General features: G+C 46.4%; 1 protein-coding gene across 1 annotated transcript; it reads left to right on the top strand.

The window, feature by feature from the left end:
• The first annotated feature begins 10,423 nt into the window (after positions 1–10,423).
• GLIS3 (GLIS family zinc finger 3) lies at positions 10,424–117,001 on the top strand. The gene is made up of 8 exons (XM_030294232.1): positions 10,424–10,471; positions 14,539–14,700; positions 18,755–18,865; positions 49,169–49,313; positions 68,786–68,933; positions 86,655–86,830; positions 111,513–111,695; positions 112,752–117,001. The coding sequence occupies exons 1-8, from the start codon at positions 10,424–10,426 to the stop codon at positions 112,886–112,888; spliced, it is 1,110 nt and encodes a 369-aa protein (XP_030150092.1). The 3' UTR covers positions 112,889–117,001.
• The last annotated feature ends 27,178 nt before the right edge of the window (positions 117,002–144,179 follow it).

Genomic DNA, 144,179 nt, shown 5'->3' on the forward strand with positions numbered 1-144,179 from the left:
TCTGACCTCATATTACACATCAGTCCCAGATTTTGTCATTTTCATTCGTTGAGCACCCGGCGGGCTCCGGGGACGACGCTAGGCTCTGGAAGCAGAGGGGTAGACAAGACAGATGCAGAACGCGGGAGGCAGACATTACACGGATAATCCCTGAAATGCTTATTGAATGACATACGAGCAAATCATTATGAAGGAAATACACAGCGTGCAAAGAAAGTTCAAGTTGGGTGAGCTTGTGGTCCGATCCAGATCAGAGAGTGCCATGGGATCCCCTGCAGGGGGTGCTGCCCTCTGGAGGCTTCTGGTTCCGGCAGGGGGGCGGTGCGGGGGGTGGGGGGGCTCAACCCAATGGACCCCAGACAGGCAGAAGGGCAGCAAGGCCGACCACCAACTCCCAGCAGTCAGATGGCCAGTAAAGTAGGACACCAATGCTGTTAAGCTAACTCTTTCCCCCTTGAATAAACATTTTTATTGGCCATATGATTTTGTTTTTTTGAGGTGCCAAAAAGCTTACATGGTTTGCTCAAATTAGAAAAATAATAAATACCACAAGTTCAGAGAGCATGCAAACAAGAGCTCTAAATAGGGCAGTAGTTAGGGATCTTGATGATTGTCATTCTCTAAATTCTCTCCGTCTGGGTGGACCCTCTCCCCCTCTTGTCTTCAAGTGCCCCCGAGGGCCCTCCTCTGTCTCAACTGTGGCTTCGGCTGACCTCAGGTTGTCCCGAGGGACGAGGGTGCGGGCCTCTTGCTTCCTCCCCTCCTTCCCTCCTTCCTTCTCTCTTTCCTGTTGATGTTGCTTTTCCATCTCAGACATTTCAAGTTTCAATTGGATTTGCATATCTAACCTGCTAATTACACCAATTACTTGCAAGGCTTCTGCATTCTAAAAAGAAGTCTGAAACGGACCCCTTTCATTAAAGTCAGTGTCCGTTTGCCCTGAATTTTGGAGCTATGGAGACAAATACATTTTTTCTTCTTCTTCTTCCCCCTCCCCCTTCTCCTTGTCCCCCTCCTCCCCCTCCTTCTTCTCTTCTTCTTCTTCTTCTTCTTCTTCTTCTTCTTCTTATCTTATAAATGTATTTTTTAAAGGCCAGCTGCCAACGACTGTATTTTTCAGGTCCCAAACACTCATGTTTCTGGTCATGTTTTTCTGTAGTACAGCATACATTCTTTAACTAAATACTACTTTTGAAAGATCAAAAGAAGGACTCCCTGCTTTCATTTTGTTCTTGGCTGTAGCTCGTGGATGTCTATTTTTTTTTTTCTTCTTAATTTACGAGAAGCTTTCCTTCCCTCGGAAGAAAGAGAAGTGGCTCTGACGATCATAAAGAGATCATTAGCGTTTACTAATACAGCCTGTTCTTCAGTTGCTTTACCACCACGTCTTTTCAGTATTATTTACTGAGCAGCTGAAAGAATTGGGCTTTGAATTTTTAGATCACTATAAAGCAAGACCTATTGTCACTTATTGCTGGGTATAATTGCACCATATGTATTTAGTGAAGCTATTTATTCATCTCCCTGGTGAATAACTTTGTCAAAATGAGATGAGATATTTCTGTGTGTGCAGTTGGAATCTAGAAAACATTTGCATTTCATATAGCACTTAGAAATTATAGAGGGCTTCACAAATATTTTTTTTTTCCTCCAGACCTGAGGGTCTGTTGAGTTCTACTCATCTTTTAGTATTCCCCATTGTTTGTTAGAACAAGCCCCGTGCTTATGAGTGTACAGTTTTTCTGAGTAGATTTTAAGCCCTAGAAACGTAGTTTTAAAAAAAGAGAAAGGGAGGGAGGGAGGGAAAGAAACATTAGAATGTAAATAACTTGCATTTCAATATAGAATAACTCATTTGTCCATTAATCGATAAATCTGCATTGAGAGCTCAATGTGCACACTCGTACATCGGCTGGCCCCTGTCCTGAAGGGGCTCACCTTCCGTGAGGATGTTCTAGAAGAAGGAGACTAAACCTAAGCTTGGGGACAGAGAATGCTTTCCTGAAAAAGGGATATTTCAGCTAAACTGTAAAAGATGAGGATTTAAGCAGGCAAATAGGAAGAAAACAGTTTCTAGGCAAAGGAAATAGCATGTGCAAATGCCCTGCGGTGAGAAAGGTCATGGCACCTTTGAGGAACTGCAAGACCAGTGTGGATGGAGCAGAGGGATGAGAGGGAAGGAGGGCGCGGCGAAGAGGACGAGGTAGGAGACTGTAGGCTGAAGACTGTACCACAGGAGAGCAACACCCTAAGATTTCCGGTTTCTAACAGAGAACTCTGGTAGCAGTGTGGAGACTAGATGGGGGTGGGGGGAGAGGGAAACGGGTGGACCTGTTAGGAACATGTTAAAGTAGACCACGTGGGAGAGGGTGGCTTAGATCAGGGAGGTCAAATGTTGATGGAGAGAATAGGTATGTTTGAGAGATACTTCTGAGGACTTGGAGAGTAGACGTGGGTCTGGGAAAGAGGAATGTGTCAAGGATTATGTCCAGACTCTGGGCCTACACTGCTGGGTGAATGGGGAGCAGGGACTGAAGACTCCGTTTTGGGAAAGGTCATTGTTGGAATTTACTTTCGGGTGTCTGTGAGCCATCAGTATGGTGATGCTGACTAGGCGGTAGGCCTGGAGCTCAGAGGAGAGGCCTAGGCCAGGTTTAACAGCTGATAGCCACGTGCCTTCTCATGTGACACGGGTTCTGATGTGACGCAGGATTCTTCTGTACCGCCGAGGAAAACAGTAAAATGAACTATTTCCTCCTTCTTGAGGAATTTTGCTCCAGATGGAATTAGAAGCACTACAACAAATACTTGTCACCATCGATAAATTGGTGGTAAATACAGGGACCCCTTCGCTGGATGAAATGAGCAAGCATTTAGGTTGTAAGGTATTTCATTGTTTGCAACCTTGAGGTCCTTGTAGAATGCTCAGGTTGAGTGTTTCATGTCACGTCTCACAAAAGAAGATCAGAACCAAGAACATAAGGCTTACGGTACTTTTCAGTCATCACTAATGGTTCGCTCTGTGCTCAGACTTTGGTGAGAATGACTGGTATAATTTAGTATCGTTGACCCTATTCGCTGTAGTAACTTTAAACTATTACTATTTTTCACTTCCTGAGGAAACAAAAGAAAAAAAACGTGTTTGGATTCCTTCCAAGACACGCTTCTTCCGTTCTCTCCTTGACCTTTTGAGAAGTAACATTCCCTTGGAGTTACATGGAGGAAAAACTTGGTTAAATAATTGAGCCAGAAGGCCATGTTCAGCTGTGAACTTTATCAAGCCCCTCAACCTTTCTGGCCTTAATTCCCTTCCTTCACTTGTACAAGAGGGAGAAAATGTGGTCGCCTAAAAGACGATAATAATAATAATGGCTAACTATTTTTGGAGAACTTACTGTGTGCTAAATTCTTTCATGTCAGGATTACTGGCTCTATAAGACAATCAGAGAGATGAAGTAAAGGAAGAAACGTGTCTTAGACGGAACATGTTTCACTCAGCTTTTTGTAACTGTTTGCAGTGTAAGAAACCATAGAAGTTCAAATTTAACGAAAAGGCTAACTATTCCGAATATAGGCCAGTATTCTCATCAAGTGAATACACCTGAGATGATCCACATCCTACCCAGGCTTGACAGTTTTAGGTAGAATTTTATGTAAGGCCCGTCATTCTTGGATCAATGGAGTCAAGTTCCAAAGAGAGAGGGTAGAAATGCTTTAAGTGAAGGGAATTAGGATTATGATTCTTAGCCAGAGTATTTTCTTAAGAATTACAGGGATCTGAAACTCAGTGTATGCAGACAGCGATTGGCTATCCTGTGGGTCACAAAACCTAAACGGTCATGATTGGAAAGGGCAAAGAGATTGAGTGACAACTGCTTGCCCGTGGGTGAACCAAGGGATAATGAAGAAGGGGCAAGGCGTGAGAGCGATTTTCTCAACAACCGAGGGGGGGAAGGGCTCAGAGCGGCGATAGGTAATTTGCAGTCCGAGCAAGGAAGGAGAAGAAGAGCAAGCCGAAGGCACAAAGCCCTTGGTACCTGCTATGTGCCAGTCAGGTGTGTGCAGGGACGGACCGCGTGGACAAGCTCAGCTGTGAAAAGGAAGAAAACTGGAAGGGATGCGTTTTGGAAGCAGGCGAGTGAGTGGCTTTGAGGAAACAGTGCGCGTTGTCACAAAAGGTTGTCAGTCCTAGGACCCTGGAGCTGCCATGCGAGTCACGCTGAGCTCACACCTTTGTGATGGCTGCTGGGGCTAAGGTTTGAGTTCCATTATTTCCATATCTGCTGCTTTCTTTAAGCAGCCAGACACAGATGACTTTTTAGCAAGTACAGAATTTTATTATTTAAGCAGTGCATAATGAAAAATCGACGGCTTTTTGTTGAGAAAAGCACAGTGTCAGGAAAATATCCCTATCACTCTCTTTCCCCCTGTCATGGTGGTGGAAATTTTACATTTGAAAGTGAAAAGGCTAAGATATAATTTTTTAATCCCATCTTTCCTGCCCACTTGTATCTCTTCCAAAAGCTTGTCAGGGCCAGATCTAGAATAGTAAGAGCCATTAAAAATTTGGCATCTTGCACTCTGTTTTTTGGAATAGGACTCCGTGTGGGCCAATTTATGGTAAATTATTCTCTTCGTGTGTGAATTTCCTTTCTCTCTTGTGCAAATTCATGCTTGCCTCTACACCCCTGCACACAGATCTTAAAACACACATTTATTACAGAATCTGTGTGGCTATGTGTGTAAGTGTTAAAGTGTGTGCCCATGGCTGTACCCACAAGTGCATATGCACATATTTGCACCTATGTGCTTATATGATAGCAAATTGACTTAAACAGTTTGTCTTGGAGGTTTGTGTTGCTGTATGTATGTTAGCATACATTCTGTTGCAACCCGCAAACAGTTTCTCAGTCAAAAGATGACAGAATTCAGCAATCATTTTGGGAAACACCATAGTAAATAAATATATTGCTTAGCTCTGTTAAACGAAGCATGCCAATTCTTAATAGAACTGAAGGCACGCGGTGGCGTTTCTCATCTTTGCAGTCAAAGACGATTACAGGGGAGCCAGTCCACTGCCAAAGGGAAAGGCAGAGCCAAGGCCTTGCTACGGCCCCCGTACTCTGAACACAGAGAGCTCTGGAGCTCGGTGTCCTCGTCACCTGGGATCATATGGGGTGGCAGCGTCCGCCTCCCACCTGGAGAGCTGTCGGGTGGTGGGCAGGGGCAGGGCGTCATGCGAAATTACTTGACCTGCTCTTTGGGCATACTTGACTCGGGGCAACTCAGGGCACGGTCCCCAAAGATCCTGTTCTTTGCACGAGAAGCCCTGGTGAGAGGTCTCTTTCCGGCATATTTGAGAGCATATTAGCTCAGCTTTTAAAGGGCAATTTAAAACAGTTTCTTTTTCCTTATGTATGAAGAAGGCACACATTATGTGCCTCGAATTATTGCTAATAACGTGTTCCCAGCGGCCTGTGTATGTTTAGCTCAAGTTTGGAAAAGGGTTGTGGTAGGGAAAACTGCTCACTCACTTACTTCGCCAGTGTTGCTGCGTATTTCTTAGAACATTAATCAAGAGGTCATGCATCGCGTCCACGAAAAAATAAAAAGATACAACCACATGTGGTATTGGTATTAGTATTGTTTCCCCACATGGTTAGATAGCAAAATAATTACATCGATATTTTACAGTAGTCGTATAGAACTTTCAAATCCGGCAGAACCCACAAATACGTTTTTATAGCTTTTGCGATGTTGATTATTTGACGTCACCATGAAAGCTGACTGGCCCTACCTGATTAGAAGGCCTTAATGAGCTTTACTACACAGGAAGTCTAGGAAATCAATATGGTTGTTTTTTTGGTTTTTTGGTTTTTTGGTTTCTTTTTTTTTTTTTTTTTTTTTTTACAAAGAGTTCATTCTCTCCATTTCGTTCGGCATTTATTTAGCAAATAATCTGCAGTCACTTGAGTACATGCCAAGCACTGTACCCAGTGCTAAAACGCAGGCCCGTGTCCTCGTAAAGCTCACGGCCTAGCGGGGGGAGACACACACTCCTCCAATTAGCGTAGGGCCGCGTGTTAGCAGGGCAGCGGGCGAGGCCTGGTGGGCGTGTGGGGAGCGACCTTTTGGGCCTTGCTGGAAGCATAAAGGAAGGTGTCACAGAGGAGGTGACTCCAGGCTAGAGGGTCAGTCGTATGTCACCACTTACGGGGACTAGCACATGCGGAGGCCGACGCAGAAAGGAGCATGCTGCTTCATTAAGGAACCGCAGCTGGCCTGGCCGGCCGCCCGGGGTGGGAGACAGCGAGGGGGAGCGGGCCTCACCGCGCATGCGCTCAGCCTTTCTTCCCGTTTCTGTTTCTCCCCTTCCCCTTCGCCTTCCTTCTGCTTATTTAGTTGCCTTTTACTTCGTCTATCCCTCTCTGTCCTGAAAGACCTGAAACTCGAGCGACCTTTTAGAAAACTAGAGTTTTAGGGAATGTTTCTGACATTAAAAAAAAAAAAAAAGTGAAAAATAATGTCTAAAATCCAAAAGTGTATTCTCTCACCTGTCAGTTTCCTTAGTTTAGTACGTAGAAAATAATGTGGGGGGTGTCGGAACGGGCTGGGTCAGATCCCAGGTTGACTCTGCCATCCGTCTGTCTCCTGGAATGCCCTGTGAAGGCAGAGAAGGCAGCATAGGGCCTGATGATTCTGTTGTATCATCCGCAGAGCCTAGTTAGTACCGCATGTGCAAGAAACTCCGAATTTCCCAGTGCCTTTGAGGAGCAGGGGCTTGGTCACTTTGGTATACAGACTGGCACTGGAAGATTTGGAACGAGTGTCTTCGTTAATACAGAGTCGCACAACATCTGAATGTTGCCTTTTGATACTCTGCGGTGCTTGTGTGGGACCATGTGTGTGGAAGGAATCATATATGACATGTGGAGATCAGAAACACAGATACAAAGAAAATTAAGTAATTTGATCTCTTTCAGGTACAATTTACGCAGGACCAATTACAGGCCCTAAATATATTTGCTCTACTGATGTGTAATCATACTGCATTTACTGAGATCTGACTGTCAGCCTGGGAAACATACATGCTCTAGTGGATATGTATTTGCAGATTGCACGAAATCAATGCTAATAATAACAGCAGGCTCAGGCAACTTACTTATTATTATATTTAAACCACGCCAGACAGCCTTGTTCATTATTTGCCCGCTCACAGAATAATTATTTGCTTGAGACTATAGCTTTCTGGCATTGTACGGACACAACACGAGTAACATATGATACCTTATATTTGTTGACTAACTGGAGAGGGCCATATGATCTGACTTCAATACCCGTGTCGCACTGTGGGGTATATTCGCTTTCTGATTGCAAATACAGTGGGATGAGGTCCCACTCGTCCCCAGCAAGTTTCAAGCGTTACAAAGCAGACACTTGATAATTTCCATAAAAATTTAATATGGTTCAAATGTTGGCACAGAAACAACATACTTCTCTCTACATGGTCATGTGGCTTCTCGAAAACATCGCTTTGATTTTTGTTTTCTAAGCTGGACCCTCATTCGCTTTGCCACCTCTTGCAGAGTAAGGACCCTTTTGAGGATCGACTAGTACCCATAGCCCACAATGTTAGGAAGCAACGACTTGCCTTAAGCCAGCAAGAAATACATGCGTAGTGCCCATTTGGGTAAAACTTTGTTTTAGACACTTTTCTTAATCAAAACCAAGAGGCGCAAGAAGCCGGGAAGTTGCATTTATGAGCTCGTTAATAGATTCGTTGTGTACATCAGAATAACAGGGGAAAAAAACACAGTAAATGGGATCCCTTTATTCCGGGTTAGGAAAACATTACAGAAAGGGTTTTATATTAATTCTACAAAACTTGTAATGGCTCCAGAAGATCTGGATACATGAGTCCCGTAGGTCACTTCAGAACGCCAGATGAGTGGCGCACGGGAAGGGTGGCTCAGGACCCCCAGGTGTGAAGCGCCTTCTCCCGTCTTGCTGCCGGATCCTGACCCACCGGCAGGGAAACTTGGGAGGCTGTCTCAGGAGGTGCAAGTGCACGTAGATGTAGATATTTGGAATCTTTGGAAAATCAGTCCGGGGCGCCCCGCTCTCTCTGACGTCCAGAGAATTCTCGAAGGAAGCAGGGCTCACCCTACCAAGACTTCAGACCGTTTCCCAGGGAGGCCCCTGTGCCTCTGGGTGGAACCTTTGAAAAACTCTTAACGTCAGATATTATTACCTTTCGGCAGCCAAAAGGAAACACGGAAATCCCTCTTCTGTCGGTTAAGTTGTCCCATTACAGATAAGAAGGTGATTACACGGAAAACATGAGGAAGATCACGAAGCGAGCACATGGGAGGCCTCTTCCGCGTCCTCGCCCCAGAATTAGCAGTGCGCAGGAAACACCGAGGGGAAGAAATTCCCCATTTCTCAGTGTAGTGAATGCGTGAACCAGATACCTTGAAAAAGCCTCAAAACATTTGAATTATTTCCCTCTTCTCCCTTTATGTCACACTAGCTGCAGACTGGTGTGCTGTCAGTATTAAGAATTTGCGAGAGCGTCCGGGGCTAATAAGAAGGCGCGGGGCACAGAGACCACAGGGCCGTGGTGAGGCCAGGCATGTGTCCAGGCACGGAGGGCAGAGGCAGGAGAAACAAAGTCACACGGCCCTGTGGTCCTCCGCCGTCTTTCCATTTTGTATCTTTCTCCCCCCTCCCTTTTTTTCTGACTTTTCTTCTTCTGCTGCTTCTTTTTTTTTTTTTTTTCCCAGACAACACTTTCTGTTATCTTCCCACCCTAAATTTTAAAATTAGATTTTACTCTTCCACACTTTGAAGGATGAGGCTGCCACAGTTTGGTTCATCAAAAGCTGTCCCTTTCTTTATTCTTGCCCCAGTTCTTTTGTTTATTTTCTCTCGTCTTTAAAAAAAAACAAAAAAAATCCCGTTAAGCTCAGGGCAGTGTAACGATCCCAAAACTGGGTTTCTCAAAGGGTAATCTTGGAACATTCAGCATTTAGAAGTATCACCCAGGAGATCTACCCGGAGCCTCACTCCACACCTTAGGAATCAGAATCTGCATTTTAACAAGATGCCTGGGTGGCTAGTGACTCCCGCTTGAGCTGGGGCATCGCTGTCCCAGAAGGAAACTGGTAAAGCTTGGCTGAATACTGGATGCAGATTTCCCGCCTCCTTCAGATTTCTCGCCTCCTCCGCTCCAGCTTCGGCCCTCTTTCTCATTTACACCTTTTACAGGTATGTCCATGATTCGAGTGGACTTGAACTCTTGGTCTTACCGTGGAAGTCACCTTGACTGTATCCATGGCATTAGAAATATTTGCTGACCTTTCCGCCAATGCCTTTCATCATTGTTGTCTTTGAGCCGTAAGGGGAAGATGTAAACTAGCCATAATTCATGGGTCCGTTTCTGGAGCTGCCCACACATCATAGCAGCAGCCGTCACTAATGGGATTAATTGGTTTTGACTGATGAAATTGTAAAAGCATATACCTCCAAGGGTCATAAACACGGCGCCTTAATTGAAATCAAATGTATATTTTAGAAAACCTTGCCAGCATCCTAGACTCCTCTCTTTTTGGATTTTGTTGACATTAGTGATGGTATAGAAATCTGATCAGGAAAGGTTTGCTGTTATTACGGCTTTGAATATGAACTGGGCTTCTTAGTACTTTAAGTAGCTGATTAGGGGAGGGAGTAATATTCGACTTGATTATTGGTTACACATATGGAATAAATCCTATTTTAATGGTGTCTAATGAGCCTTTCATTTTCAAAACCTTACACAAAAGCCTCTAATAGAAAGGGAAAGTAATATTTCAAAGGTCATCTTAATACCACTTAATGTCAACAATCTGTAATCAAGCCAATATATATGGATGGTGATTACAGTCCAGTTGTGATCCTTTAAATATGAAATAATCTCCTAAATTAGCAAAGTGGCGTAAGCTCAGGTTCTCTGGGTTTGAGGCAATTTATACTTTTTAATTAAAGTTTGTTACTTGAAAACGGCCTCAGAGTTAGAGATTTTTCTCAGAGTGAGGCTTCGCGCAATGCAGTATTTCCAAAACCCACGAGATTTAAAGATCTGTCACTGCCAGTTTCTTGCATTGTTCTTCCACGCTCTGTAAAGTCACCGAAATGTGCAAATGGGAAACGATGCTTTCTCTCAACGGGGGAATGCAAGGGCTGCTAGAAACCAGAAAGTTGCGCTGGTCAGGAGGCTACTGAGGGAACCCGTAGGCAATAACCTCTTTCAGAACCAGGTATCTGCCTGGCAGCAGATTCAAAAGTCAGGAATTTTAAAGAATCTCTAGTACGAGACCGGCATTCTGAAATTTTGTGCCATTTGCCGGGTGACTAGAGAGAACCCGGCCTTCCCTCCACAACAGAGATGTTTCCAGGCCAGGGCTATTGCTGGTTCGAAGAGCTCTCGGCCCCAGTGAGAAGTGGGTGAATCCTGCAAGACGGTTTACTTCTGTCAGGAGATTTGAAGCAAACCGACGGTGGTTAGGATGTGAACGGCATTCATGGGTAGGATAGAGCGTCAGAATCTCCTGGAGGGCTTATCAACACTCAGGTGGCTGCCCCCCACCCCGCCCGGGGTTCTATTCCTGGGTGGGTCTGGGAATTCCGGGATTTCTGGCAGACTCTCAAGGCCTTGGGATGCTGCTGGTTCCTGCAGCGCCTCTCTGAGAATCCCTGCTCAAGGTTCATCAGTATGTAAGTGGCTGCTTCCTTCTTCCCAGGAGTGAAGTTTGAGTTTCATTCATATTCCTCCTCCCAGTGCCTAACACATAGTACCCTGCTCAGAGGGCTTGCCCAGTGTTTGCTGGGGGCAAAGAAAGAAGGTTATTTATGTGTCATTAACTAGCATATATCAGACCCCTGCCCCACCCCCACTCCCTCCCTCCCACATTACCATCCTGTATTTGTCTTTCTTTTGCTTTCTGTGTTTCCTCCTTCTGCTAACCCCCTTGGATTCTCAGAGTTTGTTTTTCTCTTTTTGCATGCTGCCTTGAACCACAGGGAACCTCGGGCTTGGTGGTCTGGTTCTACCAGCCCTCCAGCCAGTCTGGAAAGGAGACGACCTGAGAGTAGTCTGTTGGTCAAGCCTAGTGTAAGGCTGGCTTGGTGACAGTGACCCAAGCAGGCAGGTGACACTTTGGACCTTAGGTCTCAGGATGGACGTTGTACTTTAGGAAACCTGATAGGAAAGCATTTGGCTACCCAAGGAAACAGTCTTTTTGTGGTCCTTGCTTTCCTAGGTGTAGATGTTCATTCACAATGTGAAACTCACTCATTAAAGATTTAGAAAACATGAAAAAAACCAAAAAGGAATAACAACATAATAATAAGGAAAAAGGCATCCATTTGCCCAGACCCCCGAAGCATCCAGTTTTGGAGTATTCTGTAACAGTCTTTTATAGTTCTATCTAAATGTTAGTTTATTTTTAATGCATTTGCATTTAACTGAATTTATAAAGCTAGGGGTAAAATTGCCCTGAGGGAAAGGAAATTCTTGTGTTGAATTACAGGGTTATTCCCATAAGGAGTGATAATGATTCATTACAAAATGGTTTGCTTTCAAGTCTCATCCAGACACCATTAGACAAACGAACAGCACCTCCTTCCTCTTCTGGAGAATTATTGGTGTGGCAAGTTCAATCAGGTGTCCAATCATCAGGCCAACCGGCCGTGATGCGTTGGGTGCTAGGCCCCCCGAGGAGGCACTTGTCGACCTCTCGGTGCCTGACTCTACTGGTTTGGGGTTCATGGTTTTGGGTGAACTTTTTCAGCAGGAACAGGTGGGTGGTATATATTATGAGCCCCTGAGTCCAAGAAGTTGCCCTTCTCTTGCCTTATTCATACAACCCAGTAGGGTCAAACCCCTTCACTGTTCATCTTTTCCCCTAAAAATACTCTAATGCTAGTGCAGGTACCACAGACACTGTTACCTTCCAGCCTTTCTTGCTGCCAAGGAGACATCTGAGACCAGCCGGATTTTCAGGGTTTTGTAGATAATCTTGTGGTTGTCATTTTCAGTCTAGGCGCTCATAGTTTCTTCCGTCTTTGCTCTTTAAACATGGTCAGGATGTTCTGAGATGCAGGTCACTCTTCACTCATTTGCTCCGAATGCCACAAGCCGCTTAGTCTTCGGTCACTGCCCCCGTTAATAGTAATAATAGCATATTGGTTGATTTTAACTGGACATTTTACTGGACATTTAACAGGAGAGAGCATGGAAACACCAGTCTGACATCCAGTTTATGTGCCATCAGGTGGATGGTTAGATTTAGTTCTAGGACGTGTTTGAGATCCCCCTAATCACTCTGCAGTAGATCGGGGAGGGGGGGAGTGTCTTGTTTGTCTGGTGCTTGGAGAAACCTCATTCACCTGTTCTAAAGGGGTTCTCCAACCCCCATGTTGGTGCCTCGACAACGTAGCCTTCTCTCTGACCAGTATCTGGGACAACTGGACCACAGGGTGGAGGCTGCGGCCTCCCCGGGTCTGGGTCTGCACCCTGGAGCTGGTCCTGGAACAGCATCTCTCCTACAAAAGAGCCTTGCTAGGAACTAGACTACAGGCTTGAGGGGTCCAAGACCACAAGCTCATCTCAGACCCCAGTAGGGCCCACCGGCTGACTCCCACGTCAGATCGGCTGAGCTCCAGCACATTGCTCCGAGTTGACATTTGGAGAGAACCTTAAAAACAGAGGTTTGGTCAGGAGAGGCCTCTTAGCCATGAATTGGGGGGTCAACATTGAGCCCCTTTATTCTCAGATTTGAGACCCACTCGAAAATCTGCAGAGATAAGCCACTTAACTCCTCTGTCTGTCCCAAGCAGCGTATCATCATATGCCTTTCACTCTGTTCAAAAAGCAGTGGCTTCATCAGCAAATCCTCTTCTGTTCAGGCTAAATTTATTTTTATGTGAAATCGAAATCAGGAAAACACCAAAATTATTTTAAGCAAAATATCAAAATTGAAATAAACCAACATATGTCTGTGAAACATGTATAACTCTCAATCAAGCGTAAGTGCAACTTTCATAAATTTCTTAAAATACTCCAGCACGCAAAATCTGGATGACTTCAATAGATGGGAGTTATGACATGTCTGATTATCCTTTCTCCTCAGTTCATCCTTCACTTAAAGATGAAATCTCAGATAGCCAGAGCCTGGCCAGCCCTGGGTCATCCCTTCCTAAACAATGTACCCCACGCTCCATCATCTCTCATGATAAGTGAGAGAACCGAGGAATTTTATAAAATGTCTTCTGGTAAGGTTAATTAATACCTGCTGGTTTTGAATGGAAACCCTCTTAAAGTTACCTTCTTTACTCCTATTCTGTCCTTCCCCCCATCGTCCCATGTTCCTCTCCAAGAAATGAGGTTTCTGGATCGCTTGAAACCTACTAGGCTTTGTTCTGGTACCTTTTCCATATTTCTACGTTTCCTTTGCAGCGGGGACTCAAATGGGATTCAAATTGTCAAAGCGGCATCAGCATTCTAGGGCTTGGCAGTGAAGAGCGAGTCCGAGGGGGTGTGCCCACCTCACACTTATGCTTCGTTTACAGGCTTTCTCTTACACGTTCTCTTTACTAGATGGCCACTTCAGGACTGGACTCACTTTGAGCCTCTTACATAACAGCTGTTATTTTACCCACAGAAGACATGAAATAAATAGTACCATCAATAAATATTATTGACAAACCAGTAAAGCATTTCTTGAAATCCTCAGCCCTTCACTTTCAATTCCTCTCTTCATGAACTAGGTAACAACATTTCTTAGAAAAACAAAAACAAGCAAAACGATCACTCTTTGGAAAACGTTCCCAGCACTGAAATGAATTGTGTTCCAGTTCTGCTTTTAAAAGCATGCTAAAAAGACTCCATCTCATTAGGCTTGGCGTCACAGTGGACGTTAACGGAGTCATTCTTTGGGGGAGTCGAAAAACTCCTTAAGATTGTTCGGGAAGCTACGATCGTAACGATTCCACGGAAACATGCCGTTTTCATCTTGGACTCTGGGATCTGCTGCTCACCTTTATTCTCATACTTCACTTTGATTTTTTGTTGTCGTTGTTAGTTTATTAGTTGTCAAAAGTTTCTTCCTTCCTGGTTCCTTCCATTTATACCAATTTGGAAATGGAAAAGTGTGTTAATTTTTTCATAAATCTTTAAGACACGCATTACTGTATTTTTATTAACTGAGCCAGATGGTTCACAGCAAATTTTCTCTGACATAAGTAATCACAGAAATCAGGTTGGGACCCAGATCTGGTGTGGAAAGTGGCATGTATATTAGTGGAAAAATGCAGTTCACATAAATATGTGGATATTTTTAGAATATTTGTTACTGTTTGGATTTCATTTTATTTTATTATTTTTGTGTTTTGGTTTTGGCTAAATACACACTAAGGACCCTTTTTTTTTTCTTTCCTGTCCCCCCAGACCCAAACAGTCAAGCTCCTTCTCAACAGCTGAAACTTGTTTTCTCTTTGCAGTTTGAAGGTTGCAAGAAGGCCTTTTCAAGGCTTGAGAATCTCAAGATTCACTTGCGGAGCCACACGGGCGAGAAGCCCTATTTGTGCCAGCACCCAGGCTGTGAGAAGGCGTTCAGTAACTCCAGTGACCGTGCCAAGCACCAGAGGACACATCTGGACACTGTAAGGACAGCATGGGCTTTCCAGCTGCCAGCCCCGAGCCCTGAGCCCCGGTGTGAGGAAGGGCCCATGTGATAGTGGGACAGGAAGGTGTTTGCTTTATGGTCTGCAGGTTATAGGGACAATGCCAAGGGCAGCAGTGGAACCTTGGTAAAGGTCCAGAAGGGGCCCCGTCTGGCTCTTTCCTCATTTTTCTGTAGTCACAGGTTACCCTAAATATTACAACTGCCTGAGACAGAGTTGTGTGTATAAAATAAAGGCATTTCAGGGGCTGTCGCATAACAGGTTTTAGTACAGAGAATGACTGCTGGGGATTGGACATCATCATAAGTATTCAAATATCGGGATGCTGAAGTAGATCATATATACTGTTGCTGGAGAGGAAGCATCGTGGTCTTTGGGTTTTTGTTACTGTTGTTGTTGTTGTTTTGTTTTTTTACCCTGGTTCTTTTCTTTTTGCCATAAGAACTTTGAGGCTGGCATGGTTACTGAGTGAATCTGGCCTTTTGCTTTAGAGAAGCCACCTGGCATTTTCACCTTCAGGCGATCTGCAAAGAATCCGCACATCTTTCCCCAGGGTTAAGTTTTCCCGTGCCGCTGTTGTGTTAACAGCCACAGATCCATTGGCATAACTCCTGTGAGAACGATTGATTGCCATTATTACACCTTAACTCTCTCAGTGCTGTAACATTTTGCTCGTTCTCTGAGGCTCTTTTATTTTCTCAGTTCTGTTGATTGTCCTCTTTGGCATTTCTCAAGTTTCGATGCCATTTTCCTTACACGGGGCCAGGTAGACTCCGTGCAGTTTCGCTTCACTCAACAAAGCCATCAGGATGGATGTCTCGTACACATCCCAGAGCTCTTATCCCACGTGCTTGCAAATAATATATTCATGGCAGTACTTTTTCAGTGTTAACATTCTGATGTCTATTATTAAACTACACCAGAATTTGAATTTTGAAAAGATACTGTTATTTCTACACACCTTCTCATACATATTTAAGATTCTTCTGATGTTACAGTTGACATATTTATTAAATTTTATATTAGTCTCTATTAGTCATATTGATAGAAGTCATTTTAGCTATATGTCACATAACCTTTCTAAACAGCATTATCTCCTAAGATACATAAATGTGAGGGTTTGCCTGGTAAATAGCCGAAATATAATTAGAGCAATACGGACACAGCATAGCCCCCTCCTGCTCTAGCTGGATTGAATCCCGTGATCTTAGGACCACCAGAGTGGAATGTTAAGTGAACAAATTTGGTGAATAGCAGGATTTTTTAAAGGTAGAAGTAGGGGGAAAAAAGAATAAATTATGTTAAAATGCCCTATTTTGTAAGTCTAAAATGGCCTTGGTAGAATCTAATAAATTTTCCAATTTGTCATTAAACTTTATCATGGGAGAATGAGCGTTCACAAGACAAGATTGTCTTGAGAAATTGCCTCCACTCTAGCTAGTTATCTGTAGTTTGTAAGAACTATTGTAAGCCTGAGTGTTACGGCTCTACAATACCCTTCTTTACTTGGAGCTAATTTTAGCTAATCAGACTATGAGCATTTTCTAAAATCATTTTGGAATTCAAAAAAAAAAAATCACGTTTTAAAACTTTTGAGGAAAGCTACCACAGATAATAATTTCATGATTCAGTTCAATGCAGTAGCTTTTAAAACCCAGCCATTTTTTTTTTAACCACCTCTCTATTAAATCTTTTAAAACCATCGTTCCTCCTTTTAAGATGCAAACCTACCTCCTGTTTAAATTTTTATTGCGTTAAACGAATTGTTAAGCTCTTTTTAAATCGTGCAGAAATTAAGCATTTGTTTTAAAAAGCAAACTGTAGCTGCTTGAAGAATGTATTATTTAAATTTAGGCCCCCATTTCCTTTCATTAACCACTCCTTATGCTAATGCTGTCAGAATTTTGGATAAAGTATCTTTTCTTCAACTCAGGGGATTCTTACAGGAAAATGATTTTTCCCAAGTTCAAAATTCTAACCCTGAAAGTTTTATTAACTTATTTCCCTATTAGCATCTTACTGTCTAAACAGGGGAAGTGATTTTACAGTGCACATGGAAAATATAGTTTAATAAAGTATAGCGTGCCATTTAAAGCTGGGGTAACCTGAGATCAAATCACCAGTACACCACTTGGACCCGCCCCTGACATTGCTATTTTGGCACACTGATCCCAGGTGGCTAACAGCAGGGGAGAGAGTGAAGGCCAGCTGGGAGGGATGGTGAGATGTTTCAAGAACATCCCAAACTCAAATACAAAATGACATTACCCTTTTCTTTTCAACCCAGAAATTAGTGACCATCGTAATAATAATAGGGTTGGTTTATATAACGTGTTAATGTTCCCAAAGTTGTTTTTTTTGGTTTTTTTTTTTTTTTGAACATGCCACATCTCCTCTAGTGCCCAGAATGCAAGTTTATGTGGTCACAACATGACCGCTAATAGAGATATCAGCTGGTTGTTCCCCTAAAGCCAGGGCCGGGTGGGGAAGGCTATGGCAAGACCGCTGTGCGAACCCAGAAGAGATTCCCAGGTGAAAGAAAACTTTTGTTTGCCCGAGGGAAACTCGTTGACTAGTGACTTCAGCCCATGTTGGCTCGCCTTTGGCAAAACCTGAGATACGGAGAGCCTGGTGCATCCAATGTTCATTGTTAGCATTCTTACATGTGACGCAGGACCCAGCATACCATGAAACCGTTCAGACCTGTTGGGTGATTCAGTCAATCAGTCACTCAAGGAACAGAGACATCAAACTTCGAATTCAAATTGGGAGTGTCCAACTAAATTATATATTCATGACTTTACGTTGTGCTTGGAATCAAAAATGGCAGAAACAAAAAAGTGAAGCATAAATACAGCTTCCAGCGGGGCAAGAATCCACGTATATGTTGGTTCCCAAAATGACAAACATCCACATGAAAACAGGAGCAAACTGGAAATAATAATTTTTAAAAATCTGAATTTTTTTTTTTCTTTTTGGTCATTGGAAGAGCAGGTTCCTAGAGCAAGAATCCTATTTTAGGGGCAGGGTTTCACTTCTCCTGCTTACATTTCAAATCATGAGGGCACAACTCCAATTAACGTCACCTACTGAGAGGTACAAAGTGACTCTACGCTGTGACTTACATCGTTTATCTTGCGACTTCTTCTTTTAGTTCTTTGAGTAAACAGTTTCGCTTTATTTCATAACATAAAAGCCAATACTCTCAAACCCTTGCTATGAATTCTGTTGTCACAGTAGGCATAGGTGCTAAAATTTGAACTGATGTATGGCGTGCTCCCATTCATTCATTCCTCATAATTGTATACCCGTCACCAGGGGTGCAAAAATTAAAAAGATTCTGGACTCAGCCTTAGGCTCTGTACCTCACATCTCAGGAGCCTGGGGGCGCTGCAGGTGGCCAAAACTTGTGGTCTCATTACACTCAGCCAAGAGCTTACGCGTGTAACCCAGCTGAGCACCGGGCCTCCCCCTATACCTGTCATACCTATAATAAGATTAATGTTTCTCTGGCTGAGTTTGCATGTGTCTGTTGTTTGAAACCTATGGTCTCTCGCTCACTTTCCACTAACACTCCCTTTTAATTCTCTCCTTCTCTCTGAATCAGGTTTCCTCTGAAACATTCCCAGTCCTTTCTGGACTTTTCTGCAGCTTCTTTATACCCGAACTCTTAGAGAATGTGTGTTTCCTAGTTTCTGACAATACCAGAGGTTGTTTTCAGGGGAACAGAACTGTAAGTATGACTAGAGATGCTTACTAATGATTCCCACATCCAGAAATGCCACAAGACGTTTTGCGGGGAGAGCACACCCCTAAACGCTGCCTCCTCGTTTCTTGAAAGTTGACTCTCCCCTTTCCCTTGATGCAAACTTACTGGGCTTTCTAATTAAAACCCACAAGTATTACCCAGCATTTCACGTCAGTCAGTTGGTAACAGTTCATGCTCTGAAGTCAGTAGTCTTGAGTAAATCTTCCCTGGTCACCTCTATGATTTAACTACAGCTGTTTTGTTTTTTTTTTCTTTCTCATTTAGAAACCTTATGCTTGTCAAATTCCAGGATGCTCCAAACGCTACACAGACCCAAGCTCCCTCAGAAAGCACGTGAAGGCACATTCTTCCAAAGATCAACAAGCGAGAAAAAAGGTAACTTCGAAAGAGAATGGATCTAGCCAGGAAAGGCACGTTTAAGTTACTCTTGGCAGTACTGGGACCTTGTGCAGGGCCCTGGAATTCTTCGACTTCTCAAGGTAGTTTCATGCATTAGACTCTCTGATGGGGGACATCTTCCCCGAAGTAACAGCAGTGCTGTGGTCTGCATAGCTCGTATGACCAGATAGGAATTTCTGGGGGAGGGCCTGTATGATAAGAATCAGAGGAAATTAGTAAAAGTCACCTAAACTGGAGAGTAACAAAAGGCTTTTATGGAGATTAAGTCCAAATAGCTAAAGAAAATTGAATTGGGAAAAAGAGCACAACAGAAACCCTTTCTGGAGGTAAGTGCTTTTTCCTAAAATATCAATTGGTCAAAACCCTGTTAGTTCTGATGGAGAAGGTAGGTGTATCTCTAGGATGATTAAGTGCAGAATATCCCTCCCTTTAAGCTTAGAAAAAGACACGTTTCTTAATAGGTGCTGTGTATGGAAATCTGAGAGAGGAACTGAACCTAAAATGACTTTGATACCGGTGAGGAATTAATGTGGCTTTTAGCGCACATAGAAATCATAGAGTTTTGGATTTGGGAGAAATGTTAAAGATCAACCAGCCAACCTGTCTGACTCTGACTGACTGACTCTCTATCTCTCTCTCCCCACCCCACCCTCTCTTTCTCTCTCTCTCTCTCTCTCGTGATCTCGTAAGATCTCCAGCAAGTGGTTGGCCCCATGGTGACAAGGAGTTTAGCGGCTTTCGAGGTCCCAGTAACTGAGTTTCTAACTTTTTGGACCAATAAGCAACTTCTCACCATGGCAGAAAACCACACTGAGCTGACCTTAGCTTTATGAGTGTCTCATTTGTGTTGAGATGGTACCTGATTCATGTAAGGGCCCTTCGTAACAAATTTAAGGGAAGTCTTAAGATTCACAATACTTCAAGTCCCCATGATGTGATTGAACCCCATGACCCTGGTGTTCAAGTCACTGTGGCTTCTAGTTAACTAGAATCGTGCATTCTTTCCTGGTTTATAGGGATTTAATGCTTTTATGTTGGGAAATGGCTGTGTAGTCTTTTTTTACTTGAGGTTTTTCTTCTTGAGAGGTGTTAGCACAGTGCCAGTTGAAGGCTCATATATGGAAAGAATTTGACCTCTTCCCTGCGAATTAGAAAAATGCCCAGTTGGAAGGATTTGATAGATGCTCTTAATTGTATGTAAACCCACTCTTGTAAGTCAGTTGTTAGATCATTTTTTTTTCCTGTAAGTCTCTTCTATTGGAATACAGTAAACTGATAACAGATGACCATTAAACCCACACTGAAGATATTCCTGTACCATAGAAGAGTAAGGAACTGCTAAGTGAATTAATAATCTAAAGCTCTAAGGAGGACACTTAATATTTGAACAACACCAACGTTGCCTACTGTGTTGCAGGACCACGGTCTAACGGCTTTTGCCATCATCTCCGTGTGTATCTTGTGAACTTGAACTAATAAGTTGTCTCTGTTTAAAAAACAAAAAAACAGGGGCGCTTGGATGGCTCAGTCGGTTAAGCATCCCAACTTCAGCTCAGGTCGTGATCTCCATGAGCTCGCAGTTCATGAGTTCGAGCCCTGCATCGGGCTCTGTGCTGACAGCTCACAGCCTGGAGCCTGCTTGGGGTTCTGTGTCTCCCTCTTTCTCTAACCCTCCCCTGCTTGTGCGCGCACTCTCTCTCTCTCTCTCCCTCGCTCGCTCGCTCTCTCTCCATCAAAAATAAACAAACATATAAAAAATTCAAAAAACCAAAAACCTTCTTGAGAGTTTTTTCTCCTAAATCTGACCATCCACCTCCCACGTTGTCTGAACTGTGTGGGGTTTTACCATGCTAGGAAATCTATCCTAAGACTGGAGAGCACCTTCACCTTCACAGAGAGTAAGTAACACCTGCCATGGACATGAGGGACTATAAGTGCTGCATCCAGACAAATAAGCATCACATTGTGTAGTCAACTTAAGAAGGTCACCTAGGTTGACAGTAGGTATGGAAACATAATGAGATATTTTCAGGGATCATTAATTAATTGGTTTCTATTGTTCAGACGTGGTCTGTCTCAGCCTCTATATAAAGGAAGACTTAGTTTGGAGTGTGTGAAAGATTCTTGAAGCACTAATTTAAAAACGAAAACTGGACCCGAGGCTACAAAATAGAAATTGATGGGCAATTTGTGCAGACAGCCTTCAGCAGTGAGGCTGGGTAGCCAGGGTGTACTTTCGAGGAGCTGTGCGATAGCCTAATATCAAATACTGCATTATGCTCTTAATTTTGTCTTCTGTAAAGTGAGGTGCTCTGTGCTCATTTAGCTTTTAATGTGCACCTTGTTTCCTGCAAATGGCTGAACTGATATGGCTGCCTTTCATTGCCCAGACCTTAGTGACCTGTCTTTTTTAATCCGAAGATTCTTAAAATCTGTTACGAATCAGTGACAAATTAATCTGTGGAAATTAAAACGATGAAAGTCGCCCCGTCCGATAAAAAGAGGAAATGCCACCCCCGGGAGAAGCATTGTGAATAAACCTGAAAGCAGCCAATCCACACTTTCAGACCTCGCGGGGTAAACTGGTCTGTGATATTTACATGGCGTACAACGTTGTTACTAGACCTTGGAGAGATTCTAATTGCTAACTCACTTCAGTGCTTGGTATTTGAAATATTTCCTGGCAGCAATAATAAACTAAAAAAAAAAAAAAAAAAGTAAGAAACAATAAACCTTTTAAGGCAGAATTAAGATTATTTACGACTTTAATTAAAAATTGAAAACTGGCATCATTTCAAAAAAGCCTTTACAAAAATGTGAATTCATCAAAAATAACCATAAAAATTCCAAGGTGATAAAGGCACAGTGGAGTAATGATCCCAGCCCTGGGGAATTGTTTTGTTGAAAAGAATAAAACCCTTTTCTGTCACACCCTGCTAGTCATGGACTCGTTTAATATACCCTGCCTGCCTGCTTTCCTCTAATCCTCTTTTTAACCTCCCCCTAGACACTAAATGACATTATTTGGGTCTTAACGTTGCCGGCTTTATGAGGCCCTGCTCTGAAATTCGGGCCAGTGAGAAGGCTCCCCGAGCCCGAAGACAGACGCTCATCATACGGCAGAGACCTCACGACTCTGGCCGTGGGCATATGACCCTTCCCCACACCTGTTGGATCCTACTGAAAACCAGGAACCTGAAATCTTAGCTAAATATTATTCAAGCTATGAAGAGAAAAAAGGGAAGGGCCGGGAGGGGGGGGGGCGGGGCGGGGGAAGCTCTTCGGCAAAGGAATTGGGATAATTTGGCTCATGGCATGCAGAAAATAACTTTTCTCATTGCCTAACGTGTGCACACCCACTCACTCCATCAGGGGAGAGCTGACTTCTTCCGCGGAATGCGCCTTCCCGATCGCGAGTCCATTAAATAGAGGGCTCCGCGAATAAGCGAGTAGCGAGACACTCCACTCCCCAGCGATGGTCTCCAGCGAGAATAGAACTTAGCCTGCAGAGCAAAAGGCAGAATCTGTCCTTCAGTTCTGCCCGATAATGAGTGGCAGAAGAAGAGAAAACTTTCCTCAAGGCTGTGAGCTTTATCAGAATTTTTCATTCGTACCCTGGTAGTGGCATAAGTGGCGGGGGGGGGGGGCGGTCTCCCTTCGCCTCTGGCTTGTCCTCGAAGCGGACTTCTTAAAGAGAACGCAAAAGAATGCGGGGCCAGAAGTCAGAGATGGCACGAATGTGCCCTCCATTTCACAGCTCCCGGAAGACGCCAGACTCTGGCCGTTGATTGGTTAAACGTTTTGTTAACATTCACCTCCGGCCCACCCTGGTTGATGACTTTCAGTTTTGCAACTTGGGCGCAGTCTGTTATAAACCCAGCACAGCATCTGAAATGCGGACGAACCCCACGTGCGCTCGTGTTTCCTTCTTGAGAGGTCAGCTCTTACAATAGCTCTCTGGCTAAGACAGAGCAGCTTAGGGATACATCTCTCTTCCGGGAGATGGAATCTGTTCAGAGCCGTCCCCCCGCCCCCGACACACACACATAGAGACTCAAACCTATAAATGATTCCACTGAGTGCCACAAAGCTCACCCTGCTGTGTGCGGTTGTTGGAATCTTCAAAAGCTGTGTGAAAAAATCCATTTCCCCTACATGGAGGCCCATGTTACAGTTGCTGGTGTTACCGGTATGGGTGTTGTTTTCCGTACATCTGCCTGGCACAGGGCGTGCACAGTGGGGCACACAGAGCCTTCCGGGTTGTGACTCTCCTTTTTCTTTTTCGTTTTTTCTCCCTCCCTTCCTCCCTCCCTGTCTTCTCTCCCTCTCTTCTCTTCTCTCCCCTCTCCCTCCTTTTTCTTTCTTCCTTTCCTTTCCTTCCTTCCTTCCTTCCTTCCTTCCTTCCTTCCTTCCTTCCTTTCCTTCCTTTCCTTCCTTTCCTTCCTTCCTTCCTTCTCAGGAATAAATGAAAAGTCCCTCTGACCCTCAATGGAATGTCAGTAGTAGGCACCTGTCATGGACACGTGATTTCAAGATGTGCTAACCTGTTTTCCTTTCACGTGATAAATCACATTGGAAATCATATTGGAAGAGTCATGATGCTCGGTTCACATTAAAAGGGCACTAAAATGGTTATTTTTCTAAGTGAGTCATTTACCCACTTCCATACTTTAATGGCTGTTGGTGTTGCTTGTATCTGCCCTGAGAACGATGATGGCACCTGCTACCCTGCCCGACTGTCCTGATGCCTCTGTTGAGGGTAACCGATTTTGAGAAGGCCACTGGATTGGCTTTGATAAGGCAAACAATTGTGGCCCAAAGTAGCGGTGTTAATTAATTGAATGTAAATGATAGAAATAAGTCCTCTTAAATTTAACCTCATACTCAAAGCAGCTGATCGGAAGTTGAAGCCAGTTGTGCAGAGGCTTCTGTCTTAGCGAGGCCCAGTGGTCCCAGCCACGCTTTTGAGAGCATTGGTCTACCACCAGGTTCTGGAGCCCTTGAGAAGGAGTTGAGAATCCGTGTCGGGTGTGGGAAGTGGAATGGCGGGGTCACTTGTCCATAAAGTAAGCAGTTTGTGAGAAAAAGCTTCTCTTTCTTTCTGGAGAGATCAGGAAAAGCTGCCTTCAGCCTTGTAAATACAGAAAATTCCAGCGTCTCTGGGCCTAGAGGCCCAGGGTCTTTCTGTAGCTCTTTTTTTTTTCTTTTTTTTTCAACGTTTATTTATTTTTGGGACAGAGAGAGACAGAGCATGAACGGGGGAGGGGCAGAGAGAGAGGGAGACACAGAATCGGAAACAGGCTCCAGGCTCTGAGCCATCAGCCCAGAGCCCGACGCGGGGCTCGAACTCACGGACCGCGAGATCGTGACCTGGCTGAAGTCGGACGCTTAACCGACTGCGCCACCCAGGCGCCCCTTTCTGTAGCTCTTAAAGCAGTGTTGCCCTAAGTGGGTTCTTTGGAACACATTCCACAGGATGTTATCAGATACTACTTTTAAAAAAAATTTTTTTAAATGTTTCTATTTATTTTTGAGACCGAAGGAGACAGAGCATGAGCAGGGGAGGGGCAGAGAGAGAGGGAGACACAGAATCCGAAGCAGCTCCAGGCCCCGAGCTGTCAGCACAGAGCCCGACGCGGGGCTTAAACTCAACGGAGTGTGAGACCATGACCTGAGCTGAAGTCGGACGCTCAACCGACTGAGCCACCCAGGCGCCCCTATCAGATACTACTTTTAAAAAGTTTGTTGTTGTCCTATATATTTGGGAAATGCAGAGCTAAATAATATTCAAGGCTTTCTTCTCACAAGAATTCTCAGAGCCTGGGTTATCTGATACTGTGGAGGAAACGGAACATTAAGCCCTGCTCAGAATCACTTGGCCAACAAAACCGTCTTTATCCTCTAGAGCATGTCCTCAAAACACTCTTCCAGTAAATTATTTGAGAAATAATCTCACGTGATTTCATTTCTTTCATCTAGCAAATATTTCTTAGGCACCTGCTGTGTGCCAGGCACTGGGTTAGACCCACACGTCCCAGCGTATACAAGACAGACGCATATCTTCTGTCTTCATAGAGCCACGCTGCCTTGATGAAACCCATCAATGATAAGAAGGTCAACAGAAAATAACACAAACGCAGGCAAGGAAACAGGGTGGGAGTTGATACGGAGATGACAAAGAAGGACCTACTCAGGTGTAATGCTTGGGTGCACATTTCAGTAGTCATTTTAGAAACGAGAATAAAGGCGCTAGCTGCAATGTTTTAAAAAGCACTGCTTAGGTCAAAATAACTCCACCTTCTTGGGCACCTTGACTGGCTCAGCAGGTAGAGCGTGCAGCCCTTGATCAGGGGGTCATGAGTTCAAGCCCCATGTCGGCCAGGGGGCCTACTTAAAAAAAAATACTGTACCTTTCCGCTTGAACTTTTTTTAAAAGAACCTGGTACCAGGAAGGGCACAGCAGTAGATGTCAGGATTACCTTAGGTTGTTATAATTGCACTTTTCTGCAGCCTGTCCTTAATCGCAGTGACATTAGAGGGACTGGGTGCCAGACCATGAAATGCATAGCCTTCCTCTCCCACCTAAGAATATGACTCAGGAGGTCAGCATCAGTGACTCACTGGGCGGGGCCCACAGGCAGCACAGGTGCAGCTCTGAGGATTTAGAAACAAGTAAGGCCTGAACTTGCCCTCCCGAAGATGACATCCTGACCAGAGATGCAGGGACTCCTGTGCTTTCAGTACCCTAAGAGAACGGCTGGGACGACGTCACACAGAGAGTGGTTCTGGAACATGGTATCTTGAGAGCTCTTTTGCAAAGGCTAGAGATTCTTAAGGAGTGAAGTCTTAGGTTCTATTGTTTGAAAGCCAAGAGGAACCCTGTGGGTTTTTAAATTTTTTTTCAATGTTTATTTATTTTTGAGAGAGAGAGAGAGAGACAGAGTGTGAGTGGGGGAGGGGCAGAGAGAGAGGGAGACACAGAATCGGAAGCGGGCTGCAGGCCCCGAGCCATCAGCACAGAGCCCGACTCGGGGCTCGAACTCTCGAATGGCAAGATCATGACCTGAGCTGAAGCCAGACGCTTAACCGACTGAGCCACCCACGCGCCCCCCCCCCCCGTGGGTTTTTAGATTGTCCTTGATGACTTCAGTCTACTTTGTCATACGTGGTGAAGTGGTTTTATTTCTGTCCCCCCCTGAAAATTGTTACTTGTGACCAAAAATGGGGGTGTTCGGCACAGCTCCGGCCAACCGTGTAAGGAATGAGGACCCTCTGGTGGGCGTTTTAATAACCAGTTCGGGCTGTACAGTGCCTAGCACAGCTACCTTATGGAAATAGTTCCTAGGTAATTGCTTTTTTGATTGATTGACAGAAGCCTTCTAAGCTTCTCATTCCCTTTCCCTTATTAGATTGTGTGAATTCTCGATGAAAATGGTTTTGGAATAAAAAGCATTTAGCTCAGACTCCTCTGCCTTAATAGATGTCCTCAAATATCATGACACAGCTCCCCACAGCTCTTCTGGGGCCTTGTTCTTCATCTCTGTTCTTAAAGTACTCACATCCCCCGAGGAATTACTGCTCCCTCCACCAGTTCCCTCGTCTTCCCCTTTCGTTGGAGCTTTGTCTTTGATATCCACGGGCAGCGTGTTCCCATTCGTTTGTCTCTGGGTTCTCTGAGCCGTGGAGGTTTATTTTCGGGGTGACTTCACACAAGGGCTTGGATAAGCCTGATGTAGAAACTTGTCGCGGTGGATCCCGGGCCGGTGGCCGTGTCTTCCGAGTCGTGTTTGGGTTGGATGCCAGGAGGCAGGGGCTCCTTTTAAGCAGCGCCATGACTTGCTTCCTGACTTAGCTTACGTGACACGCCCCTAGTTTTTCCATTTCTCATCTTCCAGCTAGCTTGAAAGGCAAATGCAGGGCCTCCAAGATGAAAGGAGAGCTGCTTCAGCAGAAGGCATTGTTCTATCACAGACCTCCAGCCCAGGATAGTGTAAATACCCACACAACAAGAGTCCTCACCAATACGTTCCTTCCTGAGCACTGAATAATCTTCCAGTGGCTCCGATAGCCAGTCTTTCTGGGTCATGTGGACTCTTGGATGACGGTGCAAGAGAGATCCAAACAAGGGAAAGGCAGCCGAGACCCAAACCAGAGGGAATTAAAAACAGACTTGAACCTGTGGTATTTGGTCCCAGTCAGGGATTATTAACCTGGGCTCCACCGACCATAAGTGGGAGCTCCACGGCCGGATGGATTTCAGGAAACTTAGAAAGTCGCAGGACCGATATGCTAAATGTGTCTTCTAGGTAGAGGCTCTAGAGATTTCACGGACTCTCCAAAATTAAGATCCTCTGATGACAAGAAAAATTTTAAAAAACAGACCCAAAACCCCATAACATGACAAGGGAGACTCTGGGAGGTGCTGTGTGTGTCCCTTACCTTCTGTTCCCTTGACTACGGTGATTGCATCATGGGTGTCTACATACATCCAAATCAAACCGTGTTCGTTAAATACGTGCGGGTCTGTGTGTATCACGTACCAGTCTATATAAAAGAAGAAAAGTTTAAAAAGGGGATAAAGACCCTCCAAGCCAACAGAAATGCAGGGCTCCTAGTGACTGTTTCACTTGGCTTTGGTTACAGTACCCAACTAAGGAGAATCTGTGCTCCACGTGCCCTGGGGGACGGCCTCCTACTCACCCGACATTTACCACGGATCTGATAGTTTGCTAAGTGCCTGGTATAAAAAAAAAAAAAAAGGTGAGATACACTCCGTTCCCTTGAGGCAATCAGAGATGTCAAAGCCGGATTTTGACAAGGGGTGGGCTGATAGATGGGGAATCGGCATGTGGAGTAGACACAGACGGGAAGCCTTTGCACCAGGCAGAAGGGTGTGCACTTTTACAAGATAGAATGGAGGCTTGGGGAAGGGTTAGCGGGCCGCTGGGACGAAAGTGAGTCAGCGGGAAGTAACGGTGGATCGAATGCCAGGGGCGAGGGGAAGTGAAGAGTCCAGATGGTACCCGGGTTCCTGGCCCCAGGATCGGATGAGCACTCCGCAGGTGGATTCTTCCTCAGGGAAACCTCAGTTCTGGTCTCAAGGCCTGTCAGGTGATTGGATCAGCTTCACTCAGATTATCCAGGATAATCTCCTTTCCTTAAAAATCAGCTGATTGTAGACACTAGTCACGTCTAAAAAAATACCTTCACGGGGCGCCTGGGTGGCTCGGTCGGTTGAATATCCAACTTCAACTCAGGTCATGTTCTCACAGTTCGTGAGTTCGAGCCCCACGTCGGGCTCTGTGCTGACAGCTCCGAGCTTGGAGCCTGCTTCGGATTCTGTGTCTCCCTCTCTCTCTCCCCATCTCCAACTCATGCTCTGTCTCTCTGTCTCTCGGTCTCTCTCTCTCTCTCTCTCAAAAATAAATAAATGCCTTCACAGCAATACCTAGATTAGTGTCTTATCGTATATAACTGGGGACTAGAGGCTAGCCCAGCGGACACAGAAAACTAACCATCACACCCACAAACTAGAATCCTTTATGTTAAAATTTAAAGTTACTTTATTTGAAGGTAATATTAACCACATGAAAATGGGTGATGGCGAACCTCGATGTGTAATTTATATTAGTGCAAATTGAATGTTCTCTACGAAAACAGAAGGAAATTAATTATTTGATATACCTGGTCCCACCCCTTTGTGTTATACACTTGACTGTTCAAAGCAAATATGTTCATGCCAACTAATTTACAGACACTGTGCTAAGAGGAAAAGATTATGATACTTCAAGCAAATAAGCAGATACTTTTAAAAAACATTTTGATTTATATATCCGAGAATTTACAGGATCGTACAAGTTTATCATAATATGCTAACTTTTTTTTTTTGTAACGTTTATTTTTGAGAGACAGAGACAGAGCATGAGTGGGGGAGGGGCAGAGAGAGAGGGAGACACAGAATCGGAAACAGGCTCCAGGCTCCGAGCCATCAGCCCAGAGCCCGACGCGGGGGCTCGAACCCACCAACTGTGAGATCATGACCTGATCCGAAGTCATGATGCGACTGAGTCGGATGCTTCATTGACTGAGCCACCCAGGTGCCCCAATAATATGCTAACTTTTAAATCAGTCATTATTATCCTAATTTTATGTCATGTAATGCTTGTTAATACAGTGTGTTTATATCATTAAATGAAATAATGACAGTAACACTTAGCGTGGTGCCCGCCACATTATATATGCCAAGTAAAGGTTAGACATCACTGTTAGAATTACATCATGTTGTCTGTTAAGAGTTTTCGAGGGGCGCCTGGGTGGCTCAGTCAGTTAAGCGTCCGACCTCCGCTCAGGTCATGGTCTCCTGGTTCGTGAGTTCGAGCCCCGCGTCGGGCTCTGTGCTGACAGCTCGGAGCCTGGGGCCTGTTTCAGATTCTGAGTCTCCCTCTCTCTCTGTCACTTCCCCGCTCTCACTGTCTCTCTGTCTCTCGCGCAAGAATAAATAAACATTAAAAAAATTTTTTTTATAAATAGTTTCCTAAGAGAGAAGACAGGTGATTGTTGCCGTTGTAGGAAGTTGGTTTTCTCTACTCCAGACTCTTCCATTAATGTATTTTTTCCCTCCAAGAGATTTTAGCTGTTTAAAAACCTTCCGTGGGAACTGCCGTGGGCATCAGTGAGAAGACACAAGCACAGGGCTAGCTGCAGCCCTCCACATAGACAGTCCACCCTGGGAGGAGGTAGCTCATGGCCACAGGGGTGGGAGTTGACCCCAGAGGGGCTGCCGTCCAGAGCAAGACCAGCCTGGCCTCCTGCATTGCTGCCGAGGAAACTGGCTCGTCTGAGTGGTGCCAGAAGGTGCGAGTCAGAAAATAGCACGAATCGTGCAAGGGGAGAGGAGATTTCTCCCTGCCCCCGCTGGCTCCCTTGGATTCCTGCGTGAGAAGTCACGGGAGTAGCAGACATTTGAACCCCCGGCTCGGCTCCCCTTGAGGGCCTCCTCGGGTGGAATCCAGTCTCCGTAATTCCCGTGCTTTCCTAGTGACCGGGGAAGTAGCGATAGTAAAGGAAGGATCTCACCGCACCACGCTTAATGCCTTGACCTTTCCGAGCCATGGCGTGTACAGCATCTCCTTTTATTCCGTCCTTTTAGAGTCAGGATGCATTTTTTTTTTTTTTTTTTTTTTTTTGCTCCTTCTGCTCTCTTTAGTTTGTTTCTGAGAAGTGAGAAAGTTTAGAAGCAGAAAGGAAGCCAAGTACGATGCCCAAAGGTGCTGGTTTTCGTACACGCCAAAAGGCCTACGGAAATGTGCGGCAGAGTTAATACGGCCCAATGCAGAGCTGTCCGCTAAGTCTTGACATACTGTTTGCAGTCTTGGCATTCCACGAAACGTCTTGGCAAAAGATGATTCTCCACCACCCCCCACCCCAACCGACAGTCCGGAGCCCTCTTTATAAACGCTCGCAACGCGTCACGTGACATCTTAAATGCTCACTGTTTCCGCCGTTGGTCGAGTACAGACTAACTCTTGAGTTAACTGTTAAAGGACTAAAGACAGTCATGGCTCCCGTGGGGCGGCTCTTTTAACTGGAATAGAAGGATGTTTTTCCTGAGTGGCTTTTCGGGGTGGGTGCTTGCTACACAGCCCCTCCGTGGGGCCAGCTGTGGGCACAGCTGTAGCCCATCAGAGTTACAAGCGTTTTTAAATGTAATCACATCCTCCAGCTTGGGGAATCACATTTAGAAAGTCCCAAAAGATATTCATAAAGCCTCTTCGTCGGAAGCTTTCTGACAACGATGGCAATCTCTTTTTGTTGTCGTTGTTATTTAAAAAGCAATACGTCCAAACATTCTTTACATATATGTATTTTTTTTTAGCTCAAAAACGTCCCTTCCTGGAACACCCACATGTGAGCTGGTCCCCCTGCCTTTCCAGGATCCTTCTTTTCCATTAACGACCTCACTGATGTATGCAGAGATTCTGCCTTAATATCACTGGTTCCCTGCGATTTTTTTCTTATTACCCAGCTTCCGGGTCTTTTAGCACATGGATCGCATGCCTCTCTACTCTTTCCGTGTTGTTCGCGCCACAGACTCGTGTCAGCTAGGGTCGCCTGAGACCTGCAGTGTCATTTATTGGCTGTTGAGGCAAGCATGGAGGTTGAAAAAGTTGACAAGGGAAGTGATGTTAACAGACCTTATATGCCATGCTCAGATGTTTGAACACAGACCGTGGTCGGATCGAAGATAATTATGGTGGTAACGTGGGGGACGAATTAGGGATTTAGGGTGAAAGGAGACAAGGCAATTAGTTAGGTTGGCATATTTCCATTAATCAATATTCTTTAGATACAGCGGCTCCTCCAATTATGACTGCACCCAGCTGGGCTGTCTTCAGCTCCTGGATTCTCAGTCTTGTCCAAGATGCTATCACGAAGAGACTTCGCTAAATGTCCTGGTGAATTCTGCGCTCATTACATGTGCGGCTTTCACATAATGGCATCTAAAAAGGAAAGGAGGATTCTCTGGTTGTTCTCAATGTCCATTTCCTGGCTCCTGCTGACCGTTTTCTTTCTGAACTGTTCGCCAACCGATGATTCTTTCTAGAATCTTTCACGCATGATTTCTAAGTGTTGTGGTGACGCGTGGCATTTCTAGGCTCTGTCTCTTTTTTTGCCTTGTCGAAATTTGAGGTATGGATTTCCCTTTCTCCATTTTCTGGGCCTGACTCCTGGCACTTTCTCAAAGCGTTACTTTTATAGCCATATTCACAAGTGTTTTTGGCAGTAGGGTTTCCTTGGCCTTAGAACTTTGTATTCCCTGACCAGCTAGGTGAGCTCTCTTGCCTCGTCCTCTCCTGTGCTAGGCTTCACTCCCCTCTCCCACCCTCCTTCCAGCAATTGTTTTTCTAATATTTCCCATTTGGCACCCTCCCCTATGGGAAATAGAAAAGCCAGGTAGTGGTGGGGAGCCTGGGTGGCTCAGTTCATTGAGTGCCCGACTCTAGATTTTGGCTCAGGTCGTGATCCCAGGGTCATGAGATCAAGCTCCACATCAGGCTGTATGAAGAGCCTGATTAATATTCTCTCTCTCCTTCTGTGTCCTCTGCTTTCTCTCTCTCTCTCTCTCTCTCTCTCTCTCTCTCTCTCCCTCCCTCCCTCTCAAATAAAAAGAAAATTTTTTAAAGCCAGGTTGTAGCACATAAATGTTGTTACAATGGCTTAACACTGGTGCATGTCTTCTCCTATTGTGGGGCCCCTCTGTTTTTATTCTTTTTACTCAGAAGTGTATAGGAAAGACCAATGCCATGAGAAACATTCCTTACTCAGTATTTGCAAGGACATCCCTGGGCTCTGAAAAGGGAAGGTCAGTGCGGAAGGCACTGGTAAAGAGAGAGCAGAGCACGTCAGACGAGAACCTCTGCATCACAGTAGTGCTCTGGGCTAACCTAGCGTACAAGCACTGGCCGAAGGAATTTGGGTAATACTTACCCACCGTGGTCGTTGGATAAATTGTATCTTGAGATGATAGTACAAAGGGCATCCTTGACATTTCCTCATTTGTACATAAGCGAATACAAAAATCAGATTTCATTTCTGTGTACTCAAAGTAGCAGTCAAAGGATCCATTCTCCTCCTCCCCCTCCCCCCTCCTCTTCTTCTCCTCCTCCCTTCTCCTCCCCCTCCTCCTCTCCTTCCTCCTCCTCCTCCTCCTCCTCTTCTTTTTCTTCTTCTTTAAATAATCTTGTTCTTTTCTATGGAAAAATATGTACAATTTCCCACAGTCATAAAGGCAGACCTATTAAGGTTCTCTAAATCATGGCATAAATGAGCAGAGGAAGCTAACCCTTCGTCCCACCTAACGAGCCTCCCACGTCCGCCCCGATTGTGAGCCCCTTCCCCTATCAGGGTATTAGGAGTGAAATGGACCAGGACATTAACACAGTAAAACACTCACAAGCTCAACACTACTTCTAGCTTCTCGACCATCACCGATAGCGGGATGCGGCACGCTGGTGTTTCAAATATCCAGTAATGACATAAAAGATAGAATTACCCATTTTTATTTCCTCCCCTTAGGAAATAAGAGATGAAAGAAAAGGAAGAGAAATAATAACTCCCAAATACGTGTGTAGCACAGGTTACTGGGCATCTTTATGTCTGTTTACCTCTGTTCTTCACAGCAGTTGTCCAGGGTTAGTATTATAGTTATTAGTCTAATCCCATTTGAGAGATAAAGAAGGTTCAGAGAAGCTACATGACTTTCCAAAGCACAGTGGGTCATCAGCTGGGATCTTCTGACTCTACCTCCAGTGCTCCTTGGACGCTACCGTTTCTACTGAGGGCTGTCTGATTTTCCACCACGGGAGGTTTTGTAACTTGTCAGCAAGTTGTTGCATGACGATCATTTGCGGAAGCTCTCTAGCAGCCTTCTGTTAGAAGGTGGTGGCGTGGCCCTTGAGGGCCCCCACGTTTTGCATTGGCTTCCTTTCGGGGGCTGGGCCAGCCCTACTATCGAGGTGGGCATCCTTGAGCCCACACTAGTACCCATAAGGGTGCCAGCCCCCATTCTTCTCGTTCGGGGCTCTGTCCCACCCTCTACCCCATACGTGGGATCACACACGTGCCTTAATGAGCCCTGGGACACATGACTGTGGGATCATTCTGGAGCCCTACAGTCACCCCTAATTCCACTAGAATGTCCTGGTGAGCAGATGCCCAGTGTAACATTTCTTTAGCTGAATCACTTGAGATTGGACCACTAATGTGATGTAAACTGACTTGGAGTGACTCACATTGATTATAAAAATATTCTGGGCAAAAGTATTTTGCACATCTAGGGATGGTTCTGTGGTTGTCAGGAACTATCAAGTATCAAGGGTCTGAGATTTGACTCTAGGTGTGAGCTAATAAGTTAGCCTGCTGTAGTTTAATGGATGTTGGCCGAAGACACGAACCTCCTGGGTCAGAGACAAAAGGAGAGCTTATTACTTGTAGCGATAGCAGTAGCCAGAGTACAATCATTTTCTCGTGCCATTTTCTTAAGTCCCAGTTCCCACAAGGTGACACAGAGAGGGCCAGGCAACACTGGCACTTTCAGTGGATTGTTTTACCAGAGGGAAATTCTGAGCTCAGGGAACCCAAATCCTTTCTAATGGATGAAAGCATGCTTGACATTTTGCTCGGGAGGAAGAGACTACCCCAGTCCGTTTTCCAAAGCTGTTTAGTATAGAAACGTCCTTTAAAAGGTAGTTCAGAAAGACAGCCAGTTCCTTTGCTCCCAACACGTGGAGAAACCTGAGATACTCATGGAGAATTGCCTCTGAAGGGTAGGTTCCTTCTGCCCCATCTTGATCGCAAATGCACAAGAACAACAGACAGGAACCCCAGCCTGCCCTGGAATGACCCTAAGTCCTCAGGATTATCCCTAAATAAAAGTGGTTTCCGAAAGAAAAGACCAAAGTCAGGAAAGAAGGAACACGGGTGTTGGGAAAGACATGATTCTACCTTGTGGGTCTGCATTGAACTCTGACCATTTCCATCCAGGTTAGTTCCAGATTCTACAGTCCTGTCCATGGGCAGCACCATTTAGCTTATGGTATGATGTGGGAGCTCCTCACCTTTGCTTAAAATTATCCATACCACTAGCCTGTGTATTATGACGCTTAGAGTGGTCACCATGACATCGTTCTTTCCAGTTAGGGGATTATCTCTGGAAGATCCCTATAAAATTTGCTTTTGTTGTATGGCAAAGGAAATGTATCAGTCCCTTTGTTCCCATTAATCTATTAATATGGTTTTAATTACGCATTTTCAAGTAGCATCTACGTCTGTCCTCTGTGGATATTATGTGAGGAACGTGGAATCGGAGGAAGTGAGAAATGATGAGGGTATTTGGACCTCAGGGAGGTAGTTTCAGTAGGGTCTCTTGGGGGGCAGAAGAATAGTTTGAAACTACTTGGTATCAAGGCAGAGAAAAACCAAGCATCGGGAGGAAAAACGGATGGGGTGGTGTATTAGAAGTCATTCCACTTTATTCTGGAGTCTATCCTGCTATTGGGCTTTGAGAATAGATCTTAAAATGGAGTTTTACTTTTCCATCTCCTTAGTTTTCCTTGGCTTTTGAAAGGAATGTAGGCAGTATATTCTAAAACGAATGTCAGGGGAGTGTTTTCAAAGGAGCAACTCAAACGCAGTTGTGTTTGCTCACTTGTCACTGTCACCCTCCCTTCTCGACACCCAGCTCTGCATCAGCTGTGTGCACTATACGCGCAGACGCCTTCAACCCCGGAGGCATATGTTGCTCTGGCTGTCACCTCTTTGGCCACACTCCTATGCAGATGCTGCCCCCCAAGCACGCCAGTGACTTCGGTTACAAAACAGCGATACGTACACGGATAGGCCTAACTTGACTTTGTGGCAGTAAACGCCTCAGCTTTTCATTTCCTGGCTGGTATTTGCGATGTGGAATTGCAACACCACATTTACGTGCATTTTTGCCTTTAAAACGTTCTGTGGTGTCGCAACATTGGAGGAATTCCCAGGGATCCTTAATCTCCCTACAAACGCTGGTCTGTAAAGTCAGGACCAACGCACCATCTCAGAGTAACCTTCTTGTGCCCCTGCCGCGTAATTCTGATTTCACACTGCATGTCTTCAGATTGTCCCCGTGCTGTCTTCCAGCTCAAGCTTTACTCTCGAGGATACCAATAAAGAGACAAAGGAAAAAAAAAAAAGATTCTTAAAAAATGTTAGCTTTTTCTCTCAAGAGCAATTGAACTTAAACTACTTTCCCTATTGTTTTCCGTGAAGTCTCATTTAAAATATTTTATTAATGCAAAGACGTGCATTCAGGGCTAAGGACCAGTGAACAGTAGCCATAGCAACCAGGAAGCCATTCGGGAGGAGCAAAAATGCAGTAAAGAGTAAGTGTTTTAATCCTTAACTTTAATCCCTTTACTTCCTGTTCTCAAAATGAAATATAAATCAGGCACCGTGGAGCGGTGATTTTTCTCTGAAAGGGATGTTGGCAAAAGAGGATTAGTAATGGACAGACGTGTTTAAGGAATTTAATCACACAATTTGTTGTCAAACTTTCGAGACCATGAGTGACCAGTTCCTTTGAGTGGCGTCAATGAGAACCAACAAAACATACTTTGAAACTGATGAGAGGGTTGGTGTAGGCGGCACCTCTGTTTGCTGTTATTGTCACATCATTTTAGCCCATGGTAATGACTTGAGAAACCAAGGAATTTGCTTAGTCTCCCCCCCCTGCCCCCTGCAGTGGGGCGGTTGGAGACTGGGTGGGGGGGGGAGAGTGTCCTGTTGGTCAAATAGAGATATTCTTTTGATCTTCAAAACACTGGGGGAAAAGTAAGTCACTGATATGTCACATACTTCCTTTCCTTGATGTTTGATTGCTTTGGGAGTTTTACGGAGACGTGAGCTTTTCCATTGCCAAGAGACTTTTGGGTTTCTGCTGAAAATCCCAGGCTTTAGTTTTTGTGAACAGTAAAACAGAGTTCTTAGAAGGAGAGATAATTATTCTTTCTCAGCGTCTCGCGTTTTGTCTCTAAGATTTTCTTTTACATGGGGTACCACTGACTTGTTGATTTCTGGCGAAATGAACATAACCTGATTTTCTGTCTTTAAAGTCAGACCCAAAACATGCCCCCGCCACTGGCTTCCGGTGTTGGTTGTTTGACTCCACAGCCCATCGGTTTTTCCTCGTTCTGCTCAGGAGAATTATTGGGGACTGCAGGAAGACATGTTTTTCGTGGCACTTTTCCTTCTCTCAGCATATACGGAGTAGTGCTTTGATGCCTCCGTTTCTAGTGGACTAAAAGTTACCAGTGCACAGCGCTCTTTGCAGAGATCTGAAGTAGCTGTAGCTTGTGCTAGCTTTCTGCAGTGTCAGAATGTGAAATTACTTCCAAGAATAGCATCTTCCCAAGGGGGCGCTCATCACGAAGACAGATGTGAGAGTGTGTGAGAGTGGAGATAGACACGGCCGACCGCCGAGTTTGAAGCTCCTTGCAGACCTTGGGAACAAAAGTGTCCACGCTAAGGCCTCCAGATGGCAGGACATGTGGGGAAGAGAAACGGCGTCCGTGCTGTCTAGCTTAGAGGAGTGCGTGCAGCATTGGCAACGACCTGCTTCTAATCCCTCATCTTGACCCAGTGTTCTTTCTCCCCGTTCTGTCAGAAGCAACAGGACTGATCTAGTCTAGGACAGAGCGTCTGAGATGGAACCCTTGCACCACGAGTCACTGCTGGCAGCCCTCGTCATCCCCCACCCCCAAGCTTCCCTTGGACTTATGTCTGTCTAGTCTGGATTTCTGGGACAGGGTTAATTTTTCGAGAGGAGATTGGCGCTCATTAGAGTTCATGGATGGTAAGCCGAAAGACCAAGTATTGTCGGTGTGCAAAGGAGGAACGGTAGATTCTGAACATGGAAATCACTTTGGCGGGAGCTGTAGAGACTACAGGAAGCCTCTAGAAGACTCCACTTGCCGCCCGGGGTTTCACCCTAGAGAACTTCTCTGAACCAGGCCTCCTTTCTGATGACTCAAGAGAAGAGCGTCGTTTCACCAAAGGAGTCAAAGGTCACATGATTCATGGACCACTCTAAGGCATACGGTCCTGGGACGAGAGAGGGGAAATTACTTTCAGTAAAGTATTTCTCTGCATTGACAAAAATAACACCATGGGTGAGCTCTTACGTTGACGACATTACCTCAGGGGGAAAAAGACTCTGGAAGAATGTTAGGCTGTGTGGTGACCAGAGGAACCAGGGCCATGGCTGGTCACTCAGTCAGCCAGATGTCAGAAGATAGAAGCTATTGTCCTGCCTGCGTAGGTGGTCACCAAGGGGGCTAGGGTGTATCTGGGGCCCACTCGGCTCAAAATTTCTGTTTTCTGCTTCCCAGATACGTGCTACATGTCGAGTCTTTAAAAGCAAAGGTAGCAATTTGGATTTGTTCCCAGCCCTTCCAGATGAATGAGAGACAGGGAGGGAAAAGGTAAGGAACTAGCATTTCCAATTGGAAAGACTGCTCGTTTGGACATTCCAAGAGGCAGTAGATAAAGAGGAATCATGTTATCTGGTGAAATTTGGCATGACCAGGGACTGAGCAGTATGAGGAAATAAACTTCCCAAGTGTCTATTTTTCTTAACTTCTGTTAAGGTTTCTCTTGGCTACTTCCTGTTTTATTCTTAGTTGATCATCTCAGCGTGCTTAAACTGCTCCGCTCATTTTCCCTTTGTATCTCGGGAAGACAGGATTTTATCTGTCTTTAGGGGCCACTCTTAAGGATAAGCGTGGATTAACGAATTCTTAGCACCTGTTAATTCATTTTTTGATTTGTTCGTTGTTGACCCATCTCCCCAAACATTTACAGAGTCCCTTTCACGTGAAAAGAAGCACTATTTTAGCTTACATGAGCAAACAGACACGTTCTGTTTATAAGGAGCTTTTTTGTCTTCTATGACACACACACACACACAATTTATAAATAAGTTACTATACACTGTAGGAAACTACAAGTCCCATCAAGGGTGATAGAAATTGCCCTTGCCACTTGAGAATGAACAAGTGACTTTGGGATTGGAAGACCCGGGGACGCTTCAAGGAAGAGGGCCTCGGAGAGCACGCACGATGTGTTGCAGGTTGTAGAGTCTGGCGCGAAGGGGACTCCAGGTACAGGAGGCTCGTGGCCGGAAGTACAGTGGGAGACGTGGACGAGCGGTATGGAGGAGAGCGTCTGGGCTCCACGTGGCTCGCGGGCCTGGGACATGGGCCACGAGGGCCAAGCGAGAGCCAGCCTGGCAGAGCCGACGGTCGGGGCTGTAGGTGATGCTTGGTGGAGGGACCCCACAGGGCTTTGCGGGTGGGGGCCTGGCACGGTCAGCACTGAGCTTGGGGAAATTAACCCGAGTGCGGAGCACGGCTCCGGTGGGAGAACAGACAGCAGGGCCTCTCCGTGCAAATGACAGCCTTCAACTGTTACAAGCAGGCATTTTAAAAATGGTCCAAACAGTGGTTAAAATCAGCTTTAAATCTTTTTCCGACAATTCATTTTAATGCAATGAAAGGCGGGGTGGGGGGATGAGTTCTGCCGCTAGTCTCTCCCCACGTTGGCTCAGCTGTAGCACAGGCAGGGGCTGTAGTCAGAAATCAATTCAAAGGGAGACAATACGGATGCGGTAAGACGGACGGGGGAAGTAATTGCTAGATAGCTGGCTGCTTTAATTAAACTTGGAGGACACTTGACTAGGAAGAAAAATGCTACACTTGGCTGGATGGGATAGCATGTGTGTGGGCACATTAGCGCACGGAGCCGCTGTCAGGGGGAGTCACGAAGCTGTGGGAGGGACAACGTCTTCATCTTCAGGACCTCACAACCAGGCCCCGAAGGGTGAAGGAGGATGTTTTTTGGTGACATGTGAAATTCCTAATTACTATTTCTCTAATTGTCTTAAATACCCAATCCACCCTTCGGTTTCACGTTCTGCTTTTGCGATGTTCCTCCAAATGTAGTTTGAATCCACCTTAGACTGTGTCCATTTGCATATCGTTTTTCACTCAGAAAAAAAAAAACCCATAAGATTCTCGGTGTGAGTTTTAGAAAAATATTGACTTAGGAAGAAAATGGTGCTTTTACAAACGTAGTGATACAGAAAATCCAAGCCACCTGCCTTCCTGATTTCAACATCCTCTCAAAGCTCACCCCCACCTCTGTCCGGGATTTCTAGAGAGTACTACCGACTCATAAGTGCGACATGTAGAGGTAGAAATCCCCCCTCCACTTCCCCCCAACCAGGGTTCTGGAAAGGTCTTGTTGGTTTTGATTTCTAATTTATTTTAGACTTTTCCAAGAGAATGAGAGCTAGCTGTATTCTTCTGAGATAGAATAATTTCAGGGTGATATTTGTGCGTGAAAGCTACGCTAACATCTCGATCCAGATACCGCGTGGCCCCAGACTCTGTCTTCTGAAGATGAACGAGACCCCAGGGAATTCTACCAGGCATCCCTCCCGACAACTGTAATAGCTTCTAGTGAGGAAAGGAAAGTTAACTATGTGTTACGCGAGCCACTTTCTGTGGGTCACCTCATGTCATACTGTAATAACCCCACAGAGTTGGTGTTCTCACACCCATTCTGCAGAGGATGCTACTGAAGCCTTTTGAGGTGACACATTGTGCCAAAGGCCGCACATCAGTAGGTGGGGGAACTGAACTTTGAACTTGTGAATTTGAATTCGAATTTGAATTTGATCCATATGACCCCCATATGATACAAAAAGAGAGAGAGGGAAATACCTAAAACAATAGGAGAAAAAGAAAAATAAAGTACATGTTAAACAGTGCTATGGTGCTTCCACACTGGATATTAATGGAAAAAGAAACAGTAGAAATTATTGAATGCTCTAAACCATGTGTTAGTGAAATACTTATCTCATGATACCTACCACCAACAACCACCTTGTAAATTATGTGGCATTAGCCACGTCTTACAGAGAAAACCGAGCTAAAGAGATGTGAAACAACTTGTTTATTGTTGTCTAACATTTCATAAGTAAGGATACGGAAGCTCAAACCCAGGTATTCTGGGTCCAGAGCCTACACTCTTACCTTTCATGATCTGTATCACAGATAAGCTGTTGTGTAAGTGGCTGTTAATGGCTTCATGTCAGTAGGGCATGTGCTATTTTTCAGAGATAACTCCCTCTGGGACTGAGATTTAACATCAATTCTGGTGCCAGCGAATACTTTGATCCCGTTTGCAAATGGCACTGAAGTAGGAAATGAAGCAGCCGGCTGAGCGACAGAATCACGTAGTATACAGCCGAGAGATCCTGTCCCCCCCCCCCCAATGACAACAGGGCTTTGAAGAGTCAGCATCTGAATATAAAGGACCCCCAGAAATACAGAGCTTCCCATGTGAGAAAAGACGTCGGGATTTTACTTAGTAGCAAGTTTTATCTGAGCCATTCTCTCAACTCCACAAGGACACCGAGCTGAGTTATCTTGTACACTCCTTTATCTGCTAGACCTATCATAGTTTTGGACGCATGGTAAGGGCTCGGTAAATGTGCCGAATGAATGAATGAGAGAGAGAGTGTGTGTAACGTGGAGTTTTGAAAGCTACTGATTCTTCTAGGCTGCAAGGATAAAAGTGGAGAGTCTAGAACACGGGATGTGTTTGTCCTGGTCAGACGGCTAGTTCAGTCCATCAGTACTGGGATGTCATTTACACGTTTGCACGTCCAGTTAGGTCTGGTGGTGAGAGTAAGTGGGGTGATGAGTGGAATAATCTGTGTGGGAGAGCAGGGACTGACATTTTAGGTGAGTGACTTCTGTGAGTCAGGCATTAAGTCCTTTCTGAATCTACAACTGACACAGCTCAGTGCTATCAGCCTGATTTCATAGAAGGGAAACTACACTCAGGCTAGTGAATATACCCGCCCAGGATCCCACAGTAGCTGAACCACAGTTTGTTAAACTGAAACACCCAAACTCCTCCTGCGTACGTATTCTCTTACCTATATAAAATCTATAGATGTTCAGATACACTAAACCACGGCCCCTCTCAGGGCTGAAATTCTGTGATAACTGCAGCATTTCGAGGCTTCTCAAATATTCACAGAGCCATAAAGCAGACAGTGAGCCAAGTGACTCCGTGAGGTCTGCGGGAGAAGGGGAGAGGTGAGCCCCTGTGAGTGGGAATCGCGGTGAGACAGATCACAGTTCCATGGGAGGCAAAACTTTCTAATGATCAGACCCGTTGAACCCAAGTTGTAGGGAAATGAGTTGTCAGAGGCATTTAGACAAAGGCCAGGCTGCCACTGTGCTGTGCAGTATTGTTACCGGGCACTTCGATACCATGCATTGAAATGTAAATTAATTAAAATTAAGTTAAATCACCTTAAAATTTGGTTCCTCAGTTGCACCAACCACATTTCAAGTGTCCATCGCTCACATGTGACTAGTGGCTACTAATTAGGACGGAGCTGAACTTCCATTATGGAAGCAAGCTCTCCTGGACAGCACGGTCACAGAGCGGATGCGTAGGAAGATTGGACCCTGGTTCCTTTTTACTCTGAAATTCTATTTCTGTGAATAGTTTCCCTCAACCACCATTTTTTACTGAATAACCAGTAGTTTTGTTGTATCTCTACTGGGACAGATTTTTTACGTCGCTTACAAAGTGTATCTATTCGGATATTTCGGCATGTTTGTTAATCGGCCGTGGACAAAATTTTGGGCCTTTGGTGTCACTGCTAAGTAAATAGGTTACGGAAATTCAGGTGCCTAACTGGCCAATACCTCATGTTCCCAAAGAGGTTTCTTCCAGTTCTGTTTTTCTAAGTCTTCACTATCATTTCTTTTGCTTTTGTAAATTGGTCACTCCCGAAGGAAACGAATTTGATAGCAGATTGTTGGAGATTAATTACCTATGATAGGCCAAAGCCACTTCATAAATGTCAGTGCTGAGGAATCCCCTAGAGAGAGAGTTTTTAGATTCAACTGGAAATTAATTGTAATTAATATAATAGGTTAATTCGTTGTAATTATTTTTAAGGCTTTTGGCAATGAGTTAATTCCCCAAGATCCACATTGCTCAAAGCGTCATAGAGAATGCTTGATGAGAATGTTCTGGTACTAAACCTTAACCCTCTGGAAAAATAATCCTACTTGTCTTTCCTTCTGGCTGAGTTTCTTTGGAAACATATTTTGGTGGCATTTGATTTCTGGAGAACAAAGGAATCCCTATAAGGTGATGCATAAACATGCATAGCCCAGATAGACTGTGCTCATTGGAGAACAGGAAAACAAAAGGCCTTTGATTGTGCCTCGTTTTCTTTGGAAGTATGTCTCGCTTGAGACCAACAGAATGCCTTTGCTCTTGGAATAAAATGTAATGGAACTGAAAATTGGAGAATCTGGGCCTTTTTCCCTTTCCTAATTATTTCCACTTGACTCACTTAATCTTGGACGATTATTCAATCATATCTGAAATGAGAAAATGACGGGAGTAGAATTTCCGTCTCTTGTTTCGAGAGCTTATAAACATTAACAGAATAGTCTTGAACAAAAAACAAATACAAATCACAATTGACGGTGCCTTGTTTTTATATATTAGGAAAAATCCCTGCATTGTTAGGGAAGCAGCTCAAGTTTCCAAATGTAGGAACCTTGTCAAGCCTTGATGGGTGATTTCATTATTAACGTTGAAAAACTATCATTTGGAACAAATATTTCATAATGGGAGATTGCACAGAAGCTAAGGAGCCAATTTGTTTACTTGGCACCTGGATAGGCTGAGAAAGTAAGCCCTAAAATGGGTCGTTGAAGATGAGGATCATTAATGCTCCGAGACGCACAGATTGGTTTCCGAGACGCGGAGATGTCTCCTTTCTTCCTAGTATGTCCACGAGCCTTTCTCCATGAAGAGAAAGACGCATGCATGCAGTCCTAAAAATCGCTAAGAGCCGGATCAGGACTCCATCTGCAATAATAATACTTCCCGACAATCAGCACTGTCTAAAGTTGAAGCTTCCTGCCAAGATGAAGTAAGTTGCCCACTACCGTAAGGAGTCAAGCCGAGTCTGAGAGCCCCTTAGCCAGGTTGCAGTGGGAAGTCACGCGTCAGACGAAGGTTTGGCCCCAGGGACACATGAGGCCCCTTGGATGCTGAGTATTCTTGTAAATTAGACTCCCTAGTCATGCTTTTAGCCTTATGGTAAAGGCCCAGAACACCCCACTTTCAGTAATCATCAGTTTACCATACCCCCAGGGTGTGGGCAGAGCGGGCATTGGAGAGGAGGAAAAGGTGGGCATCTGAGCCTCCTTTCAGTGCTGCTGATGGGCTGGTGCATTCCTGAACCAAATCAGATGAATTTGGGGGTGTCTACTAAGTTGGGTGCTCCTGGAAGCAGACTGTGGGCCAAGGGCTGGGGTGCATGAGTTCTTAAAGGAGTGCTCCCGGGAGAACCTAGCAGGGATGGGGAAGGGAAAGGGGCTAGGCAGGAGCTCTAGAGCCCCATAGGGGGTTCTGGAGCACAAATCATGCCTCAAAGTTTGCCCCACTGAGAGACAAAGGAGCACACGTCAGCCATTCATATGTGTGTTTGGGGTGGGGAGTGGTCTGCCAGCTGTTGGCCGGAAAGTACACGGAGACCAGGGGATGGGGACACCAAAGCTGGGGCAGGGGGTCAGCACAGGGCTAATCAAAGGGATCAGGGGGCGGGATGGACGTGGGCCAAACATCATCAGCCTTTCTGCTATAGTTACGATCATCTGTGTCTTTCCAGATCCTCCATCATTAGGGGTAACTGAGACATGGCCACATCGTATTTCCTAGACACACGCACACACCACTAGAGATCATAACCTCCTTTAGACGAAGCGTTGTGTCTCGTTCTCACAGACCTAGTCCTCACCGAATGGTCTGCCCCGACACCGGCTGTAGAGTTTCCAAAGTGTAAAAGGGCAGCCAGTCAGCCAGGTCCTCGCGGACTTCCTAACACAATTGTGCAGATGGAAGTCGTCACAGGAAACAAAGCCCCAAACACGTGTCCAGTCACAGGATTGTTGAAAGCAGGTCCCGCAGCTGTCCCTGTACCATGGGAGGCAGTGTGGGCCGGCCTGGTCGTGAGAGGCTTCCTTCAGGCAGCTAGCCAGAAACCGGGGCTTGGAGAAGTTACACTGGGGGGAGGAAGGCCAGGCAGGAGGAGGGAGCAGCCATGATAGATGGGCTATTTGCAGACAGCAAGGCCGTGCTCTGCCTACTTCTCTCCTTCTAGAACTCTCTTCCCCTTGATAGGCACTTAGCTCATTTCCCCAGCTCCTTCAGACTCGAATATATCTTCCCAGTGAGGCCACAGTCCCCCTACATTCCCATTCCGGCCCAGTGCAGCTGCCCTTACCCTTTTCTCTTTTTTTCTATAGCAGTTGCCACCTTCTGTTCGATTTACTTATCTGGTTAGTTTGTTTACCATTCACTGCCTCCAGAATGGGGACTCCTCAGGAGGCCTGTTTGTCTGCTTCGATTGCTGATGTACGTCAGGCCACTAGAATGGTGCCTGGCGTGTGGTTGAGGCCCAAGAAATATTTTTCCAGCGAATGAACGAGAAGGATCAAGACAGGCAGTGGCACTCTGGAACTAAGGGGTGTTGGTTAGGGCAACGGAGTTGAACGACTCCAGGAGTGCCTTTCACATTCTGTGACGTAAATAGAGGTCCCTTGGTTATGAGACACAGCAGGCCCTTAAAGTAGACGAATTGATGATTAGTGGGTCACATTCTACTTCTTTCTGTAAAGATCAATAAAGTTTCCATAAAGGGCAAGTTCTTTGCTATCTCCTAAGGATAGGTGATTAGACTGTAATGAAAAATTTTCTTAACTTTTTTTTTGTTTTTACTCCTGTGAAAGAAGATAAAAATCCGAATTGTGTTTAAGACCCACACCTCATGTAACCATTGCTTATTACGTGGTCTCAAGGGAGACATAATAAGCAGCCGTCACGTGAGGCACGGGTCTTAAAGACAATTCGGTTTTTAGGATTCCTTATTTCTACAACTCATTTCCTCTTCCCTTAAACAGAAAGGTCTCAGCTCCACTCATCAGGATTCGTAGAGACCAATGGTTTTGAAAGCCTGGTCCCTAGACCAACAGCGTCATCACCACCTGGGAACTTGTTGTAAATGTACCCCAGACCTAATAAGTCAACAGCTCTGTGGTGGGGCCTACAGGTGGTTCTCATGCATGCCCAGATTGGAGAACCATAGTTAGACATCATCCCTCATTGGAGAATCTCTTTCTATCTTCTTTACGTTCCTAGCAACTAAGAAGATGCTGAAATATACATTGTGTAATTTGTCTTGTATAAATAGTTGGGTTTCTTACTCTGAATATAAAACTTTTATATAGAATGACAGCCTTCCCAGGAGCTCGTGCTATACCTCCCTGCCTCACCCATTAGATAATCCCTGGACTAGAGAACGTTTAAGAGACTTAAATAATCCAGAAGGGAGAGAATAATACTAACCTTACATATCGTTGCTGTGTTTCTATGCATGTGGTCTTCCTTTGGAAATTACACATAAGTTCCTCAAGGCTTGTTCAATTTAAGAAGCACTTTCTAGAACCATGCCTAATCCCAGAGAAAACCAAATTAACGCTCCCCACAAAGTCATGTGGAATCACACTCTTAGCAACTACGAGTACGTGTTGAAGCTAAGGAAGAGTTGCCTGCCTTTGACTCCGGGAGTGTCCATGGCCATGAAATTTTTTGGAAAGACCGAATTGGTAGTGATAACTACAAAACCCTAGAGTAATAGAAAGCAGAGAGAGGTTCATGTCTGTGCTTCATAGAACATGTGGGCCCCAGATCACGTTGTAATGATGAAATGTAAATTAAAAGTGATCACCAGAACTCATTCGAAGCCTGGATTTTTTTCCAGCTTTTCTTACGCAGCATGTGTTAGGTTAGTACCAAAATAACAAACATACCTTCCAAAAGCCCTAAGAGGGTTAGCCACTAATTCAGACGGTCTTGGTCAGAGATTCCAATGTAGCAAAGCTGAGGAAATTATAATGCAATTACGTCTCGTTCACTACATGTGTTAAATGCTCTTTCTCTGTACTCGGGGTCACGATGCCATTTGTATATTCTTGGACTAAGACCTGGACATATGTTTGTCTCTTTATGAAGCTTGCTGAGGTCCAAGGAATGCTGAAGTTACTGCCTAGCGACTTACTGATGTTTCGTGTGCGTGTCTGGTTTTCTTTCTGATCAGAGTAGTAGTTAACCAGCTCTCCAGATGAAAAAAGGCCCAGTTTGTAGCATTTGCCAATTTCCATGGTGTAAATATTCTCAACCTGACCAAGTTCAAGCTCGAAGTTTGACATCATTGCCTGGACGGTTTGGGAAAGATACACACGAACAGCTCTCTTAGATGGGTGCAAGCCAGTTCTAACTCATCATCGGAATGTAGAAAACTTGGAAAGCGGAGGAAAGGATTAAACAAACAAACAAAACAGAGGAGGGGTGCCTGTGTGGCTCAGTCAGTTAAACTTTATTATTTATTTAGTTATTTTTGAGAGAGAAAGAGAGAGTGCAAGCAGGGGAGGGGCAGAGAGAGAGAGAGAGAGGGAGACACAGAATCTGAAGCAGGCTCTAGGCTCTGAGCTATCAGCACAGAGCCCACAGCGGGGCTTGAACTCACGAATGGCAAGATCATGATCTGAGCCAGTCAGATGCTTAACCGACTGAGCCACCCAGGCACCCCGGTAGTTCTCCTTTTTTAAATGTTTTCTTCCTATCAAGGGCTGCGCAGTGAGGCAATCTCTGTGTGCTTCCTGCCCCACTCATTAGGTAATTTCTGGACTAGAGAATGTTTAAGAGCCTTAAATGATCTGGAAGGCCCTTTCCTGCTCTAGTAAACATATTCCATCTCTCCCCACTTATGTCCCTGGTTCTGTCTTGTTTCCTTTCTCCAAGACCCAAGCTGGTGCCGCTCCGGTCTCACTCTTCTCTGATGATCCAGGCACCCCAGGGCCGGTGGGTTCTTCCCTGACGTATCTTCAGGGCTCAGTCCCTCCCCCTTTCCCAGGCTCCTTTCCAGAGCCCTCTCCAAGAGGCTGTCTACCTAAGGTCGCTGTCCTTCCTACCCACAGTCTCCCTTCTCTGCATATTGGTCTTCCCCACCAGCAGTGCCCCCTGACATCGTGGATTTTCCGGGTTCACTCTCGAGGAGAAGCTCCATACCAGTATTCCCAGAACCTAGAGGAGCAGCTGACACTCGATAAATACTTGTTGGCTGAGTTAGTGTACTTCAACCCTAGATCTGAAGGTTTAGTTCTGTCTTGATAAAGGCAAAATGAATTCATATGCTCTCTTTAAACACGGAAGATGCTATTCTCAGTATATGTAACAAATATAGTTCTATATTTTTAAGGTTTTATGTCTTTATAGAAGCAGAGGTTTGTATTTTTCCTGTAGCTAAACTTCTCGTTGTGATTTTCCCCATTCAGATTACACTCCCAGAATTCTTTTTCATAAAGAGATCAGATAATTTTTCACCTATTCTTTTTTTTTTTTTTTAATTTTTTTTTCAACGTTTATTTATTTTTGGGACAGAGAGAGACAGAGCATGAATGGGGGAGGGGCAGAGAGAGAGGGAGACACAGAATCAGAAACAGGCTCCAGGCTCTGAGCCATCAGCCCAGAGCCCGACGCGGGGCTCGAACTCACGGACCGCGAGATCGTGACCTGGCTGAAGTCGGATGCTTAACCGACTGCGCCACCCAGGCGCCCCATCACCTATTCTTTAGTCTTAGATATTTTGCCTTTATTTAAAAAAAATTTTTTTTAATGTTTATTTTTGAGAGCAAGAGACAGAGTGTGAGCATGGGAAGGGCAGAGAAAGGGAGACACAGAATTCAAAGCAGGCTCCAGGCTCTGAACTGTCAGCACAGAGCCCCACATGGGGCTCAAACTCACAAACTGTGAGATCATGACCTGAGCCGAAGTCAGAGGCTTAATCTACTGAGCCACCCAGGCATCCCTGCCTTTGTTTTTTAAACATATAACTCTTTAGTATGTAAAGAAGTATTTTGCTATTATGATTAAATGAAGATCTAAATTGTGGTGCCTTATTTGTGTGTGTGTGTGTGTGTGTGTGTGTGTGTGTGTGTGTACATGTGCAACTGACTGTTGGGTTTTTATTGCTGCTAATGACGTTAGTTTTCCTTTGAATCGTGCTCCATAATATTTTAAAATTTAACCTACATATTTTCTTCTCGTGTAAAATGTGTAGGCACCAAATTTCAATGGGCGTTTCTCAGTTATCTCTGAGATATTTTCTTGGTCATACCTCTTTATTTTAAAAGCACCTTCCAATCTGGACCAAATATACTTGAGTCTGTATTTGTTATCACTACAAGTTCTGATAAGATCCAGACCAAATAAACGGAAATATAATTGGAAGCTGGGTTCCCAGAAGTAGAAACACATCAAAGACCGAAGTCAAATCTGCCTCTAAGCTGCATACTTTTCCGGAATCACCTGCCAGGTGTTATCAGCCCTGGAGAAGTCACCATCCTGTTGACTCTCTGTTAAGCCCAATGGCTGACCCACGGTTGTTGCTATTTAATAAATATATGTGTGCTGAATTGCATCACATCGAACCTTAGGGCACGATGCCTTTGCAGGGAAGTGTTCCTAGGAACGGCTTTCCTTTCTCATCTGTCTTCTGTTTTCTCCTTCTCCTAGTTGCGGTCCAGCACAGAGCTACATCCCGACCTTCTCACAGATTGCCTCACCGTGCAGCCCCTGCCCTCGGCCACTTCCCCGCGAGATGCCGCTGCCGACAGTGCGGTGGGACGCTCCCCGGGGCCCGGGCCTGACCTCTATCCAGGTAACGAGGGCCGGCCGAGGCCACGGCCACTGTCCTCCCCCAGGCCCTTCCCTCTGGTTGAAAGGAATGCTCACATGAGAAAAATTCTCCTAAGATCATCTGTATTTTGCCTTATCCAGGGGCTCCACGTTGCCCCCCACCCCTGCTCCCCATCTGATTCCTGAGCTGAGCTGGAAGCAGGCTGTTTTTTCTCATAAAGAAACACAGTAAAATAATGCATTAGCTCTTTTAGTTCTGGACATCTGCCAGAAGTCCAGGGCACCCAGCTCTCCCAGGTATCTTAAATTTATTAACTTGACTCAGACCCAAAGTAAAAGTCCCCCCCCCCCCCCCCCCCCCGCTGTAAGCAAGTAACAGGCTGCATGTGGATTTCTTAATGGAACAGTTATTGTCATCTTTGCATTTCAAAAGGAAGCCCCAGGTCTCTAAGAAGAATTTCACATCAGTAAGCCGCCCTTTAAGAATGGTTTGTGGACCACTGGGATTGGGGGGGGCGGGGGGTGGGGATGAGACGTCCCTCCCAGCCTGGCGTCCTTCTGCCTGGGCTTGAATGGTAGCTGACTCCACATTTGGAAACTTTCATCTACGTAAGGAAAAATAAGAAAGGATTAATATGCCATAAGGAAGTTATTTGTTTCCGTTTACTTTGTTCGCCTGGATTTTTGTGCATTTTCCACTCTCTGTAATGATGCTGTACCTGTGCAAACTAATTGGCTGCCATCCCTCACACGTGGAAAGCCCTTGCTGTCATGCTATGAATATGAAAGCGAAAGTTCCCCCGTCCCACCTTCCAGACAATGGGGATTTTCTATTATCTGTGGGTCACAAGTCCCATAGCCACCCCCATCTGATTCTGGAGCCAGGCTTTGGCAGAAAACTGGTTTTTTTTTTTTTCTTTTTAAAAGTACTCATAAGCCATAAAGAATTAAGAACTTACTGATGCGTGACTGTAGGCTAGGAAAAGCCATGTTTGTAGGACTTTTTCTTAACTGGATAGTTTTCAGTTGATCCAAATTCAGGGCAAAGGGCGTGACGCAAATACTTGGAGAGGGTCCGTCTTCAGGACATTCTTAATGTTGTCCCATTGTTGGTGGCCCTTTATCAGCTGCTCTGGGTACTTTCTCTTAGAGAAAACAAAGCCTCTGCTATTTGAGGCCCTAGGAGATCTGAGGGGCAGACCCAGTCTTACAGACATTTCGGCTACAGGTACATAGAAACACATGAAATACGCCAGAGTACAGTGTTATCAACTCATATAAATATTTTGTGTTAGATATATACATGAGAAAGCGTGACTCGTTTTTGTTTGCACATATGTCTGTTTGATTTGCCAAATATTTGATATAGGAACATTTATTCTAGCACATTAAATTAGCAACCAGTTTATGACAGGCTACATAGCAATTCCTAGTCCCTCAGTCCATAAATCCATGACCTTTGAAAAAGACCTGGGACCCCATAGTTAAGAGTGGAAGCCAACCGGAATCGATTGAAAAGCAGGCCCAACATCCACTATGGAGAGTTGATGGTAATGGGCTTGTCTCACTGCATTTAACTTGGAAATGGGTTTGGGAAGCCATGATATCTCTATCTTTGGAAAACAATAGTACCTTTGCCCTGTGTGGCGTCTAGGATATGGCTCACTTTCCAAACGGAGGAGGCACGTTTGTCTTGATGTGTGTTTTGTATGTCTGGGAGTGTGGTTAAAGTTGTTTTGTTTTTTTGTTTTTTTTTTTAATTTTTTTTTAACGTTTATTTATTTTTGAGACAGAGAGAGACAGAGCATGAGCAGGGGAGGGTCAGAGAGAGAGGGAGACACAGAATCTGAAACAGGCTCCAGGCTCTGAGCTGTCAGCACAGAGCCCGACGCGGGGCTCGAACTCACGGACCGTGAGATCATGACCTGAGCTGAAGTCGGCCGCTTAACCGACTGAGCCACCCAGGCGCCCCTGAAGTTGTTTTTTTTTTTTTTAAAGATTTGTGTTGAACCAGCTTCGTCGCTCCAGACAGATTTCCTTTTTTTTTTTTTTTTTTTCTTCCTCCTGACACTTTTCCGTGTGTGGTCTTCAAAACGATTATGAGCTCCCAGCTTTGAGCCCCCAGCCGTGGCGGGCAAGCTTCCGTGATGGGCATAGGAACCCGAGCTGCCATAGATAGTATCAACAGAGCATCTTCTGTTGACTTGAATTTTCTGTGACTCTGGAGACGTTTGGAACAGGCAGGTGACCATCCGGCTTGAACTGTGTTCTTGGAATTTTGCTCCTGGAGTTAGTGCACTGCCGTGAAAGTTTATGCCCCCTCCTTCTCCCTTCATGCCTGTGTCCCTCGGGTCCTACTTTACTTCCTTTGTTCTCGCTCTTTTGAAAAATTGATGAAGTCTTCTGTTTTGCTGAATACACAGCAAACCCAGAGCAGAACAAAGCAGGAGGGAAAACCACACAAGGAAAATGTTAAACCTCCCTGAAAAAAAGTGCTAGAAATGCACGTGCCAGGAGTGCATGTTCCTACCAGTTTCAAACCTGTGCTACAGATCTGTGGAAAGAAGCCAAACAATGAAAAATGCCAAAGGAAACTGAAGCTGTTCATCAATTTGTTTCGCGTAAACTCCTAAGTGTTAAGGGAATTTGACAAAGATAAAGACTTGGCTAAATGGTGAAAGCCCTCGGAGCCCTTCCTTTTACATTCTGTTACACAAAGTCGAGAAAATATTTGTTTAATGATTGTTAAGCACTCACAATTCCAAGTGCTAGTAACGTGATGTATCAGAAAAATATTTTGAGGGAAACCTGTTGAATACGTACGGATGTAGGATCAGAAGCAGTTCAGCAGTGAGCACCAGGATTTTCTAGAAGCCACAAGACTGAGGACTCAGTTTGCAGAAGTCATGATTTGGAAATGGACCTTTGTACTGGCTTAGTAAACAACCATCTGTGAGATTCCGAGAGAGGGATGGTTTGCAGAGCACTAAGAACAGGAAAGGTGGCAGTTCTCACACCTGCAAATCTTACAAGTCTCCTAACATGTTGGCTTCCCTTATTGAGACCGCGTTTCCAGAGAATGTGATTGGAAAGGATTTCCAGAAAAGGCTTTTATTTCCGTGGAAGGAAATAGCGTTCCAGGTTCAAGCAGCCAAAACATCGCTTGAGTTCACGCTGAGGACTACTTTCACTTGAGGCGTTTACTTGCCTACTATCCTGAAAATCCCGGGGTCCCTGGACCTGATCCTGAGCCAAGCTGAGAGCAATCTTGTGACCTAATGGGAAGGCCGGGACAGTGATGAGCAGTTCTCAAGGATGGCTCCCTCACCTCTTCGGCCCTGTTGTTCAGAAGTTCTGTGCCCTAGATATCTAGATAATGCTTCAGGCTAGCCTATACATTTAGGTAATTTAGCTGATAATCTGAGGGAGAAGTATTTCACAGCCAGTAGATCAAGGGGTGACTGCCACTTCCAAGGCTTAATGCCTGTGAAGAAGGTCTCGTCAGCTTCCTCGATGAACTCATGAAGCAGAGGAATGCACGAATAACGAGTCGGCAGCACCATGGACAGCCGGGACCACTGCCTGCTCTTGGTTGAGAGTCTGTTCACTAACAAAGCATGCTGTATGGCGGGTGATCTGTACCATAGGTGGTCACCAAGCTTATGGCTCCTTCCAGATCGAAACTGTACTACAGATTCAATAAAACGTGGTCTTTGCCGATGGCCTGAGCCATAAAGACACCGTAGAGGCCAGTGTGGTTGAGGTGTTTGAGTCCCATGGAAATCACCCATCGAGTGAGGAACTAATGCACCTAGAGCAAGGAAATATGCAAGAATGGTGGGATTTTATTGGTACCACTAATACTGAGATATAAAATGATCCTGTTTTAGAGCTTGCAAGTTCTTCTGAATTTTTAAAATTTTGAATGCAACGTTAGATTTTTCAGGAGGATATAGAAGTGCGATGCTCAGATATTATAGGGAATTATTGAAGGAAAAATAGGCTTATTTTAGGGCAGGAATTTTGAAGTCATATATTGTCATTCCCTTCCCCTCACCCTTATTATGGGGAAATGAAGCCTTCCCGCTCACAATATCACCACATTTTGTAATAAATAGCACCATAAGAAATCCATGCGGGATTTGACATACTTCATGACATGGTTGTATTTTAATGTGATTTTATGGTATATGTTTTATGTGATTTTAAATGTTGTATTTTAATGTGATTTTATGGTATATGTTTTAATACCTTTTCTGTATTCTTAGGTTGAATATATTTGCTATCTCAGGACAGCTTACAGAACTGTAGGGGCTAGAAATATTTTTATAGGAAAGTGCCTCGTACAGTCTACTCTCAAAAAGTGGTTGTTAACTTAGGGACTTCATTAGGAGTTCTAAATTGACACACGAATTTCCCAATGGGTTAAACTTTACAGAATTGCAAAGATCAAATAACATGATCTATATAAAAGCAGGCATAGAGCATTATAAAAAATGCAATAGATATTGCTTGCACGATCTTCAAAAGCAGTGATTTGCTTAGAATTCACCAGAGGTGAAAAAGGGACAGAATGACTTGGACCCAGCAGTGGACAGAAGGAGGTGGACACTGGGGTTACAGAAGTGATTTAAAGGGAAACATTTGGCAGTGTCTTTTCCGCGTCTCTTCTGACATTGCCTTGAACTGCTCGTCAAACTCCTGTATTGTTCTTAACATCCCACACATCTGTGGTTTATCTACCAAGTTGGATTGGAAAATCCGTAACGGTAGGAGCAAGCCTCGCTCTTCTCCGTTGCAGGCAATGACAGCATTAACCTGTAGATTTCACCTTCCCTGGCCATGAGCCAGTCTGTTTATGTGCATTAGGTCACCTGGAAGACCCGTGAAAATACAGATTTCTGAGCCCCACCCCCAGAATTTCTGTTTCAGTAGCTCTGAGCTAGTCCCAAGAATTTGAATTTCTGCTGGGGATTTTTAACAAACTCTCAGGCGACACTGGGTCCTGCTTGTCCAGGAACAACGCTTCGAAAACTATTGCTCTGGATCATGAAATGTGGGAGTGTTATAGCAGAATATAATCTCAGTTTTGACTGGTGGAAGTTACAATAAGAATTGCCCATCATTAACTAAATGGAGAGAACCTTTCACAGTGTCTAGATAGTTAGTATACCAAATTACCACGAGGTACAGTTGGAAATATCTTACAGTCTTATATATCAGTTACATGTCAGTAAAGGTGAAACTTCAAAAAATAATAATCTTAAAATTTACGCATGAAAACCATGTGATGGAAATCTGTCCACAAAAGACAGTTTAACATATAGGTGATATGCCATATATTTGCAGTGATAAATAGAATAATGCTTCTCTGGAACTTATGATTAAATACTTACAAAGATAATACAACTGAATCAAATAGTGAAAAAAAAATTGCCCCATAGTATATATTTCTGTTTCTCATTAAGGAAAATCTATCAGTGGATATTAAGCTCGTCTCCCCCCACCCCCACCACTGTTACAATGGCATTACTCATATTTTGATTAAGAGTGAGATCTTGTAACTGCTCAACTGAAGAAAATTAAAATTCTGATTCCCAGCCAGCACAGGGCACATTTGTATGTATGCAGGCTAATGTTAATGACTTTATATGTTTGCAAGCTGCTTAATTTGGTGCTTCCGTTTTCCATATCCACTTACTCCCTTGTATTGATGTTAGTTTTTCACGCAAGATTAAGCTGAATTATTCAGTTTTATAATACGTACAGGTTTTTGCTGTAAAATTATTTTGTGTGGATGAGCAAAAATAATTCCACACCTCGTGGAGGAAAGGAAAGTCGTGACGCTGGGTTGGTTGTGGCTTTATCCCCATTGAACAAAGTCTTGGTTGTCTTCATACTACTATTTCTTCTTTTCTCATTCCATGTTATTTTGCTGGCATTGAAATGGGTGTGAGAAGGAAAGGTTGTGTTTACTTCGAAGTGTACCCACAAATAGGTCTTAGGAGACGGATGCAGAGGGCAAGACGGAGAATTCAGGATAGAATTCCTGGAATGAGGAACTCATTAGCTTTGCAGTGAGGAAGGCTTGGGCCCAACTTCCGGGTCTGAAGTCCTGACCTTCTGCTTCAAATGAACCTTCCGAGGAAAGAGAGGAACGGGTAGACCTGTCTCTTTCCCGTGAAGAATAAAGAAAAAAGGAAAGCGGGCCTTTTCCGGGTGCTTGTAGTCGCAGTGAGAGTTCATTTTTTTACACTTGTCTTAGCCCTGAAAATAAATGTGAATAGCATAAAACTCAAAAGTGAAGGACATTACTGAATCAGCTTGGACATTATTTGCCATGTTTTACTGTTAACAAAAGAAGAAAACATCTTGCAGGCACTGCATAAAGAGAGTAGTTGTGGAAACGACTCGTTCCAGGTGACCAACAGCCGTGTCTCGGAAGGCTGGCTTTTATTGTATCTTCCTTAATACTGTCAGAGAATGATCTGCCCCACTCAGGCGCCCTGGCCATGACTCACACCGTCAAGGCCGCCTTAACAGCCCGCCTTGACTTCTCAGAAGTTTCAGCTTCCTCCTTAGCCTCTTAACTCAGTTTTCCCACTACATTTCAAGGCTGTGCTAGCTTCATTCACGCTCATGACAACATTTCTAGTGGCTGCCTCGGCCTCAACCTCTTCAACTCCCGCCCAGGTCTCCGTGAATTTAGCTGCTCCCGTCTTGGCTTCTGCTCTGTCCAGCAGCTCTGTTAACGCCCACTCACACCCTCAGAAGTTGAGTTTTACAGTCTTCCCTGCAACCTTTCCCTGGGGATTCCATGAAAGTCCTGCTTCTGCCTTTGGGGAGGGGCTGTTGGTTCACTATTCAAGGGAAAAGGGGAAAGGCTGTCGTCAGCACGCATAGGAGCTTGCTCCTCAGACTGGCCCACAGGGATGCTTGTCACATTTTTCTGAGACAGGGATGCACCTCATGAAAAATGTCATGTGTCAGCTTCCCCTGAAGACGTTCTGATTGGTAAGGTAGCGATCTCAGGTCCATAGTTCTGAAGTAGTAAGGCAGTTTGGGGTCATATTTATCCGTACAAATGTAAGGATGGGCGATATTGAGTATCTATTCCTTTTTCTTTTTAAAGTTTATTTATTTCTTTTGAGAGATAGAGTGCGATCAGGGGTTGGGGCCAAGAGAGAGAGAGGGAGAGAGAGAGAGAGAGAGAGAGAGCATCCCGAGCAGGCTTGATGCTGTCAGCACAGAGCCCGATGCGGGGCTCGAACTCATGAACCATGAGATCATGACCTGAGACGAAATCAGGAATCAAACGCTTAACCAGCTAAGCCACCCAGGCACCCCTAGTATCTCTTTTCTTAACTCATATCATTGGCCACGTTTTTTTTTTTTTAATAATACCTCTGACCATCTATGTAGTCAATCTATGCTCAAATAGAACACTTACAAGTGGGCATGTTACTTCTCCAATTCAAATTTATTTCTCTCTTCCTGAGGTCAGTTGATGGATTAAATGACAGAGCTCTTGTAATAGTATTAGCACATGGCACGTGTTCAGCGTCTATTAGTAATTTTTGTTGTTGCTTTTATCCAGATCCGAGGACGATATATGTTACAGTTCTGTCAAGCAGATAGGGAAAAGGTGCCAGAAATTACCCGTCAGTCCCATTTAAGAAACAGGGAAAATATGGAAGCCTGAACAGATTGGGAATTTGATCGGCATATTGAGTAGATGAAAAGAAAACTGAAATACGGTTCTTCATATTTTTATTTGTTCGGTACTTCACATAACATTTTATGAGTTAAGGAAATGCACTGTCGGTCTCTAAAGAAAAACAAATTGGAACCAGAAGCCCATCACTTGGGCGGCAGTGCCTCTGAAATCACACTGTCAAAATTGTGTCTTGATAAGTATTGATTGTTTTAATTCAAACGTAGTATGTTTTCTGTTTGTGTTTGTGTTTTAGAGGTAGTGTGGTCTGGCAGGAAGAACGCGGAGCTAGATGTGAGCTCCAATCCTGGCTCTCCACTCTGGGGAGGTTACTTCTCCTCTTCTCTAAATCGGTGGTAAGAATAGTGGCTCCCTAGGACCGAAACAGGCATTAAGGGAGAACGCACGTAAGAGTTCGGTATGCTCTCTGTAGCTGGCATATGTTCCCTTCTCTTTTCCGTCCTCTTTGCTTAAACACTTAGAGAATGACCCCTAGACTGAGCCCATGTCTGTGATGGAGACCAGAACCCCTCCTCTCCATTCCTCATAGTCCTGGGTACCACCACTTGAAGTTCAGAAATCGCTGTCCTAAGATAAAGTGTTCCTTTTGAGAAGAATTCAAGTCAAGATGAGGACTTAGAACTCCCATATTTTGAGACGTGTTTTCAGATCTTTATAATTTTTTTTAACGTTTGTTTATTTTGGAGGGACAGAGACAGAGCACGAGTGGGGAAGGGGCAGAGAGAGAGGAAGACACAGAATCCAAAACAGGCCCCAGGCCCCGAGCTGTCAGCACAGAGCCCGAGGTGGGGCTCGAACTCATGAGCCGTGAGATCACGACCTCAGCCGAAGTCAGACGCTTAACCAGCTGAGCCACCCAGGCGCCCCTGACTTAGACTTCTTTGGTGGTTGTTGCTATGAAGAGTGGAAGTACGCACGGGCTGGTCATACAGAGTCCCAGGGCGCTGGCTTGAGAAGCAAACTTACTCAGCAGTGGGTTGGTGAGGGTGGGGTAGATGGCAGAAGGAAGAAGCAGGATTGATGGCCTCAATCAGTGCAGTTTTACACCATCATTGTGTCAGCCTTGCTGAGGCATAGTCTTGGTCCTTCCTGATCCCGTTTTGTAAACAGAGTCTCCAGGCCGTGCAATTTATCTCAAAATAGACCCTAAGGTGTCTAGAAAACTATTCTTGACTATTTGCTTCCCTCAAATTTGGTTTCCATATTTCAAAAATAGTTCCACAGTCTTTTCATGATGGTTCTTAGGAGTTAGCATGCAACAGATAATTTATTATACCACGGGCCATATATGGCCCGCCTGCCTCCTGTTTTTGCATGGCCTGAGAGCTAAGGATGTTTTTAAGGTTTTTAAATGTAAAATGTAAAAAAGACTCTTGGCTCTTAGGTGAGAATAGTTGCTCACAGAATTGAGGACATTGCCTGTTGCTAGCAGTGCCTCTAATATTTAGTCTCTGGCCCTTTACACAACAGGTTTGCCAAATTCTGCTTTCCACTTATATCTGGGACCTTCGTCAATGACTGACTGAAATCAAAGAAGCTTGTGGCTTCCATATGTCTGATCACATTTTGTCTTAAAAGTCTGCCAGTACACATAGGTTTTTTGATCACCATAGTATTTTCGATTTAGCAAATACCTGAGTAGTCTTCCAGCCCCTGGGTTTTCAGAGATTCACGTAAGACCCAATATTTAAAACAGGTCACACAGCAGAGCTCTTTCATTTGAAGGGACCCATACCACCTGTGCTGCCTGTTACCCAGCGCTCCTGTCCTCCCCCAGATAGTCTGCGGAAGCCCAAACGTAGGGGCTCCGCAATGGAGTTACTACTGTTAAGGTCTTCCCATTGTAAGCAGCTATCTGCAGAGACAACCTTGGGCCATGGTGGGAATTAAGCCCTCAGTAATGTGGCCACCGCTTAGGAAGAAGCTGCCGGAAGACGGGCAGGACTCAGTTCTGGTTATGGTGAGCCCAGGGCTGACAAGGATATCACAGAGAGTTGTCACGGTTAAATTCTACTAAGGTCTGCTTTTCCTAAAAAGAGAAGAGGCTTAAACCCTCAAATATCAAGGAGCGTGTTTTCTAAGATTCGGGCCTCTTGTAGACTTACACATTAATGCCCAGGAGAAAAGGAAAATTTTGAAAGATTAAGCTTAGGAAGCATGCTTACTTCCTCAAAATACACTTTCTAACTAACAATAAGGATGCTTGAAATTCATATAACCCGACACTGAACACTCCATTCAACAGGTAGGGAAAAGCTTTTAAGTTCCTTAAGAAAGGTTATAAATGGGCATGATTCCTGGTAACATGTCAATGACTTATCAGAGTCTGTCTACACTGAGAGTAATCTAGGAGGTAATACTGGGCACCTGAAGGAGAAGTGAGAAAATCGTCCACTTTGTGGGCAAAGTATAGAAAAGGAGGAAAGGGGGTTCTTTGGCTTCTCTGGAGTCCTAACAAAACCATATTCCTCTTCTGTGCATTTTTGCCCAGGGCCAGTGGTCATTGCAAACAGTTCCTAAATTCCCCAAAAGGGCTGTTGTGACTCCATTTTACCGAGCGGTCTCTTGGGAGAGCTCAGGGTTGGTAAGTAGCCCTTGAGTTGGCTAGAAGAAAATTGCGTTACAAATTGGATTGGCTGTATGTGCTCCGTATCTGTTTCCAAGAAGCCTTCTCTGTGAGATGATTTTAGAAACCGCATGGAAGTGGAGTGGGCGGGGTTGTCTTGGTAGCATCTAAAAGGGAGGAGACCTCTTTTGGGGTCAACAAGGTACAGGTAGGAGGCAACTAAGGGATAAGTAATGAGGAGCTAGAGAACCAAGTATTTTTTTTACTAACATGGGTTTTTGTGGCCAAATCAGACTTTATTCCAAAAACGGAGATGAGGGACATTCCCGTAAGAGCTTCCAGGAATGGTTCTCCATACCTGCACCATCTTTCTCCTTTCTGACTGCTCTCCTCCTCTGTTCAAAACGGGGGATGACGTAACACATAGCGGCAGTACCGAATTTCTCCCAGGGTACTCCTTGTTGACATTATCTTCCTGACTTGCTGTGTAACTGACTCTCTGTGAGTGAGTGAGTAAGTGGGTTGGGAGGTGAAGGGAAGAACGATAAGGTATGAGATTTGAGGTTGGATAAGTCCTTCGTTGTCTGGAAAGACCCAAGAGGGGCTGCCTGAAATGTTGGTCCCAGAGAAGTTGAGAGAGGTGCCAGAAAACGCCATTTCACTTGTAACAAAACGGCTTTGTTCTGAAAGGCACATGTTTCAGGAGCTTTTCCGACACGCAGTTAATTACACCTGGTATTTCAGGACGTTTGATGGTAACCTTTGGCATCTGCCTGGATGACTTCAGCCATTATCTTCTGGTTGTATCGCAGTGTCTTCCAGAAGGGCATGTAAGCATAAGTCCTCTTCCAAACACTAATAACCTCTTCCCTGGCTGTAAATCCAGCTGCATGATGTGGAAATGTAATTGGGCAGCCTACACAGAAGTTTGGAGCTCATGTGGGAATATCTATTTGTAAGAGAACCTGAATATTCATGTAACTGTCCAGACATCAATAAATTCTCATTTTACCTTATTTATTTCTGCTCCCCAGTGAACAGCAGCGCTCTTAAGCTCAAAGTTAATAGGCATGTTCTTCAGAGATGTACCCTCTCTTACCTTAATGGAACGTCTTTCTAACACATTTGTTCATCGGTTGCCAGGTAGCTCTCCCATCAGGTGACACGAGTGTGTTTTCTTTGTCTTAGTGCACAGGTGACAGTTACCATTGTTTGCCATCAATTAGCTTGGGGTAGCATGTCAAGGATGTACGGATGGTGTCATTTTAGTCTGACAGCCACCTGAGCCGGTTGAGAAAGGATTGTTTCATTATCCTCTTATCAGTACTGCTGGATAATGATACTCCACACTGCAAAGAGGGAGGGGAGAGAAAAGACAGGCAAGAAAGAATAGATTTTTAGGGATTGGCAATATTAAAATTATTCATGCCTCCAGGAGGAGAGAAAGATTACAGAGATGGCTGCGTGAACCCATAAGAAGCTCTGCTTTCCTAATGCGGCTGGAATGTGGAAGGAAGCCGCTCGCCCGCCCCGGGGGAGGGTGTCGGGGAGGGAGAATGCCCAGCAAAGCGGGGAGGGGAGAGAAAAAGGCCCCCCGCTAGTCATGGGCCACACAGGCAAGGAGCCACCGCGGCATCTCTGCCATTTTCCAGCTGACAGGCCCTTTTCCTTGCTGGAAAATTCTCCCTGGTTCGTGAACTCGGGTCATGAGAGCAGTTAAATCGTTCCATGGCGAAATGCGAACAACCACAGAAGGTATGGGGGCCCAGGTTTTCACTGTTGGGGAGCGAAGCTCCAGTCACCCCCAGCAGTAGTGGCTTTCTCCAGAAAGACTGAAGGGAAGTGTTTCTCGAATCCTGAAAATTAACCACGGCCGCGTCTTTATGCGCTTGGAGAAACAAATAAAAAGCACTGGAAATGTAAAAATACTTGCAGATACACTAAGCTTCAGAGAGGGCTGGTTGTGTTGACATTCTAGTAACAGCCCGTTCTCACTCCTTAACGAAGCGAAGAGCAGTCATGCATGAAAATGACTTTGTTGTCTTTAAACTGAACCGCATTTGGGGTTGTAACTCACAGGTGTGCCTTACCCCCTGTACAATAAAGGACAACATTTTAACCCTGTGGGGGTTCTTCTGCAGACCCCGAAGACTTTACAGCACTTGCGATAGAAAAATTGAACAGAAAACGCTTATTAGTACAAAGCATGATGTATATACACTCCTTTGTGTTTTCAAATGACTCAAGGCCACAGTTTATATGCATCTTTAAGTAAGAGGCCACACCGGATTGGAGATTTACCATTTGTGGGGCACCACACGCCTTTGTTTCCCCCCCCCCCCACCAGCCTATTGATAAGAATCATTATAATAAAGATAACCAAAGAATAACGACAGTGGTTTATTGGGTAGTTAAACACAGTCCAGGCACTGTGCTAAGTGTTTTTAGTCATACTGTGACATAGTCTCTTTATTTAAGATGAAGAAACTGAGCTGAGCTTGAGTGACTTGCCCAAGACCCATTGCTAGGAATTGGTAAAGCTTAGATTCAAAGCCGAGTCCGTCTGACTCCCGCTGTGCCTGCTTTGTTCTCTTAAGAACCACTCTGATACTGTCTGTCTTGAGTGCCCAACTTCTAGGGAGGCCAAAGGAGTTAACATTTCCATTACAGTTCAACAGTTTCCTCAATCCTTCCCAGGTTCAAATTTCTTCTGGGGGATGTGGGGGCATGGATGGGGGAGGCAGACACAGGGTTGACCTCAGCATTCCCATTCGCATGGGAATCGAATTCTTTTTTTTTTTTTTTAACGTTTATTTATTTTTCAGACAGAGAGAGACAGAGCATGAATGGGGGAGGGGCAGAGAGAGAGAGGGAGACACAGAATCGGAAACAGGCTCCAGGCTCTGAGCCATCAGCCCAGAGCCCGACGCGGGGCTTGAACTCACGGACCGCGAGATCGTGACCTGAGCCGAAGTTGGCCGCTTAACGGACTGAGCCACCCAGGCGCCCCTCGAATTCTCTTTTAATATCTCTGTGAAAGCCAACTCAGCCTGGTTTCATTGCTTAGCAGAGCCCTCTGTGCTCGGACCTGGAAATACTGCTGTGGAGATGGGTGGTGAGCCCACATCTCCTCCAGGGCACCGGCTACCAAGCATTAACTGTCACGTCTCAGGGTTACGGCGCCACTCAAGCACTCACTGTACGCGAGTTCACAGCCTGTGGGTGACACCGGTTCCCCCTTTCCTACGAGAGTAGGCCCGCTACAGAGAACAACGCAGTGGCTTTTTAAGCAAGTGCAAATGACTCCAAATGCACATTTACCGCAAGAGCTCAGACTCAACGGATCTGCACGGCAAATCCGCTTCTGTGTGTGACTGACGGAGGTGGTGGCCTCTCAGCCTACCACACTGTGGCCACTTGTGGGAACAGGTGCATATATCTCATTGCTCACGAATAACCCCTCCCTGCCCGCCTTCGTTCCCACCAGTAGATCAATACACCCCTGACAGGCATCTGAAATCTTTATTTGGGAAAAAGCACATTTCCTACCAGCTGTTTGTTTTCCAAACCAAATAATTTACTTAACTTGTCACCTCCGTTAATTTTCAGAGCTGGAAAATTTCTCTCGGCCGTGCTGAGGTCACTCCGGTGCTCTCAGCATGGGCGGAAGCAGAAGAGGGAGGATCCCTCTTGCGTTGTAACCAGCATTTTGGTGGCTGAAGCCGGCCGGGTGCATCGTGCGTGGGAGGGAAGAACGCCTAGTGACTCCAGTCTTTGCAAATGGAGTGCGCGGGAGTTCTGAGACAGGATCAACACTCTTAGGCATGTGATCGGAGATCTGTGTTCCTAGGTTTGAATTCAGCCCCGTGACCTAGACCGGGTATCCTAGTCAGGAACCCAGTAAGGCCTCAAGTTTCTCATCAGTAAACCAGGGAGGGGTTTGCAAAGTACTCAGTAAATGTTAACTTGGCTCTGAGGTGTAGGGCAGCGGGACGACGAAATGCAGCTGAGATGTGGTCTGGCACCTAATACTCCAAGTGCACTCCCCAGATCAGCCTCAGCAGGCACTCTGGGAGTTTGGTCGAGGTTCAGAAGCTCAGCCCTCCCTGCATCCAAGACCTGGTGAATCTGAATCGACATTCGACCCTGGATGAATGGTTTGTAAGGTGAAGCTTGAAAAGTAGGGCTCTGACCGCCCACAAGGCTTCGAACAGGACTATGCCCTCCAGTCGGCTGTTTTCAATACGCCTCAACCCGACAAGGGAGGTCTTCCTCCCTGCCCTCTAAATTGACGAAAACACAGTCACCAAGCAAGGCCCGTGGTAGCCTTCTGTGGCATCGGGAAAAGGGCCTGAGATAAGTTGGCCTCATTTCGGGAACACTCCTTGCCTGCCTCCATTCGCACATGACAGCCAATGTATCCCCGAGGGTGCCCTGTCCGTACCCATAGAGATACAGATTAATTGTTTTCATGTGGACGGAGAGAGGGCTGTTGATTAACCCAGATTAACCTGAGCTAGTTAGAGGCTCTAGCCTAGAATGTCCTGCTCCCAGTAGCTGGTGAGATCGCATCTGGGGACCGCACGTGTCAACCCGTGCTGCTCTGTTAGCGCGCTAAAGCCCAACTGAGTTGCTTACCTGCGCCCCCCTCTACAGGAGACAGGTGGGGAGACTTCAGTAAGCTCTGCTCCAGAGAGAAAGCCCAGAGGAGCAGGGAGGCTAGCTCCTGGGTCCTCCTCTGAGGGCAGAGCTCACAGACTTCATCTCAACACCAGGCTTTTATTTCCTCGGGGACTCCACCATCCCTTAATCACAAAAGCAATAAGAATTTCCAATATGTTCCTCCGCCATGCCTAATCACCTGTTCCGGCTGTCAGTCACCAGCGGGTCTGGAGAGTCCCCTAAAAGCTCTCTTCCAGCCTTGAAAGCAGCACTAACCCCCGTGGTGACACGGGGCAATGAAGGCCACCCCCGTGGGCAGCCTGCGTGCACCAGCTGATTGGATCACAACAATTTTGTTAATATTGCTCTAGATTCTAGAGGGATCACTTCCCTTCCTTACACTCTGATGGATAGTTGTAGGCCCCATTGGCTGAGTTCGAAAAATCATTTTGAGTGTGTATGGAAGGAAATGTTTCCTTTTGTAAACAACCTTACTATTGCGCTCTCACATGGAGATTTTTTTCTGGAGGTTAAAAAGTCACTTGGCAAAACATTATGTGTGAAGTCAGCAGATATTCAGCTTCAAACATTAAGAGAGACCAGCACCTGCCTCGGGTGGAGTAGGGGCTGGAAAATTGGGAAGGAAGGGAGGGAGGGAGGAAGGAAGGGAGGGAGGGAGAGAGGAAGGAAGGGAGGGAGAGAGGAAGGAAGGCAGGAGGAAGGGAGGGAGGAATGAATGAAGGAGGGAAGGAGGAATGAACGAAGGAGGGAGGAAGAAAGGAAGAAGGAAGAAGGAAGGAAGGAAGGAAGGAAGGAAGGAAGGAAGGAAGGAAGGAAGGAAGGAAGTTCTTAGACTATGCTAATATAGAAGCCTGGACATATGACCGACAGAACTGGAAATTCCTAGAAGTCAGTATAAGTAGGAGAGATGCTACCTGTGCCACAGTGGCAATTACTGAGAAATGTAGATCTCTGGTAGAGGCCAAGGGCAATCCTACCCAAGTCACGGTTATCTCATTCCAGAGTTTTGTCCATTTTATCAGAAGGGTGCGTGACATGGGGCTGGGTGAATGTTGGTAAGCCGTGTTGTTTGTACTTCCTCTAAGTCTGTGGTCATTACAGTGGTCACGGGAAGCATCCACAAGCAGCAGTCTTGCCCGGGACTACACGCAAAGGGCTCTGTGTAGACACTGGACTAGAAGCTTCTACTAGGTTCCCTACCCCACCGGGGGAGATTTTGTCCCGTACTTCTCATCCCATCTGTTAGGCGACGGAGGCAAGTCACAGGCTTCGGTTTGCTCACAGGGGATTTCTTACAACCAACATAAGAAACTGTTCTGTATACTTTATAAATTCAGACTTCAAATCGAACCCTAAAGCACCCCTCTTTGCTATTCTCGTGGGGTCCCCAGCCAAAGGGTCCCTGCCTGTCTCAGTGCCATTCACCAGGGTTAGCAGCAGAAGAAAGGGCTATCCATATGTGTTTGACTGCTGGCCGGTCAACACAGCCTCCGCACAGCAGGAGGGCAGGTTTCTGAGTCTTCTGCCCTGTCTGGTGGACCTCTCACGCCCCACCACATAGCCTCCACCACTTATTCCTACCGGCAGATGCTGCTGTGGAAACCATTTGCACCAGGTAGAACTTAGAAGCACCTCCCCTCAACTGTACCCTGTGTCTCTGGCCTTCTGCCCACAGGCTTCTCGGATGCCCTGCTCTTGGGTATCTGGGAGAGCTTTAGCCACTCTGGAATACGTGCCTACTTGGAGATACGAGACAAGCCACACCCGAGAGCAATCTATGACCAGCGATCAACAGGATTGGGCGGGTACATGTTTCTTTCTGTTCCTGTCCTGCTCCTTGAGCCCAAGAAGGACTCCATTGACATTGAGTTTGTGTTCATATCTGTTTAGTCAAACAAGCATGAATGGTACTGTTGGAGATAGCTGGCCTCAAGGCCACCTTGTTCCCTAGTCTGTCCCAGGACCTGGCTCAATGCGGCCACACATACATACTCCATACATACCTGTGGAACGATTGGCTGCGGAGAGAGGAATCAGAGGAACATAAGTAACTGCATTCAGAGCAAAAGTATTAAGATAGGTAGAGGATATTATAGTCAAAAGCACAGTGGCACAAGTTGCTGTGGTATATTTGAGGCCGGGCCAGTTGTCTGATTTGGCCAGAGCATAGGGCACCTCATGGGGCCAAAGGGAAGACAGTGCATTAAAGCGCTTTGCCCACCACTTGATGATCTCTCCTAGCGGCTCTCAGCATTTGGGTAGCACTGATGTATAGAGACCTCTTCCCCTCGCTTAACTGCAGCCTCCTCAAGGTTAGGGACCCACATATAGTAAGAATGGCTAGCATGTAGTAGGCACGTAGGAAAAAATAATGGTTGGAGGATGGACGGGTGGATAGACGGATGGATGGAGGAATGGCGAGACGGTTGGTCCTGGCTATTAGTTGAAGGAGAGGCCCTAACCGGACCTAACTTTCGGTGTGGGACAGGCTGCAAACCATACTGAATTTCCCAACCTCTTTGATTGCAGCTAATGCAAAAATGTAGCTGATTCGGCTGACGTAGACCTCCGGGAAGCACCACATTTTTCTGTTTGCCGTAGAGTAGAGCATAGAGTGTGCGCACCAAGAGACCCTGTTGCCCATGGGGTTGGAAGCAGCAGGGGCCCTGCTTCCCTTGTGAGGAACACATACATACAGGAACACCTCCAGGGGATCGTAAGCGGTGGGCGCGTTCAGCAACTCCAGCAGAATAAATAGGAGAGCTCATGTTTCTACGCTAAGGCAGGAAAAAAATTAGCTGTGCTTCCACAGTGTCTCTGTGACCTCTTATTATTCCATTAGTTTTTGGAATAGTATATAAAACACCAAGCTCCGTGCTGACAAACACCGGCATTGAAACCGTTGCCACAGTCACTCCAAACAGCCTTCTCCCCTGGGTAAAATTATTATTTGGAATACAAGCAGAATTGTGGTTGCCCGAGTGAGCTGAGCACAAATGAGAGTAGTGATTCATAAGGTGACTCTAGCGAGTTTGCAAACGTGCAACTTTTCTGGAGGCTGACGCACCGTGAGTGCCTTTTTGAGCTACTAAGCACTTTCTAGTCTCACCACCTCTTCAGACTTGGGGGGCTGTGGAGGCAGCAGTTTTCTGAGGACAAGAGTTAACCTGACACAGTGCTGACTTTCCAGAAATAAACCCTTCCCATCAGATCACACCCTTGTCAGTAGCTTTTGAGCAGGAAGATGGTAATTCTGCTTCCTCACATGTTCCTTTAAGTGCTTGAACTCTCGTTCCATTGGGTTAAGCTTTGGGGGGCGGGGTCATCTGGGGTATTAATTCTAACCTGAAGAGGTTGGAGAAAAGTGGTCCTGGTCTAAAAGTATCGCTCCCTGAACTTTTAAACCCTCAAATCTCTTTGATTATGTGGCTGCTGCTTCTTAATCCTGAACCTGATTTCTTTTATTATTTTTTTTTTTTTTAGATCCATTTATTCTTTGACATCAGTGGAGTAAGTTCAAAAAGAGCAGAGATGGGTAGAAAGCTCAGCATCGCTTTGTATAGAGAAGGAAGTTGAAGAGAGTCAGAGTAATGATGCTGGGTTGATTGCAGCATAATGAGATGTCTGCTGCGTAGGTCCCAGACACTGAGAGCCTCTCCGATAGCGATAGACTCTGAAAGTGACAAGCCCCGTCTCTTTTGTGACATTGTACCAATTAGCTGATCTAAACGGGCACGTATTTAAGTCTGAGGTCATGTACACTTCTCAGAGGCTAGGCTGCCCCTATGAATGAGGCCGCAACTCAGTCTCTGTGTCGTAATAGGGCAACAGTGGGGGGGGGGGAAAGCCAGAGCTGTGTCTGAGGCCCCTTTTCGTGTTTTGTGGTGCCAGGCATGGGCTCATCACTGGTGGGGACCAAGTGTGTCCATCCACCACACCATCAGGGAAATGCCCGGGGTCAGTCAGTCTCTGGGGTTAAGAGGGTAGCAGATCCTGCCCGGGGGCTACGACCAGGACAAGATATTCTATTACCCCTGATTCAGCAGGGACACAAGAGAGAGCCAGGCTGACCCACAGAGGCTCGCGGCAGCCTTGAGAAGAGGCAGACGGCCTGTGTCCTGCCCCTTGTGGGTCAACACACCAAGCGTTCTGTCCCCTGTCGTCCCGTGTGACTGAAAAGTGCTTGTACAGCGACCTTGTTGCAGATGCAGACATTACAGGATCGACCGACTTTATGGTGCCCACACTGGGAGCTGGCGGGAGGGCAGGGCACCGCTCAGGAGGCGAACCATGAACTTCAGGGCAGTTGCTCATGCGCTCCCCGGGCAGCAGGAAGGGCTCACCTGCCGGGGAGCCTGTTCCACCATGAAAACAGAAGCCGTGTAGATCCAGCGAGCCAGGAACTGTCCCCTTAACGCCACCGACAGGAGAGCAGGCCCCTAAAACACACTCGCGGTCAGCCTTTGGGGTTAAACACGCGCCGTCTGATGCCTGTTCTCCTTGATTGCAGCCTCGGTCTTCTCCAGCAGTCACTCGAGCCGAAGCGGAGCCCCGCACACTGTCGGTCACCCTTCTCCGGGACACAGCGTGCAGGGGAGCCCCCACCACCCCGCCCCCCAGCTACCCCCGCTCGCGGCCGTGGACGCGGGAGCCGACAGGTAAGGCCAGCCAGCTGTCTTCTAGTAGGTGTCGCCGCTGAAGTCCGCCGCGCGGAGAAGCGCCGTGACAGTTGCTGAATTTTGTTGATCATCCATCGGTGGTGGGTTGAGTCCTCCAGAGGGGACGTGTCAAGAGTACACGTGCAAAAAGCACGTGGACCAAATAGCTCATTACCTGTCGTCTTTTCCGTGGGGGGGGAAATGAGAAGGCACTGAAGTGTCCGATGCTGGGAAAACGCATCCGAATTTCCTCCTCTCACACTGTCCTCAGTCTGTTTCGGGGGCTCCTCTTTAAGGCAGTGTCCCCACAGGCTGGAAAGCCTTCCAGGTGCAAGACGGTGCCTTCAGCACGTAGATCGGTGACAGCTTTGAGAGTATAGGGTTAAAGGGCACAGGATTTTATGCGGGCGGCCAGAAAAGGGCTTTTTACCGAAGATTCTGCGTTGATGCCATCCTCATAAAGAGTTTTGGGGACAGTTTTTAAAATCTTGATATTTCGGTCCGTCTGTGGACCTCTGAACCCGCCAGTGGCGTGGACAGCACACGGTTCCTCTTGTTTTCTTCTCCACGTGTCAGCAGGCTCGAATTGACCTACGTAGGGGTTACTCCCAGACATCCACGGTAAAAAAAAGTTCTTGTGGGGACCCCGGTGCTGCGGTCATGGGCATTTGGGGGACTAATAATGGGTTGGTTGAATAGGCAGCGGGAGCAAAGGTTTTCAATCTTGGAAGTCTGGAATTTCACCAGCAATCTGTGGTTTCGTTGGTGCTGGCCTCGTCTATGAGTTTTTAGATGTGTGTTTAATAATAAATGGGCTTTAGGGTTGGGGTTTTAGGCGGCTGTGTCTAGTAGTTAGAAATATAGATCGGAAGATGTTAGACTTCTTTTCATTGTTCTGCATATGTGGTCAAGTGCAAACAGCTCCAAGCCTCCTCCTCCAAGCTCTATCAGCAGAACAGTACAAATGGTCACCAGCTCTTAAGTTCCTGGATACTGGGGACATGTAGTCCTGCCAGTTTTCTGATGTATTGCTGAAGGTTGAGATGAACTTATCCACTGCAGCATTTTATTAAGTTTCCAGTTGTTGTTTTTTTTAATTTACTATTTTTTTTTTACTTTGAGAGAGAGAGAGCGCATGAGCAGGGGAGGGACAAAGGGAGAAAGAGAGAATCCCAAGCAGGCTGCATACTCAGTACTGAGCCCAACATGGGACTTGATCCCACTACCACGAGATCATGATGTGAGCTGAAACCAAGAGTCGGACACTTAACCAACCAAAGCCACCAGGCGCCCTTCCAGTTGGGTTTTAAATGATGTAAGCCATGGGCTTCTCATCATCTCATTTCCTCCTGCCTAGTTGAGAATCTTAACTCCACAAGGTAGCACAGCTGAGAAGCCCATCTCTTGGGACCTCGTCTCCTTCATCACATCTTCTTATGAATACTCATGATGACTCTTTACAGGAATACAAGAGAAAAACAATCTGTGTATCTTCTTCTTGTACACAGCCTAAAAAGAGTATATGTAGAAAAATATCTTCGCCATTATTGGAGTTAACAACAACCACCCAAACACCAATGTTGGAAAGCCCAGCTCCAGCGAAGCCTGTTGGAATGTGTTCCGTAGGTGCTCCTGCCGCTTGGCTTTGTTTGTTTTTAATATTTTATCTTGTTGCATAATTTTAATTTTTTTCAGTTCCCTCCTTTGAAAGTTGGTAACATATAAAAAACTGCCAAAATAGTACGGGTGAGCACCCATACGCCCTGCATCCATATTTACCCACTGTGAATATTTTGCCATCTTCTGTTTCTGTCTCTCTGTCTTATCTCTTTCTCTTTTTGCTTCCAGAGATCCTTTGTTTGTTTGCTTGCCTGTTGTTTCAGAAACCCTCCGAGAGATTGTTGTGAATATCATTGAGCTTTAACCCTAATTACTTCGGGAAAGCTCTCCTAAGAAGGACATTTCTCCTGCATAATCACAATGTAATTATCACACTCCAGAAAGTTAACATCAATAAAGCATTATCTAACATGCAGTCAATATGAAATTTCCTCGATTGTGTAAATAACGTTCTTTCTAGCTGGATTTTTTTTTTTCTTTCCTTTCATCTTTTTTTTTTTTTTCTGATCCAGGATTTCGTAAGATCACAATTCTCATTTTTTTTTTGTCCTCTTGAATCTAATGAAGTTCCTCACCTTTTAGAAAGTTACCATCATCATCATCATCATTGTGCTTCATGACATTAGCAATTTATGAAGAGCTCAGCACATCTGTTTTGCAGAATGTTCCAGACTTGAGACTTCCCTGCTCTTTTCCTCCTCTACAGGCACCTTCCTCATCAGGACCACCTCTTAGGGAATGCGGTGTCCCTTCACTCTTTTGAGCCTTTGTCTGCGCTCCATGGGGAGTTAAGATGAAATGGACCACAGCATGTGACAGTGTCATGTGACATGGTGTGAAGACAGGCAACCTTGGCATCGCTGAGATTGAGGTTTAGAAGCCAGAGGGTGTTGTTGAGTAACGACAGTAGTTGACGAGGTAGACCAGCATGCGAGGGAGGAGGGAGAGGAAGGAGGAGGACACGACAGTCCTTTATATGGCTGAGCGATGAAGCCTTCTCACGTCTGTGGCTTTGCCATGCTGCTGTGTCCTTCCCACCAGATGTGTGCCCGTTCCTTTGCCAACCCAACTGGACTGGGCAAGTGTATGAGAGGTTATCTCTTCCGATCGGGTTTTGGAGAGGAGGATAATGTGAAATAGCTCTGAATTATGCCCTGTGTTTGCATTAGTGTGCAGCATAAAAACACGAAGAGGAAATGTGCTTACCTTCCGCTTCTGGTTTATGTATCTTTGCCTCTGTTTGCCTGGGAAATCCCCCAGTAAAAACTCCAGCAGTTTTCTTAACGGAAATAGGTTTATCACACTTTGCGATTTTTAGTGGGAAACTGGCATTCTTTCCTGCTTCGCGGGCATTGATTCATCATTTACTTAGCTTTAACTTGTTAATAAAATGAGCTGAGTCACTGTCAGAAGTCAGGAACAGTCCACCGCGTCTATCCAGTTAGCATCAGCTTCTTTGATCCTTGCCGTCGTAAAATAAAATAAACGCAAGTTCTCTCAATTTGACGAGTATCCATTTTTATTTCGAAATAGTATCTGGATGATACATCGTTTCAGTGATTTAAGCAGTACCACACTACGTCACCGAATGTTGATTTAAACATTATTAAGGGAAGGGGTGTTTGACTGTGTCACGTTGAGCGAGCCCGTGGTACTTAATGACCGTGGCTTCCCATAAGAGGAACCCCGTGTCTTTGGAAAGGTCTATTCATACTGTTTCATAGTATGTCTGTTAGAGCAGAGGAAACAAACATATTGATGCAAATCCCTTCCTCAGACGGAGAAATCTTCACAGTCCCAAGAAAAGTCAGCTGGATCTGTGTCGCTCGTCTTGTCCAACACAGCTGCCTCTCTCCATTCGGCAGAAGTGCCCAGACATGGCGTGCTCTGTAGTACAAGTGACAGAGCTTAAGGAGACCTGTGGATCGACCGCATGGAGCGACTCCGATGAGCCCCGTTTCTGAACCAGGGAAGACCGAAAATAGAGAAACGATGTGGCCTCCTCTGGGAGTACACAATCCTAGTACAGGAATCCACAGCAGGGAATGTTAGGGACAGTTGTTTTTGAGGAGGTAGTCAAAATACCTTAACCAAAAAAAAAGGAATATTGGTTTCTTGAGTCCATGTCAGGTATTGGGAAGCCATACTGTTTTTTATTCATATCAGATGTGACATTGCTCCAGTTCTAGGTATGTATATGTACAGTCTTTCCATGCCTTTGAGTAACCAGGGCTGGTCTTCACTGATACCATTTTCTAAGGCAGCATGGGAAACCTGTTGTAGCTTTTCTGGATGCTAAGGGGTTAAGGACAGCAACTGTTTTCTGTGTATCTTCTTTGCAATTCTGTACAGTTCTGCTCCTGTCAAAGCAGCCTATTCACTGTCTTAGTTCGTTTGTTTCTACATCTTGTTTCAGGATCTTTTCTACCTAAAAAAGACAATAAGGACCTTCCATTATTGTCCTATTCTTGAGTAAACATCACCCAACCTGGAGCTTGGGTTAGTCCTCAACCCAGAAGGCCCCCTTGCTTCTTACAGCTCGCAGAGACAAGTTCCCCTGTTACATCTCTTCGTTATTATCATCTGTTTTATTTATTTGTCATTTCCCAGATGTTGCCTTGCTAAGTGAATTACTCATTCTCCGAGGGCAGGAACGTAAAATTTCCTTACAGCCTCCACACCGCGTGCCCGGTGCTCCACAGTGCTAGGTGCTAAGGAGGGTTTGAAGGGAAGAAGGACCCATGGGGGAATGCCTAGGAAACAAAAGGCCATTGCCGGCTACCGTTGTCCAGGTGGGAGGCTCCTAGAAAAGAACGGTCCCCCCTGATTCGTTGGTCTGGACAGTGGTGGACCAGTTCTTCGGGTTCCAGCCATCTCGTGCAACCCGCATACTTTGCTACAACACACAATTGCTCTCATGCGTATGTTCACACGCATGCGCACGCACACATTGCTAGGACCCCCCCCTGCTGTCATCCGCTGTGGGGGTTCCCTACGTTGCTTTTCTGTGATCTTCACTACGAGAAGCCTGCTACTCACCATCCATTCCTGTCTCCATCTGTAGCGTCTGAACAGCTCAAAACTAGGTCTGTTAGCTTTGCTGTCCTTTCTTCCCCGGGATTTTCTAAACAAGCAGGAACATTGATATCTTCACCCACTCAGGTTTTTTTTTTTTTTTTCAGCCTCACACACACATGCGTGCGCACACGCACGCACCCCACGTAATCTTTCCTCTCTCTTGTTAATCTCCTAGTATATGTGCAATAATGGCTAAACTCAGAAGCATCATATGAAACATTCAAGTTTATCAAAATCTATCCCAGCATTGGGGTACGTTCATTTTTTGAGTCACTTACTCAGCTGCCCTTTGGGTACCAGGCGATAATGCTAAACACTGAGGACACAGTGGTCGACACGACTGACAGAACCCTGCCCTCTCAAAGTGTCTGGTCTTTTTTTTTTTTCTTTTTAACATTTATTCATTTTTGAGAGTGAGAGAGAGCATGAGCAGGGAAGGAGCAGAGAGAGAGGAAGACAGAATCTGAAGCAGGCTCCAGGCTCTGAGCTATCAGCACAGAGCCCGACGGGGGCTCGAACGCATGAATCATGAGATCATGACCTGAGCTGAAGTCGGATGCTCAACCGAATGAGCCACGAGGGCACCCATCAGAGTGTCCAGCCTTCACAAGGGACGACCAGATCAACAGGCAAGCATCACTTAGGCTATTGTGAAGTGATGCCAGGGGAGGCTGTGAAGAGACACAGGAATGACCCAAAAATGGAAGTAGAAGAAGGAACATCTGCCTGAAATCGGAAAGCCCGTCGGACCTGGCCATGGGTATGCCCAAAAGCTAAGAGGAGGCAGTGCCAGCAATGGGCGGGGCTTCGTGTGTGAATGGGGGAGGAGCCTCTTAAAGGGCACTCGGGACACTAGGCTTTCTCTTGAGGACAGGGATTTGTGTATTTGCCCAGGATGGGTACCCTGGTGATTCTGGCACACATTCCCGAGGCCTCCCTATCCTGTTACCCACCCAGCGAGAGTTCAGAACATATTCTATGCCCAACAGAAGAAAAAATGACAATACACAACCAGTTTGTCTGGTCCCCAAGAGACAAAGGCTGTCCTTTGTAAAGGCTAAACCAGCAAGGCAGCACAGGTTTTATGTTATTTTCTGTTTCTAATACAATTTGACACGACAAGTTTCGTCCCTTATAATCCCAAGCTTGTATTTTATGTAGTCATGACCTATATTCGAGGATTTTGAAGAGTCACTTAGTGTTAAAAAAAAAAAAAAAAAAAAAAAACCATTCCCCGTGAGCAATCACTCCTCTGACAGGTCACAGACACATCCCACAGGTATAGAAGGGTACGTGACTTACAGGGCGACTATTTTTTTCTTAATGTTAATTTATTTTTGAGATAGAGACTGAGCGCAAGCAGGGGGAGGGGCAGAGAGAGAGGGAGACACAGAATCCGGATCAGGCTCCAGGCTCCGAGCTGTCAGCACAGAGTCCAACACGGGGCTCGAACTCAAAGATTGTGAGATCATGACCTGAGGCGAAGTCGGACGCTTAACCGACTGAGCCACCCTGGTGCCCCTTTACAGGGCAATTATTAAGCACTGGCCCAAAAATAAAGCTTGTCAGCCCTCACCATTGAAATAACTGGGAAGAGCCCTGGTTGAAAAACAGAGGCTTCAAATGGCCATTTTGTCCGCCCGCACCTTGGCGTCTGCTCTCCCAACACCTCGTGATCGCATACCTCATCCTGTCTCTTTGGGTTGTAGCACTTTCTATACTGAAAACAGTTATCTTCATTTAGTGTCCCATGAAGGGGTCAGTTTCTAGGAAAGTGACTTCCACAGATAATCGAGGTCAAGAGAGGTGGTGTTTAAAATCCACCCTCAATACACACACACACACACACACACACACATGCACACACGTTTTATTTGAGAATCACCGAATGTGATGAAAGTTGTTCCCCACGTCTATGCTGTGAGCCTAGAGGAAGCAGAAAATCCCAGTATCCTAGCCTTGAAGATGGAGATTAGAATATTGGGTCTTAGACTGGAAAAGCTTGGGGTCCTGGTGCTTTTTTTTTCTTTGTATCTGTGGAAAGTTTCCGGTACTTTTCGATCTTTATTCCAGGGCAGAGTAGCCCACAAGTCTTTAAACTTCTTCAGTTCTGATCTATGACCGCAGCCATGCTTTATCCTCTATAGCAGATATCAGTTGAGTTATTGGCCTTTGGAATGAGCCTTCTTCTCATAGAGATATTCGCCTTACTAACAGCTTCTTAAATATGCCAACCTGATCTACTCCTCTTAGCATACATGCAGGGAAATTGGTGATACCTGCTCCTTTCTTCTTACTTAGCTAGTGATTGTGAATGGCTCCGATGTCGGGGGGGGGGGTGGGGGAGCGGAATAAAACAACAAAAGGACATTGCTGAACTGGCTTCTCTAGTCTTGTCTGATTTGTCTCTGATCTGTCTCTAATTTAAATGTCTGTGTTGTCTGCAAAACTTTTATGAGCATAATTTTCAGAGTCCAATCTGTTTTCTTGATAACGGAGGAGAATAATGAGCTACCTTAATTTACTATTAAGTACTAAAAAGCCTGGGAGTCAACTTTGATTCCTCCCCTTCTCTAGCATTCTCTCATCTGATTAATCCGTAAGTCCTGTTAGCTCGACCTTCAAACACATCTTAAGCCTGATCAGCTCCACTGTCCCCTCCCATCTCAACTCTTGCAGTCCTGAAACTGTCCCCCACGCCAGGGTCTGGTCTGCTCACACCATCCCCTTCTCCCCTCACCCCATTAGCATAGGCAAGGCCATTGCCCCATAGCACCCACATCATGTGAGCTGTCCTTTAAACTGTAAATGCAGGGGCACCTGGGTGGCTCAGTGAGTTAAGCACCCAACTCCAGCTCAGGTCATGATTTCACAGCTCCTGGGTTTGAGCGCCACGTTGGGCTCTGTGCTGATGGCTCAGAGCCAGGAACCTGCTTCGGATTCTGAGTCTCTCTCTCTGCCCCTCCCCCACACTTGCTCCGCCTCTCAAGAATAAATAAACATTAAAAAAAAAATTTGTATTAAAATGTAAATGGAATATCTGACGATTTCCTACTGGGGCCCTTCCCCCACCACACTTGGATAAAGTCTGAACTCCTTTTTGTAGGCTCCTGGGCCCTCTGTGGTCTGGCCTTAATCACATCCATTTACCACTGCTCCTCCTGCTTGTTCTGCCCCAGCCACACTGGCTTTCTTGCGATTCCTGGAAAACACCAGCTCACCTTGCCTCAGGGCCTTTGTACATGCTGTTCCTGAAACTTGAAAGGCACCTTCACCGGAAGTTAACATGATCTGTGCCTTCGTTTCCGGTGTCTGCTCAAACACGAACCGCTTTGGAAAGGCCTCTCTTGACCACTTCACCTCAACCCCCCCCCCCCCCCGCTCACCCCCCCCAACCCCGCTCTCTTCTGTTAACTCTATTTCTCTTCATAGATTTAACAGCCCCTGAGATTACACTGCCTGCTTACTGATTGGCTTACAATCCACTAGAGCCGTAGCTCCCTGAGAGCAGAGACGATGTCATGCTTACAGCTCTTCCCCCACCGCCCTCAGCGCTTGGGAATTGTGTGGAATGAACAGGATGTGAACAGAAGGGAGGACTGCAGCTATGATTCCTTTATCATTTCTGGGAAAGGTAACAGGAATCCGGGGCAGGTGATGGCTGGTCTTCCAAGTGCACGTTCTCCTCTGCGTCACCTCAGGGCAAAGCAGGAGACGCTGATGCGAGCACTACACCAAACAAATAGCTTGACTCTTGGTCCAAATATCCCTTCACATCAGATTGCTTTCCATGTCTTTCTTTTTCATTTTGAAGTGCACTCGTTCTTCATTTTAAAGAGGTCTCGTTCATTTCACCCTTGAAAGCCAAGTCAGCCATCTTTATTTTGTTCCCACATTCCAAACAAATCCACCTCATGCAAAGCCCAAGATGATGTTTTTTTTTTTTAGTCCCCTTGGATTTTCAGTCAGGAAAGTGAGTCATGACAATAACAAGAAAGGCTTGAGGTAAAATAGAATTCCTTTTCTCGCAACCTCTACTTTAGTGCGTTGGCACGGGGCAACATGGAGTTCAAACTAAGCCATTATGTTCTTGACATGTATCTGTGTGTTCCTGTCACAGAGCTTCTCTGAAACAAGTCCTAGGGAGGCAGAATTCCTAAACTGAAAGCCCACGAGCCTTTCTAGCCTGAGTCTCAAGACATTGGCCCATTACAAAGTGCCTGGTGTCTGACAAAGAAAAGGCTGTTCGAAGGAAAGCCTTTCCTGAGTGTTTCTAGTGGGATATGGAAATCAACTTTATCTTTTCCCCTCTTGTGTGGGGGCGGGAGGGGGGGAATTGGCTGGGAAGAAACTGTATTGTGTCCTTTTGCAAGTGAAGGTCCATCTGCCTATTAGTGGTGAGGAGACCACTGAGGGGAGCAGAAGCCAAGAGACAAAGGTTCTTTGCTTCCTTTACTGAAAAAATAGTCGTCATTTGCTTTTCTGTTTTGTTGAAAGGAGAAACACCTTTCTCTGTTTTAATCATCTTCTTCACAGTAAATGACTGGAATCGTTCTCTTGAATAAGATGATCTCCCCTCAGAAACAGAAACTGTGGTCTCTGGGCAGATAGAATATACAACTGGACGTCAGCACCAACTGGGCAAAGGTACCGTCTACCTGGACACAGAAATTGGCACCTGCCCGGGAGCTCAGTCTGTTCAACAGAGTAATTTGTCAACAGCAGTGACCAACATTTATCATATACTGTACTTATCTCTGCGTAGGACTGGATGAGGAGATACAAAAGGGTAGCAAACACCCCCAAGCATTTGATGCTCTTTCTGTGTATAAGAGCCAAGGGCCCTTCTCTACTTGGGAATTTTTACTAGATGTGTTTTCCTCCCATTCATTTCTCCAACCAGATGTTAAGCCTTGTATTCAGGGGAAGGTACAGAAAATTCCTTTGTGGTTACTACAATAGTAACCTGGCATCCTGAAGATGAAAACAATAAATCACACATAAACAGCACATGTTATTACTGACCAAATCACCACCCAGTTAGTTCCTTTTCAAATTGATGCATTATATTGACTCTCAGGGTCTCATTTGGCAGTGGCTTTCAAAGGCACCTGGCCATCCTGGGCAGCAGGATGGCATCTGAAGTTAATTCTAGAAGTAAAGTTCTTCTGATGTCGTCAGAAGACTCGTGCTCACATTTTGAGACCAGGGGAAAGGCACGGAAGGGGCGGTTTTTTATCTGCCCACACCTCCCTTTCTCGTGTGTACCCCCAAACAACATTTTTCTCCCTCGTTTTTCATCTGGCTTTCTCATTACTCTCCCTTCTGAACGTTTCTCTTTCATCCGATGCACTCCGTGGCAAAGCAGACTGCACTCTGTGCCTAACACCGAGCCGAACAAGAGAGAGTCTTCTCTTTGCCACAGGGCCAGAGTTAATCCCTTTGCTTTGACCTGCTCAGAGCTGCCCAAAGGATGGTATCATTGCAGAAGGTTTTTTGTTTTGTTTTGTTTTGTTTTGTTTTGTTTTGTTTGATTTTTGGTTTTTTTAATTGCAGCATTTTTGACATCAAATGTCTAAGACCACTCAGGATAAATTCTCTTCTGGTCGGTGGTTTTTTTTTTTCTTTTTTTTGTAAAGACGATTTGGCAGAATCAGACTTTTCTTCCCTTTCTCCCCATCACATCAGATTCTGAAATAGACAAACAACTGAGTCACAGCCAATTCTGCAGTCAAGATAGTCCAAAAAATTCCGGCTCTTGGTTAAATGTGTCCTGCATAATTCATTTCTCTGACATATCCGGGTGTCCTCTCCCCCTCCCTGTTCGTTTCCACAGTGGGGAGATACTGTGATGCCCTCAGCCCTGCTTCAGTCTACACCCAAAAAAAAAAAAAAAAAAAAAAACACTTCTCTGCCTTGGGCACTGATAACTTTGTTTTCTGAAGTGAGAACTGACCCCCTCTCCCCAAACGGAGCCAAGTGTCCTCTAGAACACGATCCTTTCTACTTCCCAGAGACACTCACTCATCAGAATATACACGTGGGTCTTACTTTAAAAAGCCTCGGTGATCATTTCACCTACAGCCCGATTCACAGCCCTCATTTTGTCACGGTCTGTGGAGGCACAGGCAATCATTTCTGAGTCCTGGTCTTGTCCACTGTGATAAATTATCTGCAGTTAATATTGACCCAGCCTCTCGTGAGGAGAATGAAACGCTAAGCCCTTCCAGGAGATGGATTCAGCTCTTTGACTGGTTTGGAACAGAATCCTCGGACGGACGTACAGCTCTTGGCCTGCTTTGGCCCTGCCCAGATGGACAGTGTTGCAATTACCCACACTTCCCAGCGGCTGTTTCTTCATTACTGAAAGCTGGTCTTGATTGTCTCAGAAGCAGAATTCAATTTGCAGTTCCCCCAGTAACGTGCTGTGATTCATTCGGGGACAAATCTGGATTGAACTGAGTCCAAGTGTCTCTTTTGTGAGACAGAAGGGAAGTATAAGTAGATACTATAGTCACCCAGATGAGTCAGCCAGGAATTCATGAAGTGATTCATAAATCGTTATAAAGACCACTAAAGTCTACTAAAATGGAGTGCTGTCTGGCTATACAAAGTGGGGTATTATCATTGGGGGGTTTTTTTTAGATGTTAAATCAGATGTGAAATCCTTAAAACTGTGCTTTTCTTTTTAGGTTTTGAAAAGGATTCCTTTTTTCCCCCCCTCTGTAGTTGGCCAACTGCTAAAGCCATTTTTTATTGATCGGTTTTCACAGATGAATTTAAAAACCACCGCAGTTCTCTGGGGGATAACAAATACCTCCCCAAATCCACCATAGACCAGTTTGTATCCATTATTTCTACTCCCTAGCAGCAAATCAATAATATTTTCCGTGTGAATACAATGAAACAAGTTGTTCTGATGCATTCTTCCTTCTTTGGGAGGTCTGTTACCCCCCCGGGGGAGGGGGGGGGAGAACTGTCCAAAGCACATATCAACCAACATTTAATCCACTTGATCATGGAAACCCCTCTTTTCAAAGTATTAACCCCCAACCCGGTGCTAAGACGCTCAGTCCTGTATTGCTGGTTACAGCCGCTTGCATACACAGCACAAATGAAGAAAAGTAAGACGTACTTCTGACATGTGCTTAACCTGCAACGTGGTCTGTTAGTCAATTTTGTTTGAAGAAATACAGTATGTAGTTGACACAGAAATAGCTTGGACTTCGAGACAGGAGAGAGAGCGTTATCTGAAAGCACTTACCCAGTTGGAAAAGACAAAAGGTGTAAGCCCAGCTCGGCCATATGAAGAGCATAGCGCCTAACAGAGTGAGTTCACCAAAGCAAACTGGGACACTCATTGCCAAGTTTCTTAAAGGCAGTGGGTTGCTGATCTGCCCATCCCCATCAGCTGGTGGTAAGGTTCAGAATCTCAGACGCTCACAGGAGTCCCCATCCCCCTCCCTCACCCCGCCCATTCACCTTGCCCTGCATCTCCACTAGAGGGCATCTTTCCTTATAAGGATAAAGCGAGGTCTGGAGAACTAGCTGTGTGACTGGGCAACCATTTTGTGTCTTTGGGCCTACTTTATGTCATCCAAATAAGGTGGTGCTCCAGTGCCCTTCAGCTAGAACATTATATGATTGTATGAATTTGTGAACTCAGGATACTCTGGTGGGAAACCCAGTACCGAGAAATGAGACTCTTACACAAGGCCACCATATCTGCCCTTAGAACTAGAAAATTAGCCAGCTGACCAAATGCCTTGTTTTCTTTGAGCCATGGTATCCGTATCTGAGCAGTCAAGAGAGGAGAGAGTCCTCTAATATTTTTTATTTCAAGAACTCAATAGAAATGGAATGCCGTGCTGGAACCACAGTCTTACACAGCTGTCAAGCACTGGGTATGGGTCAATGTCACAGTTACCTTACGTGCACGTTCTGTTGAGAGCAGTCCTTCCATAAACATGTATTGATCAGCTGGAAAGTGTCAGACATTCATTCTAAAATACTCTGAGATCTCTGACCTCCCAATTTAAAATTGTTCATAATCTACCCCCAGCCTTCACCTTCCATTCTTGATGTTTCTTCCTGGTACTCGTGTCCCAAGTACAATGTATAGTTTGCTTATTTGACTTTGTTCATTGTCTGCCTCCCCTCACCAAAATATAAGCCCCACAAAGGCAGGGATACAGGTCATGTCTTTCGCTGTCCCTAGTGATCAGAATAGAGCCACACACTGGGTCAGTGCTCAGTAAATATCTCTTGGATGAAGAAAGGAATATGTTATCTCAGATTTTACGATCCCCAGTAGGGGCTAAGATTATCTTTACTTTGTACTTGAATTTGAGGCTGGGAGAAGTCGGGGAATTTATTCAAGATTACCCAGCTAGTGAGGAACAGAGCCAGAATCCAACCCCGGTGGGTCTTCAGCGATATCTATCTCCTTCTCCTGCCATCTGCAATTTTTCTGCACGTGAACCTCACTCGTTCTGTGTTTCTCCGTTGGGACCTACCATTCTGTGAAACGATGTAAGATTGTTTCTGAGTACCGTATTTACAGGAAAGATGGCCTCTTTGCTTCTGGCCCACCTCACTGCAAGGTTGGGAGACTCAGTATGAGCCGAGGGTGGGAGCAGACCACAGAACGGAAGGACTGTAACCGACTAGCTACCCCGAACAACCAGACGTTTCCTAAGATGTGTGTAGATACGTAGCTATAGAAGCCTTTTTAAGTCCTTTTTTCCCAGAAGCTTTTTGATGAGCCCTTTAAAACCTGTTTCCTGCCTGGGTTTTGTTGTTGTTGTGTTGTTCTGTTTTCTTTTTTGGCAGGAGGGTGGGGGAAGGGTACAAACCATTGAACCATGGCTCATGCTGAGGTTACATAAACTCCTCCACTGAATGAGTACAAACGGTTGACTCAGTTCTCTGGTTTGCTTTTGTGTGAAGTGTTTCTGGTAAGCAGTGATGTCTCAAAAAAAAAAAAAATTCTAGTCCGTTGTGTGCGTTCTGACATTAACAATCTTCTAATGTTTCAAAGAAGAGACTGGTGAGCTGTGTTAAATGAAATCTGTGAAATGTCAACTGCGGATCCACAGCAGGGGGGGACAGAGTTGGACCTAGAAAGATTTCAGACCTTCTCTCCTCTGGCTCTTGGACACTGCCGTAACTCAGAATGAATTAGAGTGACGTCGTCATCTTGTCCTGACGTGATGGGGGATGAGCTGTTCCATGGGAGGAAAATTGTAAATCACTGCAACTTAGACTCAGCATCAAACTTGTTTATTTTAGCATCAAAATATTTTAATTCCCTGGCTTTGGATTTAAAAAAAAAAATTCCCTGTTTTGGGCAGAATGCTCAGATCATATCCATTGTGGTAGGTGTGTGAGCATGTGTTCAAAAACCAAGGTTGGAAAATCAGCGAGGACGCTAAGACAAAGGGATCGTGAGGCCCCACACCCGACCTTCAGTAACAGTGAGAACTTTCCCCCTTTGGCGTAATGAGCTCCCGTTTAAGTGTGCGTGTTCTCGGTTCTTCACTCGTTTCTGGAGTGAATGGCCTCAAACCACTCAAGTTTCTTGAGTCCTTTTGGCTTTAAGAAAAAAACGTTTCCTGGGGCGCCTGGGTGGCTCAGTCAGTTAAGCGTCTGACTTAGGCTCAGGTCACGATCTTGCGGTTCATGAATTCGAGCACTGCGTCAGGCTCTGTGCTGACAGCTCAGAACCTGGACCCTGCGTCGGATCCTGTGTCTTCCTTTTTCTTTGCCCCTCCCCCGCTCACAGTCTGTCTCCCTCTCTCAGAAGTAAATAAACATTTAAACATTTTAAAAAATAAATAAAACATTTCTGACATCTGTCTTGTTACAAGTTGTCAGTGATTGTTCCAGAAGCTCCCAGGACCTTCCCTCTAACAGAGGGACTTCCCCACTTTTGCCCTCCTCCCCTGCCCCCTCACCCCTCTAATTTTAATGTGCTTAATTCTAGCCTACCTTGGGCTGGTTAACTAGTAAGCAGGTCTATAAAAATTGAATTTAAATTAGCGAGATTGGGAGAGATTTTTCAATAACATCCCATGTACCATTTTTCACCAGTGACAAAATTAAATCTACGTGCTGTACTTGAAAATCAATCACATTTACACACTCGTTTCTTACACTGGGCTTTTCCGTGCTGAATTCTTATTCCCTGGTTCCTAGCAATCGTTGGATAATCATAATCACATCTTGTCACTTTTCACCTTTTCTATGTATGCGTAAAAGTTAAGATTTCTGTTGGAGTCCCTTCCCTTTCCAAATCAAGGACTTCTCAAGGTGTTCATTTATCTCAGCCAGAATAGTTTACATTTAAATTTTTATTAGGACTTCATATGAAGGGACATAGTATATTTTAAAATTATGTTAATTTAATGCCATGTAATCTTACTTGTTTGAACATGGAGAAAACTTTAGTCAGAATTAGCAAACAGCCAAATGTGGAGTGAGTTGAAGGCTCAGTAGGTGTATTTTACTCCCTCCCAACGTCTCTGCGATCAGCATTGCTAACACCTTGATATAATAGCCCCCACATCTGTCTTCCTTTGCTCACCATCAGTACTTTATGTAATATGTGGTAGCCAAGAGGGCATGGCCAAAGTTTGGAACTTGTGTGAATGAATAGGTAAGAATGATGTATAATTACTGTATAATTATATATTCCCTAGATAGATACACGGATGTATCATTTGTAGGTAGGTATATAATCTACGTATAGCTATAGAGTCGGTTTGTAGGAATGTAAATTCTGGATGACTCCTTAATGGATTCTGTCCTTTTAGTTGGTTGAATTCTCCCCTCTTTATAGCAAGTAATCACAGTTCACCCTATAGCCACATCATCCCTAATTACAGAAAGATGAGATTTTATATTGCTGACAGTCTTTGCCTCCTTCCCCCTCCCCCTCTGCCTTTTCTCTCTTTGTTAATCAAACCCTTGTGTATGAGCCTGACTCACTTGCTGGGGGACGGGGGAAACGGAATCCCTTTCTTCCATCAAGCCGCCAATATCAGGCTCAGACTTCTCCGTACTGTGACTTGTGCCATCCACACATCTCTGCCCCATTGGACCTCGACAGAAAGGAAAAGCGGCTGAAGCACCAGAGAAAAGTCCAGAAAACCATCGAGAGTGTGCCGCGTCTTTTATTCCCAGATGAAGAAATAGAATTAGGAAGCAAGGCAAAGGAGCTCGCTGCCTTGCTCAGAACCGGAACTGAGATGCCCGTGACACAGGTTGTCTTGCAATCCAAATCCTCCCCCCTCTCCCTGAGGGCCTCCTGCCCACGGGGCTCAGGGGGTTGGGTGGTGGTGTGGACTCCGTTTAGCCCTGAAGCCTGCGATCCCACAATTCCTCAGCCCCCTCCCACGACCTCAGACAGCCTTGCCAGACACATTAGAGACATACTCCCCAGGAAAATCGCCTCCATATGAGGAATCCCGGCCTGCGAGTTCCCAGTAGATGTTCTCAGGGCAATGCCAGGGCTCATTTGCTGGCCAGGGCTCAATGGCTTTCAGAGCCATTCAGTTCAGCACGTCTTTTCAGGCTAATTCCAATTAGGATGAGACACTTCGAAGATACGTATTTCCCCGGCCCCGGGGCGCTCGGTTACCGGTCTCCTTCAGCAAAGTGAAAATAAGCATCTGACCCAGCCAGCGTGTTTCGGCCTCGTCCAGAGACTTCTCTTCTCCAGAGGTTGGCGAGTGCCAACCCCCCTCCTTGGTTCCCGCACCCCCTTCCCTCACAGCCTCCTCAGGAGGATTTTGGCCCACGCTTTATTACTGCCGCAGCACGAACGCCCAGGCTGGGCCCTGTTAACTGCCCCGATTCACAGCATTGCAGGTCACTTTATAAATCTGACCGGTTCCATGTCCCTTTCTACCATCCATGGCCCTACACAAGAGCCCAGCAACGTGAAGGGACTCATCCTTGTGAACTAAGCCGTGAACACCGCGGGCAACCTCTACGGGTCGGCGTAACACAAAGCCTGTCTTTTCACCCGGTGTCAGAAACAACCCACTGGAAGTTTTCAGCTTACTGGGCCTTTTGGGGGGGACTGGCCAATTCACTGCTGACACAGTTTGCTCCCCAGTTACTTTGCGGCTTCATTGCACCACACCGACGGGTTCCCCGGGCCGCCCCACTCGTGACGGCAGTCCGTGGACACCGGTAAACCTTAACCCTGCACTCGCGGGTACACCTTCCCTTCAGCGCTGGCGGGTCCGAACTGTCATTTGGAACCCAGGGAGTGAGACCCTGCCACTTGCCCCCTTACACTTAGAAGACTGGCAGAAAGCTGTCAGGCTTGGATCTCAGGTTAGTTGACCGTGTCCCCTTGTTTGAACATCTGCACGTCCCTGCTCAGAAAGCTGCCGACAGTTCTATTACGATTAGCACGCGTGACTGTGAAAGATGTCCCACATCGTGTTCCCGTTGTGCCCTGGGCAGTGTTCTCTACCGCGCGCGGAACCCACTCGGGTAGCCTGGGTTCTGGGTCCCCCACTCGACCTTTGAGGCTCAAATTCACGCAGTCTTGGCAGAAGAAAATGTATTGTTGAAAGAGAACAGGGTTAGAGAGGCTTACCTCGCGGAACAAAATGTTTATGAGCTAAGTGTAAATGAATCAGAAACATAAGGATCAAATTTCCCCTGAAATGCAAACGAATTTAAAAATTAGCAGGAAAAAAGGGGCCTGGCAAAAGACATGCTTTGCATTTCACCAAAGCCAGAGTATTTGAAATGCCTTTGGAGAGGCTTCACAGACCCAAACTGTGACTGCATTTTCCCTTTGTTGATCTCTTTCATCCCCTCAGTATCTCCATTGAGAAGTCAGTGGTTGAAAAGGGGAGAGGAAAGTCTTCACCAGTTTCTTTTGAGGGCTTTTTGTCACGCTCTCATCCAGCCACTGTGGACATTAGAATTCAGCTTTGAAGACTTTGCCTCTGCCCCTGCTTTTTAATGTCCCTCACGCTTCCTCTACGGTCCTTTTCCCAGGTTTGTACCTTCTGCCCCGTCCCCTCACATCAGCCCCCGGAGGGTTCCAGCTGCTTCTTCGGTCATGCAGAGGACGCAGCCCCCCCACCCCCAGCAGCCAGCGGGCGCGTCGCACCTGAAGTCTTACCAGCCAGAAACAAATGCTTCCTTTCAACCAAATGGAATCCATGTTCATGGTAAGTGGGAGCCGGCCACCGCCTTGAGTCTTGAACGGCGATGTTGTGCTGTCGCTTTTAGACAGATGTCTTAGTTACCAGGGGTGAGTTTCTGTGGTTCTGTCACACACCAGGCTTTGGCTTTAACGGCTTTCCTCTCAGATGTCACCCTTTGGGGCACCTGAGCGGCTCAGTCAGTTGAGCGTCCAACTCTTGATTTTGGCTCAGGTCACGATCTCATGGTTTGTGGGATCAAGCCCTGTGTCAGGCTCTGTGCTGACATGGTGGAGCCCGCTTGGGATTCTCTCTCCCGCCCTCTCTCTCTCAGCCCCTCCCCCACTCAAAATAAATGCATAAAAACTTCAAAAACTTTTTGTAAAATAAAATAGGGGGCGCCTGGGTGGCGCAGTCGGTTAAGCGTCCGACTTCAGCCAGGTCACGATCTCGCGGTCCGTGAGTTTGAGCCCCGCGTCGGGCTCTGGGCTGATGGCTCAGAGCCTGGAGCCTGTTTCCGATTCTGTGTCTCCCTCTCTCTCTGCCCCTCCCCCGTTCATGCTCTGTCTCTCTCTGTCCCAAAAATAAATAAACGTTGAAAAAAAAAAATTTAAAAACAAAAAAAAAAAAAAAAAAAAAATAGAATGTCACCCTTCATCATCCTGAACTCTCATAGTATTTTCCTGGTGTTGGCGCTAAGCTGATATAACTTATGACACCCCAAAGTGGTCAGCCCAAGATGGTGATCTGTTCATTGGCCGGGAATTCAACACCTCGCAGATAGGCCCTAACGACAGCGTCTCACTTCCTAAACAAAAAACAGTCACGTAAAAGGGAACAGGAATGCTTTTGCCCAGGCGTGCCCCTCCTCCCACAGGCCCCATATCCCCAGAGCCTCTCCATCCTTCAAGGCCCAGGTGAAATGACACTTCCTCTCAGCAGCCCTCCCTGGTTTCCTAGCTGGATTTCATCTCTCCTGACTCTGGACTCTGATTGCACGTCACCTGCATCTCTCTGATGGCACTCTTGCTCTCTCTCTCTACCTCGTGCGTTACTACTTTGTGAGGAAAACCTGCCTTTACTTCCTCCCGAGGTCAGAATTTTCTGACTCGTTCTTTCTCGGAAAGAACTTCGCACAGTACTCTGCACGTTGTGAAGACGCGTAGATACTTGAGAAGTGCAGAGAGAAAGAAGAGGAGAGAAGGAAAGCAAGAAAAATCATGATGGTGTTCACAAAATGTACAGATCCGCTGTGTAACTTGGAACATACGTGGAGAACTAAGTTTGGCTTAAATTCTTTCTTTACACCAGTTTTGCTGACTCAGGCACCTGTTTCTGTGAACATCCCTAGAGTTCAGATGCCAAGTCATGTAGAGTAGACCATGCATAACCTTTTGCTTCCTGGAGGCAAAGGGGATACTATCCATTTAAATAAGAGTTTCAACTCCTTCTGAAAACTGGGATTCTCCTCCATCTGTCTCTTGCCGATTCCTCAATTTGCTCACACGAGTTCATGACCTGAGCCGAAGTCGGGCGCTTAACCGACCGAGCCACCCAGGTGCCCCTCCCTCCCTTGCCTTTATGGGGCTCGTTGAGAAGAGGGATAATGTTTCTAGTCTTAGAGCAAGCGTAACTCTTGGTGCAAAGTAGGCATTTAGTAAATATTTACTGAATAGATGATTGACACTCTCGCATTCCACAAATGCAAAATGAAACAAGACCCAGAAAATGAGACCTACCTTGTGATTTTGCCCTACCTCTTGGCCAAAGGCTCTTCTTCCATATTCCTCTTCTTTAGTGGGATCATGAATACATCGTCAACTTGAAATTGTTGAGTTGTTTTGTTTTTTTAACTTTGACTTTGTTAAAAATTCCCATGGCCAATCAGAAACTGCTAACAGCAGCCTAAAAATAAATACATATGGTGAGTCTTTCTGGAATAGATCAGGCTACGGTTGTGCAAACTGGGAAATCATAACTCTCTCGTAGAAGATGGGCAAGTGGCCCGCTGTGATGGGCTTGCAAAGGGAGTGTCCATGCTTTAGCCACTGGGCCGCTGCTGGGAATGACGGAGTAGGCATCCAGACACAGCCTTACTTCATCCTCCAAGCATTTTGTCTGAAAATGTTTTTCTGGAACTTGCTAGGCACGAGCATTGCTCGTCAACTGCCCCTTAGGATGAGGAGAAAATTGATCTAATATTTTTCAAGTGGGTGATACAGTGCTGGGGGCAAGAGGAGGTGCAGAGACCTTCTAAATGAGTTGTAATTATTGGCCGTGCCTTTCAGCTTCGGTTGGATTAGTTTGCTGGGTGATGTCATACAGCATCTTGGTCACGGGGAACTTCATCCCCTAATAAAACTAGGTCTTTAAAAGCCCAAGCACTGTGTCACAGTTGCTAACACAACAGCCACAATGAGTGAGTGTCCTGTCTTTCAAGAAGGTCATGGCTTTATTGAGTGCCGTACCCCCTCCATCCTTTCCGTACTCCCTGCGGTAGGTAGAGGTCAGAGAAAATGTCATCAGTATATTTTTAGAGATGGGAACTGAGACCTAGAAGAATATCAAATGTCTAGGCATTGCTGCCTTCTTGGCAAAGCCCTTGGATGTCTTTTACAAGAGGTGCACATTTCCAAGCCACGTTCTTCATCTACGTGTTTCTAAATCAAAGGCACACCAAAATATGTGTCTGCATCTTTCCATGAGGAAATATATTTGTATGTAGATGCTGTTGCCTTACAGAGAGCCTTAGAATTAAAAGGCCTTTGGTCCTACAGATGTGGATGAAAATGAGGTCCCACTGAGTTTCACGCCCGCCATATTAATTGATACAGTGCTTCGACCTTGTGGGGTGTGTGTGTGTGTGTGTGTGTGTCTTTGTTTATTTACTTACTATCAAAGTATGCTTGACATACAATGTTATATTAGTTTCAGGTGTACAATGTAGTGATTGGACAATTCTGTATGTTACACTGCACTCACCATGATAAGTGTACTTACCATCTGTCACCATACAACATTATTACGATATTAATGAGTGTTTTGTAAAAGGCGTACTTTGAAAAGATGAATAGTATTGCTTTTTCGAGTTCCCTCACCTGGTGAATGACCTAGGACTAGAGCTCAGTTTTGTCGATTCTTCGTCTATTCTGTCCATTGATAATGCCTTCATGAGGAAGGTGGATAAGGTGTCATTTCTTTTCATGTTTGAGTGTTGATAGCATTTACGGGCGTCTGTTTGGGTGGTATCTCCAAGGCAACTTGTAAGTACATTTTAGTCTTTTATTTTAGATGTAAACAGAGGAACAACCCTTTCCAATCATGTAAGCTTGTTCCTCAGTCTTTTCTTTCTCTTTGGGACCATTCTCTTGCCCGGGCAAGCTTCAGAATTTTGCCTGGATTAGTTGCCTGAGAGTTGATATTTGTACATTTTGTTACGGTGCTAATGGATAATTTCTTTTTAAATGCCCTATTCATTCCGGGCTGTTAGAATGCCATGGGAATTCCTAGAACAGGGTTTTCACAACCCTCCTGCTTCTGGACCCATCAAGGAGAGGCCACATTCAATTCCGCAAATGACATGAATGTCATTTAATCGATGCAGTGATACAGGCAATACCACCACTACTAATATCAAGAAGTACCCGGTTAACTCAGAGGAGGGTGTCAGAGAACCGTTCCTAGAGGGGACTCCAGAGTAGGCTTTTGAAGATGAGTAGCTCATTGGGTAGACTGTGTGGGCAGAGGCCTTCCAGGCAGGGGAAAGTGAAGTGCACAGGCAGGAACGCAGACCACAGCATGGCATGTCAGAGAGTAGAGCCAAAGGCAGTTTGTTTGCGGCTGGGAGGCACAGGTTAAGCCTTGGAGTCGAGAGAGGGAGAGGAGGCTGGAAACCAGCAAAAGGAGCTCAGGGAGGGATTGGGGGCCGTGCTAAGTGTAATACCACTGAGTGAAGAAGCCATCCCGCCATTTTAGGAAAGTAAGCCAGGGCATTGTGTGGGGACCGGAACCGGAGAGGTAGAAATGTTACATGCGAACTGCTGGGATTATATCAGACCATCCCCATAGCGCAGCCAAATAACAGTGACCTGAATAAACAGTCTGGTTCACTCAGGTGCGGCTGGTAAAGTAGAGGAATGATGTCAGAATAGCACGGAATTTTGTTTGTCCGCCCGCAGTCTTTTCTAGGCAAGACGAGCTGGAGTAGCAAAAGAAGAGGATGAAAAAGCCTTCAGCCCAGCTGCCGCAGAGGCGGGAGCCCCTTTAGCCCAATCTTAATACAACTGGAAACGAGCACGACCTTAAGGGCTCCTTCCCCAGAGAGGAGCGCACCTGGCCTCACGCGGCCCCTGGCTACTGGCCCAGCCGGTTCTAGCACCTGTCGTCCCAGTTCCTGCCAGCCCACGTTTCCAGTTGCCACTGTTGTGCGTTTTGGAACCACCCAGGAGCCTCCTGCCACCCGGAGCTGGCTGCTCCAGTTCCCTCTTGATTATGTTGTTAGTGCTGTAGTTGGAAGCTTTCGTCGAGTTTGAGTGGCCTGTCCCAATCCCAAGTTTCCCCAGAGAGCCTGTTCTTTGTAACCCACGGGGCACAGAGCACGAGACTTTTCTGAGTTTGCTTCTTGTGTTAGAGCAGCACCCCCAGTGTATGGGTTTGCATGACGCCCGGTTGTAGACACTGCTTGGTGCGGGGGTGGCCCACGGAGCCCACGATGTGCCCGCCCCTGCCAGCTTCCGGCTTTGGCATCTGTGGCTTCCATCCGCCTGGTGACGGCATCGGTGTGACGTTCCCTGTGTCTTGTCCCAGTGTCAGGCAGAGGGCAAGAGAGCAGTGAAGGACAAGCACCCCCCCCCCCGCCCCCGCACTTCGTCACGTGGCTACCCTCACATGCAAGGATCTCTGGGAGGAAGGCTATTTCGGTGCATTGCCGGGCTTAACAAAATTGCGGTTCTGTTAATGATCTTTATCAGGTAGCCACGCTGCAGGGCCTGCCAAACATTCCCCAGGCCGGTTTTCCAATCTGTGAAATGGAACTGTCTCACAGATTCCTTCACACAGATCGCCTCTGAGAAATCCAGAGTAGAGGCTTTCTGGGGATTCTGCCTCCCAGTCGCTTCGGTCTCTGTGTTTTCCATGGCTCGCTCTTGTTGTCACCTCTGGAATTGCCAGTTGCCAACGCACAGGTTTCCATCACACATGACCCAGTCATTAGATTTCATTGGGAAAACAACACAGAGCTGCCTCCCAGCCCTAGCAGGCTGATAGCAGGGCACTGGCGGGGAGCGGGAGCCTTCTCTGTCCGTCCTGGCTCCTGTGGTTCTCTCTCGTGATTGAGTACTGCCCTGCCTGCTGGCCCTGTAGGAGCTGGCCGGTCAGCTCCCAGACGCTGGTGGCATTCTCCCTCCCCAGTGTGGCGTGGTAAGGCTGACAGCCCCATTGAAATTGACTACACCAGGAAACAAAAGGTTTCCAGCCGCCAACAGGCCTCCCGGAACAAAACACGTTTGTAAATGGCTTGTCCTACCAAATGGCCCAACCATCTTCCAAGCTGAAGAACCCTCAGAGCATTGATATTTAAATGGAATGAGGATGTTTACCTTCTTCCTCTACACTCCCCTGTTTACTTACAGCGATTATGCAATGGCACTTTCCAGAAGAGTCCTATGGGTTACCACCGTGGCTGATCTCATTGCCGGGGGTTAATGTGAACTGTTTAAAGGTTAGTGTTTTTGAAGGCAGATGGTAGAGACAATAAACATACCCCATCCCACAGGAAATTTAGTCACATCTGCGTTCGTGCAGTTGTGAAATAATACATCGCAAGCCTAGAAATCGTATTGCTTAGAATTTAAGCATGTGTCACCGCTTCCCCTTGAAATCTCTGGAAAACCGATAAGATTGATTGTAAATCAGATCTTCACCGAGGAAGCTGAAGGAGCGTGAGCCGGTGATGTCTTTCCGATGGTACCATCAGCAGCCCCAATCAGGACTCATTTTTGGTATCAGCCATGAGGTTATTAATGTTCATATAGTCCTAGAGATGGAGTATTAGATCCGGAGAAATTCTTAATTACTCTTATACACTTAATTACTACAGAATTGCCCCAAGAGCAGTTTTCCATAACTAGTACTTGATGAATTCTGACAGTTGTGCTAATTCTATGAAACAAAAGTTAAATTTAGGTGCGTGTATGGGATGTAGTTGGCACAAAGCATGTTGGGCTTTGTGGGAGGGGCTCTTCATCAGAAGAGCTGTTTGAATGGTTGGTTATGGAAATGAACTGTGAGTAGTCTGTATTTGTAGCTAAGTATCTACACGCGCGCGCGCACACACACACACACACACACACACACACACACAGATTAAATCCACATACCCATAAGAATAGTTAAGATGACTGAGTCAACAGGGGTACCTGGGTGGCTCAGTCGGTTAAGAGTCCGACTTCGACTCAGGTCATGATCTTGAGGTTCATGGGCTCGAGCCCTGTGTGGGGCTCTGTGCTAACAGCTCAGAGCCTGGAGCCTGCTTCGAATTCTGTGCCTTCTTCTCTCTCTGCCCCTCCCCTGCTCACGCTCTGTCTCTCTCTCTCTCAAAAATAAACATTAAAAAAAAATGACTGAGTCAACTAGCCATCACTAAACTAAGTGTGCTCGGGACAGGAACTGTATTCTCGTGCAATGTTTTGCCCACAGTAAGTGCTTAATAAAAGCCTATGGAATAAATAAGAATGAGCAAAAGGATGGAGGGGGAGGAGAAGGAAAGGGACTTTTCCCTATGACTCCTTCAACCGTTTGGTAGAGCCAGCCCTTGGCAAAACCGTGATTAGGAGTCAAGTTTTCGGGGCCCTTCTTTGAGCACTTGCTCCTGTTTTCTGCCCCTCTCATTACATATCCGGGGCTCACCCAACTTCCTGGGACCTCTCCCTGGAGGAAAGGGGATGGTCCAGTGATTCTCTGACACATTAAGGTTAGCTTAGTATAGGAAGTGTTCCTTCCCATGAGTCTTTGTGCACCTGGGATTGAGTGTCCGGCAGTGAAGAGGGAGGCAGGGGCCGCCCTGTGAGCAGGGGAAGCCGGGGCAGCCGGTGGAAGAGGTGTTTCGAGGCTTTCCCATAGGTAAAAGTCCCTTGTTTCCCCAGGCTGCCAAAGCGTTGTTTTCAGTTCTCAAAAGTATTCATAGCCACTAGCTTACATACCCTGAAATCGGTCATATTATCTCAGAAGGGATCACCAGAAGAGGACATTGTGACTTGCCCAAATGATACAGGGAGACAAATAATGAACTGTAGGGGGGTAAAAAAAAAAAAAAAAAAAAAAAGGAGATGAAAAGAACTTCAGAGTCAGGCGGATCTGCCGGGGAACCCTAAGGACAAGTCATGTGATGCCCCGAATCTCCGTTTCCTGGCTCTTAATAGGGAGGTAGCGATACCTCTCTTTCAGAGTTGGTGTAAGAATGAGAGCAAAATGCCTCGCCCACAGTAGATGCCCAGTTGATTAGAACTGTTGTTGGTTGTTGTGCTTTTTCTGCTGTGTTCCAGATGCTGGGTGCTCCGGATACCTCCACTTGTGTTGTTTAACCCTCAGAATAACATTAGTAAAAACGCCAACACACCCTCCCCTCCCACTCGAGGCTGCGAGATAAAGCACCTTGCTCCGGGTCACATACCTAGGGAATATCAGAGCCGGTTTGGGGAACAGTCTCACCCCAGTCCCACACTCACTCTCCTTCGGGATGGTGCCTGTGCATACAGTGCTGTGGAAGTTTTTAGTGGCTTGGGACTGTCTGTGTGAAGTTTTAAGTGTGGGAGGGTTAATGACGGTTCTCCCAGGGCTCAGCTTCTGCTGGCAGTTCAGGGACGATGGTTCGTGAGGGTGGGTGTACATTGGGGCCCTGGGTGGCTCGGTCGGTTGAGCAACTGACTCTTGATTTTGGCTCTGGTCATAAACTTGTAGTCGTGAGATCAAGCCCCGTGTTGGGCTCTGTGCTGATTGTAGAGCCTGCTTAAGATATATTCTCTCTCTCTCTCTCTCTCTCTCTCTCTCTCTCTCTGTCTCTCTCTCTCATAAAGAAAGGAGGAAGGAAGGAAGAAAGGGATTGTTTAATCCCATTTTATAGTTGAGGGATCTGAATCACTGAAACATTATGTAACTTGCCCTAGATTTCTTACTCTCGAAATGGTGGAGCTGGAAACTACACCCAGGACCGTCTGATGACAGTCTGTGCTCTCGGTCAGTGGATATGCGTCTACTGTGGGTATAGGGAAGGGAGCGCTCGCTCTCTGTCCTCACGGGGGCGGGGGTGGGGGGAGCGTTTGCCTCTCCAGCACGTGCACCCCAGGTCGCTTGGGAGACTGATTACTAACTCAACAAACCAGGGTTTTTGGTCTCTTAGCACAGTCCTTAAAACTCACTTTAAAAATTCTCACCGACTATTTTAAATTAGAAAAGGAAAAATTTACCTGTTCCTTTTTTTTTTTTAACGTGCTTAGGGTACTTAAGCTTATAAAGAGTTTAAGTTGCCTCCAGCACTGATGAGAGATAATGACTATGAAGACAATGACTTTTTAAATGTTTACAGAAATGAAATGTGTGTGTGTATGTGTACTTAAATATACTTACACGTATCCATGTGAATACACGCATGCCCTGTTATAAAAATGGGCTCACATTCTGCATTTTATTTTATGACTTACTTTTTTTTTAACCTAAAAATATACATGCTTCTGCTTTCTAGGTATATGTATGTAGAGCAACTCCTTTTTAAAATTCTTTTTAACGTTTATTTATTTTTGAGAGACACAGCGTGAATGTTGGGGGGGGGGGTGCAGAGAGAGGGAGACACAGAATCCGAAGCAGGCTCCAGGCTCCGAGCTGTCAACACAGAGCCTGACTCTGGGCTCGAACCCACGAACCGTGAGATCATGACCTGACCTGAAGTCGGACGCTTCACCGACTGAGCCACCCAGGTGCCCCAGAGCAACTCCTTTTTTAAAAAACTATACAGGTTGGGGCGCCTGGGTGGCGCAGTCGGTGAAGCGTCCGACTTCAGCCAGGTCACGATCTCGCGGTCCGGGAGTTCGAGCCCCGCGTCAGGCTCTGGGCTGATGGCTCAGAGCCTGGAGCCTGTTTCCGATTCTGTGTCTCCCTCTCTCTCTGCCCCTCCCCCGTTCATGCTCTGTCTCTCTCTGTCCCAAAAATAAACAAACATTGAAAAAAAAAATTAAAAAAAAAAAAACTATACAGGTTAAGCGTCCGACTTCGGCTCAGGTCATGATCTCACGGTCCGTGAGTTCGAGCCCCGCGTCAGGCTCTGTGCTGACAGCTCGGAGCCTGGAGCCTGCTTCCGATTCTGTGTCTCCCTCTCTCTCTGCCCCTCCCCTGTTCATGCTCTGTCTCTCTCCGTCTCAAAAATAAATAAACGTTAAAAAAAAAAAATTTAAAAAACTATACAGTACCTACAGGAACATGTCATTTTTTTAATCATTCCCCTACTGACAGCCCTTTTTTTTTTTTTTTGCTTTCATTAACAATGCCGTATTAAATCTCTTCACGCACATAAGAGTGTTTACACGAACACTCTCACACACACTCTCACACACTCACACACACACACACACACACACACACACACACACACAAAGTATCTCTTTGCACGCTTTCTCCAGGAATTATTTCTGGAAGAGAAGTTGCCAGATTGGTGGATGTGCACAGTTTAAAGTTGGATAGGTGATGCCATAGATCCCTCACCAGAGGCTTTGCCGGTTTAGATGTCACCACAGTGCACAGCCCCCGTTTCCCCACCCTAGACATCATCAAAGCATTTTAATTCTCGCCAGCTTGTGCAACAAAGTTGTTTGCTTTTTCCTTGGCTACTACTGTGATTCAGCAGCTTTTCATTTTTTTATTGAGCTCTAAAGGTGCTTTCATTCTAAGAGGGATGAAGTGGCCATAACTGCTACTTGGGTGTTTCTATTATTTATTGAGCATTTCGCTTCCTCTTTCACCCTGCTGGGCAGGCCATGTCACCGGCAATGGCGGTTTGTTTTCTTAATTGGAACCCAAAAATGTATCGAAGAGAAGGAAAATATCCAGAAAATTTCCGTTTCATTGACTATTGTGACGTTCCTGTCAGTTACCTTAAAAGCATTTATAGAAAAGTGAGGAGCATTATTACAGATACAGGGCTTTTTCATGCTTTGGGGGAATTAATGACATTTTTTTTTCCAGAAGCGAATGTTCTGTCTTATATCTGCAACTCATGAAGTTTAGCCTCTCTTTGAATGGAGCTCTTAAACTCAAGTTAAATATTTTCTTATAACTCTATTTTACAGGCTGCTTAGTTGGACTCTTCAGGGATGAACATATTAATGGCAATCTGTGTCTTGTAATTCTTGTATTTTTAGTTGGAATTTTCCTTGTAAACATGATAAGCAGTTGATGGTTTAAAGAAAGAATGTGAATAGCTGTGGGTGGAGTTTCCTTAAAATAAAGTCGGGGGAGCCAACATCAGGAACATATGGGTTACTGGTAATGAGGCCACTGTGTTAAGAAAACAAAATAACAATGAAACGCCAGAACTGCCTTGATCTGTGCTCCCTCAGATCATCTGGGCTCAGATCATGTTGCAAAACAACCCAGTTTCCTTAGGACTTCTAGGTGGTTTACTTACAATTGTGAGCACCCTTTCTGATCACAGAAAATTTCCCTTTCCAGATTTCCAAAATGTTCTGACTAACCTCTCTATTTCATTCTCTAGCAAGGTCTCGGAGAACTAGACCTTAGAAGATGTGGCCATTGAAGTAAAAACATTCAGACATTTTTCTGGATCATTTAAGTGTAACAGCCAGCCTTTCCCTCCTGCATTCCTCCACCAAACCCAGTCTCTTATCACACATCCCAAAGCACATCTTCTTTTGAGTTGTTAAATTTTCTTGTCATGATGGCCAAATGATTCAGGAGATCTGAATGAGCCAAGCATTTACCCAAGGTCTTTGGCATCTGTGGATCTGGGCTGCTGTGGTGTTTTTATTCCTACCGGTGAGGTGAAGGACAGTGCCTGCATTTATATTGCAATTTATAAATTACTCTTAGGTACAAAAGTGTTATCAGTAACTGTATGTTATATCAGTTATATCAGTAAGTTGTATCAGTAACTATAATGGAAGTGCTCAGTAAGATATTTGTTGGAGGAATCCCTGAATTCTCACTGTAACTTTGTGAGGAGAGTAGGAAATACACTTCTGCCCCTGTTTAGAGATGGAACTCAGAGTAGTGGATCAGGTTCCTTGACCTTGGGATGGTTTCCTAAAAGAGAGCAGGGCATTCTATGGATGGGTCAAGTTACCTAATTCTTCTGCCCAGTCTTTCACTTCCTCGTGTTCAGTGGCCTCTCAGGTAGCTGGCACAAAAAGGTGGCCTGGAGAAGCACAGCTCTCAGGGCACCTGCACCAGGCCAATCAAACCTTCATCATCTTTGTTTCTTCCTCCATTAAAAAAAAAAAAAAAGGAAATCCATGTTAGAACAGGAAGTCACACTGATGGGCTATTGTTTGACGATCAGAATCTTTGAGCTTCGTTATGCTCCCTCTCACCATTGGTATTTGCACAGGAGGCTCCAGTGTGGGTGTCATTGACTCATTCTCAGATACTCTGCTCCTATTATGTGCTGGATCCTCTTTGGGGTGCTAAAGCTATCTAGGTAGAGGGAACAGACACAACTCCTGCCTGTCCTGAGCTTATATACAAGGGGTGATGTTTGGCAAGCAAAACCTTTGAACTCAGAGAATATTCCTTATGGTCTATGTGTAGGCAAGCAATCATGCCATCTATTTATTCCCTGTAGCTCTTGGCACATTTTTAGATGCTTAATACTCAAAATTCAGGACTTCAGTGTGCAGTGGAATGCGATTGAGCAGGAAAGGAAGGACCCTGTGGGTTATACATACCCATCAGAGCATGGACCCCCAGGTGGTGGTGGGAGGAACTCCTTCTAGCCAAAGGAGTGGAGTGGAGACAGCAGGTCATAAATTTGGTGGTCCGGATTAGTAGTCAGTGACCACAAGGTCTAACAAGATAAAAAGGCAAGTTTCCTGGCAGTCAGGTGGAAGGGGGGACACAGATCCTGGAATCCAGTGACGTTCTTAAGGTTTCATAAAGGTAGTGTCCCCTCTGCTATCTCAAACCCACTTATATATATTTCTTTACTGATTGACTTCAAGCCCAGATGTCATCTCAACATTCAAGAGAATAGATTTGGGGGAGGCCTAGTAGTATAGAACAGGAACTTCACTGTGAGGCAGAGGTTCAGCAGGAGAAATACTCAAACCATTGGCACAAGATGGGGCCCACTCTTAGATGAGAGTGCTCGGAAATTGTGTAATCACGGACGTGGGTTCAAACAAGCAAGAAGTCACCTAGTCAGCGGACTGGATATATTGTGGAAATCTGGTTACAGCCGGACAACAGAAGTTTCTGTCACGAGATAAGTATGAAGCCCACAGTAAGACCAAGACTTCTGAGTCACTCAGATGAGGTCCCATGATTTCACCTTGACCAAGAACTTAAATATGCAAAAAGGGCCCGGGGGTGGAGAGGGAGGCCATTTTGATCCATATCTGCTGAGCGTATAATCCAAAGTCACTTAAGGGCAGTCATCGTGACTTTATCCCCAAGGGTTCTCAGAGTCCAGCAGAAAGGGCAGGGGACCAGCCCAGGAAAGGAGATGCCCGTCAGAAGTCCTCTCTTCCTCCATTGCAAACGAAATCCGAGCTGTTCTGTGTTTTCCTATTGGTGTATTTCATTTGGAAAACTTTCAGAAGGTTGAAAATCATCTAAAGGTGCTCTTAGTGCCTCTTAGTCTTTAGTGTAAGAAATACCTTGTTAGACATGAAGATTTCCAGGTGGTTCACCCAGGCGTGCTGATTCACTAGGTCTGCCCGGAGCTGAGCTAGAGCTGATGCCATGGTACCCACTTTAAGAGTCACTGGCCTAGACCCCAACCGTAGGATCAGTGCTCCCTTGACGTGCTTCCCCAGTCAGAGGTCATCCAGAGGAAGCAATTGGCCAGTGGCGGAGAAAGTCAATACTTGCCAGCTTTCTTCTTCCTCTACTTCCCGGGGAAGTCCTGTAAATGTAGCACAATCCAAAACCTGCCAAGAGCCAGGGTGGCTCGCACGGACCCCAGCGGGGGCTGCAGCACTTTACCTGTGTCTGGAATCCTCTTCTCTGCCAGACCTTTCTTACAACAGAGCTAGCTTGGAAGGACAAAGGCACAGGGGATTAAATCTTCATTCTTTGCCATTCTTTCCTTGTTCTGCTTTTGGCCTGAGTACCCCCGAGTCAGGTGCTTGTGAGCGTTATGGGGCAGAGCTCTCCTCGACCAGGACAGATACACCTTTGTACTCAGAGAATGTAGGAGGGTAAGTGGCACCAGGCTGTTGGGACAAGAGGGGCTAGGATTCTCAGTGGGTTTTACTGTTTGCCAAATACTGTCACGCTTACCGTTTCGTGTGATCCTTACAGCCCCTCAGTCGGGGGACATACACCAGCAACAGGGTGGCCCCCACTCATACAGAAATTCCCAGCTCATTCTCCTCAACCCTGAGCAGTGGCCAAGGTGTTCATGTCACATGACCTCCAGACACAGTGTCCAGATCCTGAACCCTCCGTTCCGGGGCCTCACACGGATCCAGGCTTTTCGAGTCACAGGCAGGTGTTGGGCGTGAGCGGCAACTCATGGGCACCTGGGCCCTGCACCCCATCCATTTGTTCCCGCTGCTTCCTCCCCTTCCTTCTGTGGGGATGATGATGCTGCCGCATGAGGACTGTTACCCCCCTTTTGGAAACAGGGACTCATAGGCTCAGAGGGCTTATGGTTTCCTCCAGGCCACAAAGCCAGGCTTTCAAATCCATTTTGGACTCTCTGGGTCTTCTGGTTTTGAGAGCCTTCATTTTATGTCATCTCCAAATGTTTCATTATCACCGTCAGAATTCACTGAACCATTTTACTATCGCTGTAGCTACCCACACATGGCAATTACAGAGACACATTGCAATTAGTTTACTTTGGCAGCTTATCACTTTGAGAATTTGGAAGCCAGAGGCCACCACGCGTTAGGGTTTTGGGTGGGTTGAGGATATTTTAAATGAAAATGGATGGCGTCTCTGAACCGGAGCGTTCCCTCCCTCCCACCCTGCCGTGTCCCATTTCCCTGGTGCCCCGGTCAGCAACAGGCTCTGCCCACTCCCAGCCCCTTGTTTGGCCCTTTGTGGACATCTCCGGCAGACCCTCTCCCTCTTTCCCCACCCTGGCCCCGAACCCGACTCCGTGGGCAATAACGTCAAACACCTTGGGTTGCTGTGCGGGGTGCGAGCACAGGAAAGCGCTCAGAATGTTCCGAGCGTGTCTCACTGTGGCATGTCGGCCAGCCGCAGAGGGTGCAGATGACAATGGCGCCCCTTCTTGGATCCAGTTGGACTTTTCTAAGTAGAAGCTCTCAGCTCTGCACCCCACCTGACCCAGGGCAAGGGGACCAGGCATTTGCTCCGGTGGTCAATATTTGAGCCATGGCCCCAGGGTTCCTACAACAGGAATGTGTCCAATGGGAATTTTAAGGGTTATTATTTCCATTATTTTCCTCTTTCCTGGTACAGTAGCTGCTTAAATGTCAGTCGTAAATAGCTCAAGTGCTTTGCAAGCTGGTTCAGTTCTCAGCCCGAAGAAAAATCTGTCTTCCTCACACAGTCTGTGAGCCGCTCCTAAAGCTTCCCCATTTATAGACTCTGTATTAAAATGAAGAGTCATTTTCTCCACCGCGTCCAGGGAGGAGACTTAGCAGAGTTCTAGCTACATGAAGACCTGAGTGGCGTTGATGGCCACGACCAGGAGCCCAAAAGTGACAACCAAATTGTGGAGATTCTGCTTTGAAGAGCAGTGTCATTTTATACTTAAGGGTTAGGAGAGAAAAACTGCTGAAGAATTGTTTGTGCATTCTACAGAATCTAGAAATACTTCTGATCTTATTTCATGGTAATAATAATTGCTCCTGTTTACGAAGGGCCTTCTGCACCCCAGGGAAGGCGATAGATGCTTTTATACGCACTCTCATATATAATGCTTTCCACAACCCCATAAAGTAGGTATTATTTTAAAAGAAAATGAGGCCCAAGCAGGAAAATAAGGTATCCAAACTGGATAAATGAACACAGCTGGTTAACGGGCCATCCAGGATTCAAACCCAGATCCAAGTTGTCCGTGCAATGGATAGAAATAAAATAGTGACTAAATCAGAAAATTGGCCAGAAGAAATTTCTAAACTGTTTCTGTTTTTACTTTTGAGGGTTTTCAGAGTTTTTTTTGGTGGTTAGGTGATGTTTATTGATTTTTATCAATTTATCCAATGCTTTTCTCCCTATTGAAAGTGTATGTTATGAAATGTTGGTCCAGTGTGAATAAGTTGCCTCTGATCTGGCAATAAGGTCCGTCCACAAACGTGGCAAGATTCTGTTTAAACTCATTTCGCCCATGAGCTAAAGTCCTGGTAGTCTGGATGAACCGTGTCAACAAACAGACCAGGGTTTGAGTCTTCGTGTTGTACATTGGTAGCTCCGAGGGTTTGGGCAAGTTACTTTAACTTCTCTGGTTCTTTGGCTCAACCTGGGGACCATGCCGTTAACGCCAAAGTTATTGAAAGGATGAAGATTTTCTATACGAAGCCCATAGGGTGGTGGTTGACTTGGAGCAAATAAATATCAGTCCGTCTCCTTCCTTCTGATAGAATTCCCTGACTGGTTGGTATATCACTAACCAGAGTGTTCTGCAAAAAATGCCAAAGCAAGGGAACTGTAAATGAGAAAGCTCTGAACTTAGTAGGAACTAATATGGTGGCCGTGTTACTTCTGCTGTCCATTTGCTTTTAAGATAAAGGCTGGATCCTTGAATAATTCCAAACACCTGGATGTTGGGAAATATTAAAATGGTTGCATGAATTTGCCACTTTTCTCTCCTTTGCGTGGCATCATATAAGCAAAGTCCTGGTTGTAAACGCAGGGAATGCAACAACTCCTCTGCGTCCGTCCGTTTGTCTCTGCAGTGGGAACATTTGTTCGAACCCCCTGCTTGCTTACCAGACAGGAGTTATCAGCTGTCTACGTGACCAGGAATTCTACAAGTATTCTCCCAAGGTGCCCTGTGAGTCATAAGCGTGTGATTCCCTGGGCCCTTCTTTCAGTAAGGTTGCAGCGTATAAAATCAGACTAATAGGGCGCCTGTGGGGCTTAGTCGGTTGAGTGTCCGACTTGATTTCAGCTCAGGTCACGATCCTACAGTTCGTGGGTTTGAGCCCCGCGTTGGGCTCCGTGCTGACAGTGTGGAGCCTTCTTGGGATTGTCTCTCCCTCTCCCTCCCTCTCTACCCCTCCCCTGCTTGTGCTCCCTCTCCCTCTCTCAAAATAAGTAAATAAAAATGTCAAAAAATAAGCAAAATCAATAAAATAAAGTCAGGCTAACGAACCGAGATGCCAAAGATCACGTGCTTGTCGCCTTCCAGGAGCGTTAGCAGAGGCTTCCCCCTCGTCTTCTGGTTGGCTTGTGTTATGGGTCATAGAAGGTATTCAAAGGGGGCAGCCCCAGGGTCCTGAGAGAGTAGAAGGAAATGCACGAAGAGCCCTAAGAGAGTTGGAGAAAGAGAAATCAGTTAGGGGAGCCGAAGGGAGTAGGGTCACATGTCTTCTCTGTCCCTGTCCCTGCTGGTTTGGGCTGTCTCTTTCATGGCCTAGGTTTCATCCATGCCCCTGATCATGCAGCAATTCTAGAACCGAGACAGAAGAAAAAAAAAACCCTCCACATTTCCTAAAGTAACCCACAAAATTATAGTCTCTGCGGAAAAATAATTAGAGCCATAAAGCTCATAAATACATAGCTTTCCTTCCACTTGGCTACCAAACAAACTGTGCCACCAAAGGGCTGAGATGCCACCAGTCCTGCCTGTGCCTCCGATACCCCCCTACCCTCCTCCCAGGCACGAATCAGAGCCACTGGAGGAGAAAGAGTCCCCGGGGCTGGTCCCCAGCAGAGCCGCGGGATGGGCTCCTCATGGGACCTGCCATCACGAGCCAGGGCCAGACGGAGGGCACCGCTGTTCAAAACCCTTTTGAAAGTTGTGAGAACATCCAGACTTCTGCCTCCTCTGCTGCCTTTTCTGCTTCTCACCCTGCACGCATACTGGAGAAAAGAGGATACATCCCTTAAAGAAAATGCCCTTTTTGTTGTCGTCATACATAGTCTGAAACTATATTACTTGGTTTCTCATTTATATGTTTCTCTTGCTTTCTCCCTAAAACATAATCTCCAGGGTGTTTTAGCCAGCATCGTGTATCCAGCGCTCAGGTGCTTAGTGAATAGTTGTTGAGTGAAATAAAAGCAGAAAACTGGAAATGCTTGTGTTGGCAGAAGAAAAGGAAAAAGTGGCTTTTGCGGAGTGCCGATAACTGTGTGACATGGGTCCTCTCTTCCAGTCCTCTCGATTTTTTGCTCTTACCTTATCAACTAGATACCGTGAACCCCTTTACAGAAATACCGCGACAGGGGCAGACACACACAGTAATCCGTGTTCCTTCTGGAAGGTCAAGACACAGCCGGCCCCAGAAGCCTGGCCGTGGCTGGCCACAGCAGTGCTTGGCCTGACCCCTGAAACGATGTCCTCAGGTCACACGGAGGGGATGGCCGTCAGCATTATTTCCAAGGGGCCTCACAAAGGATGCTTCTGAGCTTGCTCAGGCCACACCTGGTTGGAGAAGTAGTTCTCAGGGACCTTGCTGTTGCCCGTGTGGGACTGCCCCTATGGGCTGCCTGCCCCTCTAAGCTGTCATCATGGTCAGGGCACAGCTTGCCACAGGGAGGGGTCGGTCTTGATTCTGAACACCGTCCACCCAGCATTTTCCCTGGTGCCCAGAGTTTGGTGGTGCTTCCCACCCTCCCCTTCGAGGAAAACAAGAATTGGGCTTTGCAAAGCCATCTGCCACATAAACGAACCCACTGGGTACACAGCTCCCAACACAGAGGCTTGACGAGGTGTAGGCTGATGGTTTCCCTCCCCTTCTATGGGGCTGAAGGTTGGGTAGAGCCTCTGCGTCAAGCTTTACTCACTCCACCATCATGCAGATGGGATGTTGGGGACCGGCCAGTGCCTGTTGCCGCTCCCAGTGGGCACGGCCAGCTGTGTCCACAGTCTGCACGAAAGAAAGTGGGCGACATGTTTCCTCTTCCTTCTACTTCCGAAGGGGAATGTGGCTCGCACCTTCAGGAGAGCTGAAATGCCCTGGAGGTTTAGCTTCGAACAGCGCTCATCCGCCCTCTTGAGGGCTGCAAGTTGGCTGACCGTCGTTCACTTACTTATTTATATATTGGTTTCCTCCACAAAGATTGGAGTGGTAAATCTTCAAGGAAAAGATAAATGCAGTAAAGAGTCTAATATATTTCCTATCTTGAAGGCCATGAGTCTAAGAAGCCTTGCCTGGCTTTTATTTAAACCCTGGGTGGTGGGCCATGTGTTTTTCCTCCAGGAATTTAACCAGAAACATTGCTTTTTTCTTTTTTTTTTCCTTTTCTTTTATTTTAAAGTCTATTTATTTTGAGAGAGGTAGAGAGAGCAAGAACACGAGCAGAGGAGGGGCACAGACAGCGAGAGAGAGAGCATCCCAAGCAGGCTCCATACTGTCAGCGCAGAGCCCGATGTGGGGCTCGATCACAAACCCGTGAGATCATGACCCGCTCTGAAGTCAAGAGTCGACACTTAACCGACGGAGCCACCCAGGCGCCCCATCACTGGAAACCTTTCTGAAACAAAATGTGCTAACCCTGGGAAGGGCAGATGGCTGTTTAAATTTCAACTAATTAAAATTAAATAAAAGTAAAGGGCCGGTTCTTCTGTAGCACTAGCCCATCTCAACCTCTCGGTTAGCTGGACAGCGAGATACAGGTAGAAAGAGATCGTTTCTGTCATCGAAGAAAGACGGCCCTAGAGAACACCTTTCTGTGATCGTATGTAGTCATGCAATTCCTCTCGCCTCTGGCTCCCCCCACCCGCCCCACCCCTTCCACTTTGGGAAGGAAACCGACACCCAGCTTCATGGGGCTGATTTGTTCCTTAGCAGCAACAGTGACTGTGAACTCCTGATCAAACCTGTCATCACAGAGGCCTCAGTGACCCCCATGTGACAAACCAAAGAGGTAGTTTTTTTTAAGAATGAAGTTTAGGGGCGCCTGGGTGGCGCAGTCGGTTAAGCGTCCGACTTCAGCCAGGTCACGATCTCGCGGTCCGTGAGTTCGAGCCCCGCGTCGGGCTCTGGGCTGATGATGGCTCGGAGCCTGGAGCCTGTTTCCGATTCTGTGTTTCCCTCTCTCTCTGCCCCTCCCCCGTTCATGCTCTGTCTCTCTCTGTCCCAAAAATGAATAAACGTTGAAAAAAAAAATTAAAAAAAAAAAAAAGAATGAAGTTTGGTGAGGGGCGCCTGGGTGGCTCAGTCTGTTGAGCGTCCGACTCTTGATTTCAGCTCAGGTCAGGATCTCACGGTTTGTGGGTTCGGGCCCCGTGTTGGGCTCAGCACTGACAGTGTGGAGCCTGTTTGCAATTCTGTCTTTCTTTTTCTCTGCTCCTCCCCCGCTCGTGCTCTCTAAATAAAGAAAGAAAGAAACATTAAAAATGAAAAGAAGTTTAGTGATGCGTGTAGCCCATAGAGAATATTAGGAGAGAAAAGAAAACAAAGCAATATATATAACATGCCAGCTTTGTGTATATATATATATCTGGCCATATCTGAATGTGGAAATAAAGTTTTTCCTTTCTTTGTTTATACTGTTCTACATTTTCTAGTTGGTAAAATTAATTTCAAATAATTTTTGTTTCAAGTTTTTATTTAAATTCTAGTTAACAGAGTAATATTGATTTCAGGAGAATTTAGAGATACAAATTATAATTAGGAAAAAAAGTATGTTTTTATTTTTTTAATGTTTATTTTTGAAAGAGAGAGAGTGAGTGGGGGAGAGGCAGAGAGAGTTGGGGACAGAGGATCTGAAATGGGCTCTACACTCACAGCAGAGAGTCTGACGCGGGGCTCGAATTCACAAACCAGGAGACTGAAGCAAAGTAACTTATAAAACGGGGGAGAGGCGATTTTATAACTAAAGGTGACAGCTGACATTTATTGCCAACCCGAATGTACGTGTCTGTTCCTACACTGTTATAACTGTGTGTGCGCTCTCGCTCTGAGGGCATTATCAATCCTCAAGGGCGAGGTATTATCTTCTGTTTCTTTGGTCTCTCCGATAGCACCGTGGCCAGCGCCCGATGATAGTCATTGACTGATTGACTGACTGACAGATTGGCTGACCTTGCCATCACTCTCGTCTTAGGCCCACGAAATGTGTTAACATCTTGCCTCATTTTGCTTTTGGTCTGAGAGGTAGCATTCCCTCCAAATTCACTACACGAAGTCCAACAGCTGGAATACAGGAGCCATTCATCAGAAAACGAGTTAGGCTTCCTTAGGGTTCGTGTGTGTGGCAAGACCCTAATGGAATTTTTTAAAATTTCGTTCATTTTGTGAAAACAGCCCTGGAAAGAGGATATGTTAAAGCTCTTTGATTTGACTGACCACAGCCATCCACACCAGTGGATTTGGCGTCTCTAGTGACTGGCTTCTTGGAGGGACGGATTTAATACAGAGGATTTTCTTCCCCCGGGTTGGCTGTGAGAGTGATCAGACATGCTTGTGGGGCCATTTTCTGGTTCCCGCTGTTCTTGTGTCAGCCAAGACAGCCACAGGCAGGAATTACAGTCCACTCCGCCTTCTCACTCCGATCCAGGCCGACGGGGGAGCCTGGGGGATGGAGCCCAGGTTGTTGGGTTTACGAGTTAACCTCACCGGGTGTGTTTCACCACACGACGTACCTTTTACACTCGCACATCACGATACTCAGAGGTAGGCTGAAGCCAGGTAACATTTCTGCTCTCTTAGAAGCATGACAGAAGATAGGGAAGAGAGAGAACTGGTTTTCACGAAAGGTCAGTGAAGGTCTGCATCACTGTTCCTGACATACCTGAATGATTAATGTCCCTATCTGGGGAGTTGAGGGAGCTTGGTGAGAAATGTCTTCTCCTCTTGGAAGGATAACAGTACGCTGAGGAACGCTGTCAGGGAATTTATGGGTGACAAATGTGGGCAGAGCCAGCCTAGTGATATAAATAGCAGATAGTGTCTATTCTTCTCAGTGAGGAGACATTACACTCTAATAAACCAACAGTGTGGTCCACAGCCCTGTTTTCATCCTAATGTAGATGACTGGCCACCAGATACCCAAAGTCAAGATCAGTCCAAGGAACCTCCCAAACCATGAAGCTGCTCGTTCGAGTTTCCTTCAGATCACTCAGACATGTTGCTGTTTTGAGCTTGTGCCGGGGGTGAGCAAGGAAATCAGGACGTGTGTCAGTGCAAGACGTGGGAACCAACATGGGCAAGATGTGCGCAGCTCAGGTCCCCACAGGGCCAAGAATGTTCCAGAGGATTTTACCAGGGAAGTGGGTGTGTGCCACATGCCTGCTGCTCTTTCCGTTTGGTTATTGTTGAAGGACTTACTTGTTGCTTTTCCAAAAATTTTCTTTCTTTTAATAATTAGGTTGTGGTTTTTTTTGAGAACTCGGTTGTTATAAAATTTCACTTTTTAATTTTACTTATTTAACAAACGCATCACATACTATGTAAACTAAAATATACAAATATCAATTACGTAATTATCGAATTATATTCTATAATATGTAAATATTAACTTCTCTAATGTTCATCATAACTCAGTGAGGTGTAGGTACTACTTTTAACCCCACTTTACAGATCAGAAAACAGACAGTGGGAGGCTGAGTAATTCACTAAGACTACACAGTTGGTAAGTGGTTACACAGGGACTTGAACCCAGGAAGTCTGGTTCCAGGATACTTGCCCTTCACCGCTATTAAAGTTCAGAAAAATATAAAGCCCACACTGTATATACCACATGTTAGCTAACTGCACAATAAATTATACTTAAAAAAAAAAGAAAAAAATACAAAGCCCGAAAAAACCAGCCCAACAACAACTATAGAAATGTTGCTTTGATGTCTGTGCTCTGCATAGGCTCCCACGTGACTGCACCTAGTCTCCATATTCCGCTTCATATCTTTTGTTTTCTTCTGAACCTTATATGATGGTCTTTCCATGTTATTAAAAACCCCCTGTAAATATTGTTTTAATGCCTACTTAATGTTTCCATCGTATAAGCATATCACTCTTTGCTTAATCATCCCCTTATGGCGGCCCGTTTGGCTCTTGGGTCTTCTGTTCTGACAACTAGCACTGCAGTGACTGTCTCTGTGCAGAATTTCCTCTGTTCTTTGTTTCTTTTTTTTTTAAAGTTTATTTATTTGAGAGAGAGAGAGAGAGAGTGTGAGAGCAAATGGGAGTGGAGGGGGGGGCAGGGACAGAGAGAGAAAATCCTAAGCAGGCTCCACACCGTCAGCATACAGTGGATGTGGGGCTCGAACCCACAAACTGTGAGATCGTGACCTGAACACAGTCAAGTGACAGACACTAAAGGACTGAGCCACCCAGGCGCCCCCTTCTGTGCTTTGGAAAAGAGTTTTAGAATACGTACTCAGAAGTAAAATCCTCAAGTCCAGGTGTATGTATGTGAATACTTCTAAGGATCTACACCCAGGTTGTCCAGTGGTTTTCCAAGAGGCTTGTACTTTCCCGGTGTCCACAGCGCTGGACAGAAGTGATTGTCATTCTCACACCAGCACCGAGAATGATTTCTAGAAATCTTCGCTGATGTGATAGGTAGAATATTGTCTTGATTTTATTTCTTTGTTGGCTAGAGGATTGAGTTTGTCCATATTGGTCGATCAATTATAGGAATCTTTGAGTAGTCTGGTTGGGTCCTTTGCCCATGTGTCTGTCAAGATCAGACGGAAGCCTTTGGGGGTCAAACAGAGAAAGGCCAGTGGTTTCCCATTCTTTCTTCTCTTGCCTGAACATGATATTTCCCCGGATATTTTCCCAGTCTCTACTGTAATGTATGCATTTAACCTTCCCCCAAAACCTCGTGTGCATTTTTCTCTGGATCCTATACAAAATATACTACTGTCTGCTTGTAAAGGGTTATTATTTCATTTTCTACTGTGAGTGTGCTCCATGCCTAAATCTGCATTGGTCCCTCCGTCTTGGATCATAAGCTCCTGGAGGGCCAGCCTGTGTCTTTTTGAGCAGTTAGGCACACTTTTCTTTGGTGACGTCCCCAGCAACCACGGAACAGGCTTCCTGGCTGAAGGTGATGGGAGCATTTACACAGGCACCTTGAGAGTACGAAACAGAAGTGAGAAGGGTTAAGAGTGTAGTAGACTCGATGTGGCCGTGTGTCCTGGTTGTGCTTAAAGAGAGCTGGAAAGAACCCAGTAACACCTCCCCTACCTATTGATCAGTGAGAAGGGGGAGTTCTAGTGGAGAAAGGCACATAGGACTGGGGACCCAAAGCCCAATGAATTAGTCCCGAGTTCTCCATCATTTCATATGAGCCCTGGGTCACTTTCTCTACGAGTCTCTCGTGTTTTTTTCCTACCCGAAACACAGTAGTGATGTTAAGAATAGCCGATGTTTCTAAAGCACCTTAAAATGCTATATATGGTCTTCCTATCCCTTAATCTTCACCATAGCCAGTGAAACCGACACAGTTTGCAAGTGAGGGAACAGACACAAAGAACTACAACCTTCCCTTCAATAAAGCATCAAACGAAGATTTCATTATTAGATTTTTAAAAGCTTCTTATGCTCCGGGAAAACAATCCATTGACTTAAGTGTATCACGAGGCAAGAAGGAAGGCAGAAAAGGTAAGATATCTTGGAAGGTGTAGAGGATCATGGGAAAGGACCAGACGCCCCAAGGAAAACTCCATTACGCGAGCAAAGAAAAATTGAAAGACATCAGTGAAACAAGATCAGCAGAATGTCGATGATTACGTTGAAATATTAAGAAACCTTTCGTCCTGTTTCTTCATTACGTTGTGTCTTCACTTCCAGTTTTCCCATTTTACCACAAAGATCAACAACAGTAATATATTCTAGCACATTCCATCTTATGGGTACCCCATACCTATTCAACATAGTGAAAAAGTTATTAAGGAGTTTGAACGTATCCGTTAGAAGGACAGATGGATGGACAGATCGATTTTGCTTTTTTTCTTTGTAAGAAAACAAGGGCCTTGTTAAGAGCATGCTTCAGGCTTTACCAAATGTGAAAAGCAGAACAGAATGTAAAGGAGGTGATGATGATGTACCCAAATGTGGTGGGAGGGTCTGGGTAGGCACGTTCTCTGAAGGTCAGGTTCGCGGTCTCCAGGACTCTGTAGAGCATCTGGGGAAGGTAAGGAGCCCTTCGTTCAGCTTCCAGTCCTGGAGCAGGAGGTAAAAATGTCAGAAGCCAACAAGCTTTGTTGGTCCCTGAAGGTAGAAGAGCTTCTGCGGAAATAGTGCATTTCGGAGGCTCGCTTACGAGATTTTACAGGTGGGCTTAAGAGTTGAAGGCATTTTGTTGCATGAAGCCAGGCTGAGCAAGGGTCTGGCTGTGCCGGGGTGGTGTTTGGAACGGCCTTCTGCGGTAGATCACTGCCATGTTTGTATTTCAGGATTTTACGGGCAGCTCCAGACCTTCTGCCCCCCACAGTACCCGGACCCCCAGAGAGCCGTGCTGCCCAGCAGCTCGTGCAGTGTGGTGCCTTCCTTCGAGGACTGCCTGGCCCCCACGCCCATGGGGCAGGCTGGCTTTGACGTGTTCCACAGGGCCTTCTCGGCTCACTCGGGCATTGCAGGTATGTTGATGACTGTCACTTAGAAACCCCGGCAGACTAGCAGGTGAGACCGGGACTAGACTTGACCCCGCACGTGACCGCAGCAAATCCCGTGGAATCCGCCCCTGTCGTATCTCGCACCTTCACGCTCCTCTCCAGCCCCACCTTCACCACCCTGGTTCAGGGGCCACAGCGTCCCTCCCGGGCTGTGACAACAGCTGTAGCCTTCCAGCGTGTTCCCTGCATCAACTCTACCTTTACCATTCTTCCCTCTGCACCGCCGTGAGCATTGCCTTCCAAAAATGAAAGACAGAATAAGCCCCTGTCCTCCTTGAATACCTTAGCCTCCAGTTGCCTAAAGAATAAAGTCTTCTCGGGGCGCCTGGGTGGCGCAGTCGGTTAAACGTCCGACTTCAGCCAGGTCACGATCTCGCGGTCCGTGAGTTCGAGCCCCGCGTCGGGCTCTGGGCTGATGGCTCAGAGCCTGGAGCCTGTTTCCGATTCTGTGTCTCCCTCTCTCTCTGCCCCTCCCCCGTTCATGCTCTGTCTCTCTCTGTCCCAAAAATAAATAAACGTTGAAAAAAAAAATTTTTTTAAAAAGAATAAAGTCTTCTCCTTGGCGAGGCAGTCAAAGCCACGAGATAGGCCTGGTCAGACGCTCCAGGCCTCACCTCACACCTGTCTCCCCACGTGCGCTGCCCATGCACGTGGCCCCACAGCCCCTCGCTCTCCGTCTTTGTGCTCTGTTTCCTCCTTCTAGAATGTTCTTTCTTTACCTCTCCATCTGTGAGAATCCCATCTTTCTTTATGGCTCAACTGCAGTCATCTCCTTTCTCAGGCCACCCTCACCGTTCCCTTGAACACTTGACTTTTATTTGCGCTCAGCCCGTATTTTCTGCCAAGACTTACCTTGACCGTAGGCCTGCAAGTCCGTCAGCCTCCTTCCCCACTGAGGGCCCCGGGGACAGAGAGCCGTTGAAGGTCCTAACCCTGGGCCCCCACTCAGCACTGGCCGTAGGGCACACACGGTGGGTAGAGACAGGCGGGACCGTTGACTTCTTTCTCCTTCTCTTCCAGTGTATGATTTGCCGTCGGGGTCCCCCGGCCTCTTCGGGGACTCTGTGCGTGGCGGGCCTGAAGACGCCACGTTCTTGCAGATCAGCGCTGTGGACCGCTGTCCTAGCCAGCTCTCCTCTGTCTATACCGAAGGCTAAAAGCTCCCCTGGCCTCCACTACCACTGGCATCCGGAACCTTTTCGTCGCTCGCCACCCTGTACTCTCACACCCTCACTGACTGCGCGAAGAGGATGCCAGCCGCTTCCGTGGAACCTGCAAAGTCCCAGGCGTGTCTCTGGAAGGCGGGACTGGTCAGGGCCGGCCGGCCCAGGGCTGCGTGTGGTTGCTGCTCTGTCTGGATTTGCTGGTGGCCCACAGGACTGTCTCTTCAAAGGGAATTTAGAGTCACTCTGCCGGACACCTGTTCCTTCCAGCTGTCCGCTCTCAAAGGACACCAGTGAAATGACGCACACGTCAAAGTGTAGTTCGGGGACCACCCTCGCACAGAACTCCAAGTAGGGAAGGAAAACCCAAGTTGCCAGAAGCACAGAGAACTGCCTCGCCCCGTACGCATCCTCCCCATGGGCTCCGGCAGGACCCGATGAGGGAAATCTGCATCCAAAGCACCGCTTGGGCTCAGCCCGCGGAGGAGCCCCCCCCCCCATCCTGGCACTGCACCGGCCTGGCACCCCGGCGAGCTGGTGCCTCTCTGCTCTTCCCGTCCCCGTGCTAACCAGTCGCTTTTCAGTATTTCTCCAGAAGCAAAATGAGGTTCTATCAAGCACAGTCCCTTAAAAGGCACTACAACCTGTTTTATATTCCAGCAACTTATCTTAGTTCTTTTATGCTAAAGACTTGTTATTTACATCTACTTTTAAAGGAAGAAAAATATTTAGAGGTCTGTTCTTTGGATGGAAATAGTTATCTTAATCACGCCAGCTACATCCATTTTAGCCACAGCCCGTGGCCCCTCCTGGTCCCACCTCGCAGCGCCTGGGAGCCCCCCCAGAGTCGCAGTTTTGCATTGAGCGAAAGGCACCGGCGGGAAGTGGGTGGGCCCGACCCCTTCCCAGTGCCGTAGCAGAAACCCTGGTGGGCTGACTGCGTGAGGCGACTCCACCTCGAAGACCTTGTTCAGTGGAAAAGATCACTTGACTCGTTGACCCTTCGCCTCCGCGCGGGGAATGCCGCGCCCAGGTCGTGCTAGAAGATGTGGAACAGGGACACGCCGAGTTGAGATCCTGGGCTCTCTCAAAAAACCACACGAGAGGTGCCTGATGTCCAGTTACTTTGCACAGCCTCTGCTCGCCTCCGTTAGGATGTCCACTCATCCGTCTGTCCCTCCCCCGTACTCTCCTCTCCCTCCTCGCTCTTGTCACCTTCTTCTCTGTTCCCGCTCGCCCACCGCCACTGCCTGAGCACCCTTGGCAAGGTCTTCCCAGGGAGCAGGTAGAGGGAAGGCTGGGGCAGCAGATGTTCGCTTTTTTCATGTAACTCTAGCCTGGAATTTCCACAGAGCTCTTGGTCATTTGATAGCAAACCTGAATAGGAAGCCACTTTCTGTGATGCGTTTACAAAGCTATTCAAAAAGATCTTAAGTCGTTCGCGTAAGGCCGTAAAAATTAGCCACACCCCAGGGACCCCCTGGTAAACTCTGGCGTTCCAGAACTATCGCGTTTCAACGTTTCTTTTTTCTGTCCTTAAGAATGGGTTCTGAACACAATTGAAACAATGTGGTTTGTCCAACTGGGATCGTTACGGTCTTCGAGAAGGGTTAACCAGCTGGGTGTCCCGGGACAGTTTGTATCCAGACAGACAGGTCCTTCCAGTCGGGCTCGGCAGTCGCTCACGTGCTGCTTGACGCAGACCGGATCCCAACACGTCACGGAGAGAGGGGACTAAAGAGCCGCGTGTGGGGTCCGCTTTTACGGTGGGCGAGGTCCGCCGACCGCTGAGCTCCGATCTGAGAAAGGCCAGGCCCGCGAGAGGGCCGAGTTACCCACTTGACAAAGATCTGCGCTGCTTTCGGAAAGGCTTCCCTTCCAGATGAGCCCTCGGGCCTCCCCCCCTGCAGACTTTGTGGGTTAGGTCACTTGGCCTAAACGAGGACACGTGCGTGCTACCTGCCATCCCTTGCGTGTCCTTTGTCACACTCTGCAAAGGAAGGTAGAGATCCGGTGTCTTTAGGGAGACAGCGCGGCCATTCTCGAACGCTGAGGCCTGCGTGGGGAACTCAGAACGTTCTTCATGTGTGAGATGAGGGAGGGAGAAGCTGACAAAAAGCAGGGTTAATGCAGTGATGCCTCCGTGCCTCGCGGCTTTTACATGATTTACGGGGAGGGAGGGAAGGAAGGCGAAGCCAGAGGCTGAACCTCACAAACCCCTGGGTGTCATCGTCTTCTTTGCCTGGGGGACATGCCCCTGTGCCTGCCTCTGGTGTTAGCCTGGCCTCATGGTGGCCCTGTCGCTGCTTGTGGGGGGAGGGGACAGCAGCACCTCAGGGCCTCCTCCCTCAGCAGGGACAGAAGCCAGTCCCCCCCCCGCCCCCCCACCAAGGGACCTTGGTGTTAGCAGAGGGAGCGCACGGGAAGCAGAGTCAAGTGCGACCCGCGAAGTCAGCTGCCCCCTCACATACCCGTCAAGCGTATCCCAGGGGCTGCGGGTTGGAGTCGGGGCCTCAGGGCACGACACATTCGGGTTCCTTATAGACGGCACAGGCTGTCCTTAGAGTCCAGAGTCTCCCTGACCTTAAAATCTGCCCCTTGCTTGCTTCCAGTGTCGTGCCAGATTTATATCTGCATTCATCATCATGTCTGTAGCAGTGAAAATAGAAACTTCGAGAAACTCACTCCCTTCCATTTCCTGGCCTTTTTAGTCTCGATATTGTAACCATTTTCATCAACATCTGAGCAGAGATTGTCATTCCCCTGTTTTGAAAAAAACTGGTGAAATACACACAGCGCAAAGCCAATTATCCTATTACATTAAAAAAAAAATCAGTCTGCTTAGAGACATTTCATTTGCTGCATTGTCTTAATTCCCTAAAGGGACCATTTCAAAATGTCAGTTGTAATTTAGCCTCTGATCGGCCGTTAAATATTATTTAAGTATTTGCTGGTCCTGTGGGGTGTCTCCCTTTAACCACGTCTCCCCCAAATTGCACAGGTGACTCGAAGTGGACGGAAGGCCTTCAGGGGACCCCCTGATAGAACAGGGGTGGTGTGGTTCTGTCGTGTTTCACTTACCAGCTGTCGAGCACATTAGTGTACTCGAGCAGAGGTAAACGTTCAACTCCCCTGTCTGTCCCAGAACCTGGACTTTCCAGTTGTCTTGAAGTATTGGGAATAGTGACTGTAAATGTCCAATTCAATTATTTGCTATTTTATTTGTCTGTTTTGACCATGTCATTTTATAGCAGCATTTTTAATGGCACTTTTTGTTGGTGGTGTGGAATTTCTGCGGTTACCTTTTTTTTTTTTTTTTTGCAATGGATAAAGAAAAAAAAAAAAAAAAGAAGAAGAAGAAGAAAAGATTTATTTTGTACAGACAGCAGAACATCCTGTGTAATGTTGCTGACATAAAGCACTTTGGGGGGGGGGAGTGGAAATCTGTTTTCCATAAATCACACAGACTCTTGTACATAGTTATATACACTCACGTAGAGAAATGAACTGCGTATATCAAACTGGATATGGGGCCGATTTTACTTTAGGGGCACACATCTGGTGCTTATTGTCATAAATCTTTTAAAGAATTAGGTACACTTTTTTTCTATTAATATGTATAGTTTTGTGATTTGTCACAGTTATGTTTCGTATAATCATAAGTTATTTTGTCTTGTTTCATGAAGTCCTTTTTTTTTTTATGTCAAAAGTAAAATGAAGGGATTGTGCACTTGGTACAGAATAAAACTGGAAATAGGACGCCCACCTGCCTGCAATCTGCCTTAGGCATGCCCTTTCAAAACACAATGGCAACAGCCATTTTGTTTGTTTGTTTGTTTTATTGTTTTGTTTTGCCGCAAGCCTCCTTCCTTTATGGGGATGGTAATTATAATTAAAAGCAGATGGGGGTGGGGGAGGGCCGGTGCAAGGCCGGCTTTAAAATGCCGCCTTGCTCTGGCCCAGAGCTGCAGCCTGGATTTAATTATAGATATGAGGATGAAATGGCAGTAAAAATGATGTGTCCCCGAGTCCTTTACATGTTGGGAGTGTCCATAAATAAAACATGAAGTTTTATTTCATCAGATTTAATTAAAGCTTTTATACATGTTTTATTGGTTATTCTATTAATCCACTTCCCGAACTGGATAAATGCGCTGGGGCTTGGGGCTTACTGGTGCCCGTTCAGTGTGAAGCTACATCGGGCCTCGGAAATGCCGCTAAGTGCTTGGTCCCTCAGGTGAGGGGGTTACGGCGCGCTGGCCGCTGGGGATTAGGCCTTGGCTGCCCAGTCTTCCTAAAACCCTGCAGAAAAAGACAAAAGCATCTGCTTCCCGGGAGCTGATGCCCCGACCTTGAAGTCCTCCCATCTCCCAGAGGAGGAAGGGGCAGTTACCGTTCCCTGCTCCCGCCCCGCCCGTCCACTCCACAGGCTTTGGGAGAGCACCTGACCCCTGGGCTGTGATGAGCCTCCTTCCTTAGCTCCCATCACGGGAGGGGAGTTGGAGCAGTTAGGGAGGGAGAGGGAGAGGGGAGGGTGGTCAGGGCATTCTCACCCTGGCTGACCTGTATAGCCAAGACCTAAAAGAGTTCATGTTCCCTCCAGGGTCACTCTTGGAAAATTTGACCGTTTTCTTGCTACATTTGTAAGACACGAGGTGCAGGGCAGAAGGGATAATGGCTCTCACACACCCTGTCTGGCTCCCCAGGGGACTGTGGTTCAGGGTTTGAAGATGCAAATAGTGCCGGCTGACAAGACTCAGAGAGTTTCCGTGCTCCTTAAGTAAGGAGGCGGCTGGTGGGAGCGCGATTTGGTCCGGTCTCTTTGGGGAACAGTTTGGCATTAACGGGTAGAGCTGAAGGTACACATAACCCGCGATCCAACAATCCCACTCCTCTCGAGGGAGAGACTCTTGCACAAGTCAGCGATGGTTCGGATACACGATGTTCACAGCAGTGCTATTCACAATAGCCCCGAGCTGGAAATGCCCCAACTGTCCATCAACAGTCAAATGAATAGATGAGCTTCGCTAAATGGAGAGAAGCAAGACAACCACAAAAAAGAGGGATAGTGTTCTATTATAACGAGTTTGAAAACGCGCATGATTCATTTACAAGCCTGAGGTGGTGGAAATATACAAGAACCACGCGGAAGATATTCTCACAAAGGTCCAGATACTGATGAACTTTGATCGGGAAGAAAGGACACACAGAGGGCTCCTGGGGTGCTGACCAGCAGTGTTTTATTTCCTGACCCTCTTGTTAGGGTAAACAGGTGCCTGCTTTATAATTCTTCACCTGTGCGTATGTGTTTCATAGCCTTTAGCACAAATACTACTGATAGCCAGGTCTTGCTTCCCCGACCCCAGGGGTACGCACACTTTTTCTGGAAATGGCCAGATAGTACGTATTTTAGATCATGGGCTCGGTGTCCACTCCTCAATCCCGTCACTCGAAAGCAGCCACAGGCGACACGCCAAGGAATGGGTGTGGCAGTGTTCTAATAAAACTGTATGTATGGACACAAATTTGAATTTCACACCACTTTCAGGTGTCATGAAATGTTTTTCTTCTTTCGATTTATTTCAACCATTTAAAAATGAAAAAAAAATTAAAAAAACATTCTTAATTCACAGGCTGTACAAAAAACATACAAAAAAGGCAGCAGGCAGGATGTCCCGTGGACCATAGCTCGCTGACCCTAGTCGACCGAAGGAGTGTCCTCCAGCATTTCCCATAAACATCAACGCAAAGAAAAACACAATTAGGACCCTCTGCTGATCCTTCCGCTACGTGGGGTCCTGTTCCTGGAGGAAATTCATGAGTTCTATTGATTAAGATTTCTTTGTTTAGATTCTGGGTCCTGCTCCCCGGGATACAGATGAATGCTTGGAGCTTGGAGCGCCATTCGACTTTATCTCTGGATTTGAAGTTTTTAATAAAAGGAACTGGGCACACAGAAGTCTGTGGGAATTGGAAAACGAGCACCCATTCTCTCCAAGCTAACCAAATATTTGCTGGATGTTGGCAGTCCTAGCCTAACCTTTTCCTCTGAAACGCTGAGAGGTTAGAAGCAACGGGAGACTTCATTTTTCTCAGGCTGTAGTTCTTACGAGAAGCTAGAGCTGCCTCTCAAAACCTCCAGGGTCCACGGGGAGAGGAGAGTCAGGGTTTTACGTCCAAAGGCTCCACCGAAAAATGGTGGGAGCATTCTCGGCTCGGGGGCCCCACCAGGGCTAACGGTCTGTGCCCCCTCTAAGCAGCAAGGAGGCCACTCGGCACCCAGCACCCGCCACGGGCCCTGGTTCCCCATGTGCCTCCCCCTAGCCCTCACACTTAAGGGGTTCTCAGCTCTGCCAATGCTGCCTCTCAGCTACTTGCTCTTGGGGAGAATGAGGCTGAATTCACAGGGGCAGAAGCACCTGCCGTTCTTTGGATCCCTAGCTTAGGCTAGAGTCGACAGTTTCAAAAATGCGATCACTGTGAGTCCTGGGTCATTTGCTAAACATTCGCGCAGACTGAGTCCTCTACACCGGGTCTCCCGGGTGGTTCCATGTGCTTGGGCTTGTGTGCTGTGTATGGTTCTGATAAAGTGTCTTGGGGGCAAAATAACCTGAACTTTATAAAGAGAAGTTGAACGAAGAGGCAGCTTAGAGAACATCTCTTCCAACTTCTTCTTTTACAGAAGAGGAGACAGAGGCTGTTTGATCCATGCACGTGTGCACACGCTCCTTCCTTCGCTCGCTCAAACACTCGCCGCGTACAAGAAACAGAAGCGGAAGTGACTCCTAGCCTCACGGAGCTAACAACAGGGGCATTCCAAGAATCATCTGCCCAAGAACATTGCCTGGGGTGCTTGTTAAAAATGCACACCCCGGAGCTACTGAGTTGGAATTTTGGGGGTGAGATGGAGACATCTGCGTTTTTAATAAGCTCTCCACGTGGTGGTTTCTGCCAACAAAATGTGACCCTCGGTATGGTGGAGGCGGCAGCCCTTTAAGAGGGCAACACAGTTTCGTAAGAGCTAAGCAGAAGAGTGGGTACCTGAGCTAGTCCTAAAGGCCAGCTTCATCTCCCAGAAGCAGAGAAGCAGAGGAAAGGTGGACCAGGCAGTCAGTGGAGCACGTGCAGAGCCCCAGGAGAAGGAAGCAAACTTGCCAGGGTGGCCCAGTAGGCCAGCTAGAGAGTTGGAGGGGACCCTGCCTCTGGGCTCTGATGGATTCTGCACTGGCCCTGAGCCCCAGCTCTTACTATGTCCGCCTGCGGAGCTCAGAGAACTGTTTCCCAAACCAGCAGACGACGGTATGTTCTGCAAAGAAAGGTCAAATTGGTTAGGAGAACGGTGGGTGTAGGTTACTCAGATTTCTTTACTTCAGGACCTGTCAGAGCCTTTACTCTGCTAGTGAGAAGTACATTGTGGCTCTTCAAGAAAGAGCTGGAGGATGAAGTCTATGGACCACGGAGTACCTTTTAGCCCCATGGAAAACAGTTGGGTCGGCCCTCAAAAACTTAAAAATACACCTACCACGTGATACAGAAATTCCACTATTATACTCAAAAGAATTGAAAACAGACTAAAAACAGATATTGACCCACCACAGTTCCTACTGTGAGCCTTACTCACAGTAGCCAAAATGTAGGAGCAACACAAATACCCATCAACTAGCGGATGGATGAACAAAATGTGGCCTATACACACAACAGAATATTATTCAGCCTTAGGAAGGAAGTTCTGACGTACCCCCACGTGGATGGACCTTGAAAACATCGTGGTCGATGAAACAAGCCAGACACACAAGGACGAATACTGTATGTGTGTGAGGTACCCAGAACAGGCCAGTTCATCGAGACAGAAAGAATAGAGGTTACCAAAGGCCGGGGAAAGGGAGAATGGGGACTTATCGTTCAATGGGTACGGAGTTTCTGTTTGACACGATAAAAACGTTCTGTAGTGATGATGGTTGCAGAACATTGTGAATCGGAGTACGGTTGACACAACGTTACATGAGCTTCAGGTGTGCAACACAGTGATTCAACGTGTCTGTACTCTGCTCAGCACAAGTGTGGAGGACGTCTGTCATCATACAACGCTATCACAATGCTACCGACTATATTCCCTATACTGTGCCTTTCATCCCCACGACTTACTCATTCCGTAACTGGAAGCCAGGATCGCCCTCTCCCCTTCACCTTTTTTGCCCATTCCCCCGTCCCTTCTCTCTAGCGACCATCAACCTGTTCTCTGTCTTTTTGAGTCTATTTCTGTTTTTTGTTTGTTCATTTGTTGTTGTTGTTTTTTTAGATTCCACAGAGAAGTGAAATCAAGTGGTATTTGTCTTTTTCTACATGATGTATTTCACTTAGCACAATACCCTGTAGATCCATCCATGTTGTCACAAACGGCAAGATCTTTTTTGTGCCTGAGTAACATTCCATTGTCTATACATAACACCTCTTCTTTATCCATTCATCTCTTGATGGACACTTGGCTTGCTTCCACATCTTGGCTATTGTCAGTAACACTTCAGTAAATATATCTTTTTGAGTTAGTATTTTTCTTTGTGGGAGGTAAGTAGCCAGTGGTGGAATTACCGGATCGTATTTTTAATTTTTTGAGGAACCTCCACACTGTTTTCCACAGTGGCTGCATCAATTTACATTCCCACCAACAGTGCACAAGGGTTCCTTCCTCTCCACATCCTCACCAACACTTGTTATTTCTTGTCTTTTTGATTCTAGTCATTCTGACAGGTGTGAGGTGGTGTCTCATTGCATTTTTTTTTTATTTGTATTTCCCTGATCATGAGTGATGCATGTGTCTGTTGGCCATCTGCATGCCTGCTTTGGAAAAAAGATGTCTATTTAGGTCCTCTGAACATTTTTTAATCAGATTACTTACTCTTTCAGTGTTGAGCTGTATACGTTTTTTTTATATTTTGGATATTACCCTCTTAACAGATACATCATTTGTGAATATCTTCTCCCATTTAGTAGGTTGTCTTTTGTTTTGTTGATGGTTTTCTTCATTGCGCAAAAGCTTTTTATTTTGGTGGAGTCCCAGTAGTTCGTTTTTGCTTTTGTTTCCTTTGCCTGAAGAGAGATATCTAGAAAAAGTTTCTATGGCTGATATCAAAGAGATTACTGCCCATGTTTTTCTTCTAAGAGTTTTATTATTTCAGATCTCACATTTAGGTCTTTAATCCATTTTGAATTTATTTCTGTGTATGGTATGAGAGCACATGTACTTAATGTCACTGAACTGTACTCTTAAACATGGTTAAAATGGTAAATTTTATGTTACATGTTTATTTTCTTTTAATTTTATTTATTTTGAGGGAGAGAGAGAGAGAGCATGCATGCACGAGCAGGGCAGGTACAGAGAGAGGGAGAGAGAGAGAATCCCAAGCAGGCTCTGCACTGTCAGTGCAGAGCCCAATGCGGGGCTCATACCCATGAACCATGAGATCATGACCTGAGCTGAAATCAAGCGTTGGGTTCACCCGACTGAGCCACCCAGGCATCCTTATGTTACATATATAAAAGATATAAAAAAATAAATAGATAAGTAAATAAATAGAGGGTGCCTGACACCTAGGACTTTGGAACCTTGCTGGGTAAGTGCTCTTCAGGGACACACTTTGGGAGCGTGGCTCTGGGACAAGTGAGCATAGAGCACCCGAGAGGTGGACGTGGCACCTGTCTGGCTGAGAGAGCAGAGGAAGTGGAGAACTGAAGAGAAGAGGGCAGATGGTTTGGAGCAACTGCAGAAGGTGGCTCTGAATCTGGAGCCCTGTGCTGGCATAAAATCTCAGTAACTGAGCCAGAGAGAGAAAGGAAGGGGCCTGGATGTTGGTGTCGCTGAAGGAGGAGGTAGCCAGTTTAATAGAAGATGGGTAAAGCAGCACTAGTACAGACCCAACCAATCCCAGTGTGAGCAAATACAGAGATTTGGATTTCGTTCCTTCATTTAACACTTGTTTCCTGAGCTCCACACCCCACTCTATGTGCCAGTGACTATTCTGGGTGCTGGGGATAACGCAGACACGCATGCTCATCCCTGCCTTCATGGCATGATATTCTAGCAGGCTGGTGTTTCAGTCTGGTTGCCTATGAAGTATGATGCTGTGAGGAGTGACGGTTGCCTCCTCCAGGAAGCAGATGCTGAAACAGAGTTGGGAGTGCAAGAAGTTCACTGGACAATGCCACCCTGAGAGGACCGTGTCTCGGCTGTTGCTGTCTTGGTCATTTGTTGGCTGAGGTCCCTCCAGAGACTCCAATGAAGTTAATGCTGTCAGCCCAGCACAGACCCTGTGGCAGTGCATTGGGGCAGGATACTTCTGTGCCTGCCACATGGGGTACTGGGGGGGGGGGGGAAACACAGGTCCCCCATCAGTATGTTTCCCAGTTTGCCATGAAGAGGGCACTAGGTATATACACTCACATACACTTTTGAAAATAGACTCCTGACTCAGTCCTTCCCCTGCCAGCTTGCTCACACATGCACACACACACACACACACACACACATACAGTCACTGGGATTTCTCTTAAGGCTAGACCACTCCCCTCTGGGGAGCAGAGGATGAGGAAGTGGATGATCTATTACTTTTTCTCACATCCTGGGAGGGCATCAAGGAAGGTCACGGACTTCGGTGTCAGTTACACCTGGTTGTTCTCTGCCACTTACATACTTCGCGGCATCAGAGATAAATTCCTAAACAACGCTGCCCTGGGCCCGTTTCTTCTTCTCCAGCAGGAATAGCCATGCTTATCTCACAGGCAGTGGGACAAGCATGTAGATTATCTGGCACGGCTCCGGCTCTGACTGAGCTCAGCGCCACTTCGGCCATTCAGACCGCACCGCGGTGGAGGCAGCGTGGTGAGATACGGAAGGCGCTGCCCCGGCAGTCGAAGACCAGGCTCTGGTCAGGTGATGTGGCCAAGCCACTTCTGACTACAGCTTGAGCTTGGGACTGAGAGGGCCTCGGAATCCCCTCCTTCTTCACCACTTATGCAAATGACCAGACCACTCTGAACCTCAGTTTCTTCATCTATCCAATGAGGATTGTACCCAGATGACAGCGTTCGTGGATGACTCACGCGCTTGTCACACGGCTGGCCCTTATAAATGTTGCTTTCCCTTCCCCACCTGTAAAACTCAAGGGGTCGAAGCAGATGACCCAGCAGTTCTGCTAGGCTTTGGTGCTGTCCCTTGGCTGCCTTTCTCCAAGTTTTCTCCAGGATCCACAATTGATATCCCTCTCGGGTCACCTCCCTCCTCAGTCCACCTATGTTTGTTGAGAAGTTTGCTGTGAAACTGTTGCCCCTAACCTCCCCCTGACCCCCTGGCCACGAAGGACTTTGCATCTACAGTCAGTCTTCTTGGCAGTTAGTACTATTAATGGTTCACCAAGAAGATGGATCCAGAAAGCGACCTATGACAAGACTGCCTCCTGCACTGCCTGACACAGGTTCCAGGAGAGCTCTGAAGCGGGTAGGACATGCCATCCTGACGCGTGGGGACCACAGGGACCATGCAGCCACGATGAGGCTGTAGCTGCACAGAACACACAACACCAAGACTTCCTCTCTCCGCCTCGCTCTCTCTGGGCTGCGACCTCAGGACTGGTGCAGAGAGAGCAGAGTCGGGTGGGGGGTGGTTAAAGCCAAGCTCCAGAAGGGAAAGAACAGTTCTACACGGACGGAGGGGAAGCAGCAAGTCTGTTGTCTGTAAAGTAGCAAAGCCAGCCTGAGGCTGCTGAAGTAGGGAAGGGAAAGTTATTGAAAAAACACAGGGTACAGGGGCGCCTGGGGGGCTGAGTCGATTAAGCGTCCGACTTCAGCTCAGGTCATGATCTCACAGTTCGTGGGTTCGAACTCCGCCCTGGGCTCTGCGCTGACAGCTCAGAGCCTGGAGCCTGCTTCGGATTCTGTCTCTCTTGCTCTCTCTCTCTCTCTCTGCCCCTCCCCAGCTTGTGCTCTCTCTCTCTCTCAAAAATAAATAAATATTTTTTAAAAAAGAAAGAACGCAGCGTACAAATGTAAGCAGGTACCGCTCCCAGCTCGGGCATTCTCTGTGTCTCTGTGTCTTTCTCTCTCTGTCTCGGTCTGTCTCCCATCTTTCATCTACTCGTTTTGGCCGGACTGTTCTATTCTTCTATCTGTGCAGCCTCCTCTGCTTCTCTGAGCCACATAGCTAGCATATGATGCCCATCCCACATTCCAAGGCTTATGCTTTAGCAGCATAAAGAAAGAAAAGAGAGTACACCAGCCAGTCAGTCTCTCTCTACATATAGATAAGCAGATAAATATAGATGGATATGTACATGTAGATCTAGACATATGGATATATATCCTATCAATCTGGACTTGTAATCCACAAAGAAGAGCTTCTGCATTTCCCATCTTGGCCCAGGTACCCGCTCCTGGTCGGACCAATGACTCCCAGTGCTTGCTATATTCCTGCACCGGGTTCTCCAGATGAGTGAGGCAGGGGGGAGAAGGGGTCTCTGTGACCCTGGCATATGCTCTAAAAGGTGCACGGAAGCCTAACCAGTGGGGCCTCTCTGAAAACCAGAACCATCACTGGAACGTCAAGAGGACCCCAGTTCCAGGATTACCATATATGAATAACTAACGGATATTGGACCTTAACCAACACGACGCTTATCCAAACCCTGACATCACTGACTACTGTCAGACCAAGCTGCTTCTTCCGGTCGTTCCCCGGCATTCAGCTCGCCCCTTCAGGAATAAATAAAACTGGCTTAAGAAGAAAGGGTGGGGAGTGAGATTTTGAGAAAGAGGGCATGGAACTTGCGAGCGGTCGATGGGGCTGTCTTCCTTCTTTATGCATTATCTTTTCTAAGTATGGTCTGGAGAGCAAGCATCAGTGGACAGAGGAAGAAGGAGTAGGGTCATCGGCGCCCTCTGTTTCTTTCCTGTTTAGTGGGCTTAGAGGTGAGCTGGCAGGTCCATTCTATTGAGAGGGTAACATTTAAAAGAAAAACCAGGGGCGCCTGGGTGGCTCAGGTCATGATCTCACAGCTTGTGAGTTCGAGCCCCACGTCCGGCTCTGTGCTGACAGCTCGGAGCCTGGAGCCTGCTTCGGATTCTGTGTCTCCCTCTCTCTCTCTCTGCCCCTCCCCCACTCACATCCTGTCTCTGTCGCTCTCAAAAATAAACATTTAAAAAAGAAAGAAAGAAAAGAAAAACCACAACAAACAATGGACAAGTGGGAAGTCTAGGTTAGACTTCCCTTCTTGATACACTCTATGTACAGTAATGGAAGCTTTTCTTTATTCCTCTGAGACACATCAGGTGCTCCTTTGACAAATGTTCCCCTTCCTGCCTGCCTACTGGCTTTATAATTGCCGTTTCGAAGTTGGTAACAAGTGTGTGCGTGCGTGCATGCATGTGTGCGTGCGTGTGTGTGTGCGGGGAGTCAGGGAAGAAGTTTTCACGGAGAAACCATTTTTTCTATGGATTTACTTCTCAAATGGGTGTGGCATACGTATGTGCTCGGGGAAGAAAGCAGTAAATGCAATCCGGGTGCCCCCCTCACTATTACGCTTACACGCGTGATACACGCACGACAAGGGGATGTGATCAGGCATCTCCTGTGTGCTTGAAGCCTGAAGCTGAGCGTTGAGAACCCCGTGGAGATGCTGTGAAGTCTGAATGAGGTAATACAGTGCTTGTCAGACTTTCATGTGTATCTGAGTTATTTGAGGATCCTGAGAAAACACAGTCTGACTCAGTGGGTCTGTCTGGGGAAGGGCCTGAGCTTCTGCATTTCTAACCAGCTCCCAGGTCATGTTCTTGCTCCTGATCAGGGGCCACACTTTGAAAACCAATTACAAAGACCGACACCTAAATCAAGAAGTGGGCATCACCATACAGACCAACACGCACACATGTAAAGACACGGGCCACACACACACACACAAAGACACTGGCCACACACCGGTTGTTCCCTGGCACATCCTGGTTAAAGTCATCATTGCCTCTCGGGGAGGAGAAAGTGAAGTCTTGAATGTTCCCCTCTTACATTTTTGCCACCTGCCTATTCCATTATTTCACATATTACCTAGAAGTCCAGAACTTTCTGAAATTTTGATTGAAACTTTCAGCAGTAAATTGCAAACCTCTACAGTTTTGTTTGCACACATACCAGACTATGTTTAGCAGCTTGCTGTAGCCCTATTATTGTGTGTGTGTACAAAAAGATTTCCCCCTCTGAAAGGAGGACCTGCTCTACTTAAAGGAAAGTTAGCCAACTTCTGACATATTGCAAAGCCTGTTTCTTCACATCTTCCAGTATCCGTTACACTTAATATTCCCAGCACTGTGGGCCCATCGTGTGGGATTTGGTTTACCCATCTCTGTGTTGTTTTCCTCCCATGTTACACAAAGAGCTGTCTTGTATGCACCAGGAAGCATGAAGCCGAAGCAAAGAGAGAAGAAAGGTATGGTAGGTCCATTCCAACGTCAGCCCCTGCTCCGAGGTTTCCCCCCAACATATGTGCCCTCCCGGAGCCTGGCTACCATGTCTGAAGAACAAATTATTCTGTGATGCCACAGATCTTGAGGCGTACCGTCTAGAAGGATCCATCAGAGTTTATTACAGGTATTTACTGATGTCTCCTCTACTCCACTATGTTGTAAGCTCCTGGGAGGGAGAGCTAACGACTTACTTATCTTTGTATGTCCTGAGCATAGCAGAGTGTTTGACACAGAAAAGTTAGTTGGTCAGTAGGCTTTGTTGAATTGAATAGAACTGGATTGAAGCGGATTGAATTGTAGGCCAATGAAAAATTATTTCTGAGCTCTTTGGAGAAAGTAGGAATTTGTGGCTTCTGGAGTGAGAACAGGACTGGGACAGATCAAGAATGCTGAGCTGTGGGGAAAGACTGCCCGTGCAGGAGCTATGGAAAGTTTGGTCTGGTTGGTGCGTATGGTGTGAATGTGCATGAGGAGAGAGGGAGAAGTAATCAGGAGACACATCCTGGGGGTTTTGGGCCCCCACCAAATAGTTGAGGATATATCCTGTGCGATCTGGAGAAGCAAAAAACTATTTTAAACTGGTGATATGATCCTACGTGACTCACAGAACACTGGCAGAAAAATAAAGGAAAGATTGGAGCAGATTGAGACCAGAGGCAGGGATTTAATGATCAGGACCCTGGTCCTTGGAAGGTTGGAAGGATAATGTTCACTGGGCCCAGGGTAGGTGTGCAAAGTGCCTACACTCCTGGTACCACCCGAGGGCTGCCTAAAGGTGTCCAATAATTTTTGCAGGACTTCAAGAACCCATTGGAGTACGTTTGAAAAGCCACCAAAGATAGGCAAAATTTATTTTGTGTCAAAAGCCCATACACGTCTTTAAGATTCTGGGGGCGGCCATTTTGGCAACATGAATTTCCCATCAGCCCACTTGACTTCACTTCCTGCCTTTCATGCAATATATGTTGAGAGAAAGCATGAGACTCCCCACTGGGTTCTGCATTCATGTGCACCTGCTGTCCAATTTACAGCTTGTGAAGGAGGTGTTAATTAGTTGGCAGAAGCACCTGAACAGGGAGTACTGGGTTGGCTGAGGGGGTGGGAAGGTCTCTGGCATTTCCTCGTTCACATAGGCAGGAAGCAAGAAGAAAGGAAACTCACATTGCTGTCCAAAATGGCAACCTCCAAGCCAAGGCAAGTGGCGCAATTATAGCAGGTACATTTCTTCTCTAAAAAGGGAGTCTATTTCTGGAGCCCTGTGATTAATATCAAATGCTTGTAAGAGTTTACTGTGAGTTTCACCTTCATAGACTACTCTGAATGTTAAAGATCCTTCAGAGCAAGGCGAGTGAGTGAGTGGCTCTTGAGTGAAATTGACATTGAAGAAGGAATACGATGAACTCCCAGAGGAGAAAAAGCGGAGACCAAGTCCCCCAAGAGAAAGGGCAGTGATCCAGGGCCAGGAGAGCCTTGGAGGCGGAGGGTGGAGAAGGAAAGTCGCAATTCCAGGTGCAGCAGAAGGGACTTTTCGATTGTGGTCAGTTTTTTTTTTTTTTAAGTTGGCTGCGTTGAAGTAGGTGATTCCAGGCAACCATGTGTTGGGAGTAGAATAAGCCTCACCAAAGACCAACGTGAGCTTTCCTCTCTTTGCTCACAACACTCAGCAAATCGCTGCAACTCAAAGTGAACAAGTGGTTGAGGAACCAAATGAAGACCGCTGACAGGATGTCATCTAGTAAAACATCTTCGTTTCGGAGGTGGAACAGCTGAGGTGCGGAGAAGGGACGTAAGTCCGCCGAGGATCTGGATCGTGGCATCCTGGCCTGCACCTTAGGCCCCTGACTTTTCGGCCTGTCCAAGATACTGTGTTGTTTCTTTGAGGGTCATCAGAACACACGCAGGGCGGGACCCCCAAATTCCATCCGGCCCCGCAACTCAACGTCACCGAGATGGGCAGTATCGTTGCAGAAATAGCAAGACGAAGCTGGGGCCGACAAAGCAAGATACGACCGGAAGACACGGACGGGCGCCTCATTTACTTAGGCCTCTACTGACCACCGAGGAGATCACTCAGAGAGTTGCTGAAATACATACTTGTCGTTAGTGAACACATACCGCGTGCACCAAGGTGGCGGACGACTCGGTGGGAAAAAAATCCTCGCAAGCCACGTAGGGAGAATATAGGGAGACCCCTTCCTTTCCACTTGGAGAAATGCCACTGAATCTTCCTAGAATGCAGCTTGCTCGGAAGCAATGTAGAAGGGGGACCTTGGCCTAAATAGGGCTTTCAGCGAGCTCTGCACACGCTCTTTCAGGCCGCCCACACACGAGGTACCTGAACGAAGAGGGAAGAGACCCCTTTCTTCCAACCGCAGGACGGCTGCACCTGGCTTCTAATGAAGCTCATGTGTCCAAACAGAGAAAGACAAACAGAGTCAAGGAACTTCAGTGAGGAAGACAAAGGAGCGCAGGCCTTTCTGGAAGATCAGAGGGCTCCAAGCTCTGCCTCTTCCCTCAGCAAATCCTAATTAGCCCCCGAGAAGACAAAACACCATGTGTTTTCCGGACACACACCCCAGGGGGAGAGGGATCCGGGAGGTATATAATTAGGAGCAATTAGCAAGGGCTGGAGGGGAGCAGGGTAGAATGTGGAACGGGCTTCATTGGGTAATAACTTCCCCGGGGAATCGTGCAAGGCGGCCTGCTTAGGGCTTTTCTGAACCGAGTTCACCACAGGCTCTGTGCTCAAGAGCTGCAGGTTGGAGAGTGGAAAAGCAGAGATTCTCCAAGTATTTTCTCCATGAATTGTTTTAACCCCAGGCCCAGCCCCCGTTTCTAGGCCAGTGTGACACACAGATTTTCCATAATGTTTACTAACGAGGAATTAAAGTGAAATGAACTTGCAAAGGAAATTCACGCCTTTGCTGTCGGTCCTAATCCCCTCCATCAGTTCTGAGGGTGTTGACAGAGAAGGAGCAGGGCGCCTTCGGTTAGAGTGAGGCCTTTCCAGTTGTCTCGTACTGGCCCCAAACAGCCCCTAAAGTCGGGCACAGGGAAACCGGGGTGATACTTGCCCTGGGGGAGGATCCGTTAGATGTAATAAAAGTCCGTGGGCTTCCTGTAAGTCTGCGTGGACAGATGTACGGGAGGCGATTGGATCAAATCCAAGATCCCTGACTTGCTATCTATGTGACCTTCAGGAAGCCACTTGATCTCTCTGAGTCTTGATTTTCTCATCTGCACAATGGACCTGACTTATACGGGCTTGTTGTAGGAATTAATAAGATCACGGCCTCAGATGGCTATAGAGAACAACCAGAGGCAGCAAGCTAAGAAATTCATTTACCGAAACGTGTGTTTTGGAATCCGTTTATCTTGGAAGACTCACCAGGGCACCTTATTGCTCCAAATTAGACATTCCAAACCTGGGAGATTTGGGGGGGGGGGGTGGGATTTTTTTTTTTTTTTTTATGGCCAAGGTAGACATTTGTCAATGCCTACTTTTAATGATTTTCAAGTTAAAATTTTTGTGGAGAGGCTCTATATGTCACACTTTGAGGCCATTCATCCGTTTTTTGTGTTTTTTTGGAGTATTCTGAATTGGGTTGTTTTCCCCATTCTTTTTTTTTTTCTTCATTGTAGTAAAATATTTACAGCATAAAATTTACCCCTTAAGTCATAGTAAAGTGTGCGGCTTTGAGAAATTGAGCGTGTTCAAATTGTTCCGCACCATCACTGCCATGGACCCCCAGAACTCTTTCCATCTTCCCGAACCGAAACTCTGTCCCCACCCAACACTCACTCCCCATCCTTCATCTCCCCAGCTCCCGCCAACCACCGTCCTCCTTCCTGCTTCTACGAATTTGACTAGTCTAGGAACCTCACAGAGGTGAAAGCATACAATATGTGTCTTTTCGTGCCTCGCTAATTTCTCCACGTAGTGTCTTCAGGGTTCATCCGTGTTGTAGCACGTGTCAGAATTTCCTTCCTTTTTCAGGCTGAATAACATGCCATTGTATGGACAGACCACATGGTGTTTATCCATTCATCTATGGGTGGACACATGGGTCGCATCAGCCTTTCGGCTGTTGTGAGTAATGCTGCTATGAAACTGGGTGTGTACCTACTTGATTTATTGGTTAAAGTTCATTTATTTAATCCGAGAGAGAGAGAGAGTGCGCTCAAACTCACCATGAGATCATGGCCTGGGCCAAAATCAAGAGTTGGAAGCTTAACCAACTGAGCCACCCAGGTACCCCCCTAATTTATTTTTTTAAGAAAAAGATTTAACTGTGCTCACAGGTACTTCTTTGGTCATCTCCGATAACGGCTGGGTTGGTTTTTCCCTCCAGACATGTCACATTGGATTCTTTTTTTTTTTTTTTTTTACATGTATTTATTTTTGAGAGACAGAGGGAGACAAAGTGAAAGTTGGGGAGAGGCAGAGAGAGAGGGAGACACAGGATTGGAAGCAGTCTCCAGGCTCTGAGCTGTCAGCACAGAGCCCAACGTGGGGCTCGAACCCACAGACCGTGAGATCATGACCTGAGTCGAAGTCGGACGCTCAACTGACTGAGCCACCCAGGCGCCCCAAGATTCTTAACATCTCACCCTCCCCAAAAAAAGTTAATTGTAAGCCCAGTGCAGTCCACCGTTGATAGCAGGAATTTATGATTAACCACTGAATAGCTCAGTCCCGGTACTTGTCAGGTAGTATAATCTGAAATTTAATGCAGCTCAGTACCTTCAAAAGATCAGTTGAGAAATACACCTTGTGACACGAGAGCTGCTGGAAAGTTTACTCTTCCAAAATCTATCCCTAAATTACGCCAGAGCTCATCCCAATAACTGGGTTGTGCTAGGATCCATGGAAGTGATTTCTCTGAGTTGTGCTTTGCTAAAAGGGCTTCTGTTTTCCTCATCTGTGGTTTTAGGAAACCGTATTCTATTTACTGCGTGGATATCAGGCAGGATTTTGTTCCCTTTTTTCCTAACGCGATCTCTTTAGGAGGAGCCGTGGAAGAAACTGTTCTCAAGAGTTAGTATCAGTTACGACCTCCTGGAGCTACTGGGTTTTGGCTTTTTGTTATGAGCACAGAATTGTATAACACATTGTGTTCCTATCTTTGCTTTGACTACTAGGAAACTAAGGTCCAAATTTGCTACCCACCTTTAACAAAAGGCATGGAAATATATAACATGAATTTTGTGTATTAAGGTCCCTCCGGCTTTGTCCTACACTTACCATTATTTTCTCTCTGCTGTGATTTTCTCACGTATTCCTTGTTGCTGTTATGTTTGTGTAAATTACCAGGGAGGGATATTTGAAAATGAGAATTTATCGTTCCAAATTCTTGGCTGCAAACAACAGAAATCCATTCTAATTAGCTTCACCATAAATTAATTGATTAAAAAAAGGAATCCGTGGGAAGCCATTTGCCTAGCTCACCAAATTGCTGAGGAGGTTGGAGAACAGGGCTCAGAAAACAGGCAGACTTCCAGAGGGGCAGGGCCATGGGTACCACAGGTGCAGGGAGAGTCGGGTAAGACAGATGCTGCTGGGGGAGGGAGGGAGACTTAGGGAGGAGATGGGGGACAGGGGGAGAGAGATGGGGGAAGGGGAAGGATGGAGAGAGCAGAGGAAGAGCAGAATGAAAGAGCCAATCCAAAAGACAGAGAGTTCTGCTCAAGCTTCAAGGAGCAGCATTTTCAACCCCATGGCTTCCCCCCTCCCCGCCCCGGAGCATCATCTTAGAGGCTTGGGTGTTCCTGGTGGACCTCCAGCCCTACGTCACTTCCACAGCCACACACGCACCTCACTACCTGATGCAGGTCGGGCGTCACTGAAGGTGGCAGGAGCAAAACAGGGGGTTCTCGCTTTCCATCCCCACTCGCCCCCATCCCGCACCGTGGTGGACCCCTACCACTGTCTGCATCCACCCATGTTTCCCAGGCCGTCTGTCTGATAAGTGCTCCCCCTTCTCCTCCTGAGCCCCCCTCCCTGTGCTCACTTCGGAATCTGTAAGCTCCAAGGCCTGTGGTGAGTAGAACCGCCCTCCATACAATGCCGTTCAGTGACCATCGGGTGCCTCCAGAGCATATCCGCCCCCGGCACGCGGGAACCCAAGGGGCTTATGAAATACTCTTCATAAAGGCCTTCAGGAGACTTCGGGTAAGTACACATTTCCTCTTCCACACCAGACAGCTTCACCTCCTCACTCAGTGGCCAGACTCTACTCCGCACCAGTTCAGTTTGGAGGAAACTCATCTGGAGCCACGATGTCCAAAGAGTTTCGGAGACGCTCAGGGCCTGACTCTAATGCGGTTCCCCAAGTGCTGCGTCAGCAAGGCGACATCTGTTGACCCCGCCCCGCCCCCTTCGTATCCTCCACAATCCCGGGAAAGCAGATTATCCCAATGGGATGTTCTGTGTGCGACGGCTGCAAGACATCTGCACCACCTGAGGTTACCCCTTCTCCCTCCAGGCGAATGCTCCATCGCCCGCGTCGATTTTCACATTCGGGAAGGACACAGTGATCTGCTGACACGAATGTCTGGGTGCCCCCATGTCCCATTCTAAATCTTGCTGTAAACAGACACATTGGTAGAGGGGCAGTAAACCCTTTTGCGAGTGTAGTCCGTGGGAGATAATCTCCTAGGCCCACTTAACCGGGATTGCGGCTCGCCGATCATTTTTCTCCATCGATAACGCTGAGCATCCCACCATGTTGCTCAAGGCCACCCATCCATTTACTCCCATCCTGTGAGGTCCCATAGAACTTGCCAACAAGATTTTTGAATACTAACAAGGCTTACCATGTATCCAGCATTTAATGTATGATACGCACTATTCTACATACTCTTTTGTAAAAAGAAAGCAAGCAAGAAAGAAAGAAAGAAAAGAAAGAAAGTTAATGGAATCTTCACAGCATCCCTATGGGGCGGCACTACATTTAACACCATTTTACAGATGAGAAAACTGAGGCGCAAAGAAGCTAAGAAGCCCGCCCAAGGGGTAGAGTCAGGATTCAATCCCAGGCAGTGCGGCTTCCAGCTTGCCCCTTGGAGTGTTTTGCTGTAGCGCCTCGAGGGACTGATGACATTTCTCTCTTTGCTCTGCAACTTTTGTACGTTGGACAAACTACCAACAGCACATCCGGAAAGGGTTCATATGAAGTTATTGGATAGAATCTGTGTCTAGTGGTTTAGAGTGCCTTGATGTCGGAAAGCAAAAGAAAACAAAATGGGGAAGGAAAAAACGACCCACCCATGTGGTACGTGCCAAGCTGCTCTGCAAACTGCCCCCAAAGTCATGTATTCAGCGTGGGGACTGACCCAGGAGCCTCAGCCAGAAAGCCGCATGGACGTTGAAGGATCATTCCAGGGGCGACACTCCCTCATTGGCTCAAGCCATCCTGCTAGACTCCCGCCTCCGCACGCACGCCTCGTCACCAGTGGTTTGTGATACCTGCACTGACATGTCGCATGTGCTGGGGAGTGTGGAGAGCGAGCTACCGACATCAAGCCACCCACACAAGGGAAGAGGACAACATCGTGGCCCCTTCAGCCCGGGAGAGTCTCCTTCCTCAGCTGTCCTTCTGTGGTCAGTGGGAGCCAGGCATTCTTGCTGTGAACAAGCAATATTGCTCACCTGGACACATCGGCACGATTTACAGCACCAACTGCATTGCTCTCGGCTCATTGTACTTGGTCTTCCTTTGCTCTCCTACGGCAGAGCATCCTCCAAGGAGTTCAGGGCCGGAGCGTGATGGATTCCCCGCCACGATTCCCACAGCTGACGTCCAGGACAAACGCAAATCAGGGGGGAAGCCCGGGTTGGGATGTCCTCATCAATACTGAAGTCATTTCTCTCGAGGGGACTTGACAGAAGCCAAAGCATTCAACTAGAGGGTCTCCCCCGGAGTCATCCAAGGGCCTCTCTTTGTCTACACTGGCTGAGAAATCACTAAGTCGCCGTCACACTCATGTCCATTGCCTCTCTTTCAGTGTTTGTGCATTTAGTCGTACCCTTTCTGGTATTGGAATGTAGGATTCCTGTAGCTAAGAACGGTTTCACCAATACTAAATTATTAGTGATATTTACCCTTAAGAAGAAAACAGGCATCGCACAATGCACCCTGCAGCTGCCCGTCCATGCCTCAGAATAAAGCCTGGTGTTGACCTGAGCCTGGCCCTGGTCTCTGCCTCCTAGACTTCTCTTACCCCGGTCTCTGACTAGCGTCCAGCCTCATGGGACACACTGCACTGGTCTTGGTCCCTCCGCCTGACTGTGCCTTGGCCTACGGGATCCTACACTGATCGGGGACCAAGTATTTGTCCCAAACTCTAGAGCTGCCTGGAACCCTGTCATTATCCATGACCTCCCTCAACTCTTGCCATTGATGGACCCCTCCTGCCCAGCCTCTCGTGGGAAACTGACCTCCTTGCCCTTTTTCTGCTCCCACTGACCATACTTTTTGAGTGACTCATTAATCTTCACCTTGGTATCTCAGCCTTAGAGCCCCACATGCCCTTAAAGGTGGACAAGCCGCCACCTCTCATCCTCTAAACAGGGGAAATACTTACCTACGTGGACGAGGTAGTGACTAGAGTGACTACTCGGTTGGCTCGATTAATGCATTTATCAAATAGTTTGTTTACCAAATGATACACACTTAGAGTAAAAAATCCCCAAACTGCAAAAAAATATGTAACAGAAAAAGCAAAGGTTGCCGTTAGTCACACCCCATGAGACAACCACCCTTGACAGTTTGGAATATGTGGAGCTGTATAGATGTATAACTTGAGTTTCTTGAAACAGTAGTGGACTTCTCCTCTACATATGGTTTTGGAACACCCTGAACAGCTTCTTGTATCAGCCCATATAAATCTCCATGTTTCAAAAAGACTACTGGGACATCTGGATGGCTCAGTTGGTTAAGCATCTGACTCTTGATTTTGGCTCAGGTCATGATCTTACAGTTCGTGAGATAGAGCCCCATGTTGACCTCTGCACTGACAGCACAGAGCCTTCTTGGGATTCTCTCTCACCCTCTCTCTATGCCCCGCCCCTGCTTGTGCTCTCTCTCTCTCTTAAAAATAATAAACATCTAAACAATAAATAAAATAAAATAAAATGGGCTGCGTAATATTCTATTTTGTAAATATACCACAATTTATCAACAAATACCTAGTAACAAGCACCTGATGATGGGCATCTGGTTTGTTTTCAATTAATGTGCTGTAACAATGCACAGTGAATATCCTTGGACATTAATCGTTGCTTACTTATGTGTCTCTGTAGAGCTTAGACTTTTGGATGAGGCAAGTTGCCTCTGAGCCTCAGTTGCTGTTTCTATAACATGAGGATGGCTACAGAAGGCTGTGAATTAGAGGAGATTATTAACCTTGAGGTAGGCATGTGTAATTCACTCCAGCTGCCCCGTGTCTGAGGCTCTACTTTCTGAGTCTTGGTTGAGCACAAAGACTTCCTTCCATTAGAAGTACCCAAAATGCCAGACACTCACCTTCCCAGACTCCTCTGCAGCCGGGCAAAATGACCTGGGCTCCACCAATCAGATGCCCTCACAGTATACTTTGACTTGGGAGCTAGCAACACGACAGCCAAGATGAGAGAGCACACGCGGGCTCGGTCTCTGATGGCCGTGGCGGTATCAGTGAGCCCAAGACCAAGTTCTCGTCGGAGAGACAGCAATAGCGCGAGCTGTAGATTCTGCGTGTGGTGACTGACAGCCGCAGAGGCTTCTTCATCAGAATAGTTCTGATGTATTTGGACATTGTTTCTGGCAGCTTAACCTCAAGCTTCATTCTTCAGATGTCCCGACAACTCTGAATTACTCAAATTCCTATGAATAAAGTCATTTTCTGGTTAAATTAGCCAGGAACATTTTCTGTTGCCTGTAATTAGGAACATTGTCTCCTACATATGCATAGCTGTAAAACAGCATATGAAGATAAGGGATATAGCGGATGTTCCCTGTTGCTTCTCCAACCACCATCTCTCCTTCTTCCTCCTTAACGGGGTGGACACTTGACCCGCTTTCAGCTAAGGTAAGAGACAGGGTAGGTATCTTGGGACTTCTGGGAAAGGATGTTCATTCCTTCCTAATAAGAGAGGTGTGTGAAGAGAATGCCTTTGGGTCTCTGCCCTCCCCACCCCCCAGCTTCCTCCTTGGGATGCTGTCATGTGAGAACGAGTGGCTGCAAGGTCTCACAGCCATTTTCTGACCCCCAGGAGAGAAGTTGCTAACACGATGGGGATGAATGACCAAGCTCCGGAACAGAAAGAGCCTTGGTCCTTCACAGACACCACTGGATCTCCCAAACAAACTTGGATCGCTTACTTCCAGACCATCTGCTACATGAAAAAACAGGCATGACTTAAGGCCTTAAAAATCAGGTGTTCTGTTACTTGTAGCTGAACACACCCTAACTGATACAACTTGAATGTCTTTGGAGCAGCTATGAAAGGCTGCTCCGCTAAGGATGTTGATGTGTCAGGAACTCAACTATCTGACCCTCTTTCCAGTTGCAAAGCTCTCCTGAATTATTGATGACATCTGGATAGTTTTAATCCAAAGCCAACTTTCAGATAGATTGGCCTGTGGGTGTTGGAAGCCTGGTCTCACTGATGTGCTCTTTGGGAGACTACTAAATTATCACAGATCGGCATAGGTCAAAGTAGCCATCTATACCCTGGAGCTTAGCCTCGCAGGGTGTCTTGACGTAAGGATGTACGGTACTCAGTCTCTTGATGCACCTGTGGCTGCCTTCGGGGGTCCTGGCTCACATCACATGTCTGTCATCTCTACTCTAGACTGCCATTCCCAGAGAATATACAAAATGTAACACTTCTCCCACTTGACATTATTCTGCAGTCTTTTACACTCATCGTCTCATCTGGGCCTCAGAGAAACTTCACGAGGTAGGTATTATTTCTCCATTTTGCAAACAAGGAAAATAATGTTTGCAGAGATTAAATAATACGCACGAAGTCACACAGCTGGTGAGTTATGAAAAAGCAATTCAAATCCATACTATTTCCTCTACCTCAGACGTTCCCATTAGCTTCCCACTGAAATATCCCAGGGAGCTTTAAAAATACTGGTGCCTGAGTCCCAGCCCCAAAGATTCTGATAATGGTTCTGGAGAGAAGTTTGAACAATGGGATTTTTTTTTAAGTTTATTTACTTTGAGAGAGAAGGTGTGAGCAGGGGAGAGGCAGAGAGAGAGAGAGAGAGAGAGAGAGAGAGAATCCCAAGCAGGCTCTACGCTGTCAGCCAGGACCTGATGTGGGGGCTTGAACTCATAAACCACGAGATCATGACTTGAGCCGAAATCAAGAGCTGGAAGCTCAACCACTGAGCCACCCAGGTGCCCCTAAACACTGGGGTTTTTTTAGCCAGCTTTATAGAGGTCTAATTTACATAGCATGAAATTTACCCATTCTAATTGTTTATAAATTCAATTACTTAAAAAATACACTTATAGCATTGTGCAGTTAATCACCACAATCCAGTTTTAGAACATTCCCATCATCCCCAAAAGTTCTCTCCTACCAATGTGCAGTTAATCCTTGCTCCTACCTCTGGACTGATAGCCAACTAATCTCCTTTCTGTCTCTATGAATTTATCTTTTGTGGGTACCCATATAAATAGAATCAGACCATATATAATATTCTGCATCTGGCTTCTCTTACATCTCATAATAGTGCTGAGGCTCATTGATGTTACATTATGTTCTTTTTTTATTGATGAGCAGTATTCCACTGTATGGATATACAACGGTTTATCTGTTCAGCAGTTGACAGACATTTGGGTTGTTTCCAGTTTGGGGCGATTATGAACAATACTGCCATGAACATTGGCATACGTGCCTTCATGTGGAAATATACATGTCTCTTAGGTATCTTTCTACAAATATACAGAGCAGAATTGCTGGATCATACAATAGGTTTATGTTTAATTTTTTTAAGTGTATTTATTTTGAGAGAGAGAGACAGCACGAGTGGGGGAAGGGCAGAGAGAGAGGAAGACAGAATCCCAAGCAGGTTCCGCGCTATCAGCGTGGAGCCTGACGCAGGGGTCCAACCCACAAAACCCTGAGATGATGACCAGAGCCGAAACCAAGAGTCGGACGCTTAACTGACTGAGCCACCCAGGCGCCTCAAGTTTATGTTTAATTTTTTAAAAAACTGCCAAACTACATTCCACTGTGTACCATTTTACATTCCCAACAACAATTGAGAGTTCCATTTTCTCTACATCTTTGCCATCAGTCAGCACTGTCAGTGTTTTCAATTGTTGATTTATGTTTCCCTGATGACTAATAATATTGAATATCTTTTCAAGTGCTTATTAGCCCTTTATATGTCTTCTTTGATGAAATATCTATTAAAATGTTTTGCCTATTTTTTAATCAGATTGATTTCTTCTACAAGTGTAGGAGTTTTTTTTTTTTTTTTTAATGTTTATTTTTGAGAGACAGAGAGACAGAGCTCGAGTCGAGGAGGAGCAAAGAGAGAGGGAGACACAGAATCTGAAGCAGGCTCCAGAGCTGTGCTGGCAGCCCAGAGCCCGACACGGGGCTCGAACTCACGGACCGCGAGATCATGACCTGAGCCGACGCTTAACCGACTGAGCCACCCAGGCGCCCCAAGAGTTCTTTACATATTCTAGCAATAAGCCTTTTATCAGATATATAATTTGCAAATATCCTATCCCAGTCTTTCCATTCATATTTTAATTTTGATGAAGCATAAAATATCAAATTTCCATTTTACGGATTATACTTTTTTGTCATACATATCTAAAAACCTTTTTGGGGGGCGCCTGGGTGGCTCAGTCGGTTGCGCGTCCGACTTCAGCTCAGGTCATGATCTCACGGTCCGTGATTTCGAGCCCCGCGTCGGGCTCTGGGCTGATGGCTCAGAGCCTGGAGCCTGCTTCCGATTCTGTGTCTCCCTCTCTCTCTGCCCCTCTCCCGTTCATGCTCTGTCTCTGTCTCAAAAATAAATAAACGTTAAAAAAAAAAAATAAATAAATAAATAAAAACCTTTTTGGCCAACTCAAGTCATGAAGCTTTTCTCTTATGTTTTCTTCTAGAAGTGTTACAGTGTTAGCTCTTACATTTGGGTCCGGCATCGACTTCGAATTCATTTATGTGTATGGTGTGGGGTTTTGCTAACGGAAATCTAAATGTTCCAGCACCATTTACCGATGACACTCTTCTCTCTCTTTTGAATTGTCTTGGCGTCTTGGTTGAACGGGCACTGGAATTTAAGGTCTCCCGATGCAGGCAAAGTTGAGAGCCAAGCTGCCTAGTGCTAGCATCACTAAGGTCTCTTCTGCCTTTCCATATTAGGCAAAGATCTCCATGTGCTCCAAAATCCAGAATGCTCTCCTAGCCTGATGAGAGTCTGTGATTTTTTTCCTGGAATTTTTGCAAATCACTGTCAAGTGGGACAGAAACCTCCAGAGGGACCAGATCATACAAAAGTGGTCTTAAGCCTAGAAATAACCACAACCTACACTTACCTGTTCTATTACACCCTGCATGAGTCACACCTAGGTCTTGCTTTTCCCATTAGACTGCTAGCTGTTCAAAAGCAAGGATTGTGTTTTAATAATAAAAATGACATTAACAGCCACCATTTTGAGCACCTGCGATGTTCCAGGGCTATACTCTGTACTTCAGAGATCTATCTCACGGAATTATCATTTTCTAAGATTCTCGAGTTACGTTTCACAGAGGTTAAATAAGTCAAGTCATGAAGGCCACACAACCAGTTAATGGCAGAGCCGGGATTCATGTCATGGAGAGTCTTCCTATAAAACCACAAAAAATAACCAAGCAAATATTACTAGATGGCCCAGTCCCTCCCAAGAATGACTCTGAGTTCTCTGACCTGTTGCACACTGATGATACAATTGCAACATGAAAAACGTGTATTTTGGGGCATCTGGGTGGCTCAGTCAGTTAAGCCTCCGACTTTTGGTTTCAGCTCGGATTCTGATCTCGTGGTTTCGTGAGGGGGTCTGTGCTGGCAACACGGAGAGTGCTTAGGATTCTCTCTCTCCCTCTCTCTCTGCCCCTCTCCTGCTCATACTGTCTCATAAATAAATAAATCAACAAAAAATACTAAAAAAGAAAAGAAAAGAGAAAAAACCGTGTATGTTGTTGGAAGTGGTGAGCAGGAGAGGTCTGCGGAAACCTTGGGCGTGGGCGGGCTTGGTCTGTCAGGTGGCACTCATTGACCCTGTTTTGATTTTCCACCGTGATGACAATTTGGAATTTTTACCCCACCGTGGAAGGTGACGGTTCATTTCGTGTCTTACACGGCTGGTTTACTGTGCTTTGGATGTTGTTTTCCCCCCACTCGTCACAGGCGTCGGTACTGATCTTTCCTCGGGAATCACAGGATATTACGCTGGGACTGTGGCGACGCATGTGTTCCCCGTCCCCAGCCACCCACGAGCCCGTGATGCTTTGTCTGTATTCCTCTGTTGCCCCTGTAACGGCCTCTCCATTTTGAAAGGTGACTAGGAGGAAGCTCCCAACGCTCCTGCTCGGATCACGTTCCCACAGGTGAGGCCACACTCCAGACGGGGCCCACCTGCTGCCCTCGGTCCGTGGCTGGTGGGGAATTAAGTTCACGGAGCCCCGGCGGCCCGTAACAAGCAGGCCACAGGGAAGGGGCGGTGATTCCCGCGCCTGTTCTCTGGGCCCGGCTGACGCTGCTGCTACTCTCCCTTCGAGTCACTGCCTCCGGGCCGCACCACTCGCCCACCTGGCCCAGCAGCCCAGCCCAGCCCTGCTCCGGCTTCGCCCAGGGCCCTGTGCCTCTGCTCCGGAAATCCGAAGGGTCTGCAGCTCAGCCTTCCGTGGGAAACCACCAGCACCCCAGCGGCCGACTCAGCTCAGTGACTTCCAGGTTCTCCTCTCTCTCGAGCTCTGCCTGTGGGTCCTACCAGGTCGTGTAAGTAGAAGAGGGCCTCTCGGTCCAGCATTGTGTTTTCTGATGGCAACCGCGGGCCCGCCTTCGCTGTGAGTCACTGCTCTACCAAGGAAACAGCCTGGGTTAAAACGCGGCCCTCACCAATTTAACGTGAAGGCAATTCAACATCCATTCGTTATTGGATGTAGCATGTAGGGCGCTCACGGGTCTGTGGGGGCCCGTTGTGTTTTTCTGAAACAGATTTGGTCCAACAACTTGTTCGTGACTTTGCAAATCACCGTGAGCGCTTGCTACTTGGAATTGCTCGAGGCTAGTGAGTCGGTAATGCCCAGGCACACAATGACTGTGGTTGGGTCTGGCACTCCAGATCATCCTGCTGAACCCCAGGGTGGTCTCAGCCTTCTTCCTGACCCCTGATACTCAGGATTTTATGTGGAGGAATGGAAGAAACGCTTTGCAGGTGGTCAGAAGCCTGGGTTCTGACCTTGGCCTTGCCCTGTCGGGCTGTGTTACTTTGGTCAAATCGATTTCGGTAAGCTTTAGTTTCTCTTTTTGACGTTAGGAATATTTCCGTATTTCCCAAGACTTAGCCTATGTAATGCAAATCTGAAATGCTTTCCAATAAAATTGGGCTTAGGGGTCAGGTAAGTTGGGGAGACTTCTTTGGGAAGCCATCTTGCCCCCTTAGAAACCTCCTATGTATGCCTCCTTCAAGGCCCTCTTCTAAATTTTGATTCCCCGCAAAGTTCACCCAGATCCGTCCATCTTCCCCGGGAGAATCCATACCTTTCTCTCTTCTCCTACAGCACTTTGTAAATTCTTCCACCCTAGCGCTCATCCCACAGAACCCGATTTATCTCCACAGGTCTGCCCAGTGACCTGTCCAGCCTTTTCCCACTTCTTATAAACCCAAGACCCATCACAGATATGATGAATAGTGCGTGCAACATAAATGTTGATATGAATAGCCAATAATCGTTACTGGATGACTGGGTATATGTTTACGCTTCACTGCGCTCCAGTAACTGTGTTTGTTGATTGTATGCACACCTTTCTTCCTTCACTTCCTTGGGAAGCAGCTTCTCCCGAGCTCCAGTTATGTCATTCCAGGGGGGCTGCGGGTCGTAGCGCTCAGCCCCTTGTCCGCAGGAGTAGCCATGATGTGACTCAGCCTGGCCCACCTTTTTACTTTAGCGTCTTTTCCCAGTGACACGGTGGGGGAGGGAGGCACGTGACCTTGACCCAAGCTAGACCCGTCATGGTTCTTCTCTAAGATTTACCTCATTGTTGTTCACGGGTCCTGTATCAAATTTTGTTTTTATGTTTATTCATACGTGTTAACCATGTGAACCACCGTCACGTGGAGCCACAAAGGTCTTGGCGGTCACCCACATTAATGAGTTCCATGACAACACTAGGGCACCAAAATTCAGGAGAAGGACTATAATGTCCATGTCTACACCTCCACAGGTCATGTGCCCAGAAAAAGGTGACGTTGACTTCCATGCGTCACAAATGTCATCGGGAAGTCTTCCATCACATTCTACTTGATTGCTCTTTGACATTCAGTCCTTTGGACCATTGCTTCCTCTTTGGAGCTCCTTCCCGCTCTGCTTTCTGGGACCTGGTCCTCTGCTGGTGCTCTACTCACAAGTGATCCCCCTCTCACCTCCTCCGTGGACTCATTCTTCTGTGGAGTTTGTCCTTTTGGGTCGTAGATATTAGAGGACATGAATCAGAAGCCATTGGTGACCGTCATCCATCATCTGTGGGAATCTGTCTTCAGCAAGCAGGGACAGAGTGGA

The sequence above is a fragment of the Lynx canadensis genome, chromosome D4 (assembly GCF_007474595.2).
Source record: "Lynx canadensis isolate LIC74 chromosome D4, mLynCan4.pri.v2, whole genome shotgun sequence".
Taxonomy (NCBI): Eukaryota; Metazoa; Chordata; class Mammalia; order Carnivora; family Felidae; genus Lynx; species Lynx canadensis.

Excerpts from the sequence above, each read along its gene's own strand:
- GLIS3 (XM_030294232.1), top strand. The coding sequence starts at position 10,424 with ATGTTTCCAGGCCAGGGCTATTGCTGGTTCGAAGAGCTCTCGGCCCCA. Across the intron at positions 14,701-18,754 it reads AGAGGACACATCTGGACACT|AAACCTTATGCTTGTCAAAT; the intron begins GTAAGGACAGCA and ends TTTCTCATTTAG. Across the intron at positions 68,934-86,654 it reads GTGGACGCGGGAGCCGACAG|GTTTGTACCTTCTGCCCCGT; the intron begins GTAAGGCCAGCC and ends TCCTTTTCCCAG.